At 43.7% G+C, this 121,896-nt stretch overlaps 1 protein-coding gene across 1 annotated transcript; it reads right to left on the bottom strand.

Annotated features, from left to right (window-relative positions):
* Nucleotides 1–12,969: 12,969 nt before the first annotated feature.
* LOC146058476 (uncharacterized) lies at nucleotides 12,970–98,685 on the bottom strand. The gene is made up of 4 exons (XM_083170767.1): nucleotides 98,368–98,685; nucleotides 15,703–15,724; nucleotides 14,331–14,618; nucleotides 12,970–13,264 (listed from the first exon to the last, which is right to left on the bottom strand). The coding sequence occupies exons 1-4, from the start codon at nucleotides 98,683–98,685 to the stop codon at nucleotides 13,152–13,154; spliced, it is 741 nt and encodes a 246-aa protein (XP_083026893.1). The 3' UTR covers nucleotides 12,970–13,151.
* Nucleotides 98,686–121,896: the final 23,211 nt, after the last annotated feature.

Genomic DNA, 121,896 nt, shown 5'->3' with positions numbered 1-121,896 from the left:
TTTTCAGTGATAGATGTTGCCCATAGCAACAGATTCTACTTATCATGTATCTATCACAATCTAGAGGATAATAGCTAGAATTTGATTGGTGGTTAGGGGCAACATCTTTCACTTCTAAAATCTCACGCTTTAGTAAATTAACCCCTGAGTGTGGTTTTGGGCAAACCAAAACATGAGGTCGATGTACATTTCTAAAATTTCTATAAAACCCAGTAAAACAGAAATAACTGTGAGAAGATCATATACCCAGAAATGTCCGGATATGTGAGAGATGAAAGATTTCTATTGAAAAACACCAAATGCAGGAAAGTAAAAATGACAAATGTGTCAACTGTATACTGTGCTCCTTCTGGCTCTGCACAACACACAATGGGGGTTATTCTACAGTAGTTCACTCTTTCTGACAAATTCCTTCTTAGATGGACAAAACCATGTGCACTGCAGGTGGGGCAGATGTTACTTGTGCAGAGAGAATTAGATTTGGGTGGGGTTTTACTTCAAAGTGAGATCTATATTGCAGTGTAAAAACAAAGCAGCCAGTATTTACCCTGCACAGAAACAAAATAACTCACCCAAATCTAATTCTCTCTGCACATTTTACATCTGCCCCCCTGCAGTGCACATGGTTTTGTCCATCTAAGAAGGATTTTGTCAGAAAGAGTGAACTAGAATAACCCCCAATATTAGTTTTGCAGTTTTCACTGGTGAAGTAACTTCAGTTTAAAAAAAATATTTTTGGTACTTGTGTATTATCGAGACGCCTGGCTATGCTACGTTTTCAGCGTAGGTTAAGCTACCGTTGTCAGCGTAGCCCAACGGCTGCCTAGCGTAGTCAGCATAGTCAGGCAGCTTAGTCACTGTACTGTCCCCGGGAGATGCAGCTCTGTCCCCGGTGTCCCTGGCAAATCTAGTAAGCACCTCTCACACAGCGCCAGCGCCCACATGATCCCCTCTCCGCTGGTGGACGCCGGCGGAGAGGGGATCTTGCGGACGCCGGCAGAGAGGCGCTCCATCTGTCTGAGATGCAGGAGCGTCTCAGACGCTTGAGCATCTCAGTAAGTATTGCGGCAGGGTACTGCAACCCTGCCGACAGGGTTAGGGGTTCGGTAGCACGTGCGTCTCCTACACAAAGGGGGGGGTGGCCACAAGTGCTTCTCATGCGCAATAAAGGAGGCACAAATGCCTCCATTTGAAACCCCCACTATCCACGTCAGCCCGAAGTGTGGCGAGCGCAGAGAGCCCTGCGAGGGGATGCATTATGCGTCCTCCCAACCTTTTCATACCACCACTATCCATGTCGGCGTGGAGTTGTTTTTATAAAGTGTGGCGAGCGTAGCGAGGCGAGCGCACGTGGATTACTTCACATGTATTCCGCATCGCTCGCCATGCTTTGGGCTAGGTGGCTCGCTGCGTTCGCCACACTTTGTAAAATGAACTCCACTCCGACGTGGATAGTGGGGGTATGAAAAGGTTGGGACGATGTGTAGCATGGACGCTGGCCACGCTTCATGCTGGCGTGGATAGTGGGGGTGTTTCAGGAACACATTCACACCTGTCATGTCAGGCAGGTTATATTGGTCAATGGTTCCCACACAATGTAATAAGCGCTGACTGTCTATTATAACTGCGTAACCCTGTCTGACTACGCTAACTATGTTAGCTCCGGCTGGCAGCGAAAGGGCAGGAACACTACACTACGCTGACTACGCTGCCTACGGGAACACTAAGCCTATTCTGACAAGGACGCTACGCTAACTACGTAACGGGCGCCGTGATAATACACAAGTACTGTAATTTTAAAAAATACATTATATACGTGAACTACATCCAGGCAAGGCTTAAATAATTACGGAGATAAAATGTGCTTTTTTGTTGGCAAAGTGATCATTGGTGTTTAACCATAGCTTGCACGTTTGTCGAGGTACTCTTTATAAAAAAAAAAATGGATAACAAGTAGAGAAGGGGGAAGGGGCTTGGATTCCTTCCATAAAGTGCATCATAATTTCAGGAATGTCATATGCATAAATATATTCAGGGAGAGGTAATAGGTAGCATTTTGGAAAATGTCCTCGGTCCTGGCATATTTTCAGTCAAAGTTTCAATGCACTGTAACAGAATGAGACTATAAGCAAACTAACCACAAATGAACCTGAATCAATCTTGCCATGACACAACTTTATAGCTACGTTATGTGATAAAGATGCTGTGTAGTGGAGGCACACTCTGACTCTGTATGTCTTCACCACTGTTTATTTTGTCAGGATGACCGCAAACCAGTAATTTCCAGAAAGTATATGTTCATAGTCCTGCCACTTACTAAAAAAGACAAAGGGCCAGATGCACTAAGCTTCAAAAGTGATAAAATGGAGAGTGATAAACAACCAACCAATCAGCTCCTACCTGACGTTTTTCAAACACAACCTGAGACATGGCATGTATGATCTGATTGGCTGGCTGTTTATCACTCTCCATTTTATCACTTTTGAATCTTAAGGTGCGTACACACTGGCTATAATCGCTGGCAATATGGTCGCTGAGCGACCATATTGCCAGCAATTGGAGTGTGCAGCGCTGATAAATCACAGGGTGCGCGCTCCCGTTTTTAGCCCCCTTATGATCGCTGGTCGCGGGAGTTTGCTACTGCGACCAGCTGATTCCCTCTGCGGCTCCCCCGGCAGAGGTTCCTTTTCATCAGCGACCATCTCTGGTCGCTGATGATAAGGAGACACTGAGCAATATATCGCCCCCATGTGTACACAGCTTTAGTGCATCTGGCCCATACTTCCTAGTTACTAGAAGAAACACACAACAGAGAAATGTTTTGTCAGCCAGGTAGCACCACAACAATGGGCACACAAGGCATGGGTCCTGCCACCATAGTGCCAAATAGCCTTATACTGTTCAGTACAGGTCAGGTAAGGTTGGTTTAGTTTGGGTTCAATGGTAGTATAAACATTAATCTTGACATTTTAACTGATCAAGTAAGGTCCTGTTTATGATAGGGGGAAACTTAGCCAGTATCCATGGTATCAGCATCATAAGCATTTGCAGGATAATAATAATTCTAGAAATCCTATGATAACATTTGATAAATTCTTGGAAGAAGAAACTTGAGTTCACCTACTGTATAACAAATACTTTCCCCATAATGTGATAGTAGTAGTAGTAGTAGTAGTAGTAGTAGTAGTAGTATGTTTATTTATAAGACGCCACAAAGTTTCGGCAGCGCCGTACATATCAAACCAAAAAAAAATGACAAGGTAACGTACAGGGTGTGTTGATAAAATACAGCATAAATAGGGGTATAGCTGGTAAAACTAAAATTAGTTTTCTTTTTTCTCTCTACCTCTCTTGGCAAATCTACATAGAACTAAAATCAGCATCAGTTCTGAAGTAGGTGTGGAAATTGTCGAGGAGACTGAAGATGAAGTAGAGGAAGGAAAGAACCGGGCAGGAGCACTGGTGAGGTAAAGAGGTAGGGTGAGTATGTGCGGAAGGAGGGCTATACTCATAAGAGTTAACAGACTTAAAGGAGGTGGGTGGATGAACGAAAAACAATAGGATAAGTAGGATGGAGGGGTAGGGTAGGCAGGAAAGGAGGAGCAAAAGAGGTTAGTGTCACGGCCACCATCTCAGCTACCCTGGCTCCCTGTGCTGTCCCGGTTCTACAGACCTCTGATATGCTACAATCTGTCTTGGTGCTCACCTCCGCGGCTGATACCCATGCTGGCTGTCTGCATTCCAACACTCTGTCACCACCAGGTGACAGCTGTGGTGTGCAGTCTCCTGCTGTGCAGGGTCTGGTTGGCGTGAGGCATGGGTCGCCATGATGGTGTCCGTGTCATGTTAGGCCTCTGGCTGGGAAGTGCCGGCTGCAGCGCCTCCGCGTATATTCTCCGCCGGTTGGTTTGTGTCGCTGCATCTGGCGGCGGCCATCTTCTTGGTTACTACAGCCTATGCTACGCGGCTCCAAAGTGTGAGGTCACACGCACAGCCAATCACCGCTCAGCTCTACCCTTAAAGTCTGACTTGCCGGGCCAGACCGGCAGTCAGTACAATGATGTCTACCCGCTAACATCATTGGTCACTCCTGGCTATCCCCGTAGTATCCACTACAGGTCTCCTTCACATCCTGGTGAAAGTCTTCGCTGATCTCCATGCTGATAGTCCACTGCTCCACCATATCATCACGGAACCCTCTGCTGCCTATTAGGATAGGACAAGGTTAACCCCCAAAGGGTGTCATCTTCTTCCTTCATTCCTGACAGTTATTGTCCGTGGCATCCCTGGTCCTGCAGCTACGATCTCACTCAGCACAGATTCAACTGGACTTCATCTTCTTCTCCTTCATCCAATCATTCAACCATCCAATCCTTCATCCAATCATCCAATCTTTCTTTCAATCATCCAATCATCCAATCCTTCATCCAATCATCCAATCCTACATCCAATCATTCAACCATCCAATCCTTCATCCAATCATTTAATCTTTCTTTCAATCATCCAATCCTGCAATCATCCAATCATTCATTCAACTTCCCAATCATCTTCAAGCTCTCCAATAAGTATTGTTTATTATTACCTTCTTTCAGTTTATCAATATCTATAGTTATTCTATATGCCATCATTCATATATTGTACCGCAGTATCTTTATTAAAAAAGGTTTAATTTTATCCAATTGCTTCACTCCAGTCTGTCGTTCATGCAACAGCCCTACATTAAAGCACCCAGCCTCCATTACACTCCAGCTGGTGCTTCACGAAATGTGACAGTTAGGAGGAGGAGGGATAGGCTAATCGGAAGAAGTGGGTTTTGAGGGAACGCTTGAAGGCGGTAAGGGAATCAGAAAGCCTGATGGGTGGCGGGTGGTTGTTCCAGTGCAGGGGGACAGCGCAAGAGAAGTCTTGGACATGGGAGTGGGAGGAGGTGATTAGGTGAGAGGTCAGTCGTCGGTCGGCGGCGGAGCGAAGAGGACGAGAGGGAGTGTGGATAGAGATCAGTGAAGAGAGGTAAGGAGCGATGGAGGAGGAGAGAGCCTTGTAGGTGGTGGTGAGGAGTTTAAAGAGAACCCGGAAAGGAATGGGGAGCCAGTGAAGAGATAGACAGAGGGGGGAGGTGTAGGTATAGCGGCGGGAGAGGAAGATGAGCCTAGCAGCAGTGTTAATAATGGATTAGAGAGGGGCGAGGCGGGCGAGAGGTAGCCCAGAGAGAAGGATGTTGCAGTAGTCAAGGTGGGAGATGACAAGAGAGTGAATGAGAATTTTGGTTGCGTCAGTGGAGAGGAATGGTCTGATGCGCAAGATGTTGCGGAGGTGAAAGCGGCAAGACTGTGAGAGAGCACGAATGTGGGGGATGAAAGAGAGGGAGGAGTCAATGATGACACCGAGGCAGCGCGTTTGGTCGGTCGAGGTGATCTCGGTTTCACCAATGCTGATGTAGATAGTGGGAGAAGAGGGGATGTTCGGGGGATGGAAGATTAGAAGTTCAGTTTTAGCCATGTTTAGTTTCAGAAAGCGTTGGGTCATCCAGGCTGAGATGGCCATGAGGCATTCGGAGACCTTGGACAGGAGTGATGGGGATAGGTCGGGGGATATACAGTACGCTTACCTTTACATAGATGCAGCTAAGACTCCTTCTTGAGTGACAGAAAATTATTAATTAGGAGTTTGTATATTTGATTTGGAATAACAGCTCACAGACTCTGGGCCAGATGTACTCAGCTTGAAAAGTGATAAAATGGAAGGGATAAACCACCAGCCAATCAGCTCCTGTCATGTCACAGGCTGTCTTTGAAAAATGACAGGTAGGAGCTGATTGGCTGGTGGTTTATCACTCTCCATTTTATCACTTTTCATAGCTTAGTACATCTTGCCCTCAGTGCTTTATCGCTATTAAAAAAGGTACCAGTACTTAGAAGAAAAAATGGTGACAACACACAGTAAAAGGATGCTGGTTAAAGTTAAAACAAGATTTACAGTAGCTTTCACATGCAGGATAAGTGTGCAGGTACTTATTTTATTAATTTCTAAAATGATGTTACTGATTTGCTCCAGTTTCTGCTTAGCAGAGAGGCGGTGAATAGATGCGTTATGCATGTGCACAGTGTCTAATCATGGCAGACTGGAGGAACTGGCGGCATGCCAGCAGCTCATAGCGCACAGGCCATGCCTTTCATGGTAGATGCTAAATTGTAGTGGGCTAAAGGACCTTCCACACCCAGGGGGAGGAGCAAGGCCTGGGGGCTTGCTCCTTCACTATCCACGCCACCACTGGTTGCCTTTAGTAACCAGTGCCCGAAGCGTGGCGAACAAAGCGAGCCCGCGAGGGTCCATTTGGGACCCTTCTTCCGACCTTGCTCCTCCTTTCTCCACCCCCTCTCCTCACCTGTAACGTCAGTAGGTCCTATAGCCCACTACAATTTAGACCTAACTATGCCTTCATAGTGATGGCAATTGGGAGTGTGCCTCATGGGCACAAGCCATGCCCACTTTTGCTGATGTCACACCTCTTTTCAGGAGTCCCAATTCTATATATCTAAAAGTTGGTAGGTATGGTATTTATATCAGTAGAATTGTTTGTTTTTGATTTCCTGGGATTTCCTGTGATACAACAACAAATTGCTGCTTTCAAAACTGCCTTTTATGAAGAAAAGTCTGAAGATTACAGAATGGAGAACTATGTGGTAAAATTGCAATAGGGCATGCTACTGCTCTATAATGGTAAAACCCCTATTTATCATTCCTGAGAGACAGCATTGTATAGTTCTTATAGTATGTACATACAGAAAGACATGCAGCTAGCCATCTTTTACTTCAATGTGTGACACCCTTAATATATAAATGGAACAAAAACATATTGAAGTAAAAAAAAAAAAAAATAACTACAGCTGCCTGAGATTTACAGGGTTGTAAGACAACAAGCAAAAGGCATACCTCCCAACTGTCACGATTCCGTCGGGACAGTCCCGATTTTCGGGTCCTGTCCCGACGTCCCACCCGCGGCAGGCATTGTCCCGCTGCGGGGGGGTGACAGTTGGGAGACCCCCCAATGTAGTAGAATAGACGCTGTGCGCATGCGCACAGCGTCTATTCTCGTATGAAAATGAGGTCGCGGCTAATTAGCATAAGCCGCGCCCTCATTTGCATACGCCACGCCCCCTTTTCTTAACATGAAAAGTTGGGAGGTATGAAAAGGTGTTTATTGAATGCAGAGGCATGAGGTCTTAACTGTGCCTGAAAAAGTTCCAGAAGTCTTGCCAAACAATTGAGTCAAAAGGCATTATAAAGTAATGTACTGTGCTTTATCATGGAACTAGAATTACATTCTCAGTCTAGAGAACTCGCAATGAAACTGGATAGCAATTGTGACTATTTAGATCACAGATAATAAAGTCAGTTTTTAATCTATACATGCTAATTTCACAGGGCCATAAATAGGGGCATGCGAGAGGTACTGCCTCACAGTACAGTGCAGGGCCTTAGGGGCAACACTATTATTACCCCACATTCTCTGCATTTGGCTATAAGGGTGCCATTAATGGCACCCTGCAGCCAGAACTTCTGAGGCAGTGCAAGGGTCTGTTTGGTCTGTGACCTTGCTCCACGGCTCCCCCGCTGGTCAGGGAACAACCAACAGCGTTGTCACGATGACAGACATACATAGACATGATGTGCTTGCTGGTGCACCCTGTAGGGGTTGCTGTTCTCAGGTCATGTCTATGGAACAGACCACTACTTTCTACTCCAGAATGTCAAGGTGTAGATGGTGGAACTCAAGGAATATGGAGGCTTGCACAAGATAGAAATAATTAAGCTGTGTTCCATACAGTAGTTTAAATTGGGAATACTATTGTGTAGCCATGCCCTGTCTTTGTAAGACCACACCCCTTTTACAGTACATGCTTTATAGTTGAAACATTTCTGAAAGGGTAGAATCTATGAGCGGGCCACCAAATTACTGCCTAGCCCTAAATTACAAAAATATTGCTTTATGTTTTGAGTTTAGGTCTGTCATAATTATGTAAATTTAAATGGTCTGAATGAATTACTGTATAGTATTGATTTGTCTATGTACTGTAGTTAATGTGTATGTATTCTACGGTCGATATTGGTAAAGAGTTGAAATATTCATTTTATTTACTTAATTTTATTTAAAATTTTCATACTGTACCATGTACTCCAATTGGGAACAGTGTGCCAAGGGAAATGGTAGCGGACCCAAAGCATGGTTAGAGAAGTGAGCCATGTGAGGGTACACCGTACACTAATGTGCTTAGGTGTCCTCATTGACAACAAAAAACACATGAAATATTCACGTCAACCTTTCAATGTGTCGACATTTCTCATGTCGACATTTTGCTTGTGTTAACCTTTTGTCAATGTCAACCTTGTTCATCTCAACCATTTGTTAATGTCAACTTTGTGTATGTCAAACTTTGTGTCAACCTTTTGACTGTTGATGTAGACACTGTCAACCCTATGATCCAAACCCCAAACCAATACATGCCTATGAGAACTCCAATTCCGAACTTTAGAAACCATAACGTACTTCCATCTTGCATTATGGTAGAACTTTTCAATTTATTAATTTATTAAGTTGTGTACACACGGTGTGAATCTGAGTCATGGCTGATTTTTACTATAAAGTTTTGACTATGCGATTTTGACTATCTCCCCTTACAATTTTGACTATAAGCTATTTGGCTTATGGTCAAATACACTGTACACATATACATAGTTAAAATTGTCTTGACTGCACAATTTATCTCTACTTGTGATACCAACCTCGCGTGCATCGGTATCGCATACAGGGTTAACACCATACAATTTTGGCTAACTTACTATATGATTTCAGCTATCTAGCCAAAATTGTAAGCCAAAACCGCACCATGTGTACACTGCTTTAATGTCTTTCTGGGTTGATTTTTATGTATTCCACTGGCATTTTGCAGGCAAGGCAAGACAAATGAAGTACTGTAACCAAAGTTACAATACATAGCCGTTGGGAATGTATTGATGAAGCTTTTGCAAGGTGGCAATTCTATTTAACAGAACAAATAAACTTTGCAAATCCTTTAGAACACAAGTTCTCAAAGTTGGTCCTCAGGACCCCAGGCACTGCATCAGTTTATGCTTTGCATGTCTCCTCACAGAATCACAAGTGAAATAATTAGCTCCACCTCTGGATCTTTTAAAATGTGTCAATCAGTAATGAGTGCATCTGTTGGGTGACCTGGAAAAATAATTTGGCAAAAGCTCTTATGGGCAACTGTTGCATCCATCATACTTGCCTACCTGACCCTCTCCATGCGGGAGAAAATGCTCTGTTTCTGGACTTGCCTGGTAATGTATGATTGCCATCACCTGTGAGGAGCTACAGTAGGTTAAGGTGTTTCACCACAGGTGCTGGCAATCATACTTTACCAGGGAAGTCCAGGAGCAGAGCATTTTCTCCCGCATGGAGAGGGTCAGGTAGGCAAGTATGGCATCCATGCATAGTAGTATGGAGAGACAGACCTTTATTGCAACCTTAGTAGCTGCTGCCTATTGAAGGGTAATATCTTTATAAAGAGGTGTGTCAATACTAGTACCTTTCATGGCTAAGGGCAAATCATAGTGGAGGGCCTAGCTGTTCTGAAGAATTTTCTGCAATTAGTGAATAGTTGTCTAATATCTTGCCTAAAATGATACACATATGGGTGGTCTGCTTCAACAAACTGCTTACAGCAGTAAAACTCCTGCACAGCCCTCCTGTCAGTTCTAGCCAGTTCAGATTACCTGCTGCATGCTGCTGCTAACCTCAGTCCCTGACCCAGAAGTAACATTATCATATTTTACCATCCACGTGGACTCTGAAGTGCATACTGTTCTCGATGCTGAGAGACAAAAAAGAAAGCACCCATTATGATGGCTGTCGCTGGGCAGCCAAGTGAGACTCTGTAGCAGTGGGGGTACCCAGCGGCAGGTTCTTAGTGAACCAAAGCAAACTCCAGACAAGGTCTATGCACCAGGGGATATCTTTACCGGGATGCAGTTAAGATCCCGGCGCCGGAATCCCGACCGCCGAAATGCCGACACTTTCTCCCTCCTGGGGTGTCCACGACACCCCTGGAGGGAGAATAAATTAGTGTGCCGAGCGTAGCGAGGCACCGGGCCCGCTGCGTGGCGATCCACGTCCCCCCCTTGTTGGCATTTCGGCTGTCGGGATTCCGGCGTCGGGATTCTGAACGCCGGGATCCCGACCGCCGGGATTCAATACTGAATCCATCTTTACCAAGAAGGGCCACCAGTAGCATACCACTGAGGGTACTGAGCCAGTCTCGAGCTCCCGGTGAACCTAGATTTTGCTAAAAGACACGTGAGAAGTGGTATCCCAAGCTCCGTTCTGCGAAGTGTACACTGACCTAAATCAGTGTGTTTGACTCCCCTCTTCCCCTCCCCATTGATATTGTGATTTACTGATTTATGTGTCCTGGCTGCCGACGGTAGGGCGAGCGTACGCCAGTTTTCACTGGGATCGCAAGCCCGCCTGAAGCCGCGGTGTAAGACGTCTGCACCGCCGCCTCTCGAATCACAGAGCAACCGTGAGACAGACGGCGCTATTACTTACACGCCGCTGCCTACGTAGCTCTGTGCCTCTACCTTGGAGCAGACGGAAGACAGACGGCGGTGACATTTACACGCCGCCTGTCCACGACTAATTTCGCTCTGCTCAACCACTGCCTGTCGGTATACCTCCCGGCTGTAGTGGGAGTTTTGACACAGAAGTGGCAGTTCTGGTCAGCTCTCACTCGCCGGGTAGGCTCTTAGCCCCCATACACACCCATAACAAGGGTGGCAATAATAAAATATATTTCTGCATACTAGCAATTTTGCCATTCTGGTGACAATCTGTGCCAATCCTCCCCCAGCAGGATCAGGGAGTGTCATTAATACCACATCCCGAATGACCAGATCCCGGGGAATTTAGTAGCACTACTTTGATATTAGGGCTGAGCCACAGTGTTTCACCAAGAGACAGCAGTGGATAAGCCAATTGAACACCTACAGTATCAGTGGCTGACAGACATTGGAACCATAGTGTTTAGCACTCACATATTTAAAGTGCCCTACCTGTCTGCCAGCAGTGCCATAGTAGCACACACATATACCCTCAAGGGGCCACCAGGGGAATTGGGGCTACACTGAATAAGGATAAAAAATTATCCTTTTTTATCACACTGTCCGTGTCTCATGTTTGTCATTTGTTTGTCAATACTTCGCACCTTTGTCTTTTATAAAAATGAAATAAAAGTTACCTTTTAAATATTTCTGTATCTTGAGGTGCACCACACCGCGACATTTTCTTTCCTTTTTTTTAAATAATTCTCAGTTAGCGTTCTACTACTGAGAGAATCAACATGGTCAACCACTTTTTACAGTAGTGGTGCATATAATCCCTCATTTTTTTAATTTTTTATTTATTTATTATTTTCTGTTTTTAATTGTTTGCATTGAAATGATTAACAATTTATCTAAGTAAAAGTTTTTGGTTTTCATTTACATAATGGCCCTTATTTTGATTAATTTGGTCCTCCATCCGTACGTACGATGTTTATTGTCTGCGCATGCGCAGGCATGTTTCTGCGCATGTGCAGACACACGCTGAGGGGGGGCAAAGAAGGGTGGGGGGAGCCGGGCAGCCCCATTAGCATATGGGAATGCCCAGCTTTCCATGGGCGTTCCCATGAGAAGGCTGGGCGTTCCCCGGCTAATAAGGCAGTGAAGGACATGCGTGGCACGGGCAGCTGACATTACCGGATGTCAGCTGCCCGCCCTGTTCTTGCACAGGGTGCCCGCAGTTTAGAGTGACTATATAGGTAACTCTGAACTGCATGCACAGGAGAAATCATTTGATGGTCGGCGACCATCGAATGGTATCTCCCTGCCTGTGAATGGATGATTATATAAATCATTGATTCGCAGCTGTGCGAGGGGGGGGGGGGGGCACGGTGTGCAAGGGGGGGGTGTGGACAGCACTGCGGACGGAGGGCGGCGCCTGATGGACTTGCAAGGCTGCGAATTTCACAGCCTTGCGAGTCAATCAGAATAAGGCCCAATGTTTGTTATATCGATCATTTCGTTTCTTCACATTTTAGTATTGCAAATTATATCATTCTTGCTTTTTTGTTATCTAAGGGTTTGGGGTCCAAATATACAATCATGCTGTCCACACTGGTGACCCTATTGTGTAGAATACAAGGTTGTTGATTCATTTCTACTACATGAGCTGTAGTAGAACTGAATCAAGTAATCACTGATCCATGTGACCTGATAGTGGATGAAGCCATACCCATGTCAAATGTGTAGGCCAAAAACTCTAGAAGAGAGAAATGGTTAGAATCCAGAAGACTGAAAATGCCAGGAAAATGTTTTTTTGATCATTGCAGTATATCTAGCCTTTGTTTATGGTTTCAAAGAAGCAATAACAAGAACTGTTGTGGATGTAGGTAAGAATAAATGTGTCATCAGCCTAACAATGTTGCCACTCACATGGGCCCTTATTCTGATCGGTGCGGATATTCCCGAATTCTTTCGGTGCGGGCCGCACGCATCGCTGTGCGGCAGCGTGCGGCCATCGTCCGTAGAAACGCCCACGTGTCCTCCGCATTCGGACGGACTCACTCTGTAAGAACAGGGCGTGTGTACGGACGACATATAAACCATGCGTGTGCGGGGGAAACACTCCGATTCTGCACGGTCTGACCGCGTATGCACGGCCTTCCCGCGTCAGAACGGACGCGAACCGGCCACTACGCACAGATGCGGTGTACTTCCGCATACAACAAGACTACTGTTATCAGAGTTCCCACATAGATCACATGACACACTTATGCAATTAGCAAACCACTTTGAGAACAGATTGTTGCTCCTGGTCATCTGTTATTTAGCTAATTGATCCTTAAACACTTGCAAGCACTATACATTAACCCTAACATTCCCTATGGGGATAAAAATGTTATCTACCCTTTTGCTGTGTACATATCTAAACATCCACATGTTTGTGTGTTAAATGCTTTTTATACTTTTAATGTTAAAGACTAAAATAACACACAGACAACTTCTTAAACAAGTGCAAACTTTTATTCAAAAACATAACAAAAGGACCACTATCACTGGTCCAGCAGCAGGACACAGAGGTCCTCCACATGGGCCGTCATCCGCCTCAGGTCCTCTCTCAAGCTCATGAGAGCCCCTCTCACTCCCTGGGGTGGCTCCTGGTAATCTGTGTGCATGAGAAAGGGGGTACAACATTAATTATGCTACTCACGTACACCTTGTACAGTCAATCCTAAGTACCTACACCACAGGTCTTCAACCTGTGGCCCTCCAGATGTTGTGGAACTACATGTCCCAGCATGCCCTGAGGTTTTTTGGCATGCTCTTATAGGAACAAATGTGGCAATGCATGTTGGAACATGTAGTTTCACAACATCTGGAGGGCCAAAGGTTGAAGACCCATGACCTACACCATGCGAAATCATACATACCAAAAAAACCTTATCCACTTATGTATGTTATGTCATCAAATATATGATCATGATGCTGCCACCACACCCACACACTTGTGTGACATATACATTTCACAATCTATATATCAAAAACACAACCACACTTGAGGATCACTCACACTTGTCCTGGCCAAAGACTCCTCACTCAACTCAAAACATACACCCACTACAACATGCCACATTGACCCATACATATATACCTGCATGTTACTGCTTAATAGCTAAACTGCATGATAGATAGATAGATAGATAGATAGATAGATAGATAGATAGATAGATAGATAGATAGATAGAATAGATAGAATAGATACCACAGGAAAATGCTCGGCTACTTCCTCTGCCCATTACTTCATGATTCCTTGTCACATTTGACACATAGGTGAAAGGGCAGAACTAATCCGCTTCCATACAACTAACAATTTCTAAGCTCAATCCATCATACATAATACCTTACAAAAATACATGACAACAACACGGGCACACTGGCTAGAGGGGGGCCCATGCAAACTGCCCACATGGGACTCCAGTATAAATCAGGCCTGCCCATATTCCATTGAAGTGTTTTTGTTGCTTCTATACAAAGAGCATCCATAAATTAACACTCATCACCTACATGAGCATCCAGATTGCACGTTTGCAGCATGGGCCTATAAGACCAAAGTGTGTCTGTTGTTTTCCATTTTTTGGGACTACTCTTTACTATATTATAGGAAAATTGAATCAGCTGTGCGACATAACAACCTGTACCTAACTCACTAATGAAGCATTATGTCTACTTACCCCTGGCAGGCAGCTCGACCAGGTCGTCCTCCTCCACATTGGGAGGTGGTGGAACATCCTCCAGGGGTAGGGGCACCTCCTCCTCCTCCACTTCCACCTCCTGCCCGACCTCCTGTGCCTCCTCTGTATCCTCCTCTGTCACATAACTCTGGGCCTGTGACTCCTCGTCAATGCCCACCTCTTGTCTGGGCTCCTCAATGGCCATCTCCTCATTGGCCACCTCCTCTGTGGCCTCCGCACTGGCCACCTCCTGGGCCTCCTGACGGGCCTGTCTTGCTCTCTCCCGCGCTGTGGGTTAAACATACAAAATGGGTGAGTGTCATTTCACATTGAAATTACTCTAACAAGTACATCTCATAACCACATTATATATGTGTTATATATCACACATATAGTATATGGCTTTTCTATGTCATAAACACCCAATTGACCTCATGTAATATTAATATTAAATAATGTGAAAATGCAAACACTCAATGGCCTAGATGCACTAGCCTTCAAAAGTGATACAATGTAGAGTGATAAACACGCAGCCAATCAGATCCTTCCTGTCATGTCACAGACTGTAGTTGTAAAAGGGCAGGTAGGAGCTGATTGGCTGGCTGTTTGTTACTCTCCATTTTAACACTTTTGAAGCAGACCGAATCCTGGCCACTGTCATTTATATGTATTTGGCGAAAATACTTACAGCGTTGCAGACGCCACCTCAGAGCCTGCAGACGCTCCGGCTCCCGCCTCCGCAGGTCGGACCATCGCCTCTCCAGTTGGGCGATGGTCCTCCGCACATGAGTGCGGGCGAATATGCGGCGCCGGGCCGCAACATATGCCCGGCGCTTGTCTCTGTTGCTTATGAAGGGGCCTGCCTGCCCCAGTCTGCGCTCCATAACTCCCACCAGCGCCAGTAGCTCCGCAGTGGAGAACGGTTCTGCACGCTGGTAGGAAGCCATTTTAGCAATGGCACATGAAAATACATCCTGTCGTGTGATTGGTTGGTAACTTCACTATTTGGTATAAACTTTATTATCCATATTGACATGGACGTTGTGTATGCGCCCAAACATCTGCGATAACATCGCACCGCCAAGCAACGCGTGCTATAGGTTGCCATCGCTTAGCTGTACTTCGCATTACTTTTTATGTGTATGTGTACATTTATGAAAAAAAACACATACACATACTAGCACTTGCCCATTACATTGGACACCTGCCTGCCTGCCTGCCTGCCTGCCTCCTACTGCTTATATATTTTTAACTAACCACCCAAAATCTACATATATATATGTGATCATCCCAAAAACATCATAACCACAAATAGTCACATCCACATCCCACACATACATGGTGTTAAAAAAAAGAAATTCAATGTACTCACCAGACTTGGATGATAAGCTCAACTAAAAAAAGGAATACATAACATATGATTTGAAATCTATGGACAATACGTGCAATATTGGCCTTAAACCAATACACCTCAAACACAATACGTAGTGCTAGTGCTATTGCCATTAAGAGGCCATGCTGCCTAATGTTTAAATGGGAGGACACAAAATTGAAGTCATTGTCTACCTTGATGGGGATAATCGATCAAATACATGTTTGGTCTGGACAACATTCAGAAATGTACCTGAAGTATCTCAGGGCCACAGAGTCCCGCAGCTGGTATCCGCGTCGGCTTTCCGGGGAGCGGGATGGGCGCATGGGCGGGTCTTGCGGCTCAGATGGAACCTCCCACTCATCAAAGGGTATCTCACGCCGCACAGCTATGTTGTGGAAAAAAACACACAGGCCCACAATCCTCGACACCATTTCAGGCGCATATTGTAAGTCACCACCAGTGCGGTGGAGCACTCTAAATCGACCCTTCAACAGGCCAATTGAGCGCTCCACCACTTGCCTGGTGGCAACATGCGCCCTATTGAATGCCTCCTGTGGACCTGGTTGTGGGGAGCTGTACGGCGTAAGTAGCCAGGGCGTACATGGGTAACCGGAGTCACCCAGAACCCACGCATCACGGCCTTCAAGCTCTTGGAGTCTTTGCCATATCCCGGTTTGTCGGATAACATGCGAGTCATGGGCACTTCCAGGAAACTTCGAGTTGAAGGAGAGAATTTCCATGGATGGGCCACATACCACCATCACGTTCAGTGAGTGGAACAATTTTCGGTTCCTATAGATCTTCTCACTTCGAGATGGAGGCACAAATGGTACATGGGTGCCATCCACAGCCCCTATCACATTAGGGAAGCCAGCAATTTGATGGAATGCCTGCTGGCTTCCGTGAAGGGTTTCTTGGGCAAAAGACATGGCCACAAAGTGCCCCTTGCGCCTATACATGGCTGACATCACACGCCTCAGGATTCGGCAGAAAGCCGGCTGAGATATTCCAGCAAGTACTGCCACTACTTGTTGGAAAGATCCTGAGGCGCAGAAATGCAACACCGCCAGCAGCTGTGTGTGAGGCGGAATTGCTGTCGTGATCCCATGAAGAGGTTCTAGATCACTCTCAATTAAAGAGAGTATATCTAGAATAACATGTGGGGGTAACCTGTACCTAGTAAGTACCTCATCATCGGGCATCCCAAAGAGTGTCACCCGTGTGCGGAAGATTCTAGCACGTCCTGGCCTCCTTGGGCGACGAGTGGGGTGAGCCGCAAGTGACCTTAGCCGGTGTGCCATGTAGCGCATGACCCCTTCAGCTAGCTACAAAAAAAGGTTACAAAATAAGGATACACCTATGGCAAGATTGGTGATACTTCTAAATTGGACACATTTAATGCAACTATACGTACAATACAGGGGCGCCCAGTGTAGTCCCACAGATCCATAGTACTCTAGAAAGAAGATAGAATTATCTAACCACACCACACACCTTGTTAAAGACACATTTATTGTAAACATGTAACAACTAAACACAAAGTAAGTATTACAGGTGTGCTCACCTGCTCAATAACTAAATACAAACAAATCCCATAATGCTGGGACATGTAGTTCACCATTATATGGTGCCACACACGTTTAACATATGTCAGTTAAATGGTGGCCAGCTAACATGTTTCTGTAATGCTAACAAGACTGTGCTGTTCCAACAATCTGGAGCAGCAGAATGCTTACCTTATAACCTGGCCCAATACTGCTCTGGAGACAAATGCACCTAGCTGCTATGCACAATTTATAGGCCTAGCACATGTGTTGTGCATGACATCATTGATGAGTATTGCATGACTTCTGCCCCGGATTTGAACATGGATTGTGCAAATGCCTTTTTATGGTCATTCTCCACACAAACACAGTACTACTGAACATTTGACAGATAGCATTTAGGATTGCATAACGTTACATGTGTCCATGACAACAAATCTTTAAACAGGTCACCTACATATTAGTTAGATGTTTCTCCATGTTTTGTACAAGCGATTTACAGCTACTATGGGCGTGGCCTATGCGCCGCACACACACCACGGCGTACGCAGCCGTGCGTGACGCTGCCGCATGGAACGCAGCTTGTAGCTGATTAACGCCAATTACTCCAAACTTATTTAAAATTGCCCTACACAGGCAAAGAGTTGTTGCTAACATGGCTGGCTCAGAGTCAGAGGAAGAACAGGTGGTGCAGAACCTCTTGGCCCGCATGGAGGCCAACACCACCTATGTACCCCTCAACCCAGAGGACCCAGCTGGCCCATCAACATCAGGCCAATCAGCAGCTGGGCCATCCTCAGCAGAATCATTGGGAACACAGCAGGTGGCTTCCTAACAGAGTAGCCAGCCCAGCACTTCAGGTACAGCAACCGGTGGCCGTGGCCGTGCCAGTGGCCATGCCCGTGGCCGCAGTGGGGCAACACGGGAACCCACAACACGAAACATGGCATTTGAACCGCGGGAGCTTGACATCCTGGTGACCCGGGCACGTGATTTAATTGAGTGTCCAGCGGTGAAGTTGACACACACAAGGAGATGGAAGATCTGGGAGGAGATAACGGCGGAGATTAATGCAGTGGCTCCACAAGTTCGACAGGCGGAGCATGTTAACCCCTTCCTGACAGAGCCAGTTTTTGCGTTCCTGACAGAGCCCTTTTTTTCAAATCTGACATGTCTCACTTAAGTGGGGATAACTTTTTTTTGCTTTTACTTATCCCAGTGATTTTGAGATTGTTTTTTCGTGACACATTGTACTTCAAATTAGTGGTAAATTTGGGTCGATACAGTCTGTGTTTTTTTGTGAAAAATACCAAAATATCGTGAAAAAATGGAAAATTTAGCGATTTGCAAAATGTTAAATTTTCTGCTTGTGAGACAAATAATCTTACCACTCAAAATAGTGAATAACTAACATAGACCATATGTCTACTTTATGTTGACATCATTATTTCAACTTCCTTTTAATTTTTTGGGACACTAGGAGGCTTACAATATGAATAGCAAATTCTCAAATTTTCAAGAAAATTTCAAACACTGATTTTTTTAGGGACCAGTTCAGTTCTGATGTGACTTTGAGGGACTTGTATGTGAGACACCCCCATAAATGATGCCATTTCAAAAACTGCACCCCTCACAGTATTCAAAACAGCATTTTGGAAGTTTGTTAACCCTTTAGGTGTTTCACAGGAATTAAAACAAAGTGTAGGTGAAATTTCAAAATTTCTTTTTTTTTGCAGATTTGCAATTTTAATACATTTTTCTAAGGAACACAGTACATTTTACTAGAGAAATGTGACTGAAAATTGATTCCCCCAATTCTTTTGGTTTCATAAATATCCTATATGTGGCCCTAGTGTGCACGGTGACCAAACCACAGGCTTCATAATAGAAGGAGCACCTACTTGATTTTGGAGCCTCCTTTTTATGAGATTATTTTTTAGGCACCATGTAGGTTTCTAGGCACCATAAGATGCTAAAAGTTAGGAACCCCCCCACAAGTGACCCCATTTTGCAAACTACACCCCTCAGGGAATTCATCTAGGGGTATAGTGTACATTTCAAACCCCCAGGGGTTTCACCAATTGTGGTACAACTGGGCAGTGAAAATGAAAAATTATTTTTTTTACACAAAAATACAGTTCTGGCTCCAAATTTGTCATTTTCAGAAGGTATGAAGGAGACAAAGCACCCCAAAATCTGTGCCCCAATTTCTCCCGAGTACGGCAATGCCTCACATGTGATCAAAAAATACCAGTTGGGTGCATGGCAGGACTCAGAAGGGAAGGAGTGATTTTTGGATTTTGCAGCTCAGATTCTGGTGGAATTTTGGTGGGTGCTATGTCGCATTAGCAAGACCCCCAAAGCACCAATACAGTGGAACCCCCCCACAAGTGACCCCATTTTGCAAAGTACACCCCTCAGGGAATTCATCTAGGGGTATAGTGTACATTTCAAACCCCCAGGGGTTTCACCAATTTTGATACAAGTGGGCAGTGAAAATGAAAAATTACATTTTTTTACACAAAAATGCAGTTCTGGCTCAAAATTTTTCATTTTCAGAAGGTATGAAGGAGAAAAATCACCCCAAAATCTGTGCCCCAATTTCTCCCGAGTACGGCAATGCCTCACATGTGACCAAAAAATACCAGTTGGGTGCATGGCAGGACTCAGAAGGGAAGGAGTGATTTTTGGATTTTGCAGCACAGATTCTGGTGGAATGAATGGTGGGTGCTATGTTGCACCAATACAGTGGAACCCCCCCACAAGTCACCCCATTTTGCAAAGTACACCCCTCAGGGAATTCATCTAGGGGTATAGTGTACATTTCAAACCCCCAGGGGTTTCACCAATTTTGATACAAGTGGGCAGTGAAAATGAAAAATTACATTTTTTTACACAAAAATGCAGTTCTGGCTCAAAATTTTTCATTTTCAGAAGGTATGAAGGAGAAAAAGCACCCCAAAATATGTGCCCCAATTTCTCCCGAGTACGGCAATGCCTCACATGTGACCAAAAAATACCAGTTGGGTGCATGGCAGGACTCAGAACGGAAGGAGTGATTTTTGGATTTTGCGGCTCAGATTCTGGTGGAATTTTGGTGGGTGCTATGTCGCATTAGCAAGACCCCCCAAGCACCAATACAGTGGAACCCCCCACAAGTCACCCCATTTTGAAAACTACACCCCTCAGGGAATTCATCTAGGGGTATAGTGTACATTTCAAACCCCCAGGGGTTTCACCAATTTTGATACAAGTGGGCAGTGAAAATGAAAAATTACATTTTTTTACACAAAAATGCAGTTCTGGCTCAAAATTTTTCATTTTCAGAAGGTATGAAGGAGAAAAAGCACCCCAAAATCTGTGCCCCAATTTCTCCCGAGTACGGAAATGCCTCACATGTGACCAAAAAATACCAGTTGGGTGCATGGCAGGACTCAGAACGGAAGGAGTGATTTTTGGATTTTGCAGCACAGATTTTGGTGGAATGAATGGTGGGTGCTATGTTGCACCAATACAGTGGAACCCCCCCACAAGTCACCCCATTTTGCAAAGTACACCCCTCAGGGAATTCATCTAGGGGTATAGTGTACATTTCAAACCCCCAGGGGTTTCACCAATTTTGATACAAGTGGGCAGTGAACATGAAAAATTACATTTTTTACACAAAAATGCAGTTCTGGCTCAAAATTTTTCATTTTCAGAAGGTATGAAGGAGAAAAAGCACCCCAAAATCTGTGCCCCAATTTCTCCCGAGTACGGCAATGCCTCACATGTGACCAAAAAATACCAGTTGGGTGCATGGCAGGACTCAAAAGGGAAGGAGTGATTTTTGGATTTTGCAGCTCAGATTCTGGTGGAATTTTGGTGGGTGCTATGTCGCATTAGCAAGACCCCCCAAGCACCAATACAGTGGAACCCCCCCACAAGTGACCCCATTTTGCAAACTACACCCCTCAGGGAATTCATCTAGGGGTATAGTGTACATTTAAAACCCCCAGGGGTTTCACCAATTTTGATACAAGTGGGCAGTGAAAATGAAAAATTACATTTTTTACACAAAAATGCAGTTCTGGCTCAAAATTTTTCATTTTCAGAAGGTATGAAGGAGAAAAAGCACCCCAAAATCTGTGCCCCAATTTCTCCCGAGTACGGCAATGCCTCACATGTGACCAAAAAATACCAGTTGGGTGCATGGCAGGACTCAGAAGCGAAGGAGTGATTTTTGGATTTTGCAGCACAGATTCTGGTGGAATGAATGGTGGGTGCTATGTTGCACCAATACAGTGGAACCCCCCACAAGTCACCCCATTTTGCAAACTACACCCCTCAGGGAATTCATCTAGGGGTATAGTGTACATTTCAAACCCCCAGGGGTTTCACCAATTTTGATACAAGTGGGCAGTGAAAATGAAAAATTACATTTTTTTACACAAAAATGCAGTTCTGGCTCAAAATTTTTCATTTTCAGAAGGAATGAAGGAGACAAAGCACCCCAAAATCTGTGCCCCAATTTCTCCCGAGTACGGCAATGCCTCATGTGTGACCAAAAAGTGGCAGGACTCAGAAGGGAAGGAGTGATATTTGGATTTTGCAGCACAAATTCTGGTGGAATGATGGTGGGTGCTATGTCGCATTAGCAAGACCCCCAAAGCACCAATACAGTGGAACCCCCCCACAAGTGACCCCATTTTGCAAACTACACCCCTCAGGGAATTCATCTAGGGGTATAGTGTACATTTCAAACCCCCAGGGGTTTCACCAATTTTGATAAAACTGGGCAGTGAACATGAAAAATTACATTTTTTTACACAAAAATGCAGTTCTGGCTCAAAATTTTTCATTTTCACAAGGAATGAAGGAGACAAAGCACCCCAAAATCTGTGCCCCAATTTCTCCCGAGTACGGCAATGCCTCACATGTGACCAAAAAATACCAGTTGGGTGCATGGCAGGACTCAGAAGGGAAGGAGTGATTTTTGGATTTTGCGGCTCAGATTCTGGTGGAATGAATGGTGGGTGCTATGTGGCATTAGCAAGACCCCCGAAGCACGGTGAAATTATGAACCTAATATTCCATAGATGTGTGGTATATTTTAAAACACTCCTTTATACATAGGCCGGGTTTGTCGGGGCAAGTGTCACACTGGAAAATAGTTTGCTTTCTTATTCCCTTTTTATAGCAAACTTTGCACCTTTTTTGTGTCCTGCCCTTTTTTCCAGTGGAGGGGATTTCATCAGGAAAATGCTGCCCTGGTACAATACGGGGGCCAGTACTAGAAGTACTGGGGCCCTCTGCCTGCTGGTTCCCAAATATTAGGCCCTTTATGACTTCCTCTTGAAAGTGCATAAATGTCCCCCTCTGGCCGGTAGAACGGAATAGCACGTAAGCGTTATACAGTGCCATCTGGATGATATACACGGCCACCTTCTTGTACCAGATTTTTGTTTTCCGCAGGGCACTGTACGGCTTCAGTACCTGATCTGAAAGATCCACTCCGCCCATGTACCTATTGTAATCCAGGATACAATTAGGTTTTGAGGTGTGGGTACTGGTACCTCGTACAGGGACGGAGGTGGTACTGTCTCCGTGAATTGTTGTCAGTATAAGGACATCCCTCTTGTCCTTATATTTGACCAACAACATATTTTCGGTGCATATTCCCCTGCTTTCACCCCTTCTCATTACTTGGGCAATGTGCGTTTTTGGGAGGCCTCTTTGGTTCTTGCGCACAGTACCGCAAGCTGCTGTACCTCTTGAACCAAGGGCCTTAAACAGGGGGATGCTAGTGTAAAAGTTATCCACATAGAGGTGATAACCTTTATCCAGGAAGGGGTGCACTAAATCCCAGACAATTTTCCCACTAACACCTACGAGGGAGGGGGGGCATTCTGGCGGTTCAATTCTTGAATCCTTCCCTTCATAAACCCTAAACCTGTGGGTGTACCCTGAGGTGCTTTCACACAGTTTATACATTTTTATGCCATACCTTGCCCTCTTACTGGGAAGGTACTGGCGGAATTTAACCCTTCCTTTAAAATGTATAAGGGACTCGTCGATACAAATAAATTTTTCAGGGATGTACACCTCTTCAAATTTGGCACTGAAATGATCAATGACCGGCCTGACTTTGAATAGCCGGTCAAAGGTGGGATCATCTCTGGGTGGGCACTGTGCATTATCGGTGTAATGTATAAATTTAAGAATTGTCTCAAATCGAGTCCGGGTCATGGCCATACGGTAAAATGGAGTACTGTACAGAACATCTGTACTCCAATATTGCCTAATTTCTGGCTTTTTTACTATGCCCATATGAAACACCAGACCCCAAAACGTCATCATCTCTACTGCATCTACAGGGGTCCACCTAGCAAATGATGACGTGGGGTTTTGAGCAATAAACTGCTGGGCATATAAATTAGTTTGGTCCACCATTAAATTTACAAAATCATCAGAGAAAAATAATTTGAAAAAGTCAATTTCTCTGAGACCTGTGGAATCAAATTGGATTCCTGGCATGGCCAAAAACTCAGGAACCTGGGGCTCAAAATTGTCTGGTGGTGGGGTCCATACGAGATCAATTATTGGGGGGGGGTCTCAGCTGCTCTACGGGGGCGTCTTTGAGGGGGTCCCTCATCATCAGAGGAGGAAGAGGAGCTTAAGGCGAATCCTTCAAATTCCCCGCTTGCATCACTGGCTGTGTCAGAGTCAGAAGCAAGCAGGGCATATGCCTCCTCCGCTGAATACATTCTTCTGGATGACTGTGATGACATTTGGGAGGACATTTGGGAGGACATTTGGGATGCCATTTTTATTTTTGTGTTACTGGTAGTGAAATGTTTCAACACGTGTATAGTGTAGGGGGGGGTACAAACTTTATTTCAACCCGGGGGATATGTAGTGTGTATGTAGTGCAGAAAAAAAAAAAATACTTTATACCAATAAAAAAAAAAAAAAATGAAGGGGTTAAAAATAAAAAATTGAAGGGGTTAAAAAAAAAAAAAAAAGGTCCTGCGCCAAAAATTGAAAAAAGCTGATCAGTGATGTACGTCACTGATCAGCGCACAGTGGCCACAGGACACCCACAAAATCACAGTGTGTGTAAAAAAAAAATTAAAAAAAGACCCCACAGCACTCACAAAAAAAAAAAAAGGTGATCAGTGATGCGACACTGATTACCAGTGAGGTGCAGCAGGTGCACAACCTTTGGTGCAACTGACAGGTATATATATAAAAAAAAAAAAACCTCTGCACCCCCAAAAAAGTTGCTGATCACCTCAGATATAGTGATCAGCACAAAAGGCGGGGGCAGCAGACACAAAATTTAGCACTCTCTGTCACTCTCTATCACTCTCTGTCACTATCTCTCACTATCTATCACTCTAGGACACTAAAAAACCTGCACCCCCAAAAAGGGGGGGTAGCAGACACAAAATATACACTCTCTATCACTCTCTGTCACTATCTCTCTCTATCTCTCACTATCTATCACTATCTATCACTATCTATCACTATCTATCACTCTATGACACTACAGCAGCAGCACTGACAGGTATATCTATATATAAAAAAAAACCTGCGCCCCCAAAAAGTTGCTGATCAGTTAATTTATACTGATCAGCACAAAAGGAGGGGGCAGCAGTCAGTTATATAAAAAATATATAGCACAATCTGTCACTATCTCTCTCTATCTCTCTCTCTCTATCTCTCTCTATCTCTCTATAACTATCACACTGCAGCAGCACAAAATATAGCACTCTGTCACTAGGCCTCTCTATCTATCTCTCTCTCTCTATCTCTCTCTATCTCTCTATCTCTCTCTCTCTATCTATAACTATATCACACTGCAGCAGCACAAAATATAGCACTCTCTGACACTATCTCTCTCTCTATCTCTCTCTATCTCTCTCTATCTCTCTATCTCTCTCTATCTATCTCTCTATCTAGCTATTACACTGCAGCAGCACAATTTCACAGCACAGGAAGGCACAAGTAGCAACAGGATCCAGGAAGCATCCAGCACACTACTAGGCACAGATCAAGCAGTGATCAAGCAGCGATGAAGCAGTGATCAGGTAAGTATGGAGCAAGGTTCTGGTCAGTATATGGCGGCAGGTGGCACGGTGACCGCACTGCACGCTATTCCAGACCGGAATGGCGTCTGCAGTGCAGTCACCGTTAGTTTAAACCCCCCTCCATGGCTGTGATTGGTCCGTCGGTCCGACGGACCAATCACGGCCTTTGGGGGCGGGCGGGGTGAGGTGGGGTGACACCAGTGTCACCCTTACACCCCGCGGTGATTGGTGCTGTACTTTACAGCACCAATCACCTCCGATCCCGTGTCACCGGCGAACGTTATTCGCCGGTGACACAGGAAAACGCTGTAATTGGCTGTTCACACTGAACAGCCAATCACAGCGATCGCCGACGGGGGGGCGGCATCGCAGCCCCCCCTGGGCATGCACGGACATGTCTGCTGTCAGGGACAGCAGACATGTTGAAACTGTCACCGCGTCTATAGACGCGGTGACAGTTTAAATCCATGACGTACATTTACGCCATGTGTCGGGAAGTGCTTCCCGACCATGACGTAAATGTACGTCAAATGTCGGGAAGGGGTTAAGAAGAGGCAAGTACATGTGTGTTACATTAGAGTAGTACAAGTCCAGTAATGTTTACATTCAATATTAGATCTAGTTGGGCAATGGGTGTTCACGTTGCTTGGAGGCACAGACATGTTGGCCATGACATTGAATTGATAGTTATTGGAGGGTGAATGTTTTTGTATCTGCTAAGGGTTGGTATGAAAAATGAATATAATGTAAGGTTGGTGTCAGTAGGCACATGTTGTATTATGTATCATATTGCAATAGGTGATACAGCAAACATGAGGAGTTACATGTATTAATATGTACACTTTGATTGCAGGTGGCACGACTTCAAAGGCAACCTCAAGAAGAAATTGACCGACCGGTGGCAACACAGCCAGACCTCTGGGGCTGGCCCCATGCCATCCAAGCTGGAGCTCACCCCCCTGGAAGAGATGGCCCAGTGCTGTATTGCAGTGGAGGAGGTCCGGGGGGTGAGCACTATAGACAGCGAGTCCCCAGCGGAAGTGATGGCTTCTACTCTTGAAGGTAATTATTTGCCAGCCCATAAGTAGATGTTCTACATTTTGCATGGAATGTGTGGTAATTGGAATTTTCTTGTTCAACAGCATCGCCACCGCTTGGTCAAGATTCTCTTGAGGAGGTTGTGGAGTCTGTGCCACCTGGCCCCAGTAGCAGGCCCGTGCAGCAGCAGCCGGTGGGATTGTCCGTGGCTGAATTGTCCATGTGGGGCCGTGTGCTGGATAGTATTGTGCAGCAGGGAGAGTCGGCATTTGAGCGGGTGCGTAGGGCCGAGGAGGTGCTGCAGGGTTTGACCACCAGCCAGCAGATTATTGCTGAGAGCCTGCAGGCTATGAGTGCCAGCCAGCAAGCTATGGCTGCCAGCCAACAAGCTATTGCTGGTAGCCTGCAGGTGCTGGCTGATCAAGCCCTGCGGCAAAACGACCTCCTCCTCCGCCATAATGAACTTATGGTGGAGCTAGTTACCAGCAATAGGGCCCTAATGTCACCCGCTTCGGGTGCATTACCAACCTCATCACTCCCTGCTGCCAGAGGGGGAAGAAGATCCACCCCCTCACCAGCATGTGCTCCACATGAGCCACCATCAGCCTCTGGCCGTGGACGAGGCACAAGAGCTGCTGCACGTGGCAAGGAGCCTGCCAGGGCCAAACGTGCTCGCAAATGAACTTGTGTCCCCATTAATCTCCACCGTTATGTCTTCCCAAATCTTCCATTGAGCTGTGTGTGTCAGCAGCCTGTGTCCAAATCCGTGGCCAGGGTCACCACTTTTGCCCGCGGTTCAAATGTCATGTTTGGTTCCTCTGTTGCCCTGTTTCAGTGTGCTGTACTTGAAGTGTTGGTGCTGTACTTTTGTTGTGAAGCCACCTGATGTGTTCCCAATGATTCTGCTGTGGCTATTTATTCTTTATTATGTAATTTTTGTCCTGGTATGGTACCATTTGTTTTGTTATGTATTTTAAATTTTTGCCAAAGTTGGTTTAATAAATGTTATTTTGGCCCCACAAATGTCTGTATTAATTTATACATGCAGAAGTGGCATGTGTATTAGTATTAATATTATTAAGTTGTGTGCATTATTTGCTGTGTAAAAGTGTGTGACAAGTGCAGCATGTAATGTTCCCTTTAAGCTGCAATGCTTCCAATTGTAGCAGTGAGAAGCGTGTAATTAACAAGTAATGGGTAAAGTATGTGATTGTATTTGGTTCAGGTGACATTGGTTGAGGTGCGTCCGTCCTGATTAGGCGTTCCGATTGCATAGCGCATGACTGAGTGGTGTCCGCAAAGCAAGAGTAACCTTTTGGACACCGCACATTTCTTCCCTTTTTGTTCGCGTGCATTCGGCGTGCTGTCCGAATGCACGCCTACCAAAATATGTGTACTCCCCCGTGTCCGCCCATGTTTCCGCCCAGTTTAGCCCACTTTGAAACTACGCCCCTGTGTCATTCCGCATGACGCCCATAACACACCCCTATTGCCCGAATGTATGCGGTGCACATTTCTGTACGGGATTAGTGAGAACAAGTACGGAGACCATGCGTGGCACATGCGCCTAGCGATCGCCACGCATGCGCAGACGGCTAAAAAACGCCATCCGAAAGAATTCGGAAAAGTCTGCACCGATCAGAATAAGGGCCATGGTCCGGAATTGTGGGTTCTAGTCTGAGGTTCATATTTAGGCTAAATTAAACCTTGGAGGATGACCATTGTAACCTGGTTGTTTGAGATTCTGTGTAAGGCATGCAATGGAAGAGTTAATGGAAGGAATGCATAGAGTAATGGAACCTTTGTTCACCATAGAGACAATGCGCCCATCTTTAAAACACCATTCACGCAGACCATGAACTGTATGGCCTGCTGAAAAAGTTGGGCTATGGCTGCCCTTATTGTTCTGGTGAAGGAATGAGAAGCATATGCTAGGCCAAAAACATTCACCATAAGCTGTAACAACTGATCCATCCATCTGACAGCTGTCTGTGTTTTGGGTGAATGCTAATAGAGTGGAAATGTCTTTGAGTTCTATCATTATAGAACTCAGACATTCATATTAGAATACGTCGTAAATTCATATTTTTAGAATTTACTAAGGCCAGTATACAGGTTTTCATATTCTTTTACGATATATACATTCATATTTTGATTTACAAATACACCATTGAAAGAATATGAATGGATTTCACCAATCACTTGAATGGTGAATCCAAATTTATAAGGTTGGTATTTGTGCAGAAAATACGCCTGGAAAACACTCCTCATTTTTCATGCGTATTGGCCAGAAGCCTGCACAGATCAGCCAGAATCGTGCAGGCTTCTCTGTGTAACAAATAGAATAAATAAATAATTAAAAAACCCAATGTGCGGTCCCCCCACCCAGCAGTTACCAGCCCCAGGCTCATTGAGCCTGGTCCTGGTTGCAGAAATACAGGGGAATAAAAAGTTGGGGACCCCTTGTATTTCTATAACCAGCACCAGGCTCTTTGCCCAGTCCTGGTTCACAAAATATGGGGGACAAATTGAGTAGGGTAGAATGAGTAGTCCCCATATTTCATCAACTAGAACTGAGCTCAACCACCCAGCAGGCTAATGCCACAGCTTTTTATATAAACTCCCCCTGCCAAAGTATTAAGCTGTGGCTGGTCAGCCTGGGCTAGGAACCTGGGAGAGTAGGGACCGCCAACCCCCCCCCCCAATAAAGGGGTCCCCCCTCCATGGCACTCCCAGCCCAGGCTGAAGCCCAAGGCTGTCCCCAGTGCCCCTCAGGTGGTAGGCACCGGGCTGATAACAATGTGTAAAAATAAGAATAAAGAGGTATTGTGTTATGTTGTGGTACTACAATTCCCAACAAGCCTCCCCTGCATGCAGCGACTTGGAGAACCAGGCCAACCGCCAGGACCCACCATCAGACAGAAGGGGGGGGTGGGTGCGTGCACAAGACACTCACGTGCCCTGTTCCGTCTGAGCCTCCCGTTGATTCTCTCCCACCGCTGCCTGCACCCCCCCTTCCTAAGGGAAAGCGCTCCCCGCTGCCGTGTTGATGGGGATGCACGTGCGTGTGAGACGCTCGCAAATCTCCGTCAGATGGAGCACCTCTCCGCCGGCACTCAGCAGCAAAGGGAATCTGACAATTCCCAGCTGTGATTGAGAGCAGTGGCATAAGTTCATCCCAGTTGCCCGGAGGCAAGGTAAGTACTGGTGCCCCCCCCCCAAATAGCTCATTCAGTAAGGTGTCTGTCTCCAGTAAGGTCATGGGTCTAATACAGAGTGTGACACTTGCAGAAATGATGTTAGAAGGGGGAGTAAGCCACATTAGCAATATCAACTGCTTTCAATTAACTGATTCAAACTCAAGAGGAAGGAGAGGTGCCCCCTTGACAGCAGGAGCCCGGCGGCAGATGACTCCATTGCCTCCCAGAGTTCTGCCTCTGATTGAGAGGCGCTCCATCTGTATGTGTGAAAGTTGTGTGTATTAAACTTTTATTTAAAACAGTGTGTGTGTATTTTATTGGGGCATTTGTTTTGTTGTAGAAATAAAAGACCCAGTCGGCCCAATAATGCTGGGACTTGTAGTTCGCCAAGGCCCTGCCTGTGGTGGAGGCTTGCTGGGACTTGTAGTTCCACAACATCCCAATGCATGGTTCTATTTTTTTTACACTTTTCATGCCATCAGCCGAATGCCCACCATCCAGGGGAACCAAGGACCCATTTATTGGGGGGGTCCCCACTCCCCAGGGCCAGGCCTGGCTTATCAGTAATGGCTGTCATGTTTTGGCTGGGGGAGCTTGCGACAAAAGTCTCTCCTGGCTCTGACATGACACCAGTGGCGGGCTGGGCCGGGGGACAGGGTGCCATGTGCCCCTCGGGCACATGGCACTCATGGACTTAATTGTCCAAATGTTTAAACAAGTCGTATCATTGGACTTTGGACATTGCCAATATCTGTCTTATTAATATGAAATGCAATATGAATAGCATGTGTATTTTACCTATATAAATTGGGAGATTTATTGTTATTATTGATTTATATGGTTTTCTAAAAATTTTTACAAATTAAAACTAAATATCTAATCATCACAGTGCGCTCTCTTAATTAATTATGTCAATACCATAGACTTCTAGTTACATCTTGGGAGTAGCATAATACTAAAAGGTATATCAGAGATTAAACTCAATAATTTGTATAATTATTATTCTTTAAGTTGTCCCTGATAATATATTCTTTCTCCAGGCTAAAAGTTGCCAGCCAGCCCCTGCATGACACCACTAGCTGTTTGAGCCGGTGCTGAACGACAATATACAGAGGACCCCTAATCATTATGTTCCCCATATTTTGGGAACCAGGACCGGGCCATTAGCCTGGTGCTGGTTATAGCAATACAGGGTGACCCCAGGATTTGTTCTCTCTGTATTTCTGAAACCAGGACATATTAATGAACCTGGGACTGGTAATTGCCAGGCGGGTGGACCACAAGTCTGTATTTTTATTTTATTTATCCTGTTTTTTACAGAGGACAGCATTGCACGGGTTTCACTAATCCTTGCGATGCTGTTTTTTTGACGGTTACAGCACTCTGGTTGTATGTGTGGCGGGAGCTGCTTAACTTAGTTGGTCAGACTCAAGGGTTTTGTGGTTTAGGGTTGTAGTTAACCTGGTACCTAGGTTGTGTGTGGTGCGTAGCAGTGGCAAACGCAGGATTTTCAGAAGGGGGTTTCCAGAGGGGTGGAGCAAAGCACGGAGATGGACACTTAGGTGACCCAGTATATGCCGGGTCAGTTAAAGTATTATAGATAGACCAAATGTATATAAATAATAATAATAATAATAATATATATATATATATATATATACACACACACACACACACACACACACACACACGTATATATATATATATATATATATATATATATATATATACAGGGGCGTCAACAGCAGTGTAGACCCCTGGGCATAGCAATGTATTGGGGCACCTACCGAACCTCCAGCGGTAGGGGTGGGGGAAGCTTTGATGTCCCGTGGGTGGTAGGGGGTATAATATCAACCGCTCAGCATGTAGGGCCTGGATCAGTAATTTCCACTAATTACACCTTTACTGCACAGATGGTGGGAGATGGGGTGGGAGAAGGGGGCATTGGGCTGAATGAAGGGGCCCTGATACATAACTTCCAGGGTGGTAGAGGATGTTTAATATGCAGAGGAGGGGTGTATAGTGGAGTGGGCTTATTATTCATAATTTTCTGGTGGGAGGACAGCTTGCTTGACTGCAGATATCTCCAGTTTCCAGGAATGAAAAACTAGAGAATCCCACCTACCAAATGATATTGGTGACTCGGGAATCAGAGTTCAGGAGGCAGAGCAATCTGCCAACGAGTATATAAAACTACATACCAGGTGTGTCGAGCTGGAGCAGTAACCAGCTGCTGGAAGGCTGATATCTCTGGTTTTGTAGAGACAAGCTACTAGTGTCCATCAAAGGGGGAGAATCCCAGCTTTTGGAATATTCCCCTTTAGAAAAGCTCTTAATCAGACAGAACCTGAAATATCTGACTGGGAAGAGCAATTAACAGGCTTGGATGGGGACCACTGCTTTGAAGTCAGATATCTCCGGTTCCCAAGGGCCGATTTTTAAAATTCTTGTACCCTTGGAAAGAGGGGACCCTCAGCTTTCAGACTAGGTCCCTTAGACTCCTGGGGGGGGTTTCTGGTTACTCAGAAACCCCCCCTGCGTGCGCTACTGGTGCGTAGGTACAATATGTGACACACTGATGATTTCTGTAACATTATTTATTTATTTACAGTTTCTTATATAGCGCAGCAGATTCTGTTGCGATAATGTAGTGTTTATTAATTCATAAACAAAACGCAAGTGTGTGATAAATAATGTTGAAAGCTGGGTACAGACAGGTAAATAATAAATGATAAAGGGAATGAGATGTGGGGTGAGGAGGTGCCTGGAATGAGCCCTGTGGGGGATCAGGGTGCCAGCAGGCCCCTTATTACCATAAACCTGTGTAGGCTTAGGTCTCATACATACCATTACAGGTGGTAAAACTCAGTTGCACACCATTCTCCCAACTTGAAAACCTGGGAATTGGCATTCTGTGTATAAGTTGCTTTTACAGTTATATGTCTTCTGTGGAAAGCAGCAGTGCTAGGGAAGGTACAAAAAACAATCAACACTATATGCTTTTATAAATAAGAAGTCAACACTTTTACGTAACTTTTTTTTTTTAACAAAGTAATTTCTAAGCTAAATTTTGGGGAGCACTAGATGAAACTACTAAAATAACTTAAATAATAATACTGACTTTTACTGCATGCCTTATTGGCACAAGATAGTAGTACCATGTGTAGAAACTTTAGCAGGTCAGATTTTAGGAAAGATAACAGGAGACAAATGATAGTAGATAAACAACAGCCAATTTGATAATTAATCAATCTCTCCTGGGTTAAGTACTATTCAGCTGTACAGCACTGTTATGCTCCAACAACATAGTGAAAACTCACCTCTTCAGGCAAGCCAATCATATTTAAGTTCCCTCTGAGGCACTTATGTATCTAATAGCTTCCCTTCTAGACTTGCAACTTGGTGAGACTACTATACTATTACTGGTGCCTGTCCTTGTGTTTCCCCTCCTATGTCCCTATAGATTGTAAGCTTGCAGCAGGACCCTCTTACCTCCATGTCTATCTGTTGTTACCCAGGTTGTTCTATCACTGTCAACAATTGTAAAGCGCAACGGAATATGCTGCACTATATAAGAAACTGTAAATAAATAAATAAATAATAAATAGTGACAGGCTTGAACACAGACTGGTTTATATAGACAAGCAAGCAACATACGCCTGTAGTTTAATCAGCCTGGTCTTTAAGTAAGTGTTGTTATTGTGGTTAACAGACAGCTTGTAGCATTTAACCATTTAACTGCACATCAACACTTCTACAGTCAATGATGTTTTATTTGACATAATTGACAGTTATTACTATCTGCAGGTAACAGCTTTGCTTACTCAAAGAATCAAACACTAATTTTCAGGCGAAGACTTTTATTTATCTTGTTATCATCGTGTTGTCATGATGATGAGCCTAATTTTATGTTGGGGCTGTAACAGCCTCCCGGACCGTGGTGTGTACATACAGTGTCCGGGGGCGCTGCTGGTGCGGGCGATGGTGGCGCAGGTCCGGACGGCAGTTGTGCTTTACCTGCATGGGAACCTCGGGCGGAAATAAGCGGCTCCCTCCCAGGTCCCTTTGGGGAAGCAGCTCTAGTGTCTCCTTCCTGGTTGTGGGGGTGCGTGCCTTCCTAGGAGATCTATAAAGGGCTAGTGTAAGTTTTTCCCTGAAATCATCAGACGTCTGCAGCAGGCCTCCCCCTATATAAAGACGACTCTGGAAGGCATTCCCTGCCAGAGTATAGGTTCACTTAACTGCTCCCATGTCCCTTGTTCATTTCATACTACTTTTGACTACCAGTAATTAACCTTGGCTTTCCCTCTGATGACTCTTCTGCCTCATCCCAGTGTACCGCATACTGTGATGACCAGTATATGACCCGGCTTGACTTTGGACCTGCTATTGCCTTATCCTTCAGTACCTGCTTTGCCCGCTTGATATCCTTCCTCTCAAGTAAAAAACACCACTCCATCTGCCCATTTGTTAATCTGGCCTGGTGCTAGGATAAAAAGCTGTAATTGATTCAAGATATAGTGCAAAACTGATACTTTATTTTTAATTAGCATTTTTTTTTATCTTGAAATTGTCCTTGCAAAGTTAAGACCATTTGCTAATCAAGGGTATTAACTTTTATTTCTGATCCAAAATTTGCTAAAATGTTTTTTTTTTTTTTTTAAATGAAAACACTTTTGCAACATTCAAGGTATGTTACAAGAAAATATGTTTTAACATGCTCTCTTTCAGAGATATAAAAGGTTCTGGAAATGCTTATTCCATCAATATTTATTGCAGATGAACTGTATTTTCCTTGCATGAAACTTACAACAACATTTTAGAATAGTAGGCATGTGGTTCCAATAAACAGCACACCTGCCGTTAGAGATACGCAGCGTTAGAAATACCTCTTTTACTAAGCAAACAAGATAGATACAAAATGCAAAGATAACTGCACTGTTTATTTGATATTATCTCATATTATCTGTACTAGGATCATTTCATTTTATTTGTTTAATCCTTCTATCTCTTGAGAACATGCATACTAGTTAACATAATAGATTTAAAGGCTCTTATTTTTTTATTATGTATTGAAACTGTTTTGACCATAAGAATCATTTACCTAATAAGAAATCATATAGTTTGAGGAAAATTTACTAAATTGGGAATTAGACTTCACATATGATGTTGCTATGGGCAACGGAACATAATCTACTTATTTATTTAGCACCCTCTAGAACAGGTCTTCTCACAGAATCACAGGTGAAATAATTAGCTCCACCTGTGATCTCTTAAACTGTATCATTGATTAAAGAGTTCAACTGTGCACCTGCCGGGTGACCTGGAAAACGTGCACTGTTGGGGGTCCTGATGACCGAGGTTGAGAACCACTGCTTTAGAAGATAGTAGACAGGATCTGATTGGTTGCCCATAGCAACATCACATGTGAAGTCTAATTCCTATCTTAGTAAATTTCCCCCTATTTGTCATTTAGTTGTGGGATTGTATCTATCGATGTAGCCAGGCCATAACTATTCTGCTATAACTGATCTTTAACTCTTAGGAGAAAATATACTAAAAGGAGGATTTGGCTGAATTTTTCATCTCCAATGAGGATTTGCTTTTCCATGCTTTGGATTGGACTGTATGGTCAAACAACTGTTTGGTTCAAACTTCTATAAACAACCCATCATGAAATCCCTACATGTGGCCAATGAGGGGGTGATGTGTCCAAATGCATATTTTAAATTTGAAATCATTTTGTATAATTGAAGGAGGAAAATAATAATAACCATATCCTTATAGGGGAATAATAATATAATATAATTGGGTGCTAAAATAGTGATTGATTTGATTATTATTTATTAATTAGGTACTCTTTACCTAGAAGGGCGCCCATCGCGGGCATCGCATGTACATCGCATGCCATTATAATGATGCCCGCGATTTTACATAGAAACATGTTGAAATGTAAATCGCGTCGGTCGCATCGCATGCGACCAAAAAATCGCATGCGATGCGACCGACGCGATTACCACGATTTCCCATAGGGAACAATGTTAAATGTCCCATTTGACCCGATTTTCCATAGGGAACAATGTTAAATGGCCCAGAGAAGCCAAATAGGCACCCTGAAGTGTGAAATGGCCCCCCCAATTGTTAACGCCACCCCACGATCAACGTCAACCCGAAGCGTGGCGAGCGCAGCGAGCCCGCGTGGGGCGGCGGTACGCGTCCTACGACCTTTTCATACCCCCACTATCCACGTCGGCGTGGAGTTGAGAATAGAAAGTGTGGCGAGCGCAGCGAGCCACCGAGCCCGAAGCATGGCGAGCACAGCGAGCCCCTCGAGGGGACGCGGATACCTTCACAGGTATCCACGTCTGCTCACGGGCTTCACAGGTGGCTACACTAGCCACGCTTCGGGCTCGGTGGTTCGCTGCGCTCGCCACACTTTCTATTCTCAACTCCACGCCGACGTTGATAGTGGGGGTATGAAAAGGTCGTAGGACGCGTACCGCCGCCCCTCGCGGGCTTGCTGCGCTCGCCACGCTTCGGGTTCACGTTGATCGTGGGGTGGCGTTAACAATTGGGGGGGCCATTTCACACTTCAGGGTGCCTATTTGGCCTCTGTGGGCCATTTAACATTGTTCCCTATGGAAAATCGGGTAAATTGGGACATTTAACATTGTTCCCTATGGGAAATTGCGGTAATCGCGTCGGTCGCATCGCATGCGATTTTTTGGTCGCATGCGATGCGACCAACGCGATTTTTGACCTTGCAATGCCCAAGATCAAAATCGTGGGCGCCCTTCTAGGTAAAGAGTACCATTAAGTATAATAAATGAGCAATATTAATTCATTGTTAGTTGGTAAGTTATTTATATTATACTAGTAAGCCTGCCCGAAGCAAATGCTTCGAAAGATAGTCTGCTAATGGCAGTGTTTTGGAGACACACAAACGGACACTAGACCTAGACATATATGTATATATATACGTATGTATATATATAGATATATATACAGTATGTATATATGTATATATATATATATATATATATATATATATATATATACATATATATATATGGGATGCAGTTAAAATCCTGGCGGTCGGGATCCCGGCATTCAGAATCCCGACGCCGGAATCCCGACCGCCGAAATGCCGACACATTCTCCCTCCTGGGGTGTCCACGACACCCCTGGAGGGAGAATAAATTAGTGTGCCGAGCGTAGCGAGGCACCGGGCCCGCTGCGTGGCGAGCGCAGCGAGCCCGCAAGGGGGGGCGATCCACGTCCCCCCCTTGTCGGCATTTCGGCTGTCGGGATTCCGGCATCGGGATTCTGAACGCCGGGATCCCGACCGCCGGGATTCAATACTGAATCCATATATATATATAGATATCTAGATAGATAGATAGATAGATACAGAAGTACAAACACACTCACCATTCCTAAGAATGAGGTGCAAACAGCACCCACTTCCCAGGATGGGGTGCAGTGGCCTGTGACCACACACTCTAGTAAATACAAACACAGGGGGCCCAGCACTCACTACAAAAAACTAACTCACCTTAACATTCAAATAATCAATTAAATAAATAATGGGGTTTTAGTTCATTAATTGATCAATGCATTTAAGCTTGCAGCCCATTGCCAAGGGACCCCATTTCACTGCAAGTCCTACACTAACAACTGGTTTTCATGGGAACCTGGCCACTGCTTATATATATAGATGATATTGGCACAACATTTATTATTTTATGGTTCTGTTAATTGTCCCATATCAATAAATGTTTCCCTCCATTGTAAATACATTTTATTTATACCAATTAACAATTAAAACATAATTCCCCTTTAATATAAATAAAATTGCTATGCTTAATCAAATAATACAAATATAATAGTCATGTGATGGCCAACTGTTTTATATGATCTACTGGATATGAAAACCCAGCAATCAATAGACTAATCCAAGTTGATCAGAGTCCTCCTGCCAAATCCGGTCCTCACAACGATGCAAAATATCATTTGTCTGGATCTAACATATTTTAAATTGCATAGCAGTGCCTCCTTCATTTTTTTCAATTTCAAAGCCCAAGTTCGAGTGTTTTCACCAGGGCCAGTGCAAGGTTTTTCATCACCCAAGACCAAACTTCAGCTAGTTACTCACACCACCACCCACCCACCCACCCACCAATACCGACTTTCCATAACCTCCGGTGAAACTGTGGCGGAGATATCTTAGAAATGTAATACATGCCATTTGCATTAAGTTTAAGAAGAATACCTCTACTAGTCATCCTTAATTGTGTGATAGTCAGACTCAGGGTTCATCTCCCAGATTATGGAGCCCCTAGGCAGCTGCCTAATGGCCGGCATTGGTTTCCAGATTTCTCCAAAACATCTCATTTAAGTTATTGCCTGCCAAATTGTGAATTTTCATCTGATTCTGAAAAACAATACTGTCATGAAGTGATTTTAGTGTAATTCATCTGCTGTGTCAATCAATAAAGCTGCAAATGGTGAGCTTTCCCTGTTGGAGTCTTGTCTTAAGTGCATTGCTTGCTCAGTATGAAATGATAGAGAGTATTGCCTCAGGCTCTTCTCTAGCCAAGAGTGGTTTACTATCATTTTAACTGAGAGATTGGGAAACAAATCAGCTTGCAAAATCTTGGCTCTACTATACATACGCATCCCAAAAGCAAAACCACAAATGTTCACACACTGGCAGTGTTTAAACTAATTGTATACTTCAATCGGAAATATTTTTACAACAATGTAGTTAAAAAATGTGCTGAGGAAACTATAATCGTAAATATATTGTAGTGTGATACTAAACCGCCTCAACACTAAGGGAGTGAAGTCCTGGTGCGAGCATGAAATCAGGCAGTTGAATTGTATCAATATTAGTGTTGCCAAAGGCCTGCTAATACAGTACATTCATTTAAAACCTTAGCTTGCCATAGAAAACAACTTTATTGTGCTTACAACTAAAACAGGTTTTAATCTTTGTACTATTCCATAACATATGAATATTAAAAATAATGTTTCTTTTTAAAGATAAAGACCTACCAAATGCATTTCTGCTCATTCTCAGGTACCCACTACCTGGCGACACTGCAGGCTCAGCGCAGTGTCAGTATTGCTGCGCCAGGCAGTGCCAGCAGCCAATGACTCAATGACAACTTTGTAGTGTTTTTTTGCAAGGCCACACACCCCTTTTTGGTGCGCACAATATTTTTTTAAATGTGTGTGGGGGTGGGGGTATATTTTAAGCTGATCATACTAGGAGCCAAATAGTCTAGAAACATCCCTGCTGTGCCTTTTCAATTTTCTTGGGTCCAGCAACCCTGCATTCCGCCCCAGATTAACAGAAGGGTTAACACGCGGGTCGGACCCGGGTTGCTGTGCACTGTGAATGGGTAACCCGGTTTGTGCAAACCCCGGTCCCGTTCACACTATGGAGGAGGCAGCGCTTGGAGAAAGTATCAGCTCCAAACACTGCCTTCTCCCTGCCTTGGTTGATGCGCCACCGCCTCACCCCCTTTCTGACATCAGCGACCCAGCTTATTGTCAGGTCACTGTGGGGGACTAACATCGCAAATGCCGGGTCACTCCCAGGATAGATCTGTGTCCAAATTTTGGGGACAAACCAACATTTGCAATGTGAAAGGGTTCTAACAATATTTGCCTTTATTCAGGAATCAAAGCTTAGGAAATGCTAGCTCAAATGGGAATGAGAGTGTCTCGGTCACTCTGACTGTCACAGCGAATACTAACAACAGAACAGACTGGCCATCTGACAAATGGCAGAAGAGCTGATGACCTTATGGGCCAGACTGGCTTCCTTAAGGCCTGGGTGAGCAGCTACATCCAGGTGTGCTAGACTGGTATGCTGTGATGGGAGAGTGTTGTGAGACCACTCCCCTGTGACTCACCACATGACCCTTAACACATTCCCATGCCTTGTAAAGATTGACCACACCCATTCTCCCTTTTTGTGTACCCATGTTTACCCTGAAAATGCACCCACTTTGCCTCTTTATTTATTTCAGATCTATAAATATAAAACGGTTGTGCTTACAGTCCAATACGAGAAAAGAGAAGTACAGGAGATATAAGAGATATTGGGCAAGATGTACTAAGCTTTAAAAAGTAATAAAATGGAGAGTGATAAACCTCCAGCCAATCAGCTCCTACTTATCATTTTTTCAAACACAGCTTGTGAAATGGCAGTTAGCAGCTGATTGGCTGATTGTTTATCACTCTCCATTTTATCACTTTCAAGCTTAGTACATCTGGCCCATTATCTGTTTCTGCAAATTAACACTAAAGTCCCCACTATTCCAATTCCACCCAGGCTGCTACTGACATCATAACTTAAAAGGCTTTGGCATGCTTGCATTTTCTCTAACACTATATAATAACTTTATTAATAAATAGCCGGCCGCTGTGCAAATTCGTAGCTATATGGTCAGGTCTCAATCAGGCACAATATGCTGAATCTGAGAAAAAAATTCTCAACATTGATGAGTTGGGATTTTTAACATGTTGTTCTTTGCTGCTCCCACATGGAATCAATGAGTCCACTGATCAGCAAATCGGGTTGGCATCAAGAAGGGGAAATTTACTAAGATGAGAGTTCTAAAAAAAACTAAAAATGACAGCTCTAGAGAATGTTTCTCTGTATAAAATTCCCTCGAAGTAATTTACTAAGATGGGAGTTCTATTTCAGATGTGATGTTGCTATGAGCAACCAATCAGAATCTACAGTACTTCTTATTTATTTAGCACTCTCTAGAATAAACTACATAGTATCTGATTGGTTGCCCATAGCAACATCCCATCTGAAATAGAACTCCCATCTTAGTAAATTTCTTCGAGGGAATATTATACGGAGAAACATTCTCTAGAGCTGCCATTTTTAGTTTTTTTTTTTTTTTAGTCTAAGGAAACAAATATAGCTGCACGTTTTCAATAACATATATATATATATATATATTGTACAAAAGGTAATAGACCATTTTCCAATTATTACTGTGTCTATTAGTGCCGGAATTATGGTACAGTTAACAGAATATTAGTTTTCACATCAATGGGGGGTATTTAATCCCCACTGCTATTTCCCCCATCGGGGGACCGACTTTAAAAGCTGTTGGACCCGTTTTGCCGATCAAGGTCGCAAATAGTCGTGAACATGATCAGATCTCGACAATCCATGGCCGTTTATGTGAACACACCCCTTTTCACAGATTGGCAGGTGGGATATTGAATCTCGCCTTGCAATTTGCGGTCAAGCAAAACAAAAACGGGCCAGGGTTACAGCTGTCGGGACGTAGCAACAATTGTGACCCAGGATTGAATACCCCCATTGTCTCCCTAACTAAAAATTTTTAAGAGTTTGAAGAAAACATATAAATAATAATAATAATAATTATAATAATAATAATAAAATGCAGCACATATTTAAACCTAAACAAAAATCTACCACACAAAAAGTAAATTATAACAAAAAAAATATGGTTTCCCATCTAATCTAGATATTTTAAAAGCAAAAACAAATAAAACAGACCCTGTGTAATCCTAAGTATCAATTGTTTCTGCAACTGTCGACAGCCAAACACGTGGACCCCAATTAGTGTACCACCTCAGAGCATGCTACCATTCCCAATCAGAGTCCACATTGATGGTAAAGATTGAAAAAGTAAAAACAAAACAAAACCTCAAACAATGCATGTCGCCCTTATTATGTGTCCATGTAGACCTTTACTTTGTGTCAACCCTTTGACCATATTGGCCATATGGTGTCGACCCATTGATTGTCGAGCTAGACTTTGTCTATTGGACATCCAGATACAGTACAATTTGCTACAGACAAACCATAAGATCGGGCTGTTTGCTGAGCATACACTTCATGTTTCATTGGAGTCCAAAAAGACAGGATGATGATCTGTGCTAGCAATCCAACAGTATTTACTAACATCTCTGAATTATTATCTCAAAATTATTTTTTCTCAGATTATTATTGGGTATGGGGTTTATTTCAAGACTACAAATGTATATTGAACAAATCATTTGACAATGCTAGTATATCTGGTCACCATCATTTCTGGTATGTCATGTCCTGTTACTTTATTGATTTTTAAATTGAATATTAAATAAACAAAAAAAATAGCATTCATAATAAGTAGCTGTGGATATATATAGCACAAAGTGTTAAAGATGCAAAGCATTAAGCATGCACAGGTAGACTGACAATGAGCAATCTGCTATGGATTCTTCTTCTTATGCTAATGGCCTATATTGTCCATTTTGCAAAAGGGCTCTTCCATCACTGCCTCTCTTAATAATTCATACCTCTGTGGTTAGTGCACAGAAAATGTGCATCTTTGAGGGACATGCTGAGCCGTCTATCCTCTGAAGGAGCTTCTAGACCAATTAGATGGAATCCATTAGTTGTACTGTTTTGAAGAGTGAACTGGGAAAGCTTCTACAATACGTCAACTATCCAGAGATCAAAGCTCCAATTAAACATTTTTCCTATGTACTGTCGTTTATTTCTTCACTCGTGTGCGTTTATTTATAGAGCTCAGGCCTGAGATTTAGAAATAAATGTGTATTTTCTTTTTTTGCTGTATTAGCCACTTACGTGTATTAGGTTCTATGTACCGATAAAGAGGACTACTGCCCGAGAAATAAATATTGATTCCACATACAAGTTGGAATTTATACCAGCAATTATATAGAATTGTACTATAAAAAGAGCACATCTCCTAATTATGGCACATTTATACTCTAACCATATCCTAGGTCTTGTAGTTGTTAGTCCATGATTAATATATAAATGCTATTTGATTTTTTCCAAACAGCATTTCTCACAAGAAATTCTTTATCCATTTGTAGCCTTTATAGTTCTTCTGTATTTTGATGCTAGCTCTTATTAGTACAACTTAGTTAAATAAGTTATATACTGTATATACTTTATATACTGTATTTAAATCATGACTAAAACAGCAGAAGTGTATAATACGAGTTTACTAGGGATGAAGCCAGTATGTCTCATATTAGGGATGGCACAGAGTAGCTCTATTTCTGAGCTCTCAATCAGTTCCGAGCTCTCAATCAGCATATATGATCAGAGTGACCAGAAAGCAGCTCCAAGCAAAAAGAAACAGGTGTATTAACATTAGGTGGGAGAATGTGTGCTTAAACTGCTCAGTTGGGCATTCTACTGATTATATTATCCATGATTTATTATAGGATGTTAACCTTTGTTTTATATAAGTGAATAAGTTTACTACAGAGAGTTTATTTTTTAGAATGTGTCTATGCTGGATTACCTACACTGTCCAGTGTATACGGAGACCAATGTGTGCATATATACAAATGGGTACACCACTAGCCTTTTTCTTACTTGTCAGCAGCAGCCTCTCTCCATAGTTCACACTGCTGTGTGCTAAGCTGTGTAGGGTCCAGGGAGACTGTTGCAATAAAGCAACGTTCAACAAGGCCCAAAGGAACATTGTTGGCCATGCAAGGACAGCACACAACTCTTATTGCTAAGAAACTGACCTTATCAGACACCTCCTTATCCCAGGTTCCTTCTCACCTGTCATTGCTCCCAGCCTCCTTCCTAGGACAGTTCTTCTCAGGCTCCACCATTCCTGAAATTGTCACAAAGAGAAGTTCTGCTGGCTTTCACGTAATGTATTTTAAAACTAGTTAAAATTTCGTAAAAAATTACGTCTTAGTCCCTCTCTGTTCCTACCTCCAATATCTGTCTTCACAGCTTCCTCTGTCCATATCCAGGAAGTTTGAAACATATAATTTTGGTTTCACTTTCTGTTAAGGAGTAATTGGTCCGTTAAGTGGTCTCTAGTGGTCACTGGCGGTACTTCACCTAAAAAAGATAAGGTGGATTTAGCCTTTTATATATAGTGATAGATACACATTTCATGCTATTTACAGAATGCAAATCACAAAGCTAGACTACAACTCTTAACAGCTTCCACAGTACTAAACAACACACATCCAAGCTGTAATAGCAGTTATGCTTTACTATAAGTATGTAACTATTTCACGATGTAACCTTAGTTTAATACACTTAAAAACACCATTCATCAATAAATATAAAGTTGCTTCAGGACCTCTCTAGAATTTAAGGTTCTGAAGACAGTGGCGTAACTATGGAGGGTGCAGGGGATACAGCTGCTATGGGGCCCGGGCCCTTGGGGGGCCCCATAGCACAGAAGGCATCCCCTGCACCCCTTTTCCTTATGCTCGCTTGGCTGAATGGTCGTCTCTGCCCCCTCCCCCCCGTAGCGACAATGCGCTGCTACATAATGAATGAAGGGAAGGTGGAGGTCCGGCTGTATCAGCCTTCCCCCCTCTCCCTGCTTTGATGCTGCCGGGGACTGACGTCACTATCTAGTGACCAGCCCCGGCGTGAAACACGCTGTGCTGCTTGCCTGCTCTGTGTGGGAGACCCAGGCCCTGGGAAACAGGAGACACGGAGCTGTCAGTGCAGGAAGACTCGGCACTGACAGCATCAATTGTACTGGTAGGAGGGGGAGGGAGGGAGGAACAGGGCAGCCTTAACTGTGGAACGGAGGGGAGAGGATGTGAATAGAAGAAAAAAAGTGCAGGTACCCCCTCCTCATTTTCTTCCCTGCTCTCTCTCTCTCTCTGTCTGTCTGTCTGTCTGTCTCTCTCTCTCCTGTCTGTCTGTGTCTCTCTCTGTATGTCCTCTCTCTCTCTCTCTCTCTGTATGTCTCTCTCTCTCTCTCTCTCTCTCTCTCTGTATGTCTCTCTGTCTGTCTGTCTCTCTCTGTCCCTGTCTCTCTCTGTCTGTCTCTCTGTATGTCTCTCTCTCTCTCTGTATGTCTCTCTGTATGTCTCTCTCTCTCTGTATGTCTCTCTGTCTGTCTCTCTCTGTATGTCTCTCTGTCTCTCTCTCTCTGTCTCTCTCTCTGTATGTCTCTCTGTCTCTCTCTCTCTCTGTATGTCTCTCTCTCTGTATGTCTCTCTGTCTGTCTCTCTCTCTGTATGTCTCTCTGTCTGTCTCTTTCTCTGTCTGTGTCTCTCTCTCTGTCTGTCTCTCTCTCTGTCTGTCTCTCTCTCTGTATGTCTCTCTCTCTCTGTCTCTCTCTCTGTCTCTCTGTATGTCTCTCTCTGTCTCTCTGTCTGTCTCTCTCTCTGTATGTCTCTATGTCCCTCTGTATGTCTCTCTCTCTCTGTATGTCTCTCTCTCTGTATGTCTCTTTCTCTCTGTATGTCTCTCTCTCTGTATGTCTCTCTTTCTCTGCATGTCTCTCTCTCTGTATGTCTCTCTCGCTCTGTCTCTCTCCACCTCCTCTCATTTACTCCCTCCCGACCATGTCTCTCCTTTTTTTTTTCCCTCTCTTCTGCTACAACCTCCCCTTTACACCCCCACCCCTTCCATATAATCTCTCTCTCTCCCTCCCCCCCCCCCCCACACACCTGTCACCCTCTTCTGGCGGGGGGCCCTTTCAAAATTTTGCTATGGGGCCCAGAAGGAAGTAGTTACGCCCCTGTCTGAAGAATAAGGTTGATTAGTTTCACAGTAGATCCGCTCCTGGTGGGGAAGATCGCAACTCCCTGGAACTTTTTCAGGCTTAGAGATACACTGTGAATTTTTGTGCAGCACTGGTTTTTCATATCTTTTCGGTATTGGGTGTGACCACACCTCTACAATTAAGTCATGCCCCTTACATTATTCATGCATGGCCACAATCTCTACAGCCCTGTATCTGTAGCTGCAGGCTTTGGATTTGGTACAAAAAAAATCAAACTTGCATTTAGCTAAGGAAATTTGTTGGGGTTTGCAGTTATTGTTCAAATACCGATGTATTTAAAAGACAAGCAAAATCTTAACAATTTAGAAATTGAGAAAATTCTTATCCACATATTTTTTCTACATAATGCTTATCAGAAATATCTTAATTTGGACAGGTTTTACATTCTGGAGATTAGCCCTAAACCAAAAACACTCACAAAAAAGGGAATTTAAGATTCTATGGAGGGAATTCAAGTGAGTCTGAGAGAGGTAAACTCCATGGCATGGATAAAATCTTGCACTCAATTGAATTCCCACCTTTGTATTTTATCAGAATGGAATTCAAAAGATTCTTTGTGTTTTGTCTAGGAAAATTATGAATATTATAAATCAGAATATTTATTTGTTATTATTAGATCCCCTACTTAATACAAGTTATCAGTCAAAACCAATTGTATATATATGATGAGACTACTTATGCTTCAAAAATTGTGATTAATAAATTTTCAAGTACTGTTAAGCAACATTCAAGTTTATAAAAATTTAAATAAAACGATGATTTTTTTATTACCGATTGGTCAAGGATTTCCTATTGAAAGCTATATCAATTTTTATTCCATCTATGTAATCAGTGTACAGTATAAATTGGATGTAGCTATCAATGTGTTAGTCAAATAATGAGAATGCAAAAAAATAGGTTTTATATATAGAATAAAAGGAACATTATAAATAGTTACACTAATCATAGCATTTCAAAATAAATTTCATTATGTTATTGTCAGCGGCGCTGCCAAAAGTGCTGCTGTGGCATCACTGCAGCAGCATCTTGGTGCCCTTAGAAGGGCGTCCCCGGCACTTCCGCCCGGCGGTGTCTGGGCGGATGAGGTCACATCCGCACGGCCGGGACTCAGCAGAGACAGGCAGGCCGCATCGCCCGGTGGTTGCCTAGCAACCAGGAGACGCCGGGCAGCGTGCACTCGTCCTGCTGCGGGCAATTAATTATCACTGGGGGGGCCTGGTCCAGCGGCAGCGGCTGATTGGCCATCGTATCCCATTTAAGGGATCTGGCCCAGCCTAGCCCCGCCGGTGATATTGTTCACTATAGAGTGTCTGCTGCAGTCTGTTGTCCTGGTCCTGCAGTGTCCTGGTGCTGTGAAGTCCTGTCCAGTCATAGTCCAGTCATTGTCCAGCTGTCATCTTGCTGCTGTCTGCGGTCTCAGTCCAGTCTTGGTCCGGTCACAGTCCAGTCTTGGTCCGGTCACAGTCCTGTCCTGGTCCAGTCTCAGTCCAATCTTGGTCCAGTCATGGTCTGCCTAGTCACTTCTGGCGTGCACATTACCATCCTGTGCTGCCAGAGGGTTCAGTACGGTCACGTAAGTGCTCCAGTGGAGCCTGGTTCCTTATCTCTTCATTTCTGCGGGCAAGTCGCCCTATAACCTAAGTTAATATTATTATTGTCCAAGTCCAGCTCTCTGTGATTAAGAGAGACCCACAGCTGTGGGTTCATGCCTGTTTTGGGGGTACCATTACTTTAAGTGTACTGTTTTATGTTGGCATGTATTTTGTTTGGTGGCACCCCATTATTGGTTTGTCCGGTGCCTGTGACTTGGTCACACCCCCCGTCCTTGGCCTGGTGCCATTAGCCAGGGTGTTCTGTCCAGATAGGCCCTGTTAGTTAGGTCATCCTCTTGGTCCAATCTCTGACAGTTGCCGTAGATTTGTACCATCCTAAAACCTGGTTGCATCGGGGTCAGAGCGGGCTTAACTCGCTCCTTCGAACGCCGCGACTAAAGGAGAAGCCTAGCACATCGCCATCTACAGTCACCTGCCCGAGAAGGCCAATAGAGAGAGTGTAGGGTTTTTCCATGGCCATCCTAAACAGCAGTCCCGGATGAGGGCTCTGCCCACCACCACTGCTCGCACGCACCCGCGCACATTACATTTATGATACTACTTCTGGTACTTTTGCAACAGTGAGTAAGTACACAGCTTGACAGTACAACACCAAGGTTCAAATTGTAAACACTGAGCCCAAATGATCTTAACGAATCCATTTAAATGGATTTCTATTAACGATCTGCCAAATTAAAATGTCTGAATACCTTGTGGCCCTATTGACTATTAATTAATTACAAGACAGTAAATTAAATCATAGCATTTATTAAACATCTTTATTATTAATCAATGCATAAGAGGATTGGGTAAAGTTCTCCTCTAGGGGAAAAATTAGATCTTATTTTGCATTGAAACAAAATTTGAAGCCAAGTACTGTACACCTAGTTTATTTTATTTTAAATGTTAACCCTTTGAGTGCCAACGTTGCTGTGAGAGATATTTAAACTATTTGTATTTATTTATACTAAAAGAACAGTCGCTGTGAGCAATGCTGGCATTTTTAGTGGATACTTTGAGGATCTGTCATAGCAATGTTGGCAAACGTATATGCTATAAATATTGTCGCTTGCAATGCTAAATTATTATTTTTTAATCAGAGTGTGGTTTAATATTTCATACATTAGTTAAAACCAGTAAGCGTGATTAACTGTAAAATATTTGTAGGTTTGAATTGTGTTAGGCTTCCAGGGCCAGAATTCACTAACTTTAATTCATTTAAAAATGAAAATATCTATAAAAAAAATATCATCTGTTGGGTGTTTTAGCCCTGGAAGCCTAACATCGATTGAGTTTAATAATTCAGGAATAGATACAAATCGACCAAATTTGCCTAATATCAACTTTTATTAATTATACCCCTACCCATACCATTATTATACAATTATCCCTGATGCATTTTTGCCACCCCAAAAATGGGCTGATCCATATGCTTTGGAATTTACAACAGCTAATTAGATATCACCCTAAATATCAGTCATCATGGAATTGGTTTAAACTTCACTTCCTTTGACAAAATATTAGGAACACAGAACTGCATCAACAGAAGTTCAAAATGGATCAATGTGACTATGCATTTGTATTATCTTTGAAAAGCTTTATATTTGGGGAAAAGCATTATTATAATTTTAGGGGAGAAGCGTAAGCAGCAAGACTTCCTTAAAACCAACTGTATATATTTTGTTTTTACCTACTTAATGTGTCAGACTGGTGCATGAAGGGTCCACCAGTGGAACGCAATGGTAGGGGTACATGTTTTCGGGTGTGGTCAGTATCCAGAGAAAGTGTGTCCACCCACCACAGAGACTTGGCTAACAAGATAGTACAGGGTCTGGGTCCCTTTACATAACAGCAATACACTGTAGAAAAAACACCATAGTTCTGTCAGGCAGTGGCATCACTAGTCAGGTGTCACCTTCAAAAGCATTGACACTGAAATGCCGGCACTTCTACAGTGACAGGAGCCCGGTGCTGCAGTGTGATACTCTCCTGCAGCACTGGGCTACTGTAAGTGGCTTGGCAATAGCTTTTGCTGACCCCGCAGTGGCTTTGAGGTGATGAGAAAGTGTGGGTGAAACAGGCCAGCAGCCTGGGAGCCATCAAGCATGCGACAGCATCTATTAGATACCAGCAAATCCACTTTTTCATATTGCACAGGATTTACTACACTCCATTGGGAATGTATAGGGCAGGGTTAAGAGATGATGATAGGTGCCCAAGATGTGTGGCACCAGAAGCAGGGTTTAAACACATGGTGTGGGAATGCCCCAAAGTGTACTATTTCTGGGAGCAAGTATGGGATGATCTTAAATTGACAAACCCTGCGATCACTCAATTGAACCCTAGAGCTTGCTTACTGGGTTTGGAAATAGGGGGAGATAATTCACCAATGCTCTACCCATATGTTATAGGCCTAATCACATTGGCGAAAGTAATAATAGCCCGTGTGTGGTTTTCATCTAAAGCTCCAACGCTTGCAAAGTGGAGAGCCCTGGTCAATGAGGTGATGAAACATGAAAAATATATGTTTTACTCTAGAAATTCACGAAATAAATTTCATGATAAGTGGGATAGATGGCGGAACTTGTATTTAGCAAGTACAGACAACGAAGAACCAATAATAGCTTAAAGCAAAAAATAGAAAAAATGTATGCACATCAATGCAATAAAAATAATAGAAACACTGATTGAGACTTGACAATTGAGTTAAGAAAGGAAATAACGGCATAATAGTGGGACTTGGTAATACGAGTATGTCTAAGGTGTTGTATGTTAGGTATGTAAGTTATGTCAATGTAAAGTTATGTCATGTATGTATGTAAATTATGTCAATGAAAAGGGATTACACATGTTTGTAAAAAAAAAAAAATTTATATGAAAAAGAGGAAATAAAGATTATTGAATTTGAAACAGGCCAGCAGCTACACACACAGCAGCAGTGACTGATGGGGGGTGGAGTGGGAGGCAGTGAGCATCTAAAACAGGGGTGTCCAAACTTTTTGCTACGAGGGCCAGTTTTGGTGAGGTGAAAATGTGGGGGGCCGACCATTCAGCCTGATATTCTTTGAATCATTAATCACATCAGAATGGTCCCCCACTCTGCCCCTAATCACTTTATGTCCCCCAGCCTGCCCCTTCACTGTATATTCCCTAGACGGGGCATCACGGATGGTGTAATGGGTAGCATTACTGCCTCACAGCGCTGAGGTCATAGGTTCAATACCCACCATGGCTCTAACTGTGCAGAGTTTGTATATTCTCCCCTTGCTTGCATTGGTTTACTCCGGATACTCCGGTTTCCTCCCACAATCCAAAAATATACTGGTAGGTCAATTGGCTTCCAACAAAAAATAACCCTAGAATGTCTGTGTGCGCATGTACATGTGATAGGGAATATAGATTGTAAACTCCACTGGGGCAGGGACTGATGTGAATGTTCAACTATACTCTGTAAACAGTGAAGGAGGAGCAGGCTGGGGGATATACAGAGAAAGATGGTCAGGCAGGGGATATACAGTGAATGGGGGCAGGCTGGAGGAAATACAGAGAAGGGGTGGGCAGTCTATTTATTATTTATTTATTTATTAACAGTTTCTTATATAGCGCATACATATTACGCAGTGAGTGATATTATAAGTGCATGGATTAGAGTTTTTGCAGTGCCTCGTGTTAGGTATGGACGAATTTTTTATATGTTTTTTTTTTTATGTATTGTATTTTTATAACTGTAAAATATATTGGATAACTTTCTTAATTTATAGGGCACCTATTTGCACTGGAAGTTTTACTATATTGGTGTTTTATAGTACATAAATGTAATTTAGAAATGTAAGGGTGCCTCATTAGGCAAAAAGGATCTTGTGGGAAATATGAACATATGAACATCTTCAAAGCAGCTCTAAAAAAGGTATACCCTGCTCCACCCATCAAAAATAGTTTGCATCCATTTTCCACACTCCTTCTTACCTTATATGTATTAACTGTAATTAATATAGTATAGTATGTTTTTTGTTTTCAGTAAGGAATGTGTTAATGCATCCTTACTTAATGGTGTGTACACACTTGTACAATTTAGTCTATATTACAATTTAGACTATGTAAACAATTTAGACTATCTGCATACAATTTAGACTATATAGTGCAGATCTGCACTATATAGTCTATGCAGCCAAGACTTTCTGGCTGCGATACGGGAGCACGCATCGGGATCGCATCGGGATTACGAGGGTTAAAACCCATGCGATCTGCATGCGATCCAGATGAAATTTTGACTATATAGTCAAAATCTCATGCACATTGTACAAGAGTGTACACACAATAACACGTTGAGCTCTCATAGTTGAGTGTTAGCCAATGTAGAGCATTTTTGTACTCTTTCTGACTGTTATCATGAGGAGAGTTGGGATTTAGGGAGTGAAAATCCTTGTAGACTAGCTTCTCCTGTGTATGGCTGTGCGCCCATCCATTGCAGCATCTAATAGTCTCTCTCAGGTCTGTTCATTGATCCCAAACCACAACACAGTAATCTGGATACCTATGACACTAACCCAACTCCTCGCAAGTTACACTTAGTTGCCAAAATTAGAAAAGTGATTTCCAGGAACAGCTCTTTGTTGTTAAGCAATGCAATACTTAGACATGAAGATATGTAGTAATATTCAACATAAAAGGAAAATAATACGGCTATAATGGCCAGTAAAATACCCATTAGTAAATAGTAGATCCTTTTAGCATGCCTAGTAAAAATGAAATTATTACTGGTAATGTATATAAATGCACAAAGAAATACTCATCGCTAATTTTTATACTTAATAAAATGTCCTTATTTTGCATAAATGTCCACTAGGATTCCCATTAGTACCAGTGAAAGTTAGTAGTAGTCCCTTCCTTGCCCCATTTTTCTCCTGCTCCTGTGTTACATTATCCTGGACTGGTAAGATGATAGTTGTATTTCCCCAGTGAAGCTCATGGTCACACTATTTGCCAACAGTCAGAATGCATTTTTATCAAAGAAAGTAAAAAATACTAATCTGAGATTTAGGAATTTTGTGATAGTTCACAGTTAGGGGGAAATTTACTAAAGGAAATTTGTAAAAAATAGGTGTATTTGTATCCAGAAATACACTTATTTTTGACATTTACTATCCCGAAAATACGGCAATTCGTATTCGTATTGATAGCGAGGGGCGGCGGTACGCGTCCTACGACCTTTTCATACCCCCACTAGCCACGTCGGCGTGGAGTTGAGAATAGAAAGTGTGGCGAGCGCAGCGAGCCACCGAGCCCCGCGAGGGGACGCGGATACCTGTGAAGCCCACGAGGGGACGCGGATACCTCGCGGGGCTCGCTGCACTCGCCACGTACTGCCACGTACCTTACGGGCTCGCTGCGCTCGCCACACTTCGGGTTGGCGTTGATAGTGGGGGTGCTACAGTAACAAATGCCCTTTGGGCTGCATTTAACATGATTTTAACACGTCAATGATTTCTGTGAAAAATGGCATCTCATCGCACCGCATTTATATAGCGTGGCGAGTGCAGCGAGCTACCGAGCTGGAAGCGTGGCGAGCGCAGCGAGCCCCACGAGGGGACATGGATGTTATTTTAAAGCACCTGACGATATTGCATGCCATTTGCATGCAATTCCATCAAATACATTCCGTGTCCCCTCGCAGGGCTCGCTGCGCTCGCCACGCTTCAGACTCCGTGGCTGGCTGCGCTCACCACGCTATATAAAATCAACTTTATGCCCACTTGGATAGTGGGGTAATGAAATGGATAGTAAATTGCATGCGATATCGGATTTCAAATCGAATGTGATATCGCATGCGATCTAGTGGCGCCGTGAAACTACACAAGTACCAAATCAATCACAGTTTAAAGATTTAGAGGCCAATTTATTAACATTAATTCACATTTTTTATGTAAGCAGATAACATTTCCCATACTTCTAATGGGAGTCACAGGAGAAGGAACCCCAGAAGACTGGCTGAGTTGCAGGAGCCGATCCCCAGGGCTTGGTGAGTATTACCAGCAGTGGTAGATCGTGGCGCGGGGAGCATCATTGTGATGGGGAGGGGGTGCTGCCACTGGTGGTAGGGGCGATGTCGGTGCAGTGCTGCGGAGACCTATCACAGGTACAGAGTTTTACCGCAAGCTCTGGCCCTGCATACGATAATTGATACATCTATATCCCATCAATGTTCTCAAGCAAAAATAAAAAAAAATATCTTTATTGATGATCGTTATATAGGAAACTTTTTGCCAGGAAAACACATGCTGTTATAACACTTTTGGAAGATGAGCAGAATTAATAGGACCATCTCTCAGGGACAAGGGTTCATCCTTTGATACTTATGCATGTGCTTTTGCTGTTTTCCTGATAATTTAGGGTTCTTAGGTGGCTGGTTATTATCATACACTAATGAGATTAATCATTTCCATGCAAATTATGTGCCCAGTATTCATGTGCACCAAACTTCCTGTTTGTAATAAGTGAATACTACATATGGCATTGCTCAATGTATATTAAAACCTAGCTCTTATAATATGTCCTAATATATGTCCTTTTAGCAAAGACTGCTCATTTGGTGATGATGAAATGATTGATGATCTAGGTAGATTAGAGGAATGGTCAAGAGAATGGCAACTACAGTTTAATGCCAAAAAATGCAAAATCATGCACTTGGGTTGCAAAAATCCAAAGACTAAATATAGTATAAATGGCAGTATAATGGAAACTGAGGAAGAGAGGGATCTAGGTGTCACCATTTCAGGGGACTTAAAGGCAGGTAGGCAATGTAACAAAGCAATGAAGAAGGCAAGTCAGAAGCTTGGTTGCATAGGGAGAGGTATCAGCAGTAGAAAGAAAGAAGTAATAATGCCACTGCATAGGTCATTGGTACGACCTCATCTAGAGTATTGTGTTCAGTTCTGGAGGCCATATCTCCAGAAGGATATAAATACATTAGAGACTGTACAAAGAAGGGCAACTAAAATGGTGCATGGCCTACATCACAAAACGTACCAGGAAAGACTAAAAGATCTTAATATGTAAACTTTAGAGCAGAGAAGGGAAAGGGGGAACATGATAGAAACTTTCAAATATATCAAGGGTTTTAACAAGGTACAGGTGGGAGACATTCTTCACAGGAATAGGAGCAGCAGAACAAGAGGACATGCACTGACACTAGAGGGAGGAAGATTCAGGGAAAATTTGAGGAAGAATTACTTCACAGAAAGAGTAGTAGATAAGTGGAATAGCCTTACATTAGAGGTGGTAGAGGCAAATACTGTAGTACAATTTAAACATGCTTGGGATAGGCATATTGATATCCTTACAAAAAAATAAGGATCAAATATGGTTTGAGGTAACATGTTTAAAAAAGGGGCAGACTAGATGGGCCAAGTGGTTCTTATCTGCCGTCAAATTCTATGTTTCTATTGCGAGTTTGGCCAATCTTATCACATCCGCATCCTCAGATGCTAATAAATCGGCCCCTTAATATTACTATTTGGATTAACTGTCTCAATTTACCTTTCTCTCTGTTTATGTTCTGTATTATATGCAATCACCATATTTGCCTTCTAACTGTGGAAAGAATACAAGCTTTATTTTTCTTACTAGGGTATTGTCATTTGGCCCAAGTGAACACAGATGAGATTCTGTTGCTAACTGCAATAATGATTTCATGTGATGGTATTGTTTCTCAACACTCCAAGTAATGCTTGGATCATCACTGAAACATTTACAACTGTTGAACTAATGCTGGGACATTTGCCTTCATTGGATACCTTAGCCAAGATTTTAACTCCAATACTTAAAGTTCATTTTATTTGGTAATTCTAGTTGTTTTATAGGAAGTATAATATCTGAGAACAATATAAAAACTCTGCAAGTGGAAGCAAATAATTGCCTTATCAAGAATGATATATCTCACAGGAACTAATTCAGGACTTTCTTTATGTATTAGGTGCTTGCTATCAGAGGAGGCAGTTCATCACTCTTGAAGACGTGAGAAATATCTTTATTTCTGGATTTAAGTTAAATTAAATACTTTATCCATGCTGCAGCCTTGCCAGGAAGTTAACTGAAGCCATTTCTCTTGGCACATTGTTATCACATTGGAATGTGGGAAGATTCACAGGATTGTTTTCACTTAAGACTTACAGATATTTCACCCAAAATATTAATACTTCAAAAATGAACATGTTTGTGTATGTGTCTCAGTTTTCATATCATCTATTGCTTATTTCTAGTTAGTATTTCAAAAAAGCATACACAAATATATATATATATATATATATATATATAGATAGATAGATAGATAGATAGATAGATAGATAGATGTAAAATGTTGTGTAAATGTGTGTGTGTATTAATTATGGCGATAGGAGCAGTGTCCAGCAGAGTTGCAGCATACCACAGCTGAAGCATACCTCCCAACTTTTCAAATTTAATCGGACGGTCTGGTTTTTGGGCACTGTCCAACGTCCCACCTGGGGCTGGCAGTGTCTCACGGTGGGACACTTGGGAGTTCCCCCTGCCTAGTGCTGTATGCGCACAGTGTCTATTCAGAGACACAGTGGGACTGTGGGCATGGCCAAAAGCTCACAGAACAGTGGCCATGACCCCCACAGTGGGGAAAACGGGGCATGGCCTTGCGGGAGTACTGCAATCATAGGCCATGCCCCCTGGCCGGGACTCCATGTGATCAAAATTTGGGCACACACCAAAGACCCACAGCCACCAGTACCAATATAGGGAGGTATGCAGAAGGCACATGACTGATCAAAACAAAGCAGAAGAGCTCCCTTTTCAAGGCAATTTCATTTCCTGTCAGTTTTAGAGGGGTAATCTAGTGTGTATAATGTCTGGTAACCCGGAGGCATTTTGGATATGCTAAAGGAGGGAACAACAGTGGCTTATAGAACTAAACATAGTACAATTTGCTTCTCAAATGTATGAGAATTTGGGGAAGATAAGTACTTTAGTAAATCAGCCAAGTGTTGAAAGAAGAAAAATGATGACACTATGCGATAACCTGGACCTTCTGACATAGGGATAAGGTCTTGATTCTAGTACCAACCATCCCAAAAAACTAAGCTCTTTGCTCATTGGCAGTGACATATGAGGGAGTAGAGGCTGTTGATCTATGAGGTTGAATATGATATTGTCATGCCAACCAGAGTAGTAGTGTAGAAAATGCTCTTACAGATGTCTTATAATAGGCAAAGTGTGGCTGGATGAGAGGTGGAGAGCATGGTCCAACTGGTGGTAGAAGAGAAGTGAGTGAGTGTAGCTCAACTGGGCTTGTTACAAACCCCAATGGCAGCTTATGGTTCTGCAATAAAGTTAAACAGTATGTTCCAGATCAATATCTGTCCAATGCCACAGGTGATCGATCTGGTGGAATGTTTTGCCGGCAGCAAAGATTCCTCTTATACCTGTAACAAAGGAAAATACATCTTTTTCCATCCCTGAATACCTTTTTCAGTACAAGGTCCTACCCTTATGCATGGAGCGTTGGACCCTTTCCTAAGAGTGATGAACAAGCTAAAGTTTGAGGCATTACAAAAATATGATTTGGTAGTGAAGGAGTGCCTGGCCATAAAGTGGGCCATAACTTTGGTACTCTTTGTTGGGGAGAGTGCTCCCCCCATGCTCCATTACAATGGATGCAGAAAAACTGAAAAGTGAACACCAAATTACTAGGTGGTTTCTGATGCTACAATCATTTTTGGTTCACAGTAACCATAGGCCTGGGATCCTACACAAAAATGCAGATGGCCTGTCACATAACATTGCACTCCTCACAAAGTCCATATTGTCGACACTTGCTGCAGAGTAATATAATTATTAGCCTTAGAGAATTCTAATCAGTGCTAGAACTGCATAGGTGTGATAAAAGCCTTTCTGCCTGGACAGGAAGTCTCTCAATTGCCTGTAAAGCAACCTACTAGCTTGCAGAGAGAGACACAATGGCTGGGATATGAAGAGATAATATTTTGGTCCAGTTTTGTAGAAAAACAGAATATCCAAAGGATATAAATGGCAGCACTCCTGGTAATACTTGTAAAAAAGGTTTTTATTTCACATGTCACCTGACATGAAGTTTAGCATATAATGCTGGGGTACATCTGCAACTGATGGAATAAGCAGGTACAATAAGACATGGGTCTCAATTCAATGAATGGAACATATTCACCATTATGGCAGTCAACGGAGCCCGTTTCGGCTTATCCAGCCTTCATCCTGGACTGACCCACACTAAATCAGTGTCCCAGAATCGTATATATAGCCAACAACAATTAGGTTAATTCACACCACACTGTGTAATTTACTCGGGCCAATTGTGCTACTCCGTTACCATGCATATACATATTAACACCCACCGGATCTCCAAATATGGAGTATCCGGTTTTCATCCAATCAAAGAGTGCAGGACGTACACACCTCCGTACGTGTCACGGAGTTCAGTCTGAATGACAGGGGCGTGCGTCCGATGCGTCCTAGCGTCATCGCGCATCCGCCCAGTCAGCTAGAAGCCGGGACAGCCTCCGTGATTAAGAAGGTTACTCCTCCCATCCGGCCGTGTCCTCCTGACGTACTATCAGTACAACTATGCAACGTTGCCCTGGTAACCCGCTGCCACCAATGTACGCTGCAATAAGCAAAGCCATCGGGGCCGAGTTGTGTCAGGTATATACTTGCTGCAGGAAGACAACGGTTCAAATGCATATCGACTAGCTGTAGCCTGGTATCTCGTCACAACAGTCAGTCAACACCAACCAGTGTCGACCACCGTGCCGAGCCTCATCAGGAATTAGGACCGCGGTCTGTAACCCTTAGGGACCACCTCAGGTCCAGTTTTGTAAAATGTCCAATTTTATACAAAAAACACATTTTACATTTACAGTTTAAAAATTGGGCAATGTAATAGCGTCAGAGTTCACTAAAAGTCAGAAGCTTTAGGCTCCAAATACGAATGTGGGTAATACGTTGAATCCACCATGTTAAACATGCAACTTGGCCACTTGGGAGCTGATTGAATGTTGAAAACAAACCAGCTCAAAAAAGTCATTCTTAATAAGAGCTGGTTTGTTAACAATGTTTAAATTCCCTTACAGGTACAAATTTACAGCACATTTGTGTCATAGCCTCATAGGGATACAACATTAGTTTTTTTTAATGAGACAGTTAGGGCTAAATGATTATATACATATTTATTTTAATGGTGTTTTTACAGATAAGTGTATTTAGCAAGATCACGAATGACCAAATAGGCAAGTGTTGAGTTGCAGATAGATCAATATTGATAACCTTGTTGCTTTATACATGTACTCATTGTCAAAAAAAATTATTTCTTATACTCATAATTGAGGCAACAGTGGCCACTACTGTCTATAAGTATTCATGTACAGGACGAGATGTAATAGGGTGTGATTTTTAAGACAGCTAAAAAATTTGCATAAAAGCGCGCATGTCACTTGTGCATTTTTCAGATGAAAATCGCACAAGTAATACGGAGCAGTTCTCTAGTACAAGCTAGAAATCATTTGCGATTTCTGGTGATTTTTAGTAACGGGAGTGCGATTTTTTTTAGTAAAAGTTCAAATAAATGGACCTAAACATTAACAAAATTCTTGCAATTTTTGGCAATGTTCAGAGTGGGATTTGAATAATTGCAACCTATTACATTTGTGATTTTAATGTTATCAATGAGAAAACAACTAGATGCGATTTTTGAAGTGCAGTTTTTGGTCATGACAAAAAGTGGGATTTTTTTTACCACAAATCGGATAACATAACTCGAGTACATGTGTGATTTTCGATAAACATGTGATTTTGCCAGGCTTTGACCCAAAAAATTGCACATTCTTAAAAATTTGCTTTTTAAAATGCTTACTCAGAAGATTATCCCAGAGAGTAGGGCATATTAGCTGCAGTTTACAAGTGTGAAAGGAGCCAGTGTTGGGACAAAGACTGCAGCATGTGCCCACATGAAATAGATAACCACATTTCCCTTGGAGGTTGAGTAGTGTGGCCAGTGCTGCAGAAACAGGTCTCACCAGGCAGGCTCTTTTGTCATTCCCAGGCCCCACAATCTCTTATGGCAACCCTGCACACCCTGCACGTTACCATTTAAATGGCAACCAACTACATATTTTGGATCCACCTTCATCTAAAGGTGCATACACACTAGGAGTTTTTGCCCAGCATGTATGGTGAGAGATGATGGGGAAAATTGCTGTGCATTACACACTGAGCATTTTTAGATGTTTTGGTAAATTTTCCGAATTTTCCGTAGCAGGACGCTATAGAAAGCCACCAGCAGAAGAGTAGCCGGGCCATTGAGTAAAATGAGCTGCTTTATCTCAAAGTCACCCAGTGTGTATGGGCTTTAAGGCCTTATTTTTGCAACACAATGTTAAAGGGGCAATGTAGAGACAGCAACTCATTGTTTATCCTCCTTCATTTTTACTCCATAAAATTCAGTCCCATATATTTTCTATTTAAATTGATATATCATTTTTGAAACCATTTAGTTGTTTCCAAGCCGTGGGATGAATATCTTGCTAGTTCTGCAAGAGCAAAACATGCATTATCACACAACGCTTCAGAAGAGCATCATGGGAAAACTGAACATTGCATCGCATTGCATATCATGTATTGCATTTCAACTGTTGTCCCTTACAAACAAAACTCTGCACAGATAAATACTGATTTATAAGATATAGGCTAATCTACAAGATGACTTTAATGGCAAACAGAACAGACACCAGAAATACGTAGTATATTTTGTAATTAGATTGCTACGGATATTCTCTGTCATATGAAATGAAATAAAAGGCATGATTATCATTATTGTTACAAAGCTAATTTAATTTATTTTTCCGTGACATCATCTTTTGTACTTGATCTGATTTTCATATTTGTGGAAATGTTGTTTTTTCCCTCCAATATATGTAATTGTTTATGTAGGTCTTTCAACTTTAGGCTTGTTTGTTTGTAAAGTAGCTAATGTACAAGGAGGAAGTGCACAAGGATAAGTTAAGCATCACTGTGACCCCCTGGTTAACAGATTTTGGCTTAACCCTTACACTTCGAGTATAACTACCAAGGGTACACAAAACAAAATTGATTTACAATAATTGCTGACAATGGTCTTAATTCAGGTTTGATTTCTATACAGAGAAAATGCAGTGGACTGTGCACAAAAATCTGCCGCCCAGTATGAAAGAAAAATGCCCATTGCTAATTGCTGTGCATTCGCAGATCCATTCGCAATTCCGGGAACATCATAGAACATTAAAGAGTTCTTTGCCATTTGTGCAAATGTAAGTCTATCGCTGTCATTATTCTACAACTGAGACCGAATGGAAATGGTCAGTGTTGACATCAGAGGCTCAACCTAAAAACAAAACTCACACAGAAAATAATGTTTCCGCCTCCAAACGCTGGCTTCCTGTCAGTATGCTGCGATTGATAAGTATTCACATTTTCCTTTACATTTTGAGTGCATGCGCAGTCAGCCGTTAATCGTTCAATTTGTTTTTTTTTCCTCAAATTATCGATCCATGCTGAATTTTCTCCAATGTTCTTCTAATAAGGACTAAGCCCATTGTCTCACAACCTATGCTTGTCCGATCTCTTTCCCACTACAGTATAAGTAAAATGAGTGGTTCTCAAACTGTGGGTCCTGACCCCAAAGTGGGTCTTGACCTTCTCAGCATGGGGTCGCGACTCCATGTTGCTGATCATCAGGCTGATGACTTTTCTAATCTCAGTCAGTGATTCAAGGAGTCTGAAAACTCTGTTGAATTGTCTGTTATTTTAAACTCCTCCCATCATTTTGTGCCTCCACATTGCTGCCATGTATATGCTGTCTGCTGCGTACACATGTGATGTTATGACCTTCTGCTATAACTTGCTGGGGTCCTATAATTATTTTCGGTACTTATATGTTAGCCAGGCGCCCGGCTACGCTACACTGAGAACATAGCTTGGGCTAACGTAGCTTGGGCTAAGTTATCAGCGTAGCCATTGCCGGGCGCCCGGCTAATCTGTGTAGTCGGGGACAAAGCAGGGGCGAAGCGTCTCTGCGGCGGGGAAAAATGGTGGCGAATTAGCGTAGTCACCCCTGGGGGAGCATCACATAGTTTCCCAGCTCCCCCAGCGGCACTACGCTAATAGCGTACATAGCGTAGATACAGGCCTGTCATGGCGGCTGGGACTGCAGGAGCCGGGTGCCGAAGACGCCGGGATGGTAAGTATATCATGCACACTACACACACACAGTACGCACTTACACAATGATATGGCCACTATCCACGTCCTAACCCCAGTGTCCACGGTGGCGTTGAGTTAATTTTATAAAGTGTGGCGAGCGCAGCGAGCTACCGAGCCCGAAGCGTGGCGAGCGGACGCAGATACGCGGGCTCAGTGGCTTGCTGCACTCGCCACACTTTATAAAATTAACTCCACACCCACATGGACACTGGGGTTAGGATGTGGATAGTGGCCATGTGACCCTTTATGTGTTAGCAGGCCTCCAGTTACGTCATTTGAGTAACTTACGTCATTTGCGTAAGTTACGTACTTTACGTAGCCAGCATAGTGGTGTATTGGTATTCTCAATACACCACTACGCAAACTACATAACAGGCGCCCAACTAACATATAAGTAGCTTATTTTCATTGTCTCATGGGGTCCCAGAGCAAAATAGTTTGAGGATCTCTGAGATAAACCATCAAAATTTGTAGGCCCTGAAGTACCACTTGTCTGGGCCCCTACAAAAGATCTTAAATATAAATTTAGGTTTTCAATAGAAAACAAACTCCACATATATAAAGCTAATTACCCACCTCTGATTTCCTCTATTGGAAAATATCTAGTTCACAGGCTCTCAAAGTCGGTCCTCAGGACCCCACATGGTACATGTTTTGCAGGTCTCCTCACAGAATCAAGTGAAATACCTAGCTCCACCTGTGGATCTTTTAAAATGTGTAAGTCAGTAATGAGTTCACCTGTCGGGTGACCTGGAAAACGTAAACTGTGTGGGATCGAGTTTGAGAACCACTGATCTAGTTTATTGCTCTGTGCATTTTATATCTTGGATCAGTAGTATTTATGTAGCAAAAATGATGTTCCTTCCAGATTTTTGTGTCAGACTTTGTTAGTTGAGGTCTAAGAACAAAATATTGCCAATCTACAAACCATTCGTAATAATTTTAACAGAAACTGTGCAAAATCCAAAGAGGTGGGGAAATGGAGGTTAGAAGGTGGTTGAGGGGGGCCAAAGAGATAGCAGTGTAGCAGTGTACTGGACCCCAAGTTTTCTGTTGGCCATGATAACTAAATATGTGCATGTGTTGGTTTCGATCTATTTTCATTTCAGGTTTTGCTTTTGGTTCAGTGTTTCGGTTTCGTATTTTATATTTTTTTATTTAATAACAGCTAAAATCATGTAATTTGAGCCTGCTTGTGTTCATATAAAATTATCAACCTCAATAACATTAATTTCTAGTAATTTCCCATAAAATTTGACCACCTCACAGCTCACATTATTCTTCTCCATTATTGGCCAGACTACCTGACTAGATAAGCAACAAATCAATGTCTTAAAACATATAGCAGTTATTTCTGTTTAAAAATGTATTGAAATGTAATCAACAAAAATACCTATGCAAAAAAGACAACCCCAAAGGCCCCCCAATGCCGCCCCCCCCACCACACACACACACACACACACACACACACACACACACACACACACACACACACACACACACACTTTGGGGGTTATTCTAGTCCATTCTTTCTGACAAAATCCTTCTTAGATGGACAAAACCATGTGCACTGCGGGTGGGGCAGATGTAACTTGTGCAGAGAGAATTAGATTTGGGTGGGGTTTTTCTTCAAAGTGAGATCTATATTGAAGTGTAAAATCATGCAGTCAGTATTTTCCCTGCACAGAAACAAAATAACTCACCCAAATCTAATTCTCTCTGCACATGTTACATCTGCCCCCCTGCAGTGCACATGGTTTTGTCCATCTAAGAAGGATTTTGTCAGAAAGAATGAACTAGAATAAACCCCTATATAACATTATGAAAAGAAAAGTGGTGCAAGATGTTTTGGCCCCCACTTACCAGGTTTTTGGAAGGACTACCACCAATCACTAATGAGGAGATTGATTATGAAGTTTATAATTACAAATTCTGTAAAATACATGAACTTACATGAACTTGCAACAAATTACATAACATGTAGGATGTGACTAGATGGTTAATGTCCTTACCTCTACAACCTTTGGCTTCACAAATGGTGCAGATGCCTTCACAAAGATTGTCCAGATTTGAATAAAACTAAATTCCACACTCAATGCCCAGGTATCACAATGACTTTCTTTTTAACACAGCCAAGAATGGCTGCCACTGGTGGCACATTCACACATAGCTAACGTGGACACCCCTAGACTCTACTGAGGGATTTACAAACACACAGTTTGTCTTTTACAGCCGTAGTGTTGTTATTTTTGGGACACTAGTTTCTCAGGTTTTAATGGGAAAGCTTCAGTAGATGTGTTATTACAATCATGACTGCCAGCCACATCAGTATCAATTGATTATGATTCATATTGATTTACAGCTCTTAAATTATTAATGTGATGGATGGCAAAGTACCCACTTTTTTCATCTTTTATAACAATTGACAACTTCACACTGCAGACTTACACAGTGCTTTTATGTTTAACACATTGGCACCTACCAGACTTTATTGAACACAAACAAGTTGTTCAAAAACAACAATTTTTTTCTGTTCTTTTCATAAATGACAACTTCGCCAAAACTTTTGTGTGCACTTTGCCTCAATAAAGGGTTAATTTTGCCTCTATATTAGGAGCTCTGATCTGCAATGTAGGCACTGAACAAACACCAGTGTGCACCAAGGGTTAATACTGCCTTTATAGTAGGAGCCCTGGGCTGCAAAACCAATCCTACCCTACAAGCTCGCTGTCTAGGTGTTATCCTTGACTCTGACCTGTCCTTTGTTTTCTCCTTTTACATTTCTCAAAATCATGCTACAGACATCTAAAAAACATATCCAAAATATGCCCATACCTTACACAAGACATTACTAAGACTCTAATCCATGCTCTCATCATCTCCCGCATTGATTATTGCAATAGTCTCCTCACTAGTCTTCCCCAATACAGACTCTTATCACTGCAATCTATCACAAATTCAGCTGAGAGGCTGATCTTTGAAGATGTTCATCATCTTCAAAGCTGCTCTGTTAGTCCCTCCATTGGTTACCTGTATTCTACCGTATTAAATATAAAATACATTTATTCAAACACAAAGCCATAAACCAAACTACACCAATATACATTTCTCCTCTTATTTCAAAATATCTCATCCTCTTTACTCTTCACCAGATCTGTGTCTCTTATCCATATGCATTACCTACTCCTTTTCATGATTGCAGGGCTTTCTTTGTGCCGCACTACTCTGTGGAATGCCCTCCAATGCACAATAAGACTCTCCTAGTCTCCAAACTTTCAAGTGTTTCCTGAAAATCTTCAGGCTAGCTTATCAGATTCCAGAACCATCCAAATAACTTTCATAAACCTATCCTATCCAATTACAGCATAAACATGCTCATTTAATTTCTCTGTCAACTTTCCATCCTCCTGACCATAGGCCAACATTGCTGGATCACCATATAATTTAGCCCACAAAGAACCTTTGCAATCTGGTGGATCGCTACTGTATGCAATAGATAACACCTATCCTTGTGTATCAAAGCTCATTTTCCTATAGATTGTAAGCTTGCAAGCAGGGCCTGCCTTTAATTTTGATTATCTGTAACTACCCAGTTTGTTTTACCCCTATTTCCAATTATAAAGTGCAACGGAACTTGCTGTGCTGTATCCAAAACTGTGAATAACCGCACTATTCACCAAAGTTGAACTACAGTATACGGCAAACTCTCTAATTATAAAATGAATACTACTAAATCTGAAGCTTTAGATATCAACAATGGATCTGCAAATTTTGCTACCCTATGAAATATATTTCCGCTCCGCTGGCAATACCAAAAAATTAAATACCTTGGCACATATCTCCCTAAATCATATTCAGACATTTATTCAGCTAACTTTCCCTGACTATTTGCTTCCATAGAATCATACCTCTCTTCCTGGAGCAAGCAATTTATCTCTTGGCTTGGACGTACAGCTTCTGTTAAGATGTCAGTCCTCCCTGGCTACTTTATCTTTGGCAAACTCTTCCTATACCTATCCTCACAAAGCCTTAAAGCATCCTACAGAAATACTACACTATGGGTGGTCTTGACATCCCAGATATAATGACATACTACTTTGTGGTTCATATGGCATCATGTCTTTTATGGCATGCCCCGTCCTCTCAGATAGTGTGGACATCAAAAGAAACAGAATCCGCACAATTCTATTCTCTCTATACTCTCTTATGGCCCCTAATTTACACAGGCCCATCATCCACTACACCAGGGGTTCCCAAACTTTTTAGATTCACGGCACCCGATTGTATCAGAATTTTATCTATGGCACCCCGTGGCCAAAACTTTGTTATGGAGAATTAAACAAATTGAATGTTAAATTAAAGAAATTGTGTTTACATAACATTTTTAGGTTTATTTATGTAGTGAAGGACAATATTTGCTTATGTTTGTACAAATAATTTATGATTGGCAGCCACAAGCACTGTTTTTGCAGTCTTGGACCACCAACCTGGGGCACCCCTGCAAGGGTCCTGAGGCACCCCAGGGTGCCACGGCACACAGTTTGTGAACCACTGCACTACACTATTATTATCTACAAAACACACCCTTCACATATGGGACTTTTGCATCAAAATTTTACCATCTACGATGATACCACCCCCTACTGACTCCTTTTTGGACCAATCACACTATCGAACCCCGGCTAGATAGCAATGTCTTCCCATATTGGACCCATCACAATATTTTATTCCCAATAGATATTGCTCCCCTGACATCACTCACAGATTTTTCCTCTACCCAATCCAGATTCTTGCTCCCTCATCAGGTCTTCTCTCAATATCTTCAAATCCATAATTTCTATAATTTTTTACAACGACCAAATGCTTTTCTATCTTGCTCTCTTATAGAATCTCTATGCCGACATTCATCCCCACCAAAAAAAACAGATTTCTACCATCTATCAATTACTTCTTTTTTTTTCTTCAAAATTGTTTATTAATTTTTCAAAAGATGGGGCAAAGGTGCACTGATACTGCTTCTCCCCCATGTATGAAGGAGCCAGCGTGTGGTAAATGACAGGGGTGCTATGCCTCCATATCGGCATTGCTATCTAAATGATAGCAGGCCGAATGTATGAACTGCCCACTGCTGCTTTTGGCTTCACCAGCAGCAGGCTGGTGAAGCCCTATCTCAACAGCAAGGAGAGTGCTGTCCCTGCTTTTGTCTCTGGGCTGCGCTAGGGATCTCACGTAAGTAGCGAGATCCCTCGCATGCTCAGTCAAGCCGGCCGGAGGGAAGGAGACTGCATCAGTGTAAACTGATGCGCTATCTCCAGGAGGGGACATCGGCAAAGGAGGGAGTTAGCACTACCCTGCTTCGGCAGACAAGATGTTAATACATTTTGTCAGTCTCCCCTCCTGGTTCACCTCGTTAATGAGGCAAAGCAGGAAGCATTATAGTGGCGCGCTAAGCGCCACTTTAATACATCTGCCCCATTGTGACCTATAACGCAGCAGGAGTTATAAAGAAATCTTTACATTTCAAATTGCAATTTCAAATAATAGCAAAAAAGCCAGGTATATAAATTGCATAGAGTACTATAGTAAACAAAACCCCAGCCATGGAATAATAATTAGAAAAAGGGATAAAGGAAAGACAAAGTTGAAAGGAAGACAAACGAGGGAATGAGTAAATCTACAAGTACAAATATAATTATGCATAATACATCAGAACTTTAGGACAATATGGCTCCCATATTGCTAGGGAAGGTAGGATCATTATAAATGACTCATGATGTGTTGGATATTTGTCATAATAGGGACAAAGAGGTGTTTTCAAACAATATATAAATGCTTTGGCGGACTTTCACATCCAAGCTATCTAAGTACACGCCCCATTTTTTATGAAACCATAAGATGCTTTATTCTATATCAGGTACAGTCACTTGTTCTAGAAGTATATTCGTATTACCATAGTGGTGATTTAAAAAACCAAAGGGGATGATTATTTCGTCCAACACACTTTTGATACACTTTTGAATAAGTATAACTGTGAGTATAGTGATGATTTACTTGCTTCTGTGACCCAGATTCCATACCCCTTACCTCTTTGGGGGAGAGGGCCAGCCTCTGGCCGCAGGCACCCCCTCCCCCTGTCACCGCAGCCGCTCGAATCCTGACCCCGGCGCCTGTCCTATGATTGCAGGCGCCGGAACTGGCACATGCGCAGTACAAACATATGTACTGCGCATGCAGCCAGCTTCTATGGGCTGCTTCGGCAACAGCCCATAGAATAAGTCTTGGTCCCGGAGCCTGTAAATATAAATTACAGCCACCGGGACCAGCGCGTGCGCAATACCGTTATTGGTACTGCTCATGCGCAATTGCCGATTTTGCCCGGCAGCCTGTACAAAGGCGTCCCGGAGGGATATAACCCCTCCCCTTGGAGACTGGCAGGTTGGACTTCCAATAGGAAGTCACTGCAAGTCACAGTGAAGCCAGTGCAGTCTCACAGACTGCATCTGGCTTCACTACAGTGGCAGTCTTTGCACTGCAGCCCTGCAGCCCATAGGTAAAAACCGCCACTGGTTATATGTACCCTATGCAGCAGTTTACTATGTGTTTCCTGCAAAGAAGCCGAAGGGACATATTTCAGCATTTTTGATTATGTTAAGCATGCAATCCAAGTGTAACATTCCAGGAATATCCTGTTTCTATTTCTGGAAAGTGTAGTTCCAGATTCTCTTTAGATTATCACCCTTTATATCTGCATAATAATATCTTAATCTGAATAAGACAGTGCGAGAGAGAGTAAGCAGTGAATCAATAGGGTCAACCATCCCTTCAAGACTCATAGTCCGGGGCCTTGATTTAATGATGTGTCTTATTTGGAAGTACATGTAAAAGTGTTTATTAGTGATGTCGTATTTCTCTCACAATTCAGAGAAAGCAGTGGCGTAGCTAAGTTTTGGGCGGGGCGCCCCACCCCACCGCAGCCCCGCCAAGCACCTCCCCCCACCGCCCCATCCGCCCCACCGCCCCGTTACCCATGCAAACCCCCCCCAATCCCCCGCAGCCTTACCTATCGCGCTGGTCCCGGCGGCTCCCTTCTTCTGCTGAGGACCACCACAAAATGGCCCCCACATGCACAGCGCCCCCCCCCCCCCCCCCCCCCGCGGTGGCAGGGGCTGCGGTGCTATAGTTACGCCGCTGAGAGAAAGACATCAACTTGCCCCCTGGGTCAAAAATGTCTTTTCTCCAAGAACAAAAAGTAGAATTGTGTAAGCCTGGTAAACCTAGAGGATGTGGAATTTCTCTTGACTGTCTTATTTGTACCGAGCCATGCAACATACGTGTCTTTAAACAAAACATTTTGTAGAATGTGGGGGGAATCTCTTTTTTCAAGTAATGTAATAGGGCGCTAGGTGAAAAGGGAAAAAAACAATTCTAATTCTATATCATAGTTCACAAACTTGGATCGTTTCCAAAACCAGTCAGTGATGTATCGGAAATGAGTTTGATACAGCCAAACCCCCATCCTGGTGGGGCAATTTCATTCTGGCATATGCTATCTTGGGCTTTTTGGATGCCCTAAAAGCCGACTCCACGTGAAGCAATTCAGCTTTGGACAAAGTAAACAGCAGCATTTGGAGAACATAAGAAAATTTGGGAAATACTATAGATTTGATAACCACCACCCTCCCCATTAGTGAAAGAAGCAGATGCCAATCAACAAGCAACCACAGCATTGAAGCCAATCAGCGAGCAACCACAGCATGGAAGATATACAGTAATGGGCAAAACATTCAGGCCATATAACCTCACCCAATAAGCAGGACTTCTGACTTATCGTCTGCAAACAGAGCTATTTTAGAATGTATTCCACCCACAGAGATACCATAAACAGAGGGAGCTGTCTGAGGGCAATTGGCAGGGGTTCCAGTGCCATTGCAAACAATAGAGGTGATAAAGGACACACCTGACAAGTTCTCCTTTCTATATCGAATGATGAGCATAGATAGGCATTGCCTAATATCTGAGTAGTGGGGTTGTTATATAATATAGCGAGAAGACAGACAAAATCATCTGGGGCTCCAAATCTGTGCATGGTCTCAAATAGGTGACTTCAAGTTACCAGATCAAATGCCTTCTCTGCATCTAAATACAAAATGATTTTTGGGTCTGTATCATCTGAGGACTCCAGCCACTGTTTAATTGAAAGAACTTTAGGTATGTTAGTCACAGACTGCCTGCCCCAGATAAAACCTGTTTGATCCGAATGGATCAAAGATGGCATCTTACTTCTGTCCCATAAACAACCTCCAAAAGAAACTCATAAACTAACATAGGAAGGAGACGCATGAGGTCTTAAGTCTTAATGAATGGACTACGACTAAACGGGTGTGGTATAATACCCCGACAGTCGGGATTCCGACAGTCAGTACTCCGACGTCGGAATCCCGACTGCACAGCGGGGGGAGCGCAATGAAGCCCCTTGCGGGCTCGCTGCACTTGCTACGCTGCGGGCACGGTGGCTAGCTGCGCTCGCCACCTATTTTATTCTCCCTCTATGGGGCTCGTGGTCCCCCACGAGAGAGCAGTCGGGAGGACTGACTGTCGGAATCCCGACTGTTGGGGAGCCGTCAGGCACCCAATTAAACAAGCTATTGCAAAATTCTCTATTTCTGCCCGCATCAAAGGAAATGCATATAAAATTGATTTTTTGATGCTATATGGTCCCTGTTAGGTTGCATGCTATTTTTCCCTTGACTTCTAATTTATGTTGGAGACATTATGGGCTTTTCTGCATGTTTGGTGGTCCTTTCCCCTCATCTGTTTGTATTTCCACAATTCAATCAGTGGTGGAACTCCCGGAGGCAATGGAGTCATCTGCCACCGGGCACCAGCCTTAAAGGGGGTATTGGTTCCATTGCCCCCATGCCCCACTCATTTGAGGTGCTGCCCCTCTCCTAGTCCTCCCTGTCACTTAGTTGGCTGCCACTGTATGCAAATGAGAGCCAGCCAACACACAGTGATGAGGAGCTGGAGTCAGCAGCCAGTGCGAGTGCCACTCAGGGACAGCTACAGAGGGAAAGAAAAGTATAGATCTGTCCCTCAGCGCAGCATACAAGTTCCCAGGATGACCTCCTGAAGCGGCCAGGCCCATCCCCACTGCGCCTTCCCTGACAGACGTCTAAACTAAGCAAACATCCAAGCCACTGGCCCCCTCCACTCTCTCCCCAGCAGCTCATCTGTGGCAGCCTGCAGGAAAGGGCCAGGCTGCAACCTCTGCGCAGGCCCTGTTGAGGCCTTCCCACGCTCAGCCCACAGTCTAAATCTAAATCCTACATGCAGTGAAGGCTAAACGCAGAAACAAGAACCATAATCAGGAGAGCCCAAGGACATGGACCTGGAAGGTATCTTTCACCCCCTCATCCCTCCTGTCACTTCACACCCAGGTGGCCCCTTTTTGTGTGCGCAGCCCAGAAGGTATCAGCACAGTGGGGTCCTGTGTATGTCAAGCAGCATTTGTGCAGCTTCCCACCTCCCACTCTAGCTCTAAAGGCCTGCATCTGGGCTGTAGCAGCACCAGGCTGGTTCCCACCACTCTCTCTTTTATCACTCTCTGCCTGACCCCCACTCTCTCTGCTTGACCCCCCTCTCACCTCCTCCCTCTCTCTGCCTGACCCCCCTCTCACCTCCTCCCTCTCTCTGCCTGACCCCCCTCTCACCTCCTCCCTCTCTCTGCCTGACCCCCCTCTCACCCATCTCTCTCTATCTGCCTGAGCCCCCTCTCACCCATCTCTCTCCCTGCCTGAGACCCCTCTCACCCATCTCTCTCTCTCTGCCTGTCCCCCTCTCACCCATCTCTCTCTCTCTCTGCCTGATCCCATGCTCACCCATCTCTCTCTGCCTGATCCCATTCTCACTCATCTCTCTCTCTGCCTGATCCCACTCTCACACATCTCTCTCTCTCTCTCTCTCTCTCTGCCTGTTCCCCCTCTCACCCATCTCTCTCTCTCTGCCTGACCCCCTCTCACCCATCTCTCTCTCTCTCTGCCTGATCCCATGCTCACCCATCTCTCTCTGCCTGATCCCACTCTCACACATCTCTCTCTCACTGCCTGATCCCACTCTCACCCTTCTCTCTCTCTCTGCCTGATCCCACTCTCACCCATCTTTCTATCTCTCTGCCTGATCCCACTCTCACCCATCTATCTCACTGCCTGATCCCACTCTCACTCATCTCTCTTTGCCTGACCCTTCTCTTTTTGCCTAACCCCCCTATCACTGTCTGTCCCCACTCTTACCCTCTCTCTTTGCCTGACCACCTTCTCCCTCTCTCTGCTTGACCCCACTTTCACCCATCTTTTTGCCTGACCCCCCTCTCTCTCTGCCTAACCCTCTCTCTCTGTCTGACCTCCCCTCTTATCCCCTCTCTCTTTGTACCTGACCCCCCCCTCTCTCTCTCTTACCCTTAAATCCTCTCACACCCTTCTCTCTATCCCTGACACCCTTTCTATCCCTGATACTATCTCACTCTCCCCTCTCATTTAATCGCTCTGCCTGACGCTCCCCTCTCTCAATGACATTCTTTCTTTCTCTTTGACATGCTTGGTTCTCTCTTTCTGTATCACTCTCTTTCTTCATCCCTATCTCTCATTCTCCCTCTCTCTAGCTATCTATTAATGGGGGGGGGGGGGCACCAAGCTTTATCTTGCTTCCAGGCGACATGGACGGACTTACGCCACTGAATTTGATTATAACCATTACTGATGTTTCCTTGCCTTCCTCTCCATCGTTCTCTCGGTTATTTAGGCCTATACCACATATTACGCCACCAACTCTGTGTAGGTGAATATAATTAGTGGTGTGGGGGGTTGCAGGGCAGGGGGTGTTGTCGTGACAGAGAGGGGGCACCAGCGTCGGTGGCAGCAGGTGCAATGTCGATGGCAGCGCATGCACAGCATATTATTGGGTTATCTTTCATGAAAAATACACAGATAATGCTACATTCATCACAGTTACAGAGCTATTTACAAACTCTGTCCCTGCATGCAAATGATCACATTGCGAATCTGGACGATATTATCACAGCATATGCACATCTCAGGTGCAGATGGTGATAAATTGGCTCCTCTGTGAGGTAATGAATTGTAAATGATTCATTTGTAATATGGAATATATTACCAGCCTACAACATAAAGAAACTCTTCGCAAACATTTTATAAATATGGGACTCTTTATAGCTATCATAAAGCTCCGGTTTCTGGCTTTACAGGACTAGGACATTTCCCACTATATCTTGCTATATCTTACTATATTTTATTTGTGCTCTATCTGTATTTATTTGTCCTGGTTTCCTTTCCCGTTGTTTAGTTACAACTTTATGCATTTTTCAGCACTTGATCTGTATGTTTGTGTGTGTGTGTGTGTGTGTCATACTTGCCGACTTCTCTTCTGCCTTTTCCGGGAGAGGGCAGCAAGTTACAAAAAGTAGGGGGCGTGGACATCGATCGTTACGTAAATGGGGCGGGGCCATGGGTGGAGCTAACCAAATCGCATTTCGATTAAAATTTTAAATCCTTCCCTTAGCTTACTTCCTCCACGCTGCTGCAGCTTTATTAAAATAATTGTTTCCTTTCCTCCTGCACCCTCATTATTGTTCCTCTCCTCCCTCCCTATTGCTTAAAATATGATAGAAGTATGATTGCAGTGGGGAGGGGGGAGAGGAACAATTTTGATGAAGCTGTGCTGCTGCAGCAGCGTGAAGGTCTGAAGGGTGAGGGAGACAGAGCCTGAGAAACGTTATTAAATAAAAGAGCGGGGACGCCGGGGAGCTGAGAGAGAGAAGCGGAAGGCAGCACCGTAGCAGCCAGCCTCTAACTTACTCACCAATCACCATCTCCTCTGCGGCGCTGCCTTCTGCTGCTCGTCAGCTCTCTCTACTGCTCCCGCTCCCAAGGCTGCCCCGTGCTGTGCTGCTGCTGCAGCCAGCGATACCCTCTATGTCCCACAGAAGCCCCGCCGGCAATACTAGGACAGCCGCGCAACGTCAGCCAGCCCATACACTTTGTGACTTGCGCATGCGCAGTCACTGGTTTTCCCCAGGCAGGGGAAAAAACGGGAGAATCCTGTGTATTCCCGGGAGACCGGGAGAAAGGACCAAAAAGCGGGAAACTCCCGCTAAATGCGGGAGGGTCGGCAACCCTGGTGTGTGTGTGTGTGTGTGTGTGTGGGGGGGGTCATATAGAAATACTCTGTACAGCCAAGTCACACATTAATTCCACTGACTTTGAGTGCAAACTAATTCTTGCAAACTAATTCTTCACAGTCACTGAATGCAGGTCAAGTGAAGGCATGCACAGTATATTCAACCAATATATATGTTGTTTTTATGCATGTATTGTATCAGATAACATCATTTATTTAAATAAAAAGTGTGATACAAATTATATAAATTACAATATAGTCACTAGGCCAGAATGCATTTTACATTTAGTTTTGATTACTAATGTTTTTGTTATTTATAAAGAATAATTTGTGGAAATGAAAAAGAAATGCACCAACTTTCTGTTGTTATGTGTTGTATGTGACCTTTATCTGGACTCACCCAGACACATCACAGAGAAGCCACCCGCCTCTCACACACGACAGCTTTGTGGCACTTCCTAGTGTGACTCTTGTTTCCCTGCATCAGAAAACTAAATTTGCACATCATCGGAGAAATATAATGGCAAAAACAAGCTGTGTTACAGACACACTAATCCCTTTGCAATTGTGTCCTCTTTCTGATGGCGTTAGTACATCAATAAGGCTGTGCAACCTTAGCAAAAAGGCTAATCTTTTCGGAAGAAAAATGTGACAATTATTTAATGCCACTGACTGGTCCTATACTAGAATTCTGCTTAATAATGTTTCATGGAAGTATTAGACAGGATGTGCCAAGTATGAGTTAACCCCTCCTATAATGAGATTATTTACTCAATGTTTTATTAAGTTTAGTTTTACCATAGCGTAGAACCAAACACAATATCATTACACTTGCAAAATGACTGCCTGTTTTCATCAAAGAGCTATAAATGGGAATTTGGTGGTTGACATTTTACTAAAAGGTATGTATCACTGTCATCTGCCCACATGCAGTTTCTGGATTTAGGAATATGTCTGGAAGTCATCTAACTAGCCAGAAGACCTGATGATTCAGAGATGGATGCGGTTACAGTGGCAAACGCAGACAAATAAATTCAACACCCCCCCGCTCCCAGCACAGCCCTCCACCCCACAAGCAGACAAGACAGGCAAAGTTCATTCCCCCCAGCACAGCCCCGTGATAGGCATACGTATCAGACAAGTTAATTTCCCACCTCCCCCCATAGGCAGACATATTCAGATCCCCCTCTAGCACAGCCTCCCCCTTCATAGGCAGTCAAATTGATACCACCTCCCCCTTCCCAGGGCTTAAAGTGGTCATGCAGAGGTGAGGGAACTCATTCTTTTCTCTATGCCACCTAATTACCCCCCATTAGGCAGAGACAGGACCTGTTGTAGGGTTTTTGGCACCCCCTGCAAGCTAGAAGGCTTTTCTGTGAGAATTACTGTGCAGGGCCAATGTGAAGGTTAAAATGTTCCACATCAACATTAGAGGTGGTGGAACTCCGTTCCACCCCATTCCCCCTCACTTTAACCCCTGCCCCCTCCACACACACAATCGCAGCCACAAACAACTCCCCCCTGTGTGAGGATCGAAACATGTGACAGCTCCCATATACAACAGTAATTACTGCTGGTTGCCCCTGTCCTCACTCACCTCTCAGACAGCTTGAGTCATAGCACCACTGATGTGCTCTTCTCTCCCTTCAGGCTGTAACCACGCGAGATCAGCCTGAGAGGAGCTGCTTCCCCTGCCTGCCAGTGGCTGCCTCTCAGTGTCACAGAGACTGCAGCCGCAGGGAGAGAACCAGATACAGCCATTTCACATTGCTGCTGTATCTTTTGGATACAGAACTATGCTAATGCAGCAGGTGGGATCTAAGGGAAAAAGACACTTCTTGCCAGCATTGTAGATCCGAGTGCTACATCCTAAGACACAGCATCAGATCACCTGTGAAACCCTTGGGAATTTGAGCAATAGGCCCTTGCTGGTCTGTAGCTGTGCACAGGAAGTCTTAATACGAAGAAACATCCTGTAGTCATGGTCATGCCCAGATGTAGCCAGGAAATAAACATTTTCAAAATATGTATTTGTTCAGTGTGCAATTTTACTCTAAAATGTATCAAAATGGCTGACATGTAAATGACAGGCCTGTGTCTTGTAAGTGACCTAGGATTTATCCTGCAGATGGGCTTATGGGTAGAAGCTCAGCACTGGAAAGGGATCAAGATAAAAATCTAGGGCCGGTTGTAAAACATGAGTTGTATAAGACTTTGGCCAGGAAATCCCATCTCTATTTTATGAAGTCACAGTAATCTGGATTGTAAATCCCAAAACCAGACCTTCATTTAGGAGCCATATCTCTCTTTGATACATCTGGCCAGGAAATAGATAAGGCCCCTGCTCCAATGAATCCAAGATCCTGTGACAACATGTGCTTTTGCTAAAACTTCCTTCTTTTTAGAGACCTTAACTAGGGACAGGGAATTATGTGTACCTCGAAGGGTGAACTCATTTGCATGGATAGTAGCATGTGCTGGCTAGGAGCCATCCCGAGGGAGATAAGAATCAGCATATTTGCAGATTACAGGGACCATTACATATAGTTGAGTTTGCCAGACTGGGGGTATCAAACAAAGTTGGATTTGATTGGCAATAGCAGCCATAGGGAATATACCGGTGTGCCTGTGACCAGCAGAGGGTAGAGGGTGACATGCGCTGGTGGGAGTGTGTTAGGGAGTAGAAGGTGGCAGGCTGGCGATGTGGGCATGCAAGGGGTCCACTTTTTAGAAAGGGCCACTTTAAATACCCAATCCACCCATGACACCAGGGAAGAGCATTATAGCTGAATGAGCATAAAATAGCAAACACAACTGCAAGAAAAGACACAGGAACAGCAGCAACTGTGTCCAACTAAAAATCAAGCCCTATCAGGAGGGATCCTGCCCCTTCAACCGACCCAAACTCCATGAAGGCTTCTTCCATAAATTTTCCCGAACTGGTTTACCATCCTGTTCTGCACCTGATATCAAACATTTTTCATGTGACTCCTGTTATGACATAGTCCTAGCTTAGCGTGTTAAGTTAGCTCTATGAGTGCCATATGTATTAAGCTTCAAAAAGTGCTAAAATGGAAGGTGATAAACAACCAGCCAATCAGCTCCTAAATGCCATGCTACAGGCTGGGTTTGAAAAATGACAGGTATGAGCTGATTGGCTGGTTGTTTATCACTCACCATTTTATCACTTTTTGAAGTTGATACATCTGGCCTGGAGTGTTGATGTAACCATAAGCATGATTAGAGGTTTCAAGTTGATGTTTCTGGGGAAATTCAAAAGGAAATATATGTATATAATAAATAAATAACATACAATACACCAATAACAATCAATATGCAAACACGGAACCTCCTGGGGGTTAATTTAATTGATAGCAAAGCCAGGCACATTGGAAAAATGGACAATGCTGTATAATGATAATAATTAGACAGAGGGATGAGGCGAAAGGTTTCTCTTCGTATGCTCCCAATTAACTACACAATAGATGATGTATCAGATTCCATAAGAGTCTGTGCAAATAGGCAAAATGGTCCCTGTGCCAGTTTTAATTTTCAAACACACAATGGGGCTGTCATGGCTATGAGTTTTGTGAACCCAGCGTATGTGTGAAGTCTGTGCGAGAGGGTGCAAACAGGCGAAAAGACAGAGAGCAATCCCTGACCAGGAATCGATCCTGGACTTCAGCAGAGAGAGACGTATCCTGACCACTGGATCACCACGGAGTTGGTATTGAAAGCAGAATGATCAATGTATAGTTCTATGACTGGATTGTACAGGTTATTAGTGTTCTCTGGATGTGACAAGATGTTGAATGGGACTGTATCGGACTGGAAACTGGAAATAACTGAAGCGGGCTGGATGCTGGGTATGAATTGAACTGGACTGGCTGGATACAGGATATGACTAGACCAGGTTGAAAGAGACAAGAAGATGAGTAGAGGCCAGAAGGATTCACCAGGAGAATGGACCAGACTTAAAGAGGACAAGAAGATGAGTAGAGGCTGAAAGGATTCTCCAGGAATTCTGGACCGGATGTCTGGAGGAGCTAGCACAGAGAACACTAGTACTGGCAGCAACAGGTGTACAGGTGCTGGTAGCTGGCGGTGCACAGGTGCTGATAGCAGGAGGTGCACAGGAGCTGGTAGCAGGAGGTGCACAGGTGATGGTAGCTGGAGGTGCTGGAAGCTGGAGGTAGCAGGATCCCTTTGACAAGCAAAGGGTTTAGGAGCACAGGATGCTCAGATACCAAGCTCACACTGAGCTGTGTGACTTGAGGAACTGATAGGCTTGGAGTCCCAGTTCTCTCTATTTATACCTAGTTGATGGGTGACTGGAGACAGGTGATTCAGAGAGAAAAAAGGAAATATGGAGCAGCGCTGTACTGAATAATAGAAAATGTATTTAAAATATAAAATATAACAATAATGTGGCCAACATTAGACAAACATGACTTACAACATATAGATAGTTAGTCCAATTCTCATCCCTCAGGACTAGTTAGTAGTTAGTAGCATGCATGAAATGTATTTAGTGGTAATTGTAGCGGAAATACTTTAGTATTTTAGTAACAGTCCCAACACTTGTTGTGCACATACAAGGTTTTTAGGCTTTATACTTATGGTTATTCAAGCTTGTGAGCAGTGGTGGGGTATATCAGGCTGTAGATACCGCGATGTTCTCCGACCGATCATTCGATTAGACGGTCATATCTGAGAGGAAACCACTCCTGAGGAAGCCGCTGACAAGTATCGTGAGGCGGAGAAACGCGTAGAGGAACGAGGGGGAACTGATGTGGCTACCACTAGACACCACCAACGATCAATTCTCAGATATGACCGTCTAATCGAATGAAACATCGGTCGGAGAACATCGCGGTATCTACAGCCTGATATACCCCACCACTGCTCACAAGCTTGAATAACCATATCTGAGAGCTTCAGATAGTGAGAGATTGTGGGAGAGTTTTCCCATGTTTTTTAAAGCAGCAATCAATTACATGGCAAAATCAACCTGGTTTTGCAGTGTAATTGATTGCTGCTTTAAAAAAAGGGGAAAACTCCCAAAATCTCTCACTTTCTGAAACTCTCACCCTATTTCATTTGGCCCAAGATTGGATAGTTCATGGTCAGATGATCAGACACTGTAATGTCAGTACTCCAGGTAGGCTTTGAAGTGGAGAGAGGCCTAATAGGCCGTAAAACACTGAAGCCTAACTCCTAACATGCACAGGGAATGCTGGATTTCAGATTTAGATACCAAATCGCTGATTTGCAGAGGTTAATCAAGGGCTGCACCAAGGTTGTGCTAATTTCTCATAGAGGAATTCAAAGAGAGTTCAAATGGAGAAATGCTGAACTACTGCTAGCAGGGACCAAAGTGGTTACAGCTGTCAGAACACTGGGCTAGAGTCTCTCAGGTGTCTAACTAGGGAGAGCTGACCATAGTTTTACACACACATTGATTGCATCCTAAGTGCAGGCTGAAGTAATCCAGGCAGAATACACTGTAAAACCATGTAGAAACTGGGGAATAAAAGAACAAACACCCAGGTTCGTGACAGGGGAATTTTTAGTTTATTGGCAAATACTGTTACTCATAACATACTCATTGTTTTGAGTCTCAAGGACTCTGGCTCCAAACTCCCAATATCTTGAGGCCGATGCCTTTGCTGTCATGTATGCTGTTAGTAGCGAGCGGCTTTTCTGGCATATTGAACAGTCAGCTCGGAAGTGCTGAGTCCTGTTCAAGCTGGGAGTTTGTGCAGTGGGCTCTCATGCTTATCCGCTGGCGGATGGTGCTCCCGTCTGATGCTGCGGTGGCTAGGGGTTGTAAAGCCGTTTTCACAATCAATGAGGCCACAATAGATGGCTCTGCGGGCAGTCAGCGGTAGGCGGGCTCCACGGTACCACATCACCCGATGACACAAAATTGAGTAGAGTTATTAAATCAACAGAGGATGTCATCACAATTCAAAATTATATTTACAATCTAGATGAGTGGGCTAAAAAGTGGAAGATGAGGTTCAATGTGGATAAATGCACCTCGGGAGGCATAACCAGTGTGCTAGTTATAACCTAAACGGGGAGGCATTGGGTATTTCAGTACTTGAAAAGGATCTAGGAGTCCAAATAGATAACAAACTGGGGTGTAGTGCTCAATGGGGGTTATTCTAGTTCATTCTTTCTGACAAAATCCTTCTTAGATGGACAAAACCATGTGCACTGCGGGTGGGGCAGATGTAATTTGTGTAATCTGTAATCTTCAAAGTGAGATCTATATTGCAGTGAAAAATAAAGCAGTCAGTATTTTCGCTGCACAGAAACAAAATAACTCACCCAAATCTAATTCTATCTGCACATGTTACATCTGCCCCCCTGCAGTGCACATGGTTTTGTCCATCTAAGACGGATTTTGTCAGAAAGAATGAACTAGAATAAACCCCAATGTCACATAGCAACAAAAAAGGCCAACAGAGTTCTAGCATGTATTAAAAGGGGCATGGTAACTAGGGACTCAAAAGTAATTATACCACTGTACAAGGCATTGGGTAGACCTCACCTTGAATATGGAGTACAGTTCTGGGCCCCACACTATAAAAAGGACATCATAGAATTAGAAAAAACCCAAAGAAGAGCAACTAAGCTAATCAGGGGAATGGATCATTTAAACTATGAAGAGAGATTACACTAGAGAAGAGACGTTTAAGGGGGGACATGCTCAACATGTACAAATACATGAAGGGCCAATATAAGGAACTGTGAAGCGCCCTTTTTACTGCAAGAAAGGAATCTAGGACACATGGGCATGAGTTTAGATTAGAAGAAAGAAGATTTCGTTCACTCAAAAGAAAAAAATTCTTTACGGTCAGAGCAGTCAAACTGTGGAACTCTCTTCCTGGAGAGATTGATTGTCAGCGGACACAATAAATAAGTTTAAAATACGGTTGGATAAACATTTATTGGATAAAAACATCCAAGGGTATTAATAAGAATCATATTGTCTTTAAAATGAATCATATTCTGTACATTACAAGGGATAAGCTATTAAAACCCAGGTTGAACTCAATGGACGCAAGTCTTTATTCATCCTTATCTACTATGTAACCTGCAGTTTCACGTATTTCATCGCTCATAGGGTGGCTTTTTAAAAAAAAAGGCAGAGTTTGATGCTTCTGGGGACCAGCTGTATCCAGTGCTGCCTAACTCCCAGGGCCGGCGACAGGGGGGGTCAAGGGGGACATGTGTGACGGGCCCCAGCGTTCTGAAGGGCCCCAGAGCCCTGCCGTGGCCGGGGCCCGTCTATTACCCCCCACTGCCTCCGTCTACTGTGCAGTCCTCTGTGCGTACAGACTGTGCTTGTGCGTGCCCCCGTCTGTGTTTGTGTGTCACAGAGCTGCGCTGGGGAGAGCAGGACGGAGTGTCTTTGAACATGCGACTGTAGCAGCACTCCCGCGCTGAATGTAGCAGGACTCCTTCCAGGGGATACCAAGCTGAGTGGCACACTCTTCTCCTCACCAATATTCAGCAGAGTGCAGCGGCCGGGTGAAGCGATTTTCTCCTCCTCCCTGATATCTACCGCTATAGTGAGTGCCTACATCAAACAGTAGTGAGTGCTGTACAGTATGTGTGGTGCATGGGGAGGAATCTTTAATAAATATTGGGTGTTTAAGTATATGAGGTGAATGTGTTCATTGTTTAAGTGACAGGTGTGTGTATTTTTTTAAGTGGCAGAGGTTTAATTTTTTGTTTAAGTGACAGAAGTGTATGTATATTTTTAAGGTGTATGCTTTTTTTTTTTTAGAAGTAAACGTCCATACACACTGACCTTTTTCATCGCTGGGGGGAAAGCCGCTCAGTGCCCGGCGCTGTCAGCGGGGGGAGGATGGCGTTGCATGGCGCAGCGCTATTCAGAGCCATCCTCGAAGCCGCTCATCTGCTGGTATTACCAGCAGATGAACGGCTTTCCCAGCGATGATGCGGGAGCGCACAGCAGCTCACAGTTTATCGCCAGGGCATACACATTGGCTGGTTTTCAGCTGAAAGCCGCTAAAACCTGCTGTTTTGAGCGACTTTTAGCTCAAAGTCGCCCAGTGTGTATGGGCCTTAACAGAGGTGAATGTATTTTTATTTTTAAGTGACAGAAGTGTATCAATTTTTTTTTAAGTGACAGAGGTGTGTGTTCATTTTAAATGAGGAGTGTGTTAAGTGAAAGAGATGTGTGCAGTTTAGTTTTTTACCAATCGTGGTGCCTAAAGAAATTATTTGGTATCTTGATATGGATAGTTTAATTATATTCAACTTTGTATACATTTAGTGCAGCATTGTGGTCCGGGGCCACTGACTGTGGGCTGCAAGCGGGGCAAAACCCCTGAGAACAAGCAGGAACACATCAACCACTGACAAAGTTTTAAAGGTTGGTGATGCCTTGACTCTACTGTTGGGGACATACATGTAATTTGTACGTACCTCCCAACTGTCACGATTCCGTCGGGACAGTCCCGATTTTCGGGTCCTGTCCCGACGTCCCACCCGCGGCAGGCATTGTCCCGCTGCGGGGGGTGGCAGTTGGGAGACCCCCCAATCTAGTAGAATAGACGCTGTGCGCATGCGCACAGCGTCTATTCTCGTATGAAAATGAGGCTGCGGCTAATTAGCATAAGCTGCGCCCTCATTTGCATACGCCCCGCCCCCTTTTCGGACGCCGCGCGAGTGTCCCTATTTCCTCCGGACGAAAGTTGGGAGGTATGATTTGTACTGTGTGGAGCATAATAAGATGAAAGGGCAGGTACTTATGTAATATCTGGGCTCCCGTTTTTCTTATGAGACCGTGTCCCCTCGCGGGGCACGGTGGCTCGCTGCGCTCGCCACACTATATAAAATCAACTCCATGCGTAGTTGGATAGTAGGGGTATGAAAAAATGGGGTGCATGGGAGCCCAGATAATACATAAGTACCAAAGGGCATTATGGTGTGGGGCATAATAAGGTGAAAGGGCATTATGGTGTGGGGCATAATAAGGTGAAAGGGCATTATGGTGTGGGGCATAATAAGGTGAAAGGGCATTATGGTGTGGGGCATAATAAGATGAAAGGGCATTATGGTGTGGGGCATTATGGTGCAAAGGTCATCACTGTATGGAGTTTAATATGGTGCAAGGGTCATGTGATGTTTCAACTGATGATACCAATGCTCTTTGTGTCACATGGTATCAAAATGTCTAATTACGGCTTTGTGAATGAGGATACCTATGGATGGGGGTGACAATGTTGCTAGCTTCTGTTATGATCTATGCCTAGGGCAGGGGTTCCCAATCTTTTTCAAATCACGGCACCCTAGAGTATCAGAATTTTTCCACGGCACCCCTAGGCCCAAATAAATATATATAAAATTAAGTAGATTGTGTTTATATGTGCTTCTTAGGTTCAGTTATGTGGTAAAGGACAGGATTTGCTTCTGATTGTACACATTTTATGATTGGCAGCCACCAGCACTGGTTTTGTCCATAAATAATTGATCATAAATAATTTGAATTGGTCCTGGTCCACCAACCCGTGGCACCCCTGCAAGTGTCCCGAGGCACCCCAGGGAGCCACGGCACACAGTTTGGGAACCACTGGCCTAGGGCATACAATTGATTAGGGCCTACCCTTCATAGGCTACTACACCATTTCAATTTATAATAGCCTTCATCAGGGTATATACTGTATATAAATTGGGGGGGCACCAACATTTATCTTGCCTCCGGGCAACTGGGTCGAACTTATGCCACTGGTGCACACAGTGTGCTGCCTGGCTCAGTCCGATTGTGTGTGCAGCCACGCGCTGGAGTATGGACTGGAGACTAGGGTCCATGACCATCCGCGTGTACAGTGCAGGCAGCAGCCGCTCAGCGCTCGGAGGCTGATTCGGCTGTCTCCTGTCTGCAGTACACTGCGCATGCGTGGCCCCATTGTGAAATCTGCTCCACACTCTGTGCTGTGGCTGCCTGCTGCCCTGCCTAGTGCCTTCTTGTCGCAGCAGGAGATGGAGGCGGAGCATGACGGGACAGTTGGAGAAGACAAGTCCCCAACTGAAGTCAGAAAGGGCTCCCCTGGATCCTGACAGTTGTGTGGGTTTGGGATTACATGGGGGGGGGGGGGGGCAGAAATATCAGTGTACAGGGCCCCAAGATTTCTGTTGCCGGCCCTGCTAAATCCACCCGCATCATTTCCCTAAGACTTTGGTGATCAAGCACCGTGTGCAACAATGAAGGCTCCATAGTGCACATGAGCAGAATGGGTCCTGTGCATGTGCATGCATCTCACTATCGAAAAGGTACACAGACTATTGCATTTTGTGTGTATCTCTAAATGGGTCCCAATATCACTGATTTCAAGACTGCATTGTCAAAGGCAAGTCCATATATTGCATTTACTGGATTAAGCTATTCATACAGTATATGTAGGATAAAAAATACTTCACCTAGTTTGAAATGTTATGTTATAGAAGTAATAGGTGAAACAAATAACAGAAAAATACAAATGACTCACTTGGTACAACAAAAGAAAGATAAACATTAACCCAAATAGGGAGGCAGGAACTGAATGGGCAGCTACATCCCGGACAGGCACGTGCAGTCATGGGAGGCAGGGGAGGCAGAGCCTCCCCTGTCATAATGATGAAAATAATAAAAAGAAGATATTTATATATCTTCTTTTATTATTTTCATCATTTCTACCTCTCCGGCTGCCTCCCACCTTCTTACACTGCTGCATGTGAGGGTGGGAGGCAGCGGGAGAGGTGCCTCCCGCTGTTAACATTAAAGCTCCGGGCAGTGTGGGGCGGTTGGGGTGGGCAGGGGGCAGGGTGCAGCAATGGGCTGTAAAAGCCCATTGAAAATGAATGGGGAAGCGGCACTTATACTGATGCCGCAATGACAGGGGCACCAGTATAAACGCACACCCCCAGATGTGATTGGGCCAGCAGATCCAGTGCTGGATCCACTGTCCAATCACATACATGCAGGGCCCTGGAGAGGATGCAGCAGCGCAGGCAGCGGGGAGTTCGGCGCCTGCAGGGAGAAAGCAGATGTCACTCACCCGTCTCACCGCCGAGAGGACTGGCCGCAGCCACCGCCGAGGACAGGTGAGTCCGCCGGGTGGTGGGAGGGGAGGGGGGGGCGCATGTACCGGCGGCCGCTGCATATGTAGCACCGCCATGTCTGGGGGGGGTGAGGTCAGTGCCTCCCCAGGCAATAACCTCACCGCACGTCACTGATCCCGGAGATGAGTGGGTGAGCGTAAGAGGGCAGTTTGGATGGTGTAATGGTTAGCATTACTGCCTCACAGCACTGAGGTCATGGGTTCGATTCCCACCATGGTTCTAACTGTGCAGAGTTTGTATATTTTTCCCGTACTTGCGTGGGTTTCCTCTGGGTACTCTGGTTTCCTACCACAATCCAAAAATATACTGGTAGGCTAATTGGCTCCCAACAAATTAACCCTATAATTTCTGTGTGTGTGTGTACATGTGGTAGGGAATATAGATTGTAAGCTCTACTGGGGCAGGGACTGATGTGAATGTTCAAATATTCGCTATAAAGCGCTGCGGAACATGTATGTGCTATATAAAAAACTATTAATAAATAAGAGGGGTGCCATCTAGAAGATAATACAGTAAATATAGGGCCTGATTCAGACCTGTTCATGAGGCAGCGTATATTCTAACAGGTAAACGCTGCCCCACCGACAAAATCCCTTCACAAGCATGCAAGCGGATGTGTATGCTTGCACATCCGCTCACATGTGTCTGCAAAGAGGAAAAATCTTTCGATGGTCTCACTATCAAATTATTTTTTTCCTCTCTTCCTCCCTTTCTTTTATCCTGGACAGAGATGGCCAAAATGGGGCACTGACGTCATGTGACGTCAGCCACACAACACTAGTAGGCATCGACATGCCTGCATTGGCAGGGGTATGCTCAGCATTTCTATGGGTGTACCCATAAATCGCTGGGTGGTCCCCTGCATCCACCCCCTGTGTCCGCCCATCCTGGTGCAAACGCCTTGGCAAGTGTGAAACTCGACAAATGTGTTCGCTCCTGGGGCTTCCACATGCGCTTATTCATGCAAGTGCAAACCCCAACAATTGGCCAGGGTAACCAATTCGGCCTGCACTGAGTGGGTCTGAATCACCCCCATAATCTTATTGGTTGAACAGAAAAACATTCCATCTTCAATAAAACCCCATCACAGTACATAAACCCCAGTGAGTCTAGGAGTACGTGCACAGAGCAAGGGCAGGGGCGGATCCAGGATAAAATGACAGGGGGGGGCACCATGATAAAAAAGGGTTTGGTTGGGGGAGGGGCGGTGTTAGTGGTGCCAGTGTACATGCTAAGAGAGCGGCAGGAGAGGGTGGGAATGGAATTAAAAATAGGCCCTGGCATTTAAAGTACGCAGGCCCACCATGGCTACAAGTGAAGGATGTAGTTGTGTGCGCGCCGAAGGCGCGCTCCAGAAAAGGGTGTGTGGCCACTCAACAGGGGCCGTGTCAACACCATATACAAGTTCTACTCATTATGCAACAAAATACTAGACCCCATTATACTTGCCCCTTACACATGATGCCAAATGGAATGAGCCAAAATTTACATAATGCCACATGGATTGAGCCAAAATTCACATAATGCCACATGGATTGAGCCAAAATTCAAATAATGCCACATGGATTGAGTCAAAATTTACATAGTAACACACACGGATTGAGCCAAAATTCACATAATGCCACACGGATTGAGCCAGAATTCACATAATGCCACACGGATTGAGCCAAAATTCCAATGCCTCATGGATTGAGCCAAAATTCACATAATGCCACATGGATTGAGCCAGAATTCACATAATGCCACATGGATTAAGCCAAAATTCACATAATGCCACATGGATTGAGCCAGAATTCACATAATGCCACATGGATTAAGCCAAAATTCACAATACACTTCATAAAAAGGGACATTGTCCACCAAAGGCGTGCATTAAACATTTACACCATAATGTCCATTACACGTTAAGTTACACGCCATTATGTCCATTATGTGTTATGCCAAACACCATAATGCCTATTAAAAATTGTGCTACATAAGTGCTGCTTCTCTACATGCTCATTGCCAAGGGTTCCATGCTCATTGCCAGAGGTTCCATGCTCGTTGCCATGTGGGATTACATGCTCATTGCCAAGAGGGAATACATGCTCGTGGTAAATGGGGGACAGCCGCCGCCAGGCAGAAGTGATAGCCACTGACAGTGTCAGAGCCTGGCTGTATTCAGAGCACTGCAGGTCCCGGCTATTTGAAATAATACCCCTTTCACACCAGAAAATGCATTCCCAGGTTGGCCCCTTTTACACCAGCCTAGTCCCTGCATTTTCTGGTGTGAGGGGGGAGAGAAAACCACCCCTCCCTCCCTTTAACCAGTTATCTAATTTAACCGGCTATATCTTCGGAACCAAATGACCCATTTACATGAGACAAGTATTATATTGAAGAACTTTTGAGTGGGCTTTGAATGATTTTGGTCCAGTGAAACTGGAACGTTTGGTTCCAGAGTAATCTGCCATCAAAGAACATGAACAGCCATGAAATTACATATCAAAAATAAAAAAAATCAGTTAACACACAATATCTCTGGAACCGATTGACCGATTTGGACCAGCCTGATATCATTTTGAAGGCCCAGCGATTTTGAATTGAATGAAATCAACCACAAGCTTCTGTGTAATGCCAGGGCGGGAACTGGCAGCCGGCGGAACCGGGTAGGGGTCGGAATTGACGGGACCCATATTATCCTATGGGGAAAAAACGTTACAGGTTTGCCAGGTGATATCTCCAGTTCCCGGGGGGCTAGAGACACGGGGCTGTGCTTGTTGGAAAGCCCTGGTCCTCAGCTACAAAATAAATGACAGGGGGGCACGTGCCCGGGTGCCCCCCCCCCCTGAATCCGCCACTGAGCAAGGGTATGTTTCAGACAACCCCCTGTTAGTAAGGCCTTACACATTATGCAACACAGCACATTATGCCACACATCATTATGCCCACTACACATTGGCCCTTATTCAGATCTGACCGCAGTACAAATTTGTTCTCAAAATGGGCAAAACAATGTGCACTGCAGGTGGGGCAGATGTAACATGTGCACAGAGAGTTAAATTTGGGTGGGGTGTGTTGAAACTGAAATCTAAATTGCAGTGTAAAAATAATGCAGCTGGTATTTACCCTGCACACAAATCAAACGCTCTCTGCACACGTTACATCTGCCCCACCTACAGTGCACATGGTTTTGCCCATTTTGAGAACAAATTTGTACTGCAATCAGATCTGAATAAGTGCCATTATGCAAGACATCGTTATGCCCATTACCCATTATGCCACACACAGTAATGCTTATTTCACGTTATGCCACACTGTAATGCCCATTACACATTATGCCACACACCGTCATGCTTTTTTACTTTATGCCACATGCCTTAATTGCTATTACATATTCTACCACATACCATAATGCTTATTACATATTAAGCCACACACAATTATGCCACTGACACCATTTTATGTCCTACAGACATAAATGCCCCTTATCAATGATGCCGCACATTAAGGCTTGTAATTATTTTTTGTCTGTTTCCAGCTCTCTGGGATTTCTCCTTGCAACACTAGCATTCCAGGCACTTCCTGGTAATGCTATACATGTACAGTAGTAGTGCAATTATAGAATTTAGTGCCACTTTCACATAAGGTCCCTTGTAGTGCCACCTACACACATAATGCTCCCACTAGTGCTGCTTGCACACAAATTGCCTCCACTGGTGCTTCTCACCAGGGGTGCCGAGAGAGGGGGGGAGCAGGTACAGTTTACCTGGGCCCGGGCCTGTCAGGGGGGCCCTGGTCTGGACACACAGTTTAAAAAAAAAAAATTGGTGGCGATTACGTCGGGTCTGAGTGCACCGGAGTCAGCTGTTCCCCGCTCCTCACATTCCCAGCCACCACCAGCAGCAGCAGGTGCCAGTGCCATGTCTCCAGCCCAGCAGTCCCAGACCTGGTTCCCCACCCATGTTTACGTCACTGTGTTAGAAGGTGGAAGGTGGGTGGCTGGTTGCTCTGTGTCTGCTGCCTCCCTGCATGCTGCTGGGGCTGAGATCTGACTCTGGAAGTCAGCCTGTAACCCCTGACAGAGCATGTACTGTAACTCCATGACATTGAGCATGTTAACACCTGGAAAGCATATAAATCCATGGCAATGAGCATGTTAACCCATGGCAGAGCATGTAAATCCATGGCAACTAGCATGTTAACCCCTGGCAGAGCATGTAACACCTGGCAGAGCAGGTTAATCCAATGGCAACGAGCATATTAACCCCCTAATATGCGATGAGCATTAGGGTGTGTGGAATAATGTGTAATGGGCATTATGGCATGTGGTAAAATATGTAATAGGTATTACAGTGTATGGCATAATGTGTACTTCCCCCTGCGGTGTGTGGCATAACATGTAATGAGCATTGTGGCATGTGGTATAATATGTAATGGGTGTATGACATGTGTAATAGACATTACGGTGTACATTTTTGTGACTGTATCCACCTTGGAAGCAGTGGGGTAACAACAGGTCCGCAGAGGAACTCTGTCTGTATGGGCCCCAGGAAGTTTTTGTACCGGGGCCCAGGATTTCTCTTGGCGGCCCTGCTTCTCACACATAATGCCCCTGTGGTGCCAATTACACACACAGTGCCCCCTGTAGTGCTGCTTACACATATAATGCCCCTAAATTTTGGCTTATATACATAATGCCCGTATCTGAGCCACTCCAGGGAGGACAGTGACAGCTACGTGACATCACACAAAGCTTTTGTAACCCAAAACAAGGTTAGCCTGCATCTGGCTTTGCAGTTAGGCTGCACTGCCAGGGAGCTGCCGGTCTTGAGAGAGCAATTTGCTGTGTAGTCACATTGTTGTAAAACTGCCTGCTGAATTCTGTTAGTGATTGCAGTTTTGCGAAATTTCACAAAACTGCAATCAGGTCTGAATCAGGCCAATGGTTCACACATATCAGTGCAGAGACTGGGGGTATAATTTTAAAATAGAAGTTATACTTGAGGGTCACATATTGGAAAGAGCAGTACTTTCTATTGCATTCAACCTCAGGATATTGTGAAACACGTCCATCCTAAAATGTCTAGTTTTGTGTTGCAAAAGCAGTCATGTTACCAAAGGGCAATAAAATAAAATAGCCACAGATTTATTGTTTTTAGGAAATATATTAGTCTTCCTATGGACAAAGCCTATCTGAAATAAACTTTCAATAATAACTTAAATTAATATAATAACTTATTCCAAAAAAAAAAAAAGTTTGATTTAAAAATTTTGAAATTGTATATAAAATTGCATTTAGATTTGTGCCTTTTCACAGTTCCTATTAGAGATGAGCAGTCCGGATTGTCTGGAATCCGAACACGGCCCAATGTTGCAGACTGTGCAGAGGGGTCTGTGGCAGTGCAGTGCACAGCAGAGGGGTTTGTGTGTTGGGATTTGTGCTGGGTTATATATTATATACAGTATTTATAATTAATTATATTGTATTAATTGTACTGGTTGTGTGTTAGGCAGGCTGTCAGTCAGTGTAGTAGGGTACAGTAGGACACAGGCAGGTTGTCAGTCAGCTTTTCATTGTTAATTTTTTTTTCATTGTGGTGTGTGGTGTGCTGCACTACAATCCAATACACCATACATATACTACTGTCAGAAGCAGAACAAGTTCCATGTGTGATTGTGCTGCCTCCACGGTCCACACAGTGTTATAAAAGCCCCGTCCATAAAAAAAATACAATAAAAAACATTTTTTTGCTGTTCTTTATTTTTTTGGTGTATACTGCACCCCAATAGTATACACCACAAGTTCCGTGTAAAAATAATTAAAGTAAAAAGATCCAAATCAATTTTTCTCTTCTTTATTCATTGTTTGTGTGTATTGCACTCATAGTATACTGTCAGAAGTTCCGTGTGTGATTGTTCTGCTTCCACGCAGCATAATACAAGCTGCGCATTAAAAACAAATTAATTAAAGTAGAAAAATCCAAAACAATTTTTTTTCTTCTTTATTCATTTTTTTATGTGTACTGCACCCATTGTATACTGTCAGAAGTTCTGTGTGTGATTGTTCTGCGTCCATGCAACGTTATTAAAGCTGCACATTAAAAATAATTAAAGTAAAAAAATGCAAATACATTTTTCTCTTCTTTATTCATTTTTTGTGTGTGCTGAACAGATAGTTTACTGTCAGAAGTTCAGTGTGTGATTGTTTGGCCTCCACGCAGCGTTATACAAGCTACGCATTAAAAAAAAATGCTCTTCTTTATTGTTTGTGTGTACTGCACCCCAATACATCCTACTGATACTGTCAGAAGTTGGCCTAAATTTAATTAAAATTTAGGCAATGGTCTGATGCTGCAGACCTTGGCCTAAATTTAATGAAAATAACATTGTGAGCTGTAAAGTGGTTAAAATTGTCTGGAAAGGGCTGGAAATTAATTTGATTGAGGTTAATATTACTCTAGGGACAAAAAAAATTGCAAAAATTAGGCGATTTGGGCGTTTTTTGACCATTGTTAAATGGGCACTCATCTCTAGTTCCTATACGTTCAATATTTTTGGATTTGTTTGATTTCCCAGAAACCTTGGCTGTGTTTTTCTGATCATTTACTGTATGTTTATTATTATAATTTTTTTTTTAATGTGAAGATAATTAACGTGGATCAAGTACTGCTGATATTATAAAGATTTTCACCTCAAATGCACAGTATATTTGATTGACTATATATTTGATGAGTTTCTAAAAAATTAAATGAAAAAATGTTGTGGAACATGCTATGAGTGGTATTCAATCCCAATCGCTATTTCCGACAGTGGAAATAGCGGCCGTTGCCTATTCAAGGCTTTAGTTTCTGACAGCATTAAAGGAAGGTTATGACAAAAACGAACTGACTTTAAAACAAGTCGGATCTGTTTTGTTGAAAACAGCTGCGGATTGTAGTAGTAGTAGTAGTTTGTTTATTTATAAGATGCCACAAAGTGTCCGCAGCGCCATACATAGCAAACAAAAAACTAATTACAAGGTAACACACAGGGCGTGTTGATAAAATACAGCATAAATAGGGGTATAGCTGGTAGAACTAAAATCTGCATCAGTTCTGAAGTAGGCGTCGAAATTGTCGAGGAGACTGAAGATGAAGTAGAGGAAGGGAAGAAAAGGGCAGGAGCACTGGTGAGGTAAAGAGGTAGGGTGAGTACGTGAGGAAGGAGGGCCCTACTCATAAGAGTTAACAGACTAAAAGGAGGTGGGTGGACAAACGGAAAACAATAGGATAAGTAGGAACGGATGGGAACAGATGGAGGGGTAGGGTAAGCAGGATAGGAGGAGCGAAAGAGGTTAGGAGGAGGAGGAGGGATAGGCTAGTCGGAAGAAGTGGGTTTTGAGGGAGCGCTTGAAGGAGGTAAGGTAATCAGAAAGCCTGATGGGTGGCAGGAGGTTGTTCCAGAGCAGGGGGGCAGTGTGAGATAAGTTTTGGACACGGGAGTGGGAGGAGGTGATTAGGTGAGAGGTCAGGCGGCGGTCGGCGGTGGAGTGAAGAGGACAGGAGGGAGTGTGGATAGAGATCAGTGAAGAGAGGTAAGGAGCGGTGGAGGATTGTAGACTTCACAGCCATTTTCCGACAATCCACGGCTGTTATCGCCGACACGCCCACTTTCCGACACTTGACAGCCAGAACATAGAATTTGGGTTGTGGAGTTACAGTTGAGCTGTGCAAAAATGGTCCGGGATTCCGACTGCCGGGATGTTCCAACAGTTGGTATCCTGGATTGAATACCGCCCTAAGAAAGAGATAGGGCATGTTGTTCTTTACATTGTATTTTAGATTTGATATATCTCATCCACTTATCGTGTACAAACCACTATGTTTACCAAGTCTTTTTGAAATGAGAAAGTACTGTAACTGTGGATCCCGTTTCCTTTAGTGTACCCATATAGAATCTGTTAGGTACTGTCAGTGGCGCTCGCAGTGGGGGTTTTTGGTTGCACAGAAACCCCCCTGACAGGCCAAGTTTTTTCTTTTTAGTGTGCAGCCGACGTCCAGGTGCTGCTGCTTCCATGTGCCCGTGGCTGCTCAGAGCTGAAGGGGAACAGCAGGCAATGAGCAGCTGCAGGCACATGGAAGCAGCTATGGCTGGATATTGGCAATGGCAGCTGCGGCAGCAGCTGGAGGTCCGCAGCGCTGGGGTGGGGGTTGGGTAGCACGCAGGGTCTAAGTGTCTGAGTGGACTAGCCTGAGCCCCCAGAGTCCGCAGAGCAACAGTTTGGAGGCGCCGGACCGTCTACTGACTGGCGCTGAGGGTAAGTCAAGTACAGTGTGTGTGGTGTGTGGTATGTATGTATGGTGTGTGTGTGTATTGAGGCATAGTGTGTGTATGCAGTTTGTGTATTGAGGCACAGAGTATGTATGTATACAGTGTGTGTATATGTGTCACAGTGTGTGTATACAGTGCCCCAATCATTTTCTGCTTAAGGCACTGAGATGGTCCAATGTTATTGTTGGAAATGTAGCACAGTGTAGTAATAAAATATGTAGGGTCATGTATTGTAGCATATAGGGACTTATAATGTAATGATGCAGGGTATACTATAAAGGGAAGTAGTGTTGTAATGCAGTCCATGTTATAGGGGATGTAGTGTAGTGATGCAGTGCAGGGTATAGGAGGATGTAGTGTAGTGATGCAGTGCAGGGTATAGGAGGATATAGTGCAGTAGCGCAAGCAGGGGGGGTTCTGAGTACCCAGAACCCCCCCAGGAATCTGAGGGCCCTAGTCTGAAAGCTGAGGGTCCCCTCTTTCCATGGGTACAAGAATTTTAAAAATGAAACTGAGATATCTGACTTCAAAGCAGTGGTCCCCATCCAAGCCTGTTAATTGCTCTCCCCAGTCAGACATTTCCGTTTCTGTCTGACAGAGTTTTTCTGAGGGTATATTCCAAAAGCTGGGACTCTCCTCCTTTGAAGGACACTAGAAGCTGGTCTCTACTGTGCCCAGAACCAGAGATATCAACCTTCCAGAAGGTGGTTACTGCTCCAGCCCCACCCACCTGGTATGTAGTTTTATATACTCGTTGGCAGATTGCTCTGCCTCCTGAACTCTGATCCCCTAGTCCCTAGTACCATTTGGTAGGTGGGATTCTCTAGTTTTTAATTCCAAAAGCTAAGAAATCTAGTTCTGGGAACTGGAGATATCTGCAGTCAAGCAAGCTGTCCTCCCACCAGAAAATTATGAATAATAAGCCCACTCCACTATACATCTCCTCCTCTGCGTAGTAAACATCCTCAACCACCCTGGAAGTTATGTATTGAGACCCCTTCATTGAGCCAAATGCCCCCTTCTCCCACCATCTGTGCAGTAAAGGGGTAATTAGTGGAAATTACTGAGCCCTACATGCTGAGCGGTTGATATAATACCCCCTACCACCCGCGGGACATCAAAGCTTCCGCTCATAGCACCCCCCGCCCCTACCGCTCTAGGATAGGTAGGGGCCCCAATACATTGCTATGCCCAGGAGTCTACACTGCTGTTATGTATGTATATATACATATATTATTATTTATATACATTTGGTCTATCTTTAATACTTTATCTGACCCGGCATATACTGGGTCACCTAAGTGTCCATCTCCGTGCTTTGCTCCGCCCCTCTGGAAACCCCCTTCTAAAAATCCTGTGTTTGCCTCTGTAGTGTAGTGATGCAGTGCAGGGTATAGGAAGATGTAGTGTAGTGATGCAGTGCAGGGTACAGGGGATGTAGTGTGTAGATATATATAAACCCCCATAAAAAATCTTGCATTTGCCACTGACTGTGGAAGCTTTGTGGTTCCATTTAAATAAACAATAATAATAATAATAATAATAATAATAATAATAATAATAATAATAATAATACAAATAATAATAACAATAATACACACCCATTAAACCTTTTTTTAATATTCTATGCTGTGACAAGGTATTTTGTTTATCTCTGTAGGCACAATATGATGTTGATTCCTCTAGTACTTTATTGCAAACTTTGTTTATAAACTTATGCCTATTTTATTTTAAATGTGCTATCATCTTTTATTATTGTCATATACCTATAAGTTGCCAAACATAAACTGGTCACAATTCGAAGAACCAAAAAATTTGTATTAGTCATGGTTGATATTATTCTCAGCTATTTTGTGCCATATGGTTCCATCTTTCATCTGTCTCATAGTTCTTAAAAAAGAAATAATAATTTAAATCACTTGCTTTATCCGGCTGGATTGTCTCTCCAAGGCTTGTTGATATTGGCATCACAGGAAGAAAAATTAAGTTGTTACGGCTACAAAAATAGAAATCTGTTGGCATTGCTCTCTTTGAAAATAGCGAGGATTCATTTGTTTGACAATCAGGGGATTAATTTCTACTTCTCCTAATGTTTATTTAGATGTAGTTTCCACAGCCTTCTATATTTAATTATTTGAAGTCACGGGGAGGAGAGGTGAGGGTCAGAGTGGGGTGTTATTGGTGAATTATTAGATTTTTCCCATCTTTGAGGAAATGCTTACAGATCTATGAGATCTCTCAATTTGTAAGAGGGGAGGTGAGCACATCTAGACAGATTTACACAAGAAGCAATAATCTTAGAATACAGACACTTCTGTTTCTATGTTGAAACATTTTTGTTAACTTTGTTTTAATTCTTACTCGCTATAATTTTTTGGTACTGCTTTCCTAGCACGGCGCCCATCTCACTGATTGTATGCCTTACTTAAGGCATACAATTAATACAATTGAAACGATTTTTTAATCATATGGATCTCATCTTATGCATCTCATGGATCTTATGCATCCATAAGATGCATGAGATCCATGAGATCCATGAGATAAAAAATCGCGAGCCCCCAATAACCATTGTTAACACCACCAGCACTATCAACGCCAACCTGAAGCGTGGCGAGCGCAGCGAGGCCGCGAGGGGCGGCGGTACGCGTCCTCCGACCCTTTTCATACCCCCACTATCCACGTCGGCGTGGAGTTGAATCTTATATAGTGTGGCTTCGGGCTCGGTGGCTCTCTGCGCTCGCCCATGAGGGGGGGTTAGCAATTAAAATTAGGGTTTTGGGGGCTTTTTACATTGGAATAAATGTCTCAGGGACCATTTCACATTGATTCCAATGTAAAAATCTCGTCGATCGTGTCGATTGCATCATCTCATGCATCTTATGCCGCACAAACACATAAGATGCATGAGATGCTTGCAATGTAAAAATCTTGTCGATCTCGACCATCACGTCGATTGCATCATCTCATGCATCTTATGCCGCACAAACACATAAGATGCATGAGATGCTTGAGATATCAGCCCCACACATACAATCTAGATCGTGGGCGCCGTGCTAGGAAAGCAGTACCAATTTTTTAAATCTTTTTATTGAATCGCAGGAATACTGCAGTATAAAACTGGGAATTTGAAGTGAAAGAAAACTTACATATACATATACATATTTGTAAATTATGGTTCATCGCCTATTAAATATTTATGCACAGAATGGTTTGCAGAGTTATTATGTACAACTTGACCCTTTATGTTATATTTGCCACCCTCAAGTTCACTTTGTTAGCTTAATTCGCAACAGATTTAGAGGGATTTGGCATGAAAAGTCGGCAGGGCCGGATTATAATGGAGGCACAAGGGGTCAGTGCCCCTGGGCCCCCCACTAGCTAGGGGCCCCCTGTGGTTGGTATGTATTTAAAAAAACATTTTTTTATTTTTTTTTAGCTAAAGGTTTTGTGCATGGGAGTGGGGTAGTGCTGCAGCTTCACCTGTCTGCCAATGTGACAATGATTAATGGCATCAAATACCTTGAGTTTCTGCCACCCTGATACTTCAGTGAAGTCTGCAGATGTACTGTAGCTAAGTTTATATACCCTATACTTTTACTACAGGTTGAGTATCCTTTATATGAAATGCATTTCGGATAAGGGATTTTTATGGTTTTTGGATTTTCTTTTTAACATACTTATCTGGTTCCCTGTTGGTCCCACAGCATCTCCTGGTGTCCATGGTCGGCCTTCAGGATCTTCTTCAGCGGTCCCAGGGGTGCATTGCGCGAGTTTGTAGGTGCATCGGTAACATCACTGGCGCACCCGCACAATGCACTCCTGGGATCGCTGAAGACACTGAAGAAGTTCCTTAAGGGGGCTGTGGACATCAGGGGACTTGGTAAATATGTAAAAAGGGGCAGGGGGAAAAAACAACAACAATTTTTTTAGAGTAGCAGAAGAAGAATGCAATAAAAGCAAGTAATTCTGTAAAGTATGTTGGCCTAGTACATCAATGCCTTAACAAAAGACCTAACAGTGTGCAAGAACTTGTAGAATGTTTGCTACATTTTGTTAACTACAGTATACTGGATATTACAGAAGATTTAAGTCCTATTAGCACTAATACTACTAATAGTAGCAGTAATAATAATGCCAGTTACTCAGAGATTCACAGGCAATGAATCTAAAGGTTGTTATAACATCTGCACGGGCCTACTTTATATTAACTGCCCAATTTTGACCATGACAACTCTATCACAACTCATTGCGATGCAGTGTAAATTTCTACATTGGTGCAGGAATATGTACGTTAACGCCAATACACATATTAGCATCACAGAGTGTCCATTGGAATTTTGGAAGGAAAAGAAGCAGCTTGTACACATAACTAAGAATTACTTAAGCTGAGTGACTGAAGTAGGAGGCTACAATTTGGTGTTCATCAAAATGAACTGCAATTGTTTCAGGAACACATTAGTCATTCTTCTATAAATAGGAATTCAAATGTAGATTACAACTCCCCACCAGTGCCTAACGCTACCCTACATACTTGCTACCGGAAGCTAACTCTCCTGCCCCGCAGCCTATCCCTAACCCCAATTTCTAAATGCCTAACCCTAACCCTTCCTCCCTCCCTGCAGCCTAAACCTAAGTCAGTGCAACCCCCGCCTAACACTAACCCGTCCGTATACTTGCATTTGAAAATGCCAGCAGTCATTGATGTCGAGATTCTGGCGCCAGTCTATTGGCCACAAGTCATGATGCCGACATCGGCATTCTGACTGCTGGCATTCTGTCCACTGGGGTGCTAACTGCATCCCATTGCGACCTCAAGTTAGGACAAAGCCAGGTGTTTGTTCACAGATAGTCAATTAGGAATCTGGCACTAGTTCAGTAACACAGACAAAGCTAAGAGCCAAATAGAAATAACTAGTCAAGAGAACTTCAGGAAGTCAAACTGCAGAGCCAGGTAAGCAGGAACAACTACACCACAGCATAAAGCAGAATACCGTAGTCTTAAATTTCTAGTCTTAAATGGCTACAATAATGAACAAAGTCTAACTGCACATGACTGCCTCATTATTTGAAGACACTGTAGCAATGTTACATTTTGTTCATCATTGCTTTATTCTTATATGTGTACACTTCTCTGTACCTTCAGATCCAATATTTCAAGCTCACTACAAGCCCTCTTGTTAACTGAATGGTCGGGTTCATATCCAATATCTAGGGAAGAAGTCTAGCTGTTGCCTAGAATCGATGTATTGGGCTATAACAGGTGCATGTAAGGGAGGGGTTAATCTAGACAAAAAAAAAAAACTTGAGCACACTGCAGTGTGGCCCACTCAATTTTGGGGTATGGCCCACTCAATTTTATGATCTACAAGTAAGATCTTATTTTGTGTAAGGATCTTTTTTTTTGAGACCCTTAACATTCTAGACAGTTTTATTTAATTATCCATCATCTAATCCTATTAAAATATTAATTTCAGGTAAAAGTTTGTGAGAGGGGTGTTGGGAGCGGTGCAGTGTGATGCCTGCTGCCTTGCAGATATCTCCAGACCACTTACCTGGTGCCGCACCCTCTCACCTTCAGGCCGTGTCAAACCATGGTCCTGAAAACTCCGGCACCCAGACACGATGGATCTTCTTCCTGATGGATTCCTCTCCTGGTATTCCTCGCCGTAATGTCAGGAACAAAAGAGTGGTTAAGAAGGCTCCACAGTTTAACTCACAGAGTTGAATTGTTCTTTGGGCATGGCGAACACTTCAGAATCTGAACTCTTCTCCACAGACTCTGGCGCCAGGGACTGACTTTCTTCCTCAGGGTACTCCCTCTTTTCCGCTGGCACTTCACGATACCCAGGACATTCCTGTTCCAAACGTCCAGGTTGAGGACTCTTCCAACCTTGGGAACTTTTGGGCTTCTTTGCCGCTGGGTCTTCACGCTCTTCCTCACCGTGTGGTTTCTTCACCTCACGGTTATTCACGTCCGCCTTCAACGGGAAAGAATCTTTTCCAGGGGTCTCTTTTTCTGGGCACAACATTGCCATGGCATCTTCCCAGGGATACTCGTGGGCCAAGTGTCCCTGTCACCGACATTTCCAGCAGGGGCGGACCGATGAGGTCTTCTCTGGAGTTACCGCGGCCACCTCTTCCACACAAGGGTCTCTCTTCCTCAGCGCTGGCACAGACAAAATGGGCACCTGCGAACTCACTTCAAGCACGCTCTTCCGCTCTATTTTTCTGGCTTCTTCCTGACGTTTCTGGACTCCACCATCAGGGATCATCCCCTCTACAGCCATTCGATCCCAGTCCCCATGCTCCCATCACTGCTCCATCTGTGGCCTCACTGTTGTCTTGGTCTTTGACAGGCCTTTCACTCAAGGACAGTCCGGTAGCAGATGTCTTGGATCTCCACATTGCTCACACCGGTAAACTTCGCCCTCCCTCCATGGTTCTTCCCATGGACAGCTATTATGTTCGTGTGCATAATTCCCACAGAGCAAACAACGGGGCTGTTTCTTCTCCTTGACCTTCTGGGTCGTCTTCCTATGCGGCGTCTTGGGAACTTCTTCTATCGCAGCCTCACTCCAGGAACAGTCACTGGCAAAGTGTCACAGCTGATGACACATCCCACAGGGGGTCATAGCGGCCTTCTTGCGCCCCTTCTCTCAGCGCTCTTCTTTGGTGCGCTGGATCAACTGCTGCACCATCATCCTAACTTCTTCTCCTGTCACTGTCAACCATCCGTCATAGTCCTCAACCACACGGGGGAGGATCCATTCTGATGAAATTTGCTGGGGGGGTCTTCCTGGCACGTATCCGTGGTGCGTATCCTGTCAACTACACCAAGTGTGAGAGGGGTGTTGGGGTGGTGTGGTGCCTGCTGCCGTGTAGGTGTCTCTGGAGCCGCACCCTCTCACCTTCAGGCCGTGCCAAACCACGGTCCTGGACATGATGGATCTTCTTCCCGATGGATTCCTCTCCCGGTAATCCTCCGCATACTGTCAGGAACAAAAGGGTGGTTAAGAAAGCTCCACAATTCAACTAAAAAAGGGATGAATATGGAGTGGGTTATAGGTGGCCACAACCCTTCACTGGCTGGGTGAATGGTCATCATTGGCCGGAGCCTCAGCCAACCAGTTTCACCAATTGGCACTCACACGCTTAGGCTCACATGTCCATGTGCAGTCCACAAGCCGGTACGAAAGGGAAGGAGAGACAACTCACTCCCAGGCTCTTGTTACCTTGATGGGTGCTCTCCAGCACCTGTAGGGGAAACCCTCCCTATCCTATAACGTTCCCTAACACAGGGCTAACTGACCTATGCTCCCTTAACAATGTTACATTAAAGCTGAAGGTATCTAATCGCTCAAACAATTAAATAATATGCAAAACAATACATGTCAAAAACACACAGACAATAATATTAAGCAACAGAGAATACAATCAGTGAGAATTTACTTGTCACCCTCCCCTTAACTAGAACCGGCCCTACTCACGAACAGCCGTTCGTGGTGATGTGAGAAGAACAACCGTTCCCCCTTTCTTTACTAGGTCCGGGCCCTGGGAAGAGCTGCCCCAGAGCGCACTGTTCCCAGAGGCAGGACATCTCAGAAGAGGATGAAAATCACCCCTTCCCTTCAAGAGACCTAAAATGACTGACAAACCTTTAGCGGTTGTGCAGGCCTAGAGCCTGACTAATCAATTACACAAGTGACTCTGGCCTAGTACCAGAGCCACTTACCACCCTCCTAGCTTCTCCCAGGCCTAATGCCTTTCAATGGCCACAGGCCTAGTGCCTCAATCAATAGCATCCTGACCTAGAGCTTGTCCTACTGGGCCTTGGGCCTTATGCCCGATTATTGTGCTATGGGCCCAGCGCCTGGCTAATTGGAAGGCCTTTGGCCAGGAGGGTCCAGCTACTTCACCTATGGGCCAGGAGGGCCAGACTAACAATAAAAAGGCATAGGGGCTAACCAGAGAAAAAAACAAAACCATGTGCACTACAGGTGGGGCAAATGTAACGTGCAGAGAGAGTTAGATTTGTGTGAGTTATTTTGTTTCTGAGAAGGGTAAATACTGGCTGCATGAATACATGTAAAGTAATCCGTGTCCGCTCACCACGCTTCGGGCTCGGTGGCTCGCTGCACACGCCACACTACCTAAAATCAGCTCCACGCCGACACGCCGATAGTGGGGGTATGAAAAAGTCGGAGGAGTGCTCGCCACGCTTCGGGTTGGCATTGATATTGAGGGGGGAGGGGCGTTGCCAATGGGTGTGCATTTAACATTGAAAGCACCCACCAGGGTGCTTGTACAATTAAAAATCGGATCGCATTGCATGCATCGCATGCCACTATATTGTATGCAATGCGATGTGATTGTATAAGATGTAATACGATCAAAATCGTGGGCTCTGTGCTAGGAAACACGTACCCAGAAGCTATATTAGAGCAAGTATCAACTGGAACAAACAGGACCAAATACAGCACAGGCACATGAAAGGTCAAACAAACTTTGGGAAACAGGATCAAGGTAGGTACAAACTCAGGGCTGGGTAGCATAGTGTATACAGACAAGGACTAAGTACAGGAGATAAGCATAATGGTTGGTCAGGAAAGCATGCATTGCTCTGCTGCAATGGCTAGAAACAAGTAGCATAGCTGGCTGGGTAATATAAGGGGGCAATGTCCAATCAGAACAGCTAGAATGGGCATGCCCCCTAAATGAGGAAAGTCACTGCAGGTGCGCAGCCTGACACAAGGCCGAGTGCTAATTGTCTAATTATAGGTGAAACTGAACACAGAACAAATACAAGAGTCAGGCTGCATTTACACAGACCCACCAGAGGGGGCTAGTAACACTGAAGTTTTGCCTAGAGTGACGAAAATCCTTGCACCATGAATATCCTTTATAGGGGGAGGGGCCCTAAGCTGCACACCCTGGACAAATGAGGTGCTACCTGCTGAGACCTGTAGTGCAGCAAGCAGGAGGAAGAGTTTGCAGGTGCACACTAAATATAAATGCTAGACCTTTTAATATCATTGCTATATTGCATTTCTGAGGTTATTAGCATAATGATGGCCCTTATTATGGGCTTGTCCACCGCTTCCAGGTTACCTCAATAGGACAAGTCCCTAACACTTCTCATTGTCATGGTTTTTCCCATTTTGAGAACAAATTTGTACTGCGATCAGATCTGAATAAGGTCCATTATGCCACATGGAATGAGCCAAAATTCACACTGAGTCAAAATTCACATTATTCCACACAGATTAAGGCAAAATTCACATTTAGCCACATGGATTGAGCCAAAATAGACACTAACAAATTGAGCCAAAATTTACAATATGCTTCTCAAACAGAGACATTGCACGCCAAAGGCGCGCATTAAAAATTTACACCATAATGCCCATTACATGCTAAGCCACACACCATAACTTCCCCATAACTTATGTATTATGCCAAATACCATAATGCCAATTAACTACATACAGTAAGTGCTGCTTACCTACATGCTCATTGCCATGGGTTCCATGCTCATTGTCAGGGGATCTATGCTTGTTGCCATGTGGGATTACATGCTCATTGCCAAGGGGAAATACATGCTCGCAGTAACTGGTGGACAGCCGCTGCCAGGCAGAAGTGACAGCCATTGACAGCCAGGCAGAAAGTGGGTGGGGGGGGGGGCTGCACGGCTGTATTCAGAGCACTGCAGGTCCCGGCTATTTCAAATAATACTCCTTTCACACCAGAAAATGCAGGGACTTACCCGGGAATATGGTCCCAGGATCATGCAGGGACATGCCCCTTTTACACCAGTCTAGTCCCTGCATTTTCAGAATCAGAAGAATCAGAATCATCTTTATTGGCCAGGTATACTTGCGTATGCTTGGAATTTTTTGTGGTAACAGTGCAGCATCAATCAGGGAACACAAAGGGGGTGGGAAGAGAGGCATAAACATACATCACATACATTTCACATGTATCTAGAAAAGTTCGAGTTAGTATTTGGTATGTTCAATACGGTTTAGTTGGTGGACAGCTATTGGGAAGAAGCCTTTTGTAGTTCTTGTCGTCTTTGCTGGGATGGACCTAAAACGTCTGCCTGACGGAAGGGGTTCAAACAGGTTGTGGCCAGGGTGTAGCTTGTCCGTCAAGATCTTTCCTGCACGCTTATTGACCCTGGCTAGGTATAGTTCTTGGACAGTGGGGAGCTCCGCCCCAATGATCTTTTCTGCCATCCTCACCACTCTTTGCAACCTTCGTCTGTCATTCTCGTTTGCTCCTCCAAACCAGATTGTGATCGAGGAGCAAAGGACAGACTCTACTATGGCAGTGTAGAAGATGAGCAGCAGCTCCTGCGGGATGTTGAATTTCTTGAGTTGCCTCAGGAAGAACAACCGCTGCTGAGCCTTCTTGACAGTTGTAATGATGTTGGGACCCCATTTGAGGTCGCAGGAAATCTTTGTTCCTAGGAATTTGAAGGAGTCGACCCTCGACACTACTCTGTCAGATATTATGAGTGGGTGCATGGCATTTGGTTTCCTTCTGAAGTCCACCACCATCTCCACCGTTTTGAGGGGGTTGAGGTCAAGGTTGTTTCCGCTACACCATTTAGTTAGCCGATCCACCTCCCGTCTGTATGCCGACTCGTTTCCATCCATGATTAGGCCGATAACCGTTGTGTCGTCTGCAAATTTTATAATTTTTACTGACTGTTCTGCTGAGGTGCAGTCGTTTGTGTAGAGGGAGAAGAGCAGGGGGGAGAGGACACATCCTTGAGGGGCACCGGTGCTAATTGTGCATGTGTTTGACATGAATGCGCCTGCTTTCACCGCCTGTTTCCTTTCAGTCAGGAAGTCAGTGATCCAGGAGCATGTAGGTTCTGGGACTCCTAGTGAACGGAGTTTTGGCTCCAGGATGTGAGGGATGATAGTGTTGAATGCCGAGCTGAAATCAACAAATAGTATCCTTGCATAGGTGCCTGGACTGTCCAGGTGCTGTAGAATGTGGTGCAGCCCTAGGTTGACTGCATCCTCGACACTTCTGTTTGCTCCGTAGGCAAACTGCAGGGGGTCGAGGTGAGCATTTGTAACAACTCTCAGGTGGTTCAGCACCATACGTTCAAGCACTTTCATGACCACCGATGTTAGTGCAATCGGCCTGTAGTCATTGAGGTCTTTCGCAGTTGAGCTCTTGGGAACCGGGACGATAATTGAGCCTTTGAAGCAGGTGGGGACCTTGCACATTTCTAGTAAAGTGTTGAAAATCCTGGTAAAGATAGGGGCGAGCTGTGTTGCACAGGTCTTGAGGGCAGATGGAGACACTCCGTCTGGGCCTCCAGCTTTCCTAGGGTTGACCCTCTTGAACATTCCTTCTACCTCTGTTTGGTCCACCTGTAGAGTCTGGGGGTGGCAATTTTGGAAGGAGGGTGGGCACGCCGGTTTGCCCCGGTCAGGGGTAGGACTGATGCAGGTAGCTTCCTTCTCGAACCTGCAGTAGAAATCGTTCAACTCGTTCACTAGTTTCTGGTGCATGGTGAAGGGGAGAGAACCCCCTCCCCCCCTTTAACCAGCTATATCTTCGGAACCAACAGATCCATTTACATGAGACTAGTATCACATTGAAGAAATTGTAAGTGTAATGATTTTGGGGGCCATTTGTTTCCAGAGAAATCTGCCCTCAAAGAACAGCCATGAAATTACATTTCAGAATAAAAAAATCGGTTTACCCGCAATATCTCTGGAACCAATTAACCCATATGAACCAGCCTGGTATCAGATTGAGCTTCTGTGATGCCAGGGGGGGGGGACTGGCAGCCCAGGGTGGGGGGCAGAATTAGCGGGTCCCATGTTATCCTATGGGGAAAATGTTCCAGGTTTGCCCGGCGGTATCTCCGGTTTCCCGGGGGGCTAGTGATGTGGGGCCGGGCTCGTTGCAAAGCCCCAGTCCTCCTCTACAAAGAAAGTGGGCCTGGAGCTGTAGCTCCATCAGGACCATTGTTAATCCGGCCCTGCAGAGACCTGGAGGTGAGCAGGGAGTTCTTGCACAGTATATGATTAGACTCTGTGGGACATTGGGCACATTTGCCCTTATAAAAACCTCCCCCCTCTCTCACAAACAACTTCACCTCTCTCCCTCACTCCCTCCCTCTCTCTACCACTTTCTCTCTCCCTCCTCTCTATCAGTGACTGATGATATCTCTCGCTCTCTCTCTCTCTCGCTCTATATATATATATATATATATATATATATATATATATAGCTATAGATATATAGCTATATATATATATATATATATATATATATATATATATATATATATATATATATATATATATATATATATATGCAGGCAATGGACCGGCACTTCCCACGAAGATAAAGATAAAAGCTGCGTGCCTTTGTAGGAATTTGTAGAAAGCAAGGTTCCCAGATCCCCGCAAGGTAACCAGGAACAACACGTCACTGCAGCACTTAGTTGAAAGGTGAAGAAGTTTTTATTGCATAGCCTCAACGGCTCGTTTCGGGGTTAATACCCCTTTCTCAAGAGGCAACAACAAGTACAACATATGGTGTAACAACATGCCTTTAAATAGTAGTTATTGGTGCCACTCTGCGCACGTTGGTCATTACTGCCTAGCCCGTTCACCTGTGGACGGGTCCCAGACCAATGACGTATGTGGCTCACACCCACAACGCCATTGCCATGGAAACCAGACGCTGTGTTTGGCCTGCAGTACCAGCGGCAGCGTCCGGATTCCCTAGGCAACTCCCTGTTACATCATCACATAGCGTCGGACGCGGCTCACACCCGCGTCCATGTTGCCATGGTGATCCGCCAGGAAGGCGCCTGGAAAGTCCGGCACAGCAATCTACAGAGGGACGCCATAGCAAGTGAATAAACATACATATACCATAAATCAATACCTACAAAGTGAAACGGGGAGTCCATGGGCGGTACCGCGCCTCGTCACCACACAGGCCAGTCACGCCTCTCTCACTGGCGTGGCGGTCGTCATGGCAACGTGACGCGGCACGACACACTGTACTCAAAACATAAAGAAAATGTACAGCAAATCCTGGCAACCCAGATCATGGAGGAGACCCGGGGACCAGCCAACACATCTAGGTCGACTCTCACCCACCAGACGCGTGGCCGGAACCCAGGGACGCCAACAGTACTCGGGGCCAGCATTAGTGTACAACATACATACAGTCATAAACAAAGGTCAATTAACATGGAAAATACAGTGGTATGCAATAATATACAATAAGTACATGCAAAGGTCAAAATTACAAAATTGTAGAACAAAGTGATCAATAATATCCGTTCATTCAATCCATGCGGAGCAACAGTATTTAGTCTGTGGATCCAGGTAGCCTCTAGCTTCAAGAGGTGTTTAACTCTATCGCAACCACGATTTGATGGTGCTATGTGGTCGATAGCCAAATAGCTTATGGAATCCAAAGGATGGTTATGTTCCTTAAAATGAATGGCAACCGGTTGCTCAGCTTTCTTGCCAAGCAGGGCAGATTTAATCGCGGAGCGGTGCATGCTCATATGCTCCTTGAACTTCCTTGATGTCATGCCTATATAATATAAGCCACAAGGGTAAATTAATGCATATACGACAAATTGGGTGTCGCATGTAAGGACATGTCTAATATGATACTCCTTAGAGGAGTGTGGATCCTTAAACTTGTCAGAAGCAATCATGAATTTACAGGTTACACATTTCGGACACTTATAACATCCTGGTTTCTTTTAAAATTTATTGGGGGGCACGTCAAAACCCGTAATGTCAGAGTGCACTAGGATGTCTTTAAGGTTGCGTCCCCTGGTGTAACACACCAAGGGGCGCACATCTCTAAACACAGGGAGGGTTTTGTCCGTGGAGACTATTGGCCAAAGGGCCTTGCTGGCAACAGGGACTACCATGCTTGAGGTGTCAAATGTAGAGATAAAGGGGAACACTTTATCATTACGTTTTTTCTGTGGTTTCAAAAGATCTGCGCGGTTCAGTTTTAAGGCTTTCTCTTTTGCATTCAGCAGATCTTTAGGCAAATAACCTCTAGCACGGAATTTATCAATGATCAAATCCAATTCCCCGTCAACTTTAGACGGATCACTACATATCCTACACGCACGCACCATCTGTGAGTAGGGGAGACCTCTTTTAAGGGAAGGAGGGTGGTGACTACCAGAGAGCAGCAACGTATTCCTATCAGTAGGTTTTCTGAATACCGCTGTCTGGATGGTACCCCCTACAAGAGCAATTTTTACATCAAGAAAATCGATGGATTCACTACTTTATTTAAACGTAAACTTGATGGGAGTATCTAACGAATTAATCTCCTCCATCATGAGACTAAACAACTCCTCCCCTCCGTCCCAAAACATGAATAGGTCAATGTATCTGCAGTACGTCCGGATGTGCTGGCCAAAGCGATGTTTAAAGATGATCTCATTTTCAAAGTTGAACATAAATACATTAGCATAGGCCGGGGCGACCGCCGCCCCCATCGCACACCCGGACGTCTGCAGATACATTTTGCCGTCAAACAAAAAATAATTTTTAGTGAGGACCAGCCTCAACAATTGCAAATACAAATTAATGTTAAAGGGGAAATTGGTCAGACCATTCAAAAAGTCACACATGGCAGAAAAACCCTGCTCATGTGGAATGGATGTATACAAACTAGCAACATACACATCCTAGTGTGGTCCTGCAAATCCACAGTGCCACTGATCGCGTTGAGGAAACTAGTGGTATCCTTGAGGAAGCCTGGCTGGACAGTCACATGGGGTTGAATAAGCATATCCAGGAGCTGTGATACCGGTTGGCGCCTTCCTGGCGGATCACCATGGCAACATGGACGCGGGTGTGAGCCGCGTCCGACGCTATGTGATGATGTAACAGGGAGTTGCCTCTGGTACTGCAGGCCGAACACTGTGTCTGGTTTCCATGGCAATGGCGTTGTGGGTGTGAGCCACATACGTCATTGGTCTGGGATCCGTCCACAGGTGAACGGGCTAGGCAGTAATGACCAACGTGCGCAGAGTGGCACCAATAACTGCTATTTAAAGGCATGTTGTTACACCATATGTTGTACTTGTTGTTGCCTCTTGAGAAAGGGGTATTAACCCCGAAACGAGCCGTTGAGGCTATGCAATAAAAACTTCTTCACCTTTCAACCAAGTGCTGCAGTGACGTGTTGTTCCTGGTTACCTTGCGGGGATCTGGGAACCTTGCTTTCTACAAATTCCAACAAAGGCACGCAGCTTTCATCTTTATCTTCGTGGGAAGTGCCGGTCCATTGCCTGCATATTGTCGAGAGTACTTTTTGTTCTCTTAAAGGGACAAGGCACCCCAAAAGTTATCATCTGATACAGATTATTTGGACTTTCTGCCTCAAGTGGTAGTTATTTATTTACCATGGAAACTACTGATGGCTCTTCGACTGATAAAATTTATGTCCCTAGTAATGTTACACTACCAATAGGAGAGACTCTGAGCTTCTCTGCTGAGCAAGCCACCGAGATGCTGTTCGCTGATCCACTTGGTGACAACAGCTTGGATGCTGAAGACATCTATCATCGTCTCCTCAAAATGCGTAAGTGTGAGATAGACTTTTTACTCCACGGGCAGTCCCTGTCCGACTATTTCCGCGAAAAGCTTATTCCACGTGGATTCCGGGTGCGGAATATTCCGACCATTGGACGCTCCTGTCCTGAATTCTGTCGCCGCTGGGTAGCGGTTCTAAATAAATGTGGTCTAGATCTCATGCTCCTGGTGATCAACCAAGCAGGTCGTGAACTAAACTCTACAAGAGAAAAGATCGAGACTTTTACATCCACACATGAAGCTATGCTCACTAATAAGGACCATGAGAAATTATGGTGTAAGCTTCAAAGCCAATGTGATGCATATAGAACCGAACTACTCAAGTTCAAAAGAAATAAACTCCACATTGTACGCCAAGATTACGAGAAGAATACCGTTTATCGATGGTTGTCCAGTGCCACCAACCCCAAATGTATCCAGAGACCCCGATTCGCCAATTCATGGCGTAATAGGAGAGATAATCGGGATGGACAACGTGGTTCATCACAAAGCGACAGCGACTTCGGGTGGCCCGAGTCAGACGATCCCTCTGCGGCACGTCCCCCTTTAGGGGTATCTACCCGAAAAAAGTCGGGAACATCAACAAGAGAACCCGCCGCAGCGGGCAGAATGAGAGGCTCTACAAAAGTAGTCGGCAAAAAGAACAATTGATCTTCAATCATTCTTCCAGACAACTTTCTGATATCGATTTACAGGTTCTCAATAAAGGACTATCATTTATCCCAACAACAGTTCATGATAACTTGAATGGCAGTGCAACCTTTACCGCCTGGGCAGAAATATGAGATTGAAGGAACACTTCCAGGGATCAATAGCTGTTCCTGATACCAGCATTACAGGTGACTTTATACGTCGACAGCATTTGTCCACCTTTGACCCACATAGCAGCAATACATCCATCAAAACATATACTCGTTTAATCAATGATTCAATGACCAGATTTAATGCAGCACAACAGCCTATTCATTATAATTTATCCCGCATTGAGCAAAGTGCCCTTAAAGCTTTAAGTACAGATCGCAGTATCACTATCCGCCCTGCCGATAAGGGGGGCGGTATAGTGATACAGGATCTTTGCGATTACAGGGCTGAGTTAGATCGGCAATTAGCCGATAGCTCTGTGTATTGTGTCCTGCCATCTGATCCTACCAAATTGTTTCAGGTTGAATTATTTACTCTGCTAGATAATGCGGTCAGGGATGGTCTCCTAGACTCTAAATGTGCTAATGCTCTTAAAGTTAAGGATTCTGTGATACCGGTATTATATTCTCTACCTAAAATACATAAAAATCTTGTGAACCCCCCTGGTAGACCAATTATCTCTGCCAGGGGGAGTCTCTACCAACCGGTATCACAGCTCCTGGATATGCTTATTCAACCCCATGTGACTGTCCAGCCAGGCTTCCTCAAGAATACCACTAGTTTCCTCAACGCGATCAGTGGCACTGTGGATTTGCAGGACCACACTAGGATGTGTGTAATGCATGTTGCTAGTTTGTATACATCCATTCCACATGAGCAGGGACTTTCTGCCATGTGTGACTTTTTGAATGGTCTGACCAATTTCCCCTTTAACATTAATTTGTATGTGCAATTGTTGAGGCTGGTCCTCACTAAAAATTATTTTTTGTTTGACGGCAAAATGTATCTGCAGACATCCGGGTGTGCGATGGGGGCGGCGGTCGCCCCGGCCTATGCTAATGTATTTATGTTCAACTTTGAAAATGAGATCATCTTTAAACATCGCTTTGGCCAGCACATCCGGACGTACTGCAGATACATTGATGACCTATTCATGTTTTGGGACGGAGGGGAGGAGTTGTTTAGTCTCATGATGGAGGAGATTAATTCGTTAGATACTCCCATCAAGTTTACGTTTAAATCAAGTAGTGAATCCATCGATTTTCTTGATGTAAAAATTGCTCTTGTAGGGGGGAATTGGATTTGATCATTGATAAATTCCGTGCTAGAGGTTATTTGCTTAAAGATCTGCTGAATGCAAAAGAGAAAGCCTTAAAACTGAACCGCGCAGATCTTTTGAAACCACAGAAAAAATGTAATGATAAAGTGTTCCCCTTTATCTCTACATTTGACACCTCAAGCATGGTAGTCCCTGTTGCCAGCAAGGCCCTTTGGCCAATAGTCTCCACAGACAAAACCCTCCCTGTGTTTAGAGATGTGCGCCCCTTGGTGTGTTACACCAGGGAACGCAACCTTAGAGACATCCTAGTGCACTCTGACATTACGGGTTTTGACGTGCCCCCCAATACATTTTTTAAAAAACCAGGATGTTATAAGTGTCCGAAATGTGTAACCTGTAAATTCATGATTGCTTCTGACAAGTTTAAGGATCCACACTCCTCTAAGGAGTATCCTATTAGACATCTCCTTACATGCGACACCCAATTTGTCATATATGCATTAATTTGCCCTTGTGGCTTATATTATATAGGCATGACATCAAGGAAGTTCAAGGAGCGTATGGGCATGCACCGCTCCGCGATTAAATCTGCCCTGCTTGGAAAGAAAGCTGAGCAACCGGTTGCCATTAATTTTAAGGAACATAGCCAAATACCTTATGGAATCCAAAGGATGGTTATCGACCACATACCACCATCAAATCGTGGTGGCGATAGAGTTAAACGCCTCTTGAAGCTAGAGGCTACCTGGATCCACAGACTAAATACTGTTGCTCCACATGGATTGAATGAACGGATAGTATGGAGTACCTTTATGTGAACCTGTCCCTGATTGATTGATCACTTTGTTCTACAATTTTGTAATTTTGACCTTTGCATGTACTTATTGTATATTATTGCATACCATTGTATTTTCCATGGTAATTGACCTTTGTTTATGACTGTATGTATGTTGTACACTAATACTGGCCCCGGGTACTGTTGGCGTCCCTGGATTCCGGCCACGCGTCTGGCGGGTGAGAGTCGACCTAGATGTGTTGGCTGGTCCCCGGGTCTCCTCCATGATCTAGGTTGCCAGGATTTGCTGTACATTTTCTTTATGTTTTGAGTGCAGTGTGTCGTGCCGCGTCACGTTGCCATGACGACCGCCACGCCAGTGAGAGAGGCGTGACTGGCCTGCGTGGTGACGAGGCGCGGTACCGCCCATGGACTCCTCGTTTCACTTTGTAGGTATTGATTTATGGTATATGTATGTTTATTCACTTGCTATGGCGTCCCTCTGTAGATTGCTGTGCCGGACTTTCCAGGCGCCTTCCTGGCGGATCACCATGGCAACATGGATGCGGGTGTGAGCCGCGTCCGACGCTATGTGATGATGTAACAGGGAGTTGCCTAGGGAATCCGGACGCTGCCGCTGGTACTGCAGGCCGAACACCGCGTCTGGTTTCCATGGTCTTGAAACCATTATGCCGCCTGCTCCGCACATCGATATATATATACTGTATATGAATATGTGTGTGTGTAGGAAAATGCCCCACTGCACTGTTTTGCCCAGAGGCCCATAATGTTGTTAAGAGGGCCCTGGTGGTGGTAGAAGTTGCAAATTTTATACAACTCTGTATGTGTGTAGGAGCCGTTAAAAAAATAAAACCTGTTGCATGAAGCAAAAGAAGCATAGTGCCTGTGAGCCTTATGCAGAGGTGGATGCTTTGTATGCACAGTTGCTGATTCTTATGTAATGCAGTGTCCATCTCTACTGGCAGTGATGGCATGTGCAAATGTGACCGCCATCAAACAGTTAGGTTTACGTGTGAGCATAAGGGTTTTTCTTCACTTTTATGGACGTGGAATAGCAAAACAAAATTCTCAACTGAGTACATGTAGTAAATGAATGAGAGGATGTAGTAAATGAATGAGAGGAGTGATGCTTGGCAAGAAGAATACCAGGAAAAAATGGTTTTAAGATGTCAATGATAAATATTGTCTGGAGGAAATATTTCATAGTGATCATCTTAATAAATAAACCCCTATGTCCCTAGCTTTTCTTATCATCACTAGATAATGATAATGATTATTATTATTTTTATTGTTTGTTATTTTTTTACATTTACTTATATAAATCCACCACCTTAAGGTATGTACACACTCTCCAATTGGCAACCGCCGATATTGATATCAATCCCAGTGGGGTGCCACCTGGGGCTGCACATCGGTATCACATCAGTGTCGAAAGCCCCCTTACGCAGTGCAATGTTTGGCTATATAGTCAAAATCGGAAGGAAAAAATAGCCAAGATTACTCTGCGGCACTTCAATAAAATTAGATTATGTACTAAGATGAAAGTTTCTGTAAGAGGGAAATACAGTAGTAGTTTGTTTGGCTACTAACATAGAATAAATACAACCTTGTGGAAAAGTGGAAAGTAGTAGAACAACGTAGGGAGGTTGACAAGGTAGTTTGAAGTAAGAGATGACTTTTCAGTAATTACATGATGCTTCAGGGGGTAGCATAAAGACTTGTAGTAAGAGCGAGTGGATTGATGAGAGCATTATGTAATGATTCTGCACATTCCATATTCTGATCATAATATAGGCAATGTATCTTCACTGTCTGAAGTTGGCGAGGGTTCAGGCTTAAGCCAATATATTCTCTACCAAGAAAACAAAATAAATGTTTCATTAATTTCTTAGTCAAAAGATTTCTCAGTGATAATGATTCTTCATGAAAACCTCTTTTACAAGTACCCAAGGCACAAATGTTTCATTCATTTCTTAGTCATATGATTTTCTCAGTGATAATGATTCTTCATGTAAAACGTATTTTAACAAGTACCCAAGGCACAAAATTCATTACCATGCGTGAGCCACAAATGTAGCTATAAATGTGTGGTGTAAATTCTGGAGTCACTGGAATGGTATTTGTTTCCTCCCCTGGTGTGTTTACATAGACGCCTCTCCTCAGTTTGATTCTATGTCATCTTCCAAAGATCACTAGCTAGTGAATCACTAGCACTTGGACTCCAAAAGATATATCTGATCCAAAATCCGAGAATATTTCCATATTCTGCAAACTCTACAAAGTCCTGGAAGCTGCAAGTCTACAGACATCTTGGTAAAACCAAAGCCGTTCCATTTTCAACAATCTATTCTAAAACTTCAGCATACAACCTGAAGACTTTTATGTGCAGACCGAATTGTACTGTATATACCCAACTATGCATCTATATATCAATATTAGCAGGGGCTTGCAGAGATTTCCATGTGTTATCTGTTAACATGCCATCGAGAAATATACAGAATCGGCCTAGTTCATGGAGAAATGTGCAATACAAGCTTCCAGTTAGTGGAATCCTCCTGGAAGACGGGTATATTTATTTATAATATTTTTTTTACTAAAATCAGGGCTGATTAAAGGTTCCAGGTGCCCTAGGATAATACATTTCCCTTATAATGTTGCTAAACACATGTGTATGAGCACTCAGGGACTCGCCAGTCATACTGTCCATGTGCATATAATGAAGGCTATACAACTGGCATGTAGGATCTAATGCAGGCATGTCCAAACTATGGCCCTCCAGCTGTTGTAAAACTACACATCCCATCATCCCTTGCCACAGTTTTGCGATTAGGGAATGTTAAAACTATTGCAAGGCATGCTGGGATGTATACTTTCACAACAGCTGGAGGGCCATAGTTTGGACATGCCTGATCTATGCTTGTGCCGTGTGCAGGAGACTTTGGCTTTCGGCGGACCAACTGGCACTGTAGCACAATATACATAAAGTAATGGCCTCATCAGTAAGTTACAGTGGCACAGACATTTGGCAGTCACCTTAAGAACTTTACCCCACATGGTGCATCTGGACAGGTGATAGCTAACAAGTATACTGTTCAATAAATTTCATTTAATTGCTAGTCTGCAAGCCCCCTCCCCCAGGCCTGATGCACAACTTTCTTGGTGCCGTGGATAATATTCTGATACTATCGGGTGCTGTGATTCTAAAATGTTTGGGTACCCTTGGCCTAGGCAGAGAAAGCTGTGGGAAGACGGGGCCAGTGTGATGAGCTATGTGTGTGTCATATGAATACATGCTGATCGCAGTGTAAATACACCTACCCAGGACCAGTGATAAGTGCTCCAGGGAGGGCTGACAGTCACCGGTACTCTCTTCTGCTCCTCTACCTATGCATACAAATAGAATGTAAGAGGACCATTTTCCAGTTTGTGATTGCTCTGTTAATCTGTATTTTGTATTTTTTTTATTTTCATTGGAATATATTTTGTATATACCTACAGCGGAGGTGCAAAGCTTTGTGGAAAGCAGTGCACCTCTGAGGATTATTGTAGTGCAAGAGTGCTTGGGTGACATTTCCTTTTTGAGAGTGTGGGTCATTTCCTAAGGGCAGGACCTGGTTTCCAACTCAAGGATGGACCAGTCCTAGGTCAATTAAGGGAAGGATGTTCTCCCCAATCTGGTTTGTGTTGTAGTGGAATTTCCCCCCACTTATATAAATATTATTATTACTAGGCTGTACATAAAGTAACACTGCTTGTTTCCTGTCCCCATTCTTAATTGTTTAATCACAATTTGTTAAATATAATTTGGCTGTGACCTAACTTTTCCAAAACATCTATGTCAGAGTCTTTATTCACTTTGTTTAGTTAAGTATAATGGATTAATAAAACCAATGGGTGACTTTACATTTTTAGGTACATACTGTAGTACATAATACATAGTACTGCACACATCAGTTCAATAGATGATATTTTTATAGTGTGTTAAATTTGTCATTTTCAAATAAAAAAAGTTTTACAGTTACTCATCAGTAGAACACTCCGCCTCATATTCACCACATTACTTGATAATGGAAACATGTTGTTTCCTTGGACAAAAGCACAACAGATGCTATTTTCTCTATCTTTAGATAAATGCATTTTCTTTCAACCATTGTTAAAAACCAGGAAACACCAACTGGAAATTCACAGGACAGATGCATGTGCCAGACAGGACAAGTAATGTAAACCAAGCAATCTGGTTTAAGTGAAGAGATATCGCCACAGTTTATCCAAAGAGTTATGCAGCTTTGTGCCAATATTCTGTTCTTCATTGTAAAATCAATGCAGGTCTACCATGTAAATTGACATATTCAGGTCACAGGCATGTTGTGGGAATTGTACTCTTTGGAAGGTGTCCTACTACTCAGAGGAGAACATTGACAGGGTTGATGATTCTGTGCCCATGTTTCTCTGGATGCCAACACATGCTTACCACATTTGGAGATGTTGTGGTCTCTGTTGAATTGACAACATGCTATTTAAATTAAATAGACAGCACTGTTGATTCCAAAGCGACAGATAATCAGCTGGATATAAGATGTTCTCTTTGAAGGTTGAAACCCTCAGGCAAGTTAGAAATACACAGTGGTGGTTTGAATTGATCGATTTCAAGCAGAGAGAACCTTTCTGAGTGCTTTGAAATAATGCCCAGCAAAATTAAAACATACTGAGAACAGCGGACAGAACTCCCATTCCCAACAACTGTTTTACTCTATTGCGAGGTCATCCAGGGAAAGCACTGTATCGGAATATATATACATATATATACATATATATAAATATAAGATACAGAGTCCGGCACTCAATGAATGTTAGGGCTGTCAAGTGCTGAGGTGCCTTCCTAGGAGTGTTCAGCTCCAATGTATAGTGCTTGTAAATGAGGCGGCACTCACCAGTCTTGTTTCCAGTCTTGCCAGAAGGAAGGCAGAACAGGGGGAACAACACCTGTAGGCTGAGCATGGCCGACTCCCACTGGCGACCAGGTGAGTGCAGCATACTGCTGATTAGGGAGGGGGCAGGCTTATTTGGTTTGACCAGATAAATATGTTGTTTGTATATTGCACTTTGTATGTCCTTGACAACGGGTATCTACCCGAAACGTCATCGGGCAATAAAGGCTTTTTATCTTCACTGAAACAAGACTGGTGAGTGCCGCCTCATTTATAAGCACTATATATATATATATATATATATAGCACACGTTTGGCCGGCACTCCTTGGACACAACACGTTACTTGCCCAGGGCCTTCCACAGAATCTCCGTCAGGACGGCGGGTACTTAGTATGCATGCGGTGATGGCGGCACTCTCGGACGAATAAATACAAACAACCAGACTGTCTGTGTGTCCAACGTTTCAGTGCTGTGCGCACTTTTATCAAGAACAGTGTAACAATGAATAAAACAACATACCCCCATAAATAGCAAACAAGACCCTCTTAGGAGACGCTGCTTCCGCCCGCTCCAGTCATCTGCTGGTCGCGCGGCTCTGACGTCACACACTCCCCATGTGATACTGTTGCTTGGCAACAGCTGCAAACAAGTGTAAAAAACATATTTAAACGTATTTAACGTGCAAAGTGCATAGTGCATACATTTAGATGGAAAGTGCAATAGTGCAAACATTATTAGGATCATACATGTGATAAAATACAAGTTATAAAACCGTCATTTCAATGTCCTGCCAATGGTCGACATGCTGTCGATTAAATGCAATATTGGTCACAGAGTACTTATAACTATTACCATATTTTTATCACAACCTATAGCATGAATTTTATCTGTCTCATATAAGCTTATCTTGAAATCTGCGTGTTTAGACCACATTGGATTGACATGAATGACGTACACTCAGTAACGGTATCTGTTTCTGTTATATTACCATCAGAGCGTGCATCATTCAGTTGGCTACTAACAATAAAACACATCTCACCAATACCAACCACTCTACACTGTGTCATATATGTATTAATTCTGATTGTAAAAAACAGTGCAATCCTAAAGTCTCATTAAGCCCTCTGGGGGCCAGAGTACCCAGTTTCTCTATCCACATTGTTTCTCTTTGGAGTAGGAGGGTGTTTCTCTTTGGAGTAGGAGGGTATTTCTATCTCCTCCCCTCTTTAATGGTGGTACCTGGTCAATGATCATGTAGCGGATTGCTGTGATGTTATGCTTTGCTTTAGCAAAATGTCTTGCTAAGGGCTGATCGCTGTCCCCTTTTAAAATAGCAGCTTTAATGGCTGAACGGTGCATCGCCATTCTCTCTTTAAACTGCCATTCAGTTTTGCCTACATACTGTAACGAGCACGGGCATGTGATGATGTATATAACATATTTGGGTGTACAGGTCAGTCTAAAATTGATGTTAAATTTTTAACCTGAAAAAGGGTGATTAAATGAACTGCCTGTCTGCATGAAGCCACATGTCGTGCAGTTTGGGCATCGAAAACAACCTTTCTTGGGGGTCCCTAGGAATGGGCCACCTTTTTTCTTTGACATCACTGTGATGTCTGTGCGAACCAGGTAATTTCTAAGATTCTTATTTCTGCTATATGCAGGCATAAGACTGGTATTGAGTAAATGTAAGTGGGGATCCGTATTGATGGTTGGCCAAAATTATTTAATCTTCTTTGTGAGGGTAGGAGATTGGTGATTATATGTGTTGGACCAAATAAATTTGTTGGCCTGGTCCTGTTTAAGTTTTTCTTTCCTCTGTCTATCCTCACCCATCAATTGTGCCTGTGAGACTTTTAAAGCCCTGTCTTTTATTACTTGTACAGTGGTTTTGTCATACCCACGGTCATGAAATTTGGTACTTATGTCATCTAGTGCTTTGATGGCTTCCGTCCTGTCACTCGTGATCCTAAGGACCCTTAAGAATTGGCTGTATGACAATGCTTGTTTTAAATTTTTGGGGTGTGCGCTAGAGGCTAATAGAAGATTATTTCTATCAGTAGGTTTTTGAAATATGTTCGTGCGCAGCGTGTTCCCCTCTTTGGTGATGGTGACGTCGAGATAATTTACAGTAGTGTTACTGATTTGATAAGTCAATTTAACGGGACTGTCTGAGAGGTTATGTTTATCAATGAGGGAGGTAAATTCCGCCTCTGTACCCCGTCTATATATCTAAAATAGGCATAGACTTTTTCTGCCACCGTTGGTTCAGAGAATAGTAAATCATTTTCAACCTGAAACATAAATATATTAGAGTAGGCCGGGGCTACATTTGATCCCATCGCAACCCCGGCCGTCTGCAGGAAGAAACCTCCATCATAAAATAAATAATTTTTGCTTAAAACCATCTCTAACAATCTCATAAAAAAATCAAGATCTGGCCCCAAATACAGAGGATTATTGGTAAGGGTCCTACGTACTGCCTCTAACCCAGCATTATGGGGTATACATGTGTATAAATTACACACATCAACCGAACACAATAAGCAATCATTAGGAAAATCTCTAAAAGATCGAATGGCTGTTAATAGGGCTGTTGTGTCTTCAAGACACGTCTTTTTGGCTTGTATAATCGGTAGAAGGTATACATCTAAATAGATGGAGATTGGCTGGAAAATTGCCGATATTATCGGCCGGCCCGGTGGTGCTGACATGCTTTTATGCACTTTGGGTAATGTGTATAATAATGGCCTAATCGGTTTCTCCACTGTAAAACATTTTTTAATGATGTCATTAATGATACCCTCAGAGCATGCTTCCCGCAACAGCTTATCCAATTCTTGTTTAAAAGGTATGGTGGGATCCGAAGGTAGTGCTCTATATGTCTGTGTGTCAGACAATTGTCTCTCGATCTCAATTTTATAATCATTTAAATTTTGCACTACAATCGCGCCCCCTTTGTCCGATTGTCTAATTACTATATCCTCATATGAGGCAAGGTCTTTCAAAGCTCCTCTTTCCTCTTTTGACATGTTCCAAAATTTTGGATTTATGTCCTTAGGGTGCTTGGGTGTTTATTGTTCGATCAATCGGCTGAATGTTTTTAAAGAAGGGTTGTTGCTTGGGGGATCAAACTTGGATTTTGGGCGAAGTGGGATCAGATGATCTGGCAGGGTGTCACGTTCCTTCGATGTATCCATATCTCCAAAGTGTTCATGGAGTCTGATTTTTCTATTGAGTTTATAGGCATCCATTTTCCACTGTAATGTGTCAAACTTGGCAGTAGGTGTAAACGAAAGGCCCTTATTAAGTACTGATTTTTCAGCTTGTGACAGAGTCCGGGAAGAAAGATTCAAGATGTTATCTTTATTGTTGTCCTTTATTATTTGCCCCTTTTGCCTCGCGCTCTGCCCACCACGGCGGGTACGTCGGGTTTTGGGGAACCCCCGTTGCGCCTGGGTGCGAGAACCAGGGGGAAGATCGCTGTCACTGCCGGTTGATGGGTTGTCGGATGTATCACCACCTGGGCGTCGTAATCTGCGTCTAAATAATGGACGGGTGTCATTTTTTTGATAAGCACCAGTGAGCCATGGATAAATGCGTTGTTGCTCATAATCTTGGTCGACCTTTAGCTTTTTTTCTTTCTTAAATTGTGTCAACTCATTTTTGTATTTATCCAAATCATTGGAGAGTTTTGACATCCAATCTACCGCAGTGTGTGCAGTGAGTATCTGCTTCTTGGTCGCCTCATATGTCGCAATTTTACTTTTGTATGTTTCCATTTCTTTCCTTGACTCCTCAATCATGAGGAGGAGGAGATCAAACGAACATATATTCAAAATAGATGTCCATTTGACGCAGAAGTCATTATTATATCGTCCGATTGTCGGAACATTCCTCACCCTAAATCCGCGCGGGATCTTCTTGTCCCGATAGTAGTTTGACAAAGCCACTCCATGTTGAAAAAAATCATACTCCTTTTTCTTAAGGAGTAATATCTCTTTAAACCTCCAGCATCATTAGTAAATAAAATCGTCTCGGCTTCTGATTCAGAGTAGCTATATAATGTGCCAGGGATTAATGTCACCCTCTGTTGCAGTGGTTCTGGTGTCTCTGTCCGTTTCTGAGACATCTTTAGTAGATCCACAAATGCAGTGCAGTGCAAAAAAATTATAAATAAAGTGCAGGATATAGGTGGGGACACAGCCCCATAAAGTGCTTCAGGGATCGAATGTAGCCCTGGCCTACTCTAATATATTTATGTTTCAGGTTGAAAATGATTTACTATTCTCTGAACCAACGGTGGCATAAAAAGTCTATGCCTATTTTAGATATATAGACGACCTCCTCATTTTTTGGAGGGGTACAGAGGCGGAATTTACCTCCCTCATTGATAAACATAACCTCTCAGACAGTCCCGTTAAATTGACTTATCAAATCAGTAAAACTACTGTAAATTATCTCAATGTCACCATCACCAGAGAGGGGAACACGCAGCGCACGAACATATTTCAAAAACCTACTGATAGAAATAATCTTCTATTAGCCTCTAGAGCACACCCCAAAAATTTAAAACAAGCATTGCCATACAGCCAATTCTTAAGGGTCCTTAGGATCACGAGTGACAGGACGGAAGCCATCAAAGCACTAGATGACATGAGTACCAAATTTCATGACCGTGGGTATGACAAAACCACCGTACAAGTAATGAAAGAGAGGGCTTTAAAAGTCTCACAGGCACAATTGATGGGTGAGGATAGACAGAGGAAAGAAAAACTTAAACAGGACCAGGCCAACAAATTTATTTGGTCCAACACATATAATCACCAATCTCCTACCCTCACAAAGAAGATTAAATCATTTTGGCCAACCATCAATATGGATCCCCACTTACATTTACTCAATACCAGTCTTATGCCTGCATATCGCAGAAATAAGAATCTTAGAAATTACCTGGTTCGCACAGACATCACAGAGATGTCAAAGAAAAAAGGTGGCACATTCCTAGGGACCCCCAAGAAAGGGTGTTTTCGATGCCCAAACTGCACGACATGTGGCTTCATGCAGACAGGCAGTTCATTTAATCACCCTTTTTCAGGTTAAAAATGTAACATCAATTTTAGACTGACCTGTACATCCAAATATGTTATATACATCATCACATGCCCGTGCTCGTAACAGTGTGTAGGCAAAACTGAACGGCAGTTTAAAGAGAGAATGGCGATGCACCGTTCAGCCATTAAAGCTGCTATTTTAAAAGGGGACAGCAATCAGCCCTTAGCAAGACATTTTGCTAAGGCAAAGCATAACATCACAGCAATCCGCTACATGATCATTGACCAGGTACCACCATTAAAGAGGGGAGGAGATAGAAATACCCTCCTACTTCAAAGAAAAACAATGTGGATAGAGAAACTGGGTACTCTGGCCCCCAGAGGGCTTAATGATACTTTAGGATTGCACTGTTTTTTTATAATCAGAATTAATACATATATGACACAGTGTAGAGTGGTTGGTTCCCCGTAATGGTGAGATGTGTTTTATTGTTAGTAGCCAACGGAATGATGCACGCTCTGATTGTAATATAACAGAAACAACCGTTACTGAGTGTACGTCATTCATGTCAATCCAATGTGGTCTAAACACGCAGATTTCAAGATAAGCTTATATGAGACAGATAAAATCCATGCTATACTCTGTACTCTGTGACTAATATTGCATTTAATTGACAGCGTGTCGACCATTGGAAGGACATTGAAATGACGGTTTTATAACTTGTATTTTATCACATGTATGATCCTAATAATGTTTGCACTATTGCACTTTCCATCTAAATGTATGCACTATGCACTTTGCACGTTATTCAGAAGTATAAGAATTTTAAAAATGTTTTTTACACTTGTTTGCAGCTGTTGCCAAGCAACAGTATCACATGGGGAGTGTGTGACGTCAGAGCCGCGCGACCAGCAGATGACTGGA

Source organism: Crinia signifera, chromosome 2, assembly GCF_055691185.1.
Source record: "Crinia signifera chromosome 2, ASM5569118v1, whole genome shotgun sequence".
Classification (NCBI taxonomy): domain Eukaryota; kingdom Metazoa; phylum Chordata; class Amphibia; order Anura; family Myobatrachidae; genus Crinia; species Crinia signifera.
Note: the sequence above shows the minus strand (reverse complement) of the source record. Positions and strands in the feature narration are given on the sequence as shown.

Bases quoted from the DNA above. Each gene is read 5' to 3' on its own strand.
- LOC146058476 (XM_083170767.1), bottom strand. From the start codon at position 98,685: ATGGCAATGTTGTGCCCAGAAAAAGAGACCCCTGGAAAAGATTCTTTC. The intron at 15,725-98,367 runs GTGAGTTAAACT...TCCTTTTTTTAG, and splicing joins CCAAAGAACAATTCAACTCT to TTGAGCTTATCATCCAAGTC. The intron at 14,619-15,702 runs GTGAGTACATTG...TTTAACCCACAG, and splicing joins GAGCTTATCATCCAAGTCTG to CGCGGGAGAGAGCAAGACAG.